The 110816-nt window shown below is 27.7% G+C and overlaps 2 protein-coding genes and 1 long non-coding RNA gene across 3 annotated transcripts in view; 2 read left to right on the top strand and 1 right to left on the bottom strand.

The window, feature by feature from the left end:
* Window positions 1–7366: 7366 nt before the first annotated feature.
* LOC134837177 (protein O-mannosyl-transferase Tmtc3) lies at window positions 7367–105009 on the top strand. Its single transcript, XM_063852532.1, has 12 exons — window positions 7367–7732; window positions 12855–13656; window positions 32366–32502; window positions 40307–40388; window positions 63647–63746; window positions 72464–72579; window positions 88445–88626; window positions 97928–98183; window positions 98241–98993; window positions 102767–102953; window positions 103034–103314; window positions 104226–105009. Exons 2-12 carry the CDS (start codon window positions 13471–13473, stop codon window positions 104961–104963), a joined length of 3018 nt encoding a protein of 1005 aa, XP_063708602.1. The 5' UTR covers window positions 7367–7732; window positions 12855–13470; the 3' UTR covers window positions 104964–105009.
* Window positions 105010–107255: 2246 nt separating this feature from the next.
* On the bottom strand, window positions 107256–108034 carry LOC134827711 (uncharacterized). The gene is made up of 3 exons (XR_010161810.1): window positions 107908–108034; window positions 107665–107760; window positions 107256–107278 (listed from the first exon to the last, which is right to left on the bottom strand). It is a non-coding gene; the product is annotated as an uncharacterized LOC134827711 (long non-coding RNA).
* A 1618-nt stretch (window positions 108035–109652) lies between these two features.
* LOC134826898 (uncharacterized) overlaps window positions 109653–110816 on the top strand; it is a 1653-nt gene continuing 489 nt past the window's right edge. Inside the window, exons 1-2 of the mRNA XM_063839402.1 lie at window positions 109653–109859; window positions 109980–110220. Of these exons, the coding sequence (XP_063695472.1) occupies window positions 109980–110220 (241 nt within the window). The 5' untranslated portion in view covers window positions 109653–109859. The remainder of the gene's footprint in view (window positions 109860–109979; window positions 110221–110816) is intronic.

Genomic DNA, 110816 nt, shown 5'->3' with positions numbered 1-110816 from the left:
TTTTTGTGATTTCAATTAAAAGTTTAAGGATTTTTGAGAAAATTAACAGGATGGTGAGTAATAATTTATCGTATCATTTTATTCTTTATTAAAAATAATTAAAAATAAAATTAAAAAATAAAATAATATTTGAAAATAAATTAATGATATTTTAGTTTTTTAAGTTTTTAATTGTTTTTAAAATTTTACGAAAATTAAATATTTTTTGTTTTTTTTTTATTAAAGAAAAATATTAGAAATTCTATTTTTTTCCAAAATTGGAAAAAATAATTAATGAAATTAATTTAAATTAATTTTAGTCTTTTAATTTTTTTTTTTTGTAATTTTAAACAAAATCAAAATTTCTAATATTTATCTTTAATTTTTTAAACTTTAATTATTTTTAATCAATATTTAATAACGGTAAAAAATATTTACTTTCTTAAGATACAAAGAACAAAAAATTAAAGTTTGTTAAAATGTTTTTCCAAATTCATTTTGTACTAGTACGTTAATAAAATGTAAAGTAAGTTAATAAAATGGGGCAAAACAGTTAAAAATTTTATTTCATTTAAAAAAAAATCAATTTTGATAAGACTTTGAATATTGCATAAGAATTTTTTGCTTTGATTTTTTACAAATTTTATTTTAAAAAAAATAAATATTTCAAATTTTTTTGATTTTGAAAAAATAGGACTAAAATTGCCAAATAAATTTAATGCCCTCTTATTGAATTAGAACTTAAAATTTTTAATAAAATATTTTCTCGTATTAATTTTTGAAGTGCAGATTTTACTTAAATTCTCATACAATCATACATCAGTTTTAATGAAGAAATTCCTCTTTTTCGTGTCATTTCGAAATAAATCTCGCTCTGTACCAAAATATAATAATGTTCATTTTCTCTCTGAAAAGATAATATTATAATAATAATTATAATGATTTTCGTTATCTCACGTCTGCATTATTCCCATATATATTTCAATGACAGGAGAACAACAACAGACAAAGACTTTTGAAGAAAATTCCAACGAAGAATGGTGATGATGCTGCAGTCGTCATCATCATAGACTTGCCCGAAAAAGTGATCCACAATACACATAATAAAATAAAATAAAATTGCTTTAAGCTTTTAGCAGAAATGTTTCGTTTTCTCTCTTTTTTACACTCGCACACACACAAACACAGACAGAGAAACCGAGACACATCGAGAGTTTTCCTGAAATACCATAACAATAATAAATACAATTTATACGGTTTTCAGTGAAGCCTGGAAAATTTATGCCATGCACTCATGACTCACTTTTAGCATTGCTGCTCGATTCTTATGCAGGCGCACACACACACAAAATATTATTATTATTATGATGATTTTGCAGTGATGCGTTATATTGCTGAATTTATGTGTCTGATGAGTTGCTGTTTGTCGATATATTTGTTTGCTTTTCTTGTTTTTGTGCCGCCGTACGCAAGATGCTTTCTCCGAGTAATAAAATTTTTGGCGAAAGAGGTTTCTAGGTCGTTTCCGGACGCAAAATCGAGAAAATCGATAAAAAATAATCTTGCAAGAAATTTTTGCGGAAAATAAATGAAAGAAAAACACGAAAAAAGTCGCACTGCCCACATTATTACAAACACATATCATCCAATCAAAACAATATAATCGAATTACATGACAATGCTTTCACGCCAGGCAGTTATTTTTGGCGACACAATATCTGCCTAATGCACAACAACGGCGCTAAACACGAGTGTGTGCGAGTATGTCTCCATCCAAAAAAATAACAATATAATAAAGTAATGTATTATCAGAAAGGTTATAATACCATAATTCTCCGTGTTTTCGGCTCGTGTGTCGTTCGTGCTCTAACAAGCTGCCATCTTCCGACGCGTTTTTTTTTTTGGCACAGGGAATAATAATAAAATATTTGCTGGTCGAAAATAAGGCGATCGGGTAATAAATATAAATCAATCGTTTATAATAAATATATATTTCAGCTCCATTTTGGTGGCAATTGGGGAGTAGTAAGAGCCACTCCACTCATCAAGTCCCAACAAATAATCGAAAATGACACACGAGCTCTTGAAAAAAAAAATTATCAGACAGACAATAACAAAGTTTTAAGTGATAGAAGTAAAAACCATTAGCTACCAAATTCACAGAACTCACAAAAAACTTTTTTTTGCGCTTTAATTTATGCATAACCACACGTATAAAGTGATAAAATATAAAATTTTCGTAAAACTTTTGCACTCAGACGTCGTTTTGAATGAACATTGTAACAAACGCGCACAGAAAGCCTCACACACCAAAAAATAGGTGAAAGACACACTCAAATGGCGGGCATTTAAAAATTAGATATTTTTTGTGAATGGAATGAAATGCGAATGTTTTACGGTTATGCTCGCAACCAAAAATTAAGGTTTTGTTTTTGAAGTTGAGGCGTTGTTTTTTTTGTAGTGAAAAGGAGTAGAAAAAACACAGTTGAAAGTTATGGTGGAGGTTGAATGTTGTTTGCATGTTTAATTGAATTTAGAAAGCAAAACGATGAGGTTTGGTACATTTTATGTGAGGTTCGGTGAATGACATTTTTTAGATGTATTTTTGTGATTTTATGAGGATTTGAGAAAAAAATTAAAGCAATATTTTTTTTGCAATGTGTTTCATTATTTATCGTTTTTATTAATTTTTTTCATGAGTTTTCCATGATTTTTTTCGGATTTTTTTAAATTTTACAAAATTTTGAGAATTATTTTTTATTGTCCATTAACTAAAAAAATCAAATTTTTAATTTTCAATTCGTGAAAACTTAAAAATTGCGGATAATTGAAGAAAATTTTAAAATTTTTGACCCATGAAAAATTCTTCGATATAAAAATAAAAATTAAATAAATTTAAAAAAAAAAATAATTAAATTTTATTAAATAAAAAAATAAATTAATAATAAAATTAATTAATTAAAATATAAAAATTGTAAAAATGAATAATAAAATATTTAAATAAAAAAAAAATTAATTTAATTTATTTTTTTAATTAACAAATAAATATTGACAGAACAAGCTCAAAATTGGCTAATGGACCTCGATTTGAATTTGTGATATTTTTGTTATCATTACATACGATGAAAAAAAAATTAATAAATAAAATAAAAATTAATCTGATATTTTTTTAATTTTTGAACTTTTTTAGAATATATTATAAATTTCCGTGAAATTCGAAAGAATAATTCAAAAACCAATAATTTTCTTTTCACGACTCAAATATTTGTCAAAACTTTTCTAAAAAAAATCCCACAAATTCTCCTCAAAAATAGGCAAAAACTCACTCCAGAAAAACAACGAAAAACTCCCAACCAAATGTTTCTGCTACAAAATATTCCCATTACCCCGTCTCCATTGCATCGGAGCATCGTCTTTGGTTTATTATTTGAAATGAAGGCACTTTTCTCAATCATAAAACCTTTTGTGTCATATAAACATGAAACATTTTATTTCTTTTTCGAATAGTTCTTTTTCTCTTCTTCTGTTTTCTACGAAAGAAATAAAAAAAAACAGTGCCACGTTATGCAAGACGAACGAAGACAACTTGCAGTGTGCGAAAACTTTTCTGGCATCACACAAAAAAAACTGAAGACGTACAGAGAAGAAGAAGAAGAGATGGAGGTGTAAGTTGTCGTATCTATAACAACTGAAATGTCGACAGAGGTTACATTATTCGCGACGAACGACGTCGAGAGATGGAAAAAAATTCTTTGGGAAAATATTTTAGCAACTTTACGATACTTTTGTTATTATTTTGTGCTTCATTCATGTCATATATTTTACATTTTTACTACTTTTCGACTAGTTTTCTGATGGTATTTATAACTAGTTTAATGCTTGGAATGGTTCACTTTGCTTCATTTCGAGTCGTAGCTCGTTTGGCGTCGCTCCTCGTCAGTGGTCGTTGTCGTAAATGTTTTGCGGTTGCAAGGCACTTTTGCTGGTGTTGTTACGATAATTGTGTTTATTGGGTCAATTTAAACGGGAATTTATGACTGGCAAGGATTTTGTTTTTCTTTTCTTTTCATCGCAAGTTTTGTTGTGGAAATGGGAGATTTCCTTTAATCAGCAAGTTTATTTTTTTAAAGAAAATTGAATTTTCTTGTAAACTTAAATTTTAAGAAGCTAAAAAAAATTTAGTAGTTTTGACCTCGTGAAACAAGTTTAATATCTCAAAAAATTAAATTTAGACCTCACAAATAATTTCTCTTTTTCTTACTTTTTGTTTAAATTTTTCTATTTTAATTTAATTTTCTTATTTTTTTTATTTTTTTTGTTTTTTTTTTGGTTCTTTAAAAAAGTAAAAAAGTATTTTTTACGTTTTCCTGAATTTTTTCAATGTTGAAAACTCTAAAAAATATTTTTTTAAATAAAAATTAATTATAAACAATGAGAGGCGAAAAAATTATGAAAATGTGAAAAACTGAAAAAAAATTAGCTGATAGCTGACAAAGTTAAAAATAATGAAAATTTTGTAAAAAAATGCAAAAATAAAAGTAGGGGAAAAATTAATTGAACTCACGGTAAATATTGTAATTTTTTTTAAATAATTTAAAAATGAAAATTTAATTTTAGTTTTTTTTTATTATACTTTTTTTAAAATAAAAAAAAATAATACATACTCAGGTATACAAATTTAGAAAATTTATCCACTTTTAACTTGCTTGTTTTAATACTGAAAAAATTTCATTAAAAAAAATTCAATTGAAAAAATTAATTTTAAAATTTACCTAATAAGAAAAAATTAAATTATAAATTAAAAATAAATTAAAAATTAAATTAAAAATTATTTTTTTTAATATTTGAAATTTTTTGAACTTTTCCAATTTATTAATTTTTTGCATTTCCCTTACATTTTATTTAAATCGTCCAAACTTCGACAAAAAATTATTTTTCATATCACAAAAATCCACTTCAGTATATTAACAAGTCAAGGATTTTCCTCTCATTATTCGATTCCCCATAGAGCAAGACCCAAAATCCAATAATCTGACTCACAAACGGACACATTAATTTAATCATCTATTTTATTAGATTTCCAAATCTTTATTTGACATCTCGCCGCACAAACAAACAACCAACCACACACACGACTGCCATAAGTTTCCGTAACATGTTTCATTAATATTAAAACCTCTTTCTCTCCGTGCTCGCCTTTTGTCTCCTTTTTGATAGATTACGACAAAAACGACCGCCAAGCAAGTGACATGTTTCATCATAATTATGAGACACACACGAAGACGAGATTTGGTTGACACTGACTTACTGTCTCTCGTCGTCCACGCACATGCAGAGAGGGAAAAACAAGAATTTTATTAATGATTTTATTAGGTCAGTGTTCTTTTTCTTCCTTGCTTCGTTCTGGGTTTTGCTCTATCATTAACATACAAAATTGTCGGCGTGGAGATTTTTAATGTGTAGTAAGTTGTTGTTGTTGTAATAAAAGTTTTGTTCATTTTCCCCAATGGACGGCATAATAAATGGGACTCAGATAAAGAGATTATTATTAAAATAATAGTGCGCTTGAAAATTTTTCGTTTTTCATCTCTTTCAAAGTTGATACAAAATTCGCCTTTAGTTTTATTAATATTCACCCCTCCCTTTGTACTTTTTTCTCACCCCTGTGATAATTTGACTGCTGTTGAATAAAAATATAGGGCACGTGTCATTGCATTCGCTTGCATGTTACAACAACTTTATTAAGACAAATGTTTGATAAGAGTCGAAGCACAAGTGCAACATTTTCCCCGGATTTTCGACTGCGGCACGTTCATGACGGCCTGGTATTGTAAGAATTCGTGGGTGGAAAATTTTGTGTTTTTCGTGTGTTTGTTGGTTGTGTTTGTGTGCAAAAAGACGTTTTTGTTCCAAAAAGAAATTTCCAAAAGACTTCAAAAGTCCAGAAATTTTTTTTTCATCATAGCGGCGAAATTTTCATGCGAGCCGAGATCTTTCAACTTTCGCTTTATTATGTGTTGCCGTTCGCAGCGGAGAGTTATCCTCCGTCTAAAAGGGTAGTTTGTGGGGTTCATTACTGAAATGGGAAAGCGCATGCCTGATGTGAAAATGAACACTTTTCACGAAGTTGATTTCTTTGTGTGAGTGTTTGTCGGTATTTTTGGGAGCATTATTATCGTTACAAGGAGTCAATTGTGTGTGCAAAAAAAAAACTATAAAAAAAGAGAGAGTAGAAAGCAGGCTGTTAGCGAAAAAGGCGGTTGAATGAATTTGAATGTTGATTCGAGGAATTACATATTTTTTATTTTATTGAGATTTTTTAAAGATTTTTTGCTACTTTAATTTTTTTTATAAATTTTAGAAGTAATAGAAGCAAAAAAATAATTTTTTAATGAAAATTTATATAAGCAAAAAATTTATTTTTATGGGCTTTGAGTTAATTTTTTTTTTTTAAATTGAAAATTTTTACAGTTAAATTTGTTTTTTTTTTAAATTTTTTTGTCAAATTAAAAATTTTTAAATCAGTTAAAATTGTAAATTTAACTTTTAAAAATTAAAATTTTTTACCAAAAATTAAAAATTTATTATAATATTAAAAAATTAATAAAAATAAATAAAATTTTAACTTAGAAGAAAATGAACTAAAAATTCAAATAATTTATTAATAAATAATTAATATTAATTAATTAAAGTAGAATAATTTTTATCACAATTAAAAATCTTAAAATAATTTTTAGTAATTTTAGTAATTTTAGAAATTTTTAGTAATTTTTAAAAATTTCAAAATTTTTATTAATTATATAATTTTAGACAAAAGCGTCGAAATTTAATTGATTTTTATTAAAACTAATGTTCATATAAAAAATTCTAAATGAAAAAAAAATATATCAAATAAAAAAATATTGTAAAAAATTCTTAAGAATTTTTCTAAACTAATTTTTTCAATTTTTTCTAATTTTTTCGTAACAATTTTTTCAAACTCGAATAAATTAATTTATGACCAAATAAGCATGCTTTTTTAATTTACATAATTTTTATTATTTAAAACCAGTTTTAAATTGTTAAAATTCTCAAAAATCCCAGTTTTACGTTATATTCCAACAAGAATTTCCTTTTTTCATGCAACATCGTTGCAACATTTTCTGATAAGAATTCATCTCTCCCTTTATTTCTCTCACAAATTACATCGCCAGCCGTTCTCTCGCTACTTCTTGCATATCCATAACGTACCACAACACCATATATGGCCCATACCCGTCCGTAGCGTAAAAACAAAAACAACACTCACACAAGCACACAAGTCCATTTGATACCATCAACATCATCATCATCGCATCGTTGCCGAACCGAAGGCACAAAAAAAAGAACATTTCTCCCCCAATATTTGACACGATTTCGCAGATGAACAATCAGTCCAAGTCGAACCACAATGGCAAATAGACGTTCTTGCATTTTAATCCGCGTTCTAATCAGAAAGTGAATATTTCTCCCTTTTCTGCATCAGAGAAAAAAGTGTATAACAGAAGTTGATTTTCTGTACGTTGTCGCATGTGACAAGAGAAAATAAGCAAAGAAATACTGAAAAAATGTAAAATTATCAAATAAATTGCAACAAAAAAGTGTTGAGACAAAACTCAAAATAAAAATATAAAACTAAAAATACAGAAAATCATAAAAAATTAACAAAAAGTGTTCAGAAACAGAAAAAAATCGACAAAATATTCCGAAAATTTTCATGTTACAAGTGAATTGTGTACGTATTTGTGTCAAATTTTCACATTTTTCATCAATTTAAAACAAATTCAACCGATTTTTAATAATCCCTAAACCATTGAACATCATTTCCCGTGTTGCAATTTCCCAAAAATCCCGTAATTGTCCCGCAAATGGCAGAAACATCAATTTTTCTAAGGTTTCATTCACCTTTAAAATCATTGATTTCATTATTTTGACACTTCTGTTGCGATGTTTTTCGGTACGCGTATGTTGGCGTGCACGCATGGTGTTATTGTTACTTGACGTTCGTACAGAAGTGCGCGATGAACTTGAGGCGAGAGAGAATGCGATGTTCTCGTTGTTGTTGTAGGTCGGTGTTGTATCGATAGACGAGTGTATAACAAAAAAATCTCAGAGTTATACATTGCGAAAAAGACGAGAAAATGTGTGAAATCTAGCAAAATTGTGTGAAAAACGTAAAATAATTTGCAAAAAAAAATATTTTATCGGAATTATTGTGACCGAAAAAAATATCACGCATGAAAAAAGGCAAAAAAATATAAATAATTTTTTTTTAAAACGGACACATCAAAAAAAGGGAAATAAATGTCCAACAGCACCCAGACCTATTATTATTTTACGTTTGCCTGAACTTTCGCACCGAGAAAAAATATAAATATTTCCCTCGATCCCCAAAGTAAAGTTGGTGTCATAATTTACAAATTATAATAATAATAATTTTCTCTTTATTTTTTTTGCATTGTCATTAAAAAATGAAGGTTTATTTTTTTTTTTTGGTTCTTTATTATTCCACCCATTTTCAGTGTGACACCCCGTCATTCACTTATTCGGAAAACTGTTCGCACCACTCCACAGAGAATTTCTTTTTTATTATTTTATATTACTTCTCCTCCTTTTTATTTTAATATTTTTTGTTGTTTGTTGTTTTGTCGTATTGTTGAATACTTTCCTTTTATGAACAAAGTGACTTTTTTTTCTTGGAAAAACAATTCGTTGATTTTTTAATTTGAAGGCATTAAAACAAACGAAAAAAAAATAAGAGAGAAAGAGGAAAAAAGTGTGACAAGTTTATTATTATTTTAATTTTTAATGATAACAAAAAAACAATAAAAATTTTAATAAATAATAATTGTTTGATTGGCAATTTGTGAAAAGTTAAAAAAAATGAAAAAAAAAAAAAAATTTTTTTTGCAGAAAAAATTAAATAAAAAAGTGAATCTGAGAAGAAAAGTGAAAAGAAAAATTAAAAGAATGACTTTTGAATTTTATTAAAAAAAAAGTTAGTGGAGTGACAGTGTATAAAAAAATGAAAGAAGAATAAATCGAGAGACAATTATCTTGTCAAATTTAATTAACAAAGTAAAAAGTTTTATTAAAAGAAGTGGATAAAAATTTTAAATCAGTGAAAAATATGAAAAAAATTAATGTTAGTTGATAAAAAGTTATTTAAAATTAGTGAAAAAAGTGCAGTTATAAATTTTAAAAGAATAATTTTAGTTTTTAATAAGTTAAAAAAATATTAAAAAATATTTAAATAAATTTAATAACTTTATTTACATATTTTTTTATATTTTTTAAATCTCATAAAAAGCTTAAATTATTTTTTAGTAAAAATTTTATTTTTTTAATTTTTGGTAAAATAAGAAAAATATTTCAGTTTAATTTCTTATTATTTTTTTGAATTTTTAAAATATGTTTTTATTTTAAATTTTGTACAGTTACACAAAAAGAAATTAAATCAGTATTTTTTTTTTATTTTTTTATTAAAAAAAAAATTAAAAAATGATTAAAAAAAATAAAAATTATTCAGTGTTATTTTATTCAAATATTTTTTTTAATTTTTTTATAGCTCATAAAAAGATAAAATTATGTTTAGCTAAAAAAATTATTTTTTGAAAATTTATATTTAAAATATCAAAAATTGTTTAGTGTAATTTTTTAATAATTTTTTTCTTTTATTTAATATATTTTTAAATTATTTTGTTTAGTTACTTTAAGAAAATTTAATCAGTGATTTTTTTAATAATTTTATTTATTAAAATTTATTATTATTATTTTTGTTTTGTTCCAAAATATTTACCTTGCGTGAGTGATGAAGATCAATATAAATCAATTAACGAACTGCTGCACCACTATGATTTCATTAACAAATTGAATTACGGCTTGCTAACAATTTCGCTCAAACAAACATAACTATATTCTAATGGGAATATTGGCTTTTGAGTTTTACCGACACATTTGAATAATAATGAACGATTGATTATATTTGCCATGGCATGAGAATGAGCGCGAGTGCGAGCGAGAGTTAGACACCACCTCACAGAAATTAAACTAATTAATTATTTGCTTTTGTTAATTATACGCAAAAACGGCCAGCATGCGTTTTCGTGATGTGTCCAAATAATAAAATATGTTCCGTCAAAATGAATTCTGGCGAGTGAGTTTCAATTATAAACGCAAATCTTGGCTACATAATTAAATTATATTAGCTATGCGGCACTATTCAGATCTAATTAACATTTTGCGAACTCGCATGAGACTGACAAGTGCGATGACTGCAACTCGCATCAGCGACGACATACAGACGCAAATTTTCATTTTAATTAAAAAATTTTCCGTGTCTGAAAGGATTTTTCAGCTTTTCAGTGAAAAGCAATTTTGAGGCACTTAAATAACCGAGCCGGGCAGTATTTTTTGCCGTTATTTATCATGTTTTGACGTTCGACGCCCGACAGTCTGCAAAAAGACATGTGTTGGTGTGCGAAGGGAGAAGAAAACGAAAACGGAGAAAAAATACACCCCGTTAATGTATTTCCATTAAAGTCAATCAATATTTTCTCTCTGTTAGTATTCCGAAAACGTAAAAGTAATTTTCGTTCAATATAAAAATAATTTTTTTTTATTTTATTTTTTGTTACTTCAATTTTTGTGGAAAAATGGAAAAAATTGAAAGAATCAACATTGAAAATTTTCTTGCCCATTATTGTTATGAAAAAGTTAAAAAATTGTTACATTTCCGCACGAAAAAGTTCGAAGAGGTAAAAACCTCATTAAACTTTATTTTTTTGAAGTGGCAAAAAAAATCTTAAAAAATATTAATTAAAAAATCGCTTTCTTTGATCATTTCATCCACAAAAGTTCTAATTGGACTTGAAGTTTCTTCTTACATTTTTTTCACAATTTATTTAAATAAATAAAAAAAAATCAAGAAGGACATGAACTACTTTCTTCCTCTTTTTCTATAAATTTTTAGTTGCTTTGCTTGATAAAAAAAAACTTTTCAAAGAACGAAAGAAAAACGAAAGAAATCTTCTTATCTGCTTGCTGTCGGTCTTTTGCATTTCCTCTTTGAGACGATAGGCAAAAATGCAGAAGAAAAACAATCTCTTTTACTTTTACAACAAAACTAGGTCAGGCTCGTTCTCCGTCTTTCTGCATGGTCAGCTTTTGCTTACTTTTAAATAATTGTGCAGAAAATGCGTCAAACTAACTAACGACATAGCAATGAAAAAGACGAGAGAAGACATTTTATCTCGAATAGAAGTTTAAGTAAGCATACAAAAGTTTCTCTCTATTTTGAAGAAATGATGAAAATTACAGAAAATTACGCTTTGAGTCTATTTTTGGGTGAAATTCCGTCTTTTTTTTTACGACTTTTGGACCTTTTTTAATGAACATTCAGTCTCTTGGCTCGTGCATTAAAACAAGAAAAGAAGCTTTTATAGGACTTTTCTCCATTTAATTTATATTACAAGAGCAATTATCCCAAACTTTGATGGGAGTCATATAAAATTTTCTTGTAAATATTCGGCACCATAAAAAAGAGAGGACTTAGACAAGCTTGTCGACAGCAGTTTTTGTGTTACAGATGAAAACTCGGCACACTGAAGGGAAATCAAAAAAAAAAAACTTTTCTTTTTGCAGTCAGTAGATCTTTTCGCACAACCCAATTAAAAATTTTCCAAGAAATCCAATTAATCTTTAAATTTATCTTTGGGTGTGTTCTGCTAGTAACATGCCGCAATGTGTGTCTGACAAAGCGAGAAATTTTAAGTATGGGAGAATGTTAATTATGAATTAGGACTGTTCTTGCTGGGAGTTGAACATTAAATATTTGTTGAAATATTTGAAGGATCTTTTTTGTTGATAAATTGAAGTAATTTTTCTTTTGATTTTTTGGAGCTAAATTTGGATTTTTGGTAATTTCAAGATTTTTATTTAAATTTTTTTCAAATTATTAAAATCTTTTAAATAAATGATCTAGACTAAAAACTAATTAAAATTTAGTCTTATGTTAAATTAAAATTTAATTTTTTGACGAATTAGTCTTTGGAGCTAAAAAGTTAGCTCTTTAAAGCTGAAATTCAATTTTAAAGCTAAAAATCAATTTTTTAAAGTTTAAGTTATTTTTTGATGCCTTAAACTTATTTTTTATCTCCTAATTTTTAAAATTCAAGTCAAAGCTAAAAAGTTAGCTCTAAAAAGCTAAAATTCAGTTTTTAGAGCTAAAATTAAATTTTTAAACTTTGAGTTATTTTTAGATGCCTTAAAAATTATTTTTATCCCTAAATATAAAAAATTCAATTAAAAACAAAAAAGTTAGCTCTCAAATCTGAAAAGTTAGCTCTTCTAAAATTTAAATTTTTTCTTAGTTATTAATTCAATGAAAATTTAATCAAAAATAATTACAAAATTTTCACTTTGTTTCTAGTTTTGTTTGCTTCCATAAACTACAAACATTATCGGACAACCCCTTTTTGTTTAATTAAATCTAAAAATGATGTTCCCTCGTAAATTTCTTGTCTTGTCCTGTCAATCAACTCTTAACAAAATTACTTTTCTCACCATTCCATTTGTTTTTGCTTCTCTCTCATCCTCCATCCGCCGCCTTTAGTGCAACATCATCAAGCAAAACTTTTCCCAATTAACCCCTTTTTCTAATAAAAAAAATACCAGGCCATTCGGTTGTAAATTTGTCCCCACTATAAAAACACAAGTCTGTTACCTTAATAATCTCCAAAAACCCTAAAAATTTACAATTTTATATCAAAACTAAACCTTTGCAAACAAACTACACTCCTCATCCTCATGCTTCTTCATATACAAGCGAATAACTCATTTTATTTATTTATTTATAGGTGATGTGATACAAAAGGTTGAATTAACTTAATTTTCAACTTTCTCCGGCAACATGTCACACACGTGAATCAGCAAGAAAAATAGCACGATAAGACAAAGAAGACATCAAAAAAAAAAGAAAAAAGACTTCAAAGAATTTTCTGTTTGACGACATTTGGATGTCGTGAACGAAAAAAAAGGTAAAAATTTCATTCAAGGACGCTCAAAAATAAAAAGGGAAGAAAAAAATCCTTTTTCTCTTTATTTGCTATTTTTTATTTCTTTTTTTCCTGTGAAACGACACGTGAAATGTCGGTAAGAAGTGATACTTCTGCTTCTTCCAACCTTTGAATGTGAAGTAATAAAAATGATGATAAAAGGTTCGTTCCCTTTTTGAATAAGTGGTGATATCATCATCGGGCATCATCATAATTGAGAAGATTTTTTGTCCCTAAAAAATATAAAATAAATAAAAAAAAGTGTTAAATAAATGTTTAAATATAAATGAATCAATGTTTAAATGTATCTGCTTAAAAAATAAAATAAATAATTGTGGTAAAAATTAAATGAAGTAGAAAATAAATAAAAAAATATAATTTTTCAAATAAATAAGAAAAAAATAAATATTAAATAAAAATGTCATCGCAACAACTGTGCGGGGCAATAATTGTCCTAACATGCATAATTTGCTATTACAACAGCATTTACTGCGGTTTTGTGTTCGATGACATAAGTGCTATTAAGGAAAATCGTGATTTGCGGCCACACACACCGATAAAAAGTGTCTTCTTGAATGATTTCTGGGGTACGCCGATGCACAAGGTAAGAATAATTTTTTTTTGTTGTCTTTTGAATAATTTAAACGGATGACATACGACTGACAAATGACCACAAATGACACTTGATTCAATTGTTATCTTATTTGTTGAACTGAACTAGCACTTCACACATGCCGACGAGGATGTGAAGCGTTATTTAACACCCATTCACTCTTTTCTTCTCTGATGTTGTGGCGTTCGCTGCAAAAGACAAGAGACTCGTACATGGAAAACTTTTTCCCCCTATTTTGTACTTTTATTTGCTCAAACTCTTAACTTCACTATTATTATTACGTACAAGACAAGAAAAAAAGAAGGAAAAGAATAAAAGGATTGCAACATTTTTTTCTTTTCATATTTTTTTTCATTTTGCACAAAAGTATATGAACAAGAACAACAATAAAAGTGTCGAAGGTGTGAAAAAAATGCAACGGGAAAAACTTTGCAGTTACAGGGAATTTAATTTAGTGTAAAGTTATTTGCAAAATGTATATTGACACATTTTTAGCCGTTTCTCTTTATATTTTATGTAATACTTGAGCTGCTGGACGAGTTTCTATAGAAAATGTTCTTGTATTCAATCTTCTGTTCATTTCCGCATCAGTTATCTCGTGATGTGGACATGAAAAGAGATAAGAAAAAAAAATGGCAGGAAGGGGATGGACAGGAATTATCATAAAGAAGACGATAAGTGACGAAGATGAGGAAATCCTTTAAGTGACTGCGAACGGAAATGACCAACGAAGTATTTACTTTGAATTGAATTTTCATGGAATTGCAACAATCAAAGGGCGAATGAAAAGATTTCTTGGAAGTTATATTAGAAATTTAAATTAATGTGTGAAACGATTTTACAGTTGATTTAATTTTCTAATTTAATTTACTCTGAATTACTTTTAGTTAAATTTTTATTTTAATTAAATTTTTAAAAAATATTTTTATTTTTTTATGCTCAAACGAATTTTTATAGCAAAGATAAAAGCAAAGCCACAAGCTTTTCAATAATTTTTGACTAAAATAAATAATTTTTGACTAAAATAAATAAATTTTCATCGATGGACTTTAAAGTTTGTAATGGTTCGGGAAGGATTCGCCCTCAGGCTTCACGCCTTAGAGGGCTAGGGAGGTAAAATATAAAGACGAGAGCTTCCAATTAAAACGAAACTTTATTGAAGAGTACGCCGCATACACGTCTGCACTCGACGGAGGCTGGCACGAAAGAGAGAGAATCTTAATTATGTCAATGTCACCTGGGATATCGAGACCCCCAGTTGACATTGACGCACGCCTCGGCGCCATCCATAGACGAAGATTAGTCACAAGTTTTTTAAAAATTTCAAATCGTAATTTTTTCAATTTTTATTATAAAGTTAGTAAGAAAAGCTTAAAAAGACAAAAAAAAAGCTTAATTTTTTTAATATTTTTTTACCAAAAAACCAAATATCGGAATATACCCAATACCCAAATTTTTTTTAAATTTAATTTTTTGGAATTCCGGGCCATAACATTGTTTAACCGACTGCTTCAAGAGCTCAGAGCAATTGAGAGCAAATCAGGCTTCATTTGCGAGGAAAAATCGTACTTCATGAGTCAGTGTCAAGATTTTTGGGAAATCTGTGAATGAATGGAAAAAAAAATCAGAAACTACTTTAAAACTATCTTTTTTTATACTTCTATTACTATTCTCTCTTTATCTCTTAAATGCGCTCTGCAACGCCTTTCTTTTCGTGCCAGTTGGTGGGTTACCGTGGGTTACCACTTTTTTTTTGTGATTGTTTCCCGGAAAACTAGAACTAAGAAATTTGAAATGAATAATAAATAATTAAAAAAAAAATAATAATTTTAAAAAATTTTACTGATTTTTGTTAAAAGTATTTTGAAACTTGAAAAAATCCAAAGTCATCACTTGAAATTATTTTTCAAAATACCAAATAATTTTTAATTTTACTGTACTTTGACCCGTGATATTATTTTCTCCCTAATTATATTCCTGAATTTTTATATTTTCATTTAATTTCCCTTCACTCCCCCTTTAAATCTACCAAAGAAAAAAAAATCATTTCCAGAATTCTTTTAATTACGTAAAACGTTCCTGAGTCATTATTGTATTTTCTTTCCCTCCTCCTCCTCCTTTTTCGTTCCGACTTTTTTACGCAACTAGACAGTAGTTACACTAATTAAGAATGAAACTAGTTATAAACAATGGTACCCATAATTTTCCTTCATTAATTCGTGTCTACAGTAGTTTGTACGAACGAACGAGATAAAATGGAAAAAGAAAATTGAAACAATGATTGCTTTCGACAATAAAATGAATCCTGCGTGTTTTTCAATCATATTGTCCGAAGGTTTTTTTCTTTCTTTTAGAAATCTACCGGAAATATCAAACAAAATTTATATCACTTTCGTTCGAATTTCTTGGTGAAAAATGTGAAGTGGGAATGGCGTTTAATTATGAGAAATTTTTTAGAAGGAAAAAAAAGAAATATTGCGTTGCGTGCGAACACTTTGTCCGTTGTACGAAGACACCCTAATTGGACAGTAATTGTCATCTTATCATCATCATCATCTATTATGCTGTCTTTCTTCCTCTTCAACATGCTTGCTTCATTATTTACAATGAGTGAAAATTTTTACATTGGATATCAAATTTTCGTTGAGAAAATCCCCTTCCCTCCCTGCTGCGACGCTCGACATAACGAGCTAATCAATGTGTTGTGTAATTACTATCCATTTTTATGAAAGTTTTGCGTGGAAGACGAAACAAAGGCAGTCGACGCTTTATAATTAAATTGAAAAGCGGCAGATTTATAACCGGGAAATTTTTCATCAAACATCAGTTTTTCCTTTATTTTTAGAACAGAAGAGAACGAAAGAAAGACAAAAGCAGCCGCCGGGTGTCTCTTTTATGCTTTTTCTTCCTCGTTCTTGAAAACACAAACAACATTAAGTAAATGTTTTTGTTCAACAAAATTTCCGGAGAATTGCGATACACCTTCTTTAAACAAAAAAAAAAAAGTTGAGTGAAAATACACGCACGACGACCTTTCCTCATTATTCGCATTTTCATCCTTCAACGATTCACCTTTAAACTTGTTTTCACCTGCACGACGACAATGAGCGAAAAAGCGAAAACAAGAGATGATCACAATGTCACGCACAATGTCATGACAACTAAATTGGAAGCATATTAATTACGGTATTATCGTTTTGTATTAAAATATCTCTCCGAACCTTGCCTTTTGTCGAAAAGCGAAATTTCAAATAATTATCTCGAGTGGTGATGATTCGCAGTCGTATACGCATCGAATGGCATCAAAGGTTGGCATGGAAAACACGAATATGTGTGTGCCACTGAATTCCCGGAAAATAATATTAATTAACTAAATTTACTTTATATTCAAGTACAGTCGAGTCGTCTGAATTTACTGAATTTATTAATCTCGAAAAAAAAAAAATTCTGAGCTGGGATTAAGCTCAAGGGGAGAAATTCGTGTAATTGTCGTTTAATTTGAAACGTTTAGCTCTATCTGAGTTTAAATCTCTTTTCAATTTGCAGATATGTATATACGCAAATTATTTATTATTCATAATTCGAGAGGAAATCTGTATGCAGCGGATTTTCATGCATGTAAAATAAAATAAAATTGCCAATAATTAATGGCGACGTTTCTGTTGAATATCAAATTAAATCGATGATTAATTTTGTGTACATTTTGTTCGCATTTTGGGTAATTGTAATTTTATGAATTATAGCTGTCAGAAATGTTGTTTGAAGCTACGCTTGATTGGTTTGCCGATGACCAGATATTTAATTTTAACAAATGAGAGATTTACTCGTTTTATTGAACGGCGATAGAGCACGTTGCTTTGTGATAAAAAAGGATCAATAAGTTTATTTTCTGAATTGAAATTGATTTTTTAAGACTTCACTGCATTTGAGCTGATTTATAATAATTTTTTGATCGATTTGAACGAAATTTGCGAATAAGTTGATAATAAAGCGCCATCTCTTGTGATTTTTTTAACGTTATCCTAAATTAATCAAGCTATAGATATTTTTAAGCAGAATTTTTCTATTTTTAGGCAAATTTCAAATCTGAAAGAGCCACCTACATATATTTTTAAAAAAAATAAATAAATAAAAAGACATTTTAACAAAAGCGCCATCTATTGCAGGTTTTGCTATTAAAATTAATTTCAAAAAATTCTTTTTCTCAAATTTTCTATTCTCATCAATACTTTAAATACTTGATTGAATACTTTAAAAGTTTGGTTGATTCAAAACCAAAATAATAAAAATTTAAATATCAAAGCGCCATCTATGATTTAGTTGAAGTAGCTATAAAAAGTTTAATAAGAATTTATTTTCAATTACTTTTTCTTTTTGAACTTTCTACTTAGACGTTTTCCATATATTTGACTAACTTAAAACCAAAATCTTAAATTTTTTAAAATTAAAGCGCCATCTATCGTCAAATTCTTTAAAATTTACCCTAATCCAGCCAATTTTCCAGTTTTTTATTCACTCAATAAAAAACAACTTTGACCTCATTTTCCCACTTGCAATCTCCATGCAAAACGACGACACTTTGCCAATAAATCTTTCACGTGCGCCATGCAAAACTTTACCACATAAATTGATAATAAATCCAACAAATTTCACTTAGCCAATATTTTTATAGCAGTATATCTCAGACGAAAATAAAATTTCCCCAAATAATAAAAAAGGGTAAAAAAAAAACTTTCAAAAAGCGGCAACAAACATTAAAGATACAATACTTCTTCACATCCAAGAAAACTAGCAAGCAGAAGAAATAATATAAAAAAACTGCTAAAAATACTTTATTTTATTTTGTATCAGACTTGCCTGGATGCCTTGTAAACATTCAATGTTTATATAATCGAAAAACAGATAAAAATTCCGGAAGACTTTACTTTAAGCGAAACACGGTTAAAGATTTTATCCTCTTGCACATAAATTTTGTGGCAGGTAGGTGAACTAAACATGGAAAGACACCTTTTTTCGTCGGAATTTGGAACTACTGCCGTAATCCATTTATATCGCAAAGCAACAAAGTTCTCCTTCTCTCGTTTTGTGACAATAAAAAAAGTTGTCCAGCACTAAATGGGAAGTTAAAGTAAATCTCTTCTCGAATATTTGGGGAATAAAAGTTCAGGCGCGAACGAGCGAGAGAGAGAGAGAAAAATATAATCATCGTTAACTAACATAAACTTTTTTTTTCTTTCCTATTTTATGGAACTGGGCCATGTTTGTCGACTTTTTTTCCATACGTCTGAAGTGAGAAGAGCAAAAAAAAAATGAATGGAAAGGGATATTAAATAAAAGATTAACTTGAATTTGTGTAGGGATCTGATGATTATATCTGAGTTGCTATGTGTGTGCTGGCAGCTCGTGGTAAAATAAATTATTTTCTTATTTAATTAGATCAAATTAAAACTAATTACAGATTAAGACCCAGTATTTGTTATGTTCGTTATGGAACGACGAGGCGAATGTCTTTCTAACATCATCATCATCATCATCATTCGTCGCCTCTACAACACTACAACAGGCAGCAGCGCGCCTACTTGTCTGATAAATACAGAAAATAGATGAAAATGTGGAAAGAAAGAAGTTTATTTGCAAAAAATACGAATCTAGGATTTGGTTTATTTTTATAAATTGAGCCTAGATCGCCGTGGCTTATCGTATTAGGGTAACCCAAAAATAGTCTGGAGCACTTCCGGTCCTCGTTTTTTGCTGTGCAAAGTGAGATATTTTATTTATCAACAAACAAAAATGAAGATTTAGGAACGACGTAACGGAAATGAAACAACACAAAGATGCTCTGTGGTTGAAAATTATCCTTAAAGGGACTAAAATGTAGAATTTAAATTGAACTCTAAAATAAAGAACTTTGCTATAAGAAAATTGAACTTAAAATTTCATAATTAGCTCTTAGAGTTTAAAATTTAGCTCTAAGAATTTCGAACTTAGTTCTAAGAATTTCATAATTAGCTCTGAGAGTTTCAAATTTAGCTCTAAGAATTTCGAACTTAGTTCTAAGAATTTCATAATTAGCTCTGAGAGTTTCAAATTTAGCTCTAAGAATTTCAAACTTAGTTCTAAGAATTTCATAATTAGCTCTGAGAGTTTCAAATTTAGCTCTAAGAATTTCAAATTCAGTTCTAAGAATTTCATAATTAGCTCTTAGAGTTTCAAATTTAGCTCTAAGAATTTCGAACTTAGTTCTAAGAATTTCATAATTAGCTCTAAGAATTTCGAACTTAGTTCTAAGAATTTCATAATTAGCTCTGAGAGTTTCAAATTTAACTCTGAGAATTTCAAAGATATTTCTAAGAGTTTTCAATTTAGCTCTAAAATCTTAAAAAAACTAAAACTAACCTTTAGAGAGTGAAATTAATCCACTTCTTAACCACATTACGTTTAAGCGAAGGATTTTCCAGAGTAGAATTGGAATGTAAAATGATAATAAATAGATATCCTTCCCTCCGTTTGCTTTTGTGCTCTACTTTCTCAGTACATTTTACGACTTTACATTCATTCATTTTGCCGACTGTCTGTTTCGTTTGCTCTTCAGCAGTAAAAAAAACAGTGCTCTGTTCCATCTTCTGCCAAAAAGCTTTAATAATACTAATACTTTTATATCGTTTAACTGTCTCTCGCACACACCCGTACAACTTCTACGCGCGTTATTTGATGCCTGCTTTATTTTATTTTATTTACCCCGAAATGAAACTAATACTCTGTGCGTTTTTTTCGTTCTTCTTCATTTGTGTCGTCTTCTTCTTCTTGCTGTGCTTTTTTTTATCTCGTTTTATTTCAAAGGAAGCAAGTTAAACATTCGCTAAATATTCTTTGACAAATAAATGAATGTTGTAATGGTTGTGCGTGTGTCTCGTTGCCATCTTCGTCGTCGTTTTTCCTTTTCCCATAAAAAAAATATATACGGAATTCCGTCGTCTCTCAAAACGAGCATCAAGCGAATATTCATTTGCAATATTTTCCAATCGTTACGTCTTCTTGTTTCTGACAGGCGACGGCGTGTTTGTGTGGTGCGCTGATAAAATCTGTTGGGAGGAAAATGTTCACTTTTACGGAAAACAAAAATTATTTATCGGTATCTTGTGCAAAAATAAAAAAAATGTAACAGGGAAAAAAATGGTCAGAGATAAAAAATTCTCAAAATTAATTTCAAATCCCTACGCAGACAGACAGAAGTCAAAAAAGCTAATCCCAAGAAATTACTTTTATCGTAAAGATGAGTTCAATCAGCGATGAATTGCATTGAAAGTAGCAAAGTAAATATTTGGTGTTTGATTTGTACTTTGAAACTATCTGATTGTATTGAATTTTCATTGATTGAATCGCCTCATTGAACATCGAAAATTTTTTAAAGGATTTTAGCAAATGAAAAATTTACAGCTAAAATTTTTTTATGGAATTTTTCGTCATTTTTTAGAATTAAAAAAAAAATTTAATATTTCTATATCAAAAAAATAAATATTTAAAAACTGGAAAAAAATCAAATTCATACCTGTCAAAATTCCTTCTAGTCCAAAAATTAAAAGAATTTTTTCCTCTGTTTTCTAATTACTTCTCGTCATTCTGTCGACCTTCTCTTTAATTTCTTTCATTACTTTGCCGTCACAACTGACAGGAAAAATCTTTAAAATTAATCAAAACTGACATAAAATATGACGATTCGGTGTCAACAGCAAATTATGTCAGTCATTCAGTCAATCAAAGTAAAAAGTATTTGACAAAGAATTCCAGTTAAATACCGGGCGCCCTCATCAATTATTCATTAAATGTTGTTTGGTATCTGTCGGTTGGCGGGAAAGTTACGCAACTCAAACAAATCATGCCCCAACACAATAAATATAAATACAATGATAACAGAAAATCCAACAAAAATTATAATTTGTTATTTCTCTTGCTTTGCTTTTTCTTCTATTTCGGATCCATCGTTTATTTATTTTTTTTTCCTTTTTTTTTTTCGCTTCTCATTTATTATAAATTTATTTTGTTTGCTTTTCTGCTAATTCAGCAAAAATAATTTGATTTATTTTTTTTTCCATCCTTGCTCAGTCGTTTTCTCCCTCAATTTCGTGCTCTAATTGTACAATATCGATAAAATAAAGGAAGAACAATATGGTCGTCTTTCGTAAAAATTTTTTTTTCGTCTTCTTCTTTTTTTTTTTTGAATTTAATTAATTGTAAATAATTTATTTTGTTTGCTTTTCTGCTAATTCAGCAAAAATAATCATTATTTTTTTTTTGTTGAAAAATTCTTAATTTATTTAATTTTTTTTCATTTAAAATTCTTTTTTTTTTTAATTTAATTAATTGTAAATAATTTATTTTGTTTGCTTTTCTGCTATTCAGCCATTATTTTTTTTGTTGAAAAATTCTTATCCTTGTTAATCAAGGATGCCCATCAATCCCTCAATTATTCACAATTTTCTCCCTCAATTACGTTTAATGCATTAATGAAGGTCCGAAAAATGCTACCAAAAATAACATAAATATTGATGATGACACATCATATTCCATTTTCATTTCAATTGATTGGATTTTCGGCAACGTCATGATATGTGATTAAATTAAATAAATGATAAATATAATCCCTCGTTTTATTTATGTGGGCACACATTTCACTTGAAATGATTGGAACCAACGAACGAACGGCAGAACGGAAGAAAGTCATCCAAGCAGAAGTCAACATTTAAATGCCGTGACAATGCATTGCCGGTGCGCACATTTGATTTGGTTGGCGATAATGAATGGACTGTGTTGATTGAAATGTTAATAATAGTAAAGGAAAAGGCTTTTGAAACTGTTGAATGGGAGCGGAATTTTTTGTCATGAAAATTTGTATGAAAAGCAGCAATTTGATGTTAATTTTAGGTCGAAAGTTGATTTTTAATGATAGTTTTTGGGTTTTTTTTTAAATATTAAAAAAAAAATTAAAAAAATAAATAAAATTAATTTTTTAAAAATCTTTTTGACAAAAAATAATTTAAAATTAATTACATTAATTTTTATTTTATTAATTTTTTTCCATTAATAATATAAAAAATTATTAAAAAAAATTAATGAAATATTTATTATCATAAAAAATTATGATGAATAACAAAAAAAAAAAAAAATTATAAAATAAAAATTGAAAAAAAAAACAAAAATTTTAACTAAAATTTTAAAATAATTATTTTTACTTATTAATCTTTAAATAAATTCGAATTCCCAACTTTTAATTTTTCTTGTCTGAATTTTTATAATTATTTTTTATTTTATTGATTTTTTTATGATTTTATTTAAATTAATTATTGATTGATTTAATTTAATTGATTTAAATAATTAATTTAAATTAATTTTTTAATTATTTAATTTTTAAATTAATTTTCTTAATTTTTATAATAAATAAAATTTAAAATAAAGTAGATAATTTATTTTATAAAAAAATAGAAAACCCCAAAATTTGATGAAATTTGCTAAATTAAACTTTTCCTGTTCATCGTTTGAACAAAATTTCAATATCTCCTTTCATGTCGAATAACTTTCTTACATTGATTGTACATATATTCCAAGAATCCCAACCACTTTCGTGCCAAAATAGCTCCGATCACGCTTCGATCCCCAATCCATTCAAATTTTACGATAGGCCTTAATTAAATTTATCACATGAAAATTTTGTTACCGGTTGTTGTTGCTGCTGCTGCTGTTCGTGTTGTGTTATTGTGGTGCCGACATATACCTCGAAGCTCAATCAACAATTTTATGATCCATGCATAAACAGAATGAGAAAGGAATTTCGTCCCCTTTTATTTATTGCCGCTAGGCTAGCGATGCACAGTCGATGAAGACCGCATAAATACAACCACAACACATCAACAGAAACGGAGAAATAGCATTGATTGATGATTTGCTTTTCTTCGTGTCGAGTCTCTCTCTATTCAGTGGTGTTCATCGTGCATTGTTTTCTTTTGTATTTATTTATGGCTTCGATACATGATTGTGTCCGAAGACATTTTCGGGGAAAGAAAAGAGTCGCACCGGACACGTTTGTCGAATAATAATTTTATTTATTTACGAATGTTTGTGTCTCCGTTTGCCGCCTCTCTACCTCTGCATGATTAATAAAATAATTTTCTTTCACGAAACGAAGTCAAATATCAAAAGCCTTAAGGGATTTAATTTATTAGGCGTTAGGATTTATTTCTTCAAATTAATATTAAATGATGAATCAACAGAAAAGTATAAGGGGGACACATAACAATTTATTTTATTTAGAAAACTTCTCCTTCCGAACGCTTCTTTCGACGCTCCGTGCGTCGTCGTCCCATTCCGAAGCCAAGTAGCAACGAGCATACATAATATATTTGCGGCATGCCACAACAATAAGTTTCTCCGAAAAACAAAATTAGAACAACATAATCTTGCCACCTTCCTTCTCTCACACATACACACGCCGAACGTCACACAAAGACGAGGAACCGGAATTAAGGTACGTGACTGATTATCGTCCCACATTTTGTTTTGTGTATGCATATGATGAGGATGATGATTGTGTTTTGGTCTCTCGTATTAAATGAATCAGTTAATTTTGGTTCGGACATAAAATCATCGGGGTGGGCTCATAAAAGTTTTATGATCAGGTATCATAACTTTTTCCTTTTAAAACTGAATTTTGAAGATCTTTTCCTAAAATTTTATTAAAAATAAATATTTTAGCCTTATGAACATTTGAAAAGTCAAATTAATTTGGCCTATTGCATATTTTTGATTTAAGTCCCAGATGGGTCCCAGAGCATATTTAAAATTTTTGGCCCAGTTTACATTTGAAAATTTTGCCCTAATGCAAATTTATAAAATTTTATACCTTGTAATTGATTTTTTCTCAAATATAAAATGAATCTTTTGAACTTTAATTCAATTTTACCTTTAAAAAATGTCAAAATTGCTCAATTTTGAGCCTCAATCTCATCATTTTCAACACAAAAAAATATTATGATGATGACTGAAAAGCTCGTTAAAATTTTTACGATTTCCCGTAATAAAAGGTCGATCAATAAAGAGAGCGAAGGAGACATAAAATTCGACCTTGGAAGGAAAACAACACGGAGAAAAAAAATTGTAATCACGAAGCCATAAATTAACGTACACTACATCGAATTTTGTGTCTTTTGATTGAGTGAATATGTTGCCATCGAGCGAAAGAGAGTAAATAACGCTGTTTTGCTGCCCTAAACAAACATCTCTTTCCTTCTACATCATTGACCTTTTCTGTCGTCTTGACCTACATAAAAAATTGTTCGTAAAATTTGCTAAATATTTCTTTTATGCTCTTTTTTTTTTGAAAAATAACAAACATTAAATCATCCAACTTTTGTGCAAAAAGCAATTCTGGAGAAGTAAAGAATGAAGACAAATGTATCCTTTTTGGGTGGATGATGGCAAAAGGCAGCAAAACTTTTCTCTCTTTACTATTTGATTTGATTAGTTGAACGTACAAAGGAAAAAAGTTGAAAATTAGATTGAGCGCGATAAATAAATAAATGAAAATGAGTGAACGAGTGAGAAATCCCGCAAGTAAGCAGACTTGAATGAAATAAAATAATAAAAAAAAAAGTTCAAGGTCAAATGAGATCGTTGCCTGTCTAGCAACGCAACGTGCGCCATGCAACCCTTTTATCTGTACTTTCACGTGTACTCGACAGAAAAATGTCTGAGTGTCATCGTTTTCACATTTTATGTGAGCACTTGCCTCTTTTTCATACACTTTCTCAAATGGAATGTGTTTTTTCTTGTTGTGCCTTCCAGTTAGTTAGAGACTGAAAAGTACAGAAAGTACAAAGAAAAGCAATCGAAAGTGAACTTTTTATGTGAAATATCAAAAAATTGAGAAAAATTTGGTATTTCAAGCGTTATGTTGTCTTTTTATTGAGCTAAAAAAAATTAAAAGTTTAGAAAAAAAAATTTTAAATCAAAAAAGAATTAAAAATGATAAAAAGCGCTTTCCTTTTTTTATAAAAAAAAAACCTAGAAAGTTGAATGAATTCTCAACAATGACGACTAATAAAAATAAAATAATAACTCTACTCTCTTTATAATTTCATTCTTTTCATTGTTCAAAGAAAAATAAAACCAAAGGGATAAACGAAAAATTATAGCCCGGAATATTTTTTTTTTCATGTCAAAAATCTGACTATGAAATTTCAGACAAAACAGAGAAAATATTAACTTTGACCTTGAAATGACCTTTAGCTCAAATTACCCAAAACTCAACATTGACATGTCAAAAGTTCCAACTCCTTTGATCAAAAGTACCAATGATACTCCTCCGTACGTGTAATTTTGTGGATTTGTGAATCTTAAGGCAAATTTGTGATATCCCTCGGGTAAAATATGTCTCCCAATATGACGACCAAAACCATAGAGGTTATTGAAGTCCATATTGTTAGCAATCCACCATCCCTCAAGTGGACATTTCTTGAAAAAAACTTTCGGATCAATAATTTTGGAAACAACTCGTACAAAAATCGTTGTTAACTGATTTTGATATTCTTTATCATTAAAGCTTTCCATGGCGGTACACCTGTTAAAAAAAATCTTGTAATTTATGAATTTTTTGTTAAGCCTTTTCTCACCATTCAAACTGAAAATTGAATATATAAGGACGAAATTGCTGATTTCTTCCGTGAGTTGCTTTGTAAAAATGTTGAATTTGCATTATGTGATTTGTAACGGGTTTTGACAAAAATAATGCTAGTGAAAGAGATCCTGGTTTGTTACGAGCCGGGGTAATCTTGCAAGTGATGTTAGCGATGATTTTTTTGTCGCAATGACATTTGACGTCAGTTAATTTCATCAGGACTTCTTTTCCTGCAATTGGAACTTTTTCTTGTTGAGTCACATTTTTAGCAGAGGAGCAAATTTCTATTGTGAAAAATACAAAAATTAGAATTTTTCGAAATTTGTTCATTATCACATGCTTTGAAAGCTAGATTTGATAAAATACTGACAAAATACTAAAAAAAAACTGAAAATATTAAAATATATGCGTTAAGTGAAAATCATTTCCAGATTCCATTAAGATCTAATGAGGATGCTAATCACCATAAAATTGCTCAAAAACTATAAAAATATATATTTTGAATTATTAAAAATTATTAAGCATGAAATTTCTAATAAAAGTAAATTTTTGTGCAAAATAAAAAAATAAAAGAATCATAAGAATAATTTTATTTTTTTATTTTACATTTTTTTTTGTTTTAAATTAATTTAATTAAATAAATAAATAATATTTTTTTTTTAAATATTTAAATAAGTTTAAATTAAAAAAAATTATTAAATTTAAATTTATTTTTTTTAAATTCATTAAATTAAATTAAATTTTTTAATTAATTAATTAATTAATTAAAATAATATATTTTTAATAAATATCCTATTTTTTGTCAATAAAATTTTAATTTTCAATTTTCGCCAAAAATGAACTTCAAAACTGAATATTTAAAGGATACTAAGTTCTAAAATGAGCTATTTTCCAGCAATGTTCAACATTAATTTCCGTTAAGTGCATTTAAACACAGCAAACAAATCACTTAAATTGTGCATTTAACTCGAAATGACAATCACAACAACACACTTAACATAATATGCTGATATTGCAGACATTAGTCACATCACAAGTGATATGTTGACTGTCATGCTTCTGTCTCTCCTTTGCTCTGGCATTGCTAATAATGCAGACAAATCCACACAACCACAAGATATCGGAACGAGAAAAATAAATGCCAACATTTTCACATTCACATAAAATAAACTTTTATTTTTATTATTTTTTTTTCTTTTTTTTTATTTTTAAATTATTTCTCGCAACTCTCGTGCTCCAGTGCCACAGAATTTTACCCTCACTGAACTACTATTATTATTAACAAACTTCTCGTACGTCGTGCGATGTGATATCATGACGACAAATCAACATGCATAGCGTCGTCCTCGTCGTCGTCTTTCGCTAGACTTTTGGCATGTGTTTTGCGTCTCTTGCTCGCATATTTATGCACGACAGACAAGAGCTACATGATTGTTATTTTCCGAAAGTGTATCATTTCATTGTGTGTAGCTTGTGTCCGAAATTGAATAGAATTTTGCAAATGTTGTGCGTTCACTGACAGGCTCTGCATTTATTAGCAATGTGTCTATTTTATTTGTTGTTGCGTACAATAGCGATGAAATTCTAATAACAATTCAACAGAAATACACAGGAGAGTTGTTTAAAAAGGTTTTTCGTAGATATTGACGAGGTTTGATTTTTCTTTTTTTCTTATTTAGTTATTATTCGGTCGATGGCTGTGTTCATCATATTTTTGTTTAAATTAGAAAATTAATTGAACTGTATCGATTGGAATGTAGAAAGGATGGAAATTTTTAGGATTTTATTCATAGTTTAGCTATTAATTTAAATTTTGTTGAATTAGCAAAATAGCGATTTACAAATTTTGGTCAAGTATTTTTAATTTAATTTTTTTTAATGAAAAAAATTTGTTTATGAATAAAAAATTAATTTTATCGATTTTTAGTCAATATACTAAATAAATTAAATTAAACAAAAAATAATTTAAATTAAATTTTTATTGAATAAAAAATTAAACTAAATTAATAAAAAAATAAATAATAATGATTAATTAAATTAATTAATTAAATAATTTTTAATAATAAAAATTTTAATTATTTAAAGTTTTAAATTATTTTTAGTTGTTTTTCGTCAAATTGTTTTCGTCAAATTAAAATTAAATTTTAAAAATGTTCATTAAATGATCAAAATTTGGTCAGTGACCATAAAAACTGGCAAACTTAATACCTCCATTCATTAAATTGGTTCGCTTACAGTAAAATCAGCTTAAAACATTGATGCAAAAACCAAAAATTTACCATTAAATTCTTCAAAAGCCACAATTCGATACATTTTAAAAGCGAGTATGCGTTGCCATCGAACAAAATTTAGGCAAGGACAACTTTGTGAGCTCTGTTTCTCTTTTCATTCGGTTGCCTAATGAAAGGCTTTTACGGCTTTATGCGAGTGCATGTGCCCTGTGGTAAAAAAATTTTTAAATTTTATCATTCAAGAGCTTTTTTTCCGTTTCGAAATTTCTTCTCAAAAAGCTTCGTTAGGAGAAAATTTCAACCGCCGAGCATCGCATCGTCGACTAACGAACAAACTGTAGGCAAAAGTGAACACATGTCTAAAAGTATTAGGTGTTAAGTGTTTGTCTTTAATGCGACCAATATGGCATCCTCTCACTCCGTGCATTTTGTGAAACTTTTGTCCTTTGTCCAAATATTTCGAGACTCGCAACGAACGATGATAATAACACCAATTTAGAGCTTGTGTTCACTTTAATAATAAAATAAAATACAAAAAATTCCTGTGAACGCCAGTGTGTTGCGTTGTTATTAGTAATATTATTATTATTGGTGAACACGAGAAACTCATGTTTTTAAAAGGCTTCTAAGTGCGTCGTCGACGTCGTCGTCGTCATCGGCTGTCGAGAATGAACGACATGTGTCCTTGTTTGCCGATATACGTCCGAAAATATGCCTGAAAGCCATCCATGTTCCTTTGTTCGACAAGGGTGTGGACGGTCCTTTTATAGGTTAGAATAACACATGTCGGTTGTTTGTCTGGACAAGACATGGCAAAACAAAAGCAAAACAAAACATGATTTCCAAGGCCTAAGAAAATATTTTGAAAATTTATTGATTTGTGAATTGACGACAAATTACAAGGGTTTGTCTTCGAGGATAAGTTTTTTGAGTTTTGATTGTTTGACAAATGAAAAACTAAAATTTTCGATATTGTTTTAAATTTTTTCAAATTTTAGTAAAGTGGAAAAAATATTTTCTTTTAAAAAATAAAATTTCTGTTGAAAATAATTAATTTGTTAATATTTAAAAAAAAAATTAATTAAGTTCTAAAAGTAAAATTTTTTTTCATTAAATCATTTTTCTTAATTAAAAAATAATAAAAATGTAAATTCAGCAGATAGCATAATTTTCGTTCAATTGGCGATTTTTTAAGTTACTTAAATTTTTATATTTTTTTATCTTATTAATTTTTATTTTTAAATATAAATAAATGTTAAAAAAATTATTTTACTTAATTTTTTTTGTTGAAAATTCTTTATTTTTTTCTTTAAATAAATTTTTTAAAATATGTTTTCAATAAAATATTATTTAAAGACCTTCAAAAACTTGTATTTTATTAAATTCTTATTTATCTGAAATTCTGAAAAAAATTTTCATAAATTAACTAAAAAATCATCAAAATTCATCAAATTTGAAAATATTTTTTTTATTAATTTAAAAAAAATATAATTTGAACATTTTCTAAAATTCAATATATTCAAAGCTGATATGGGTAAAAAATTATTTATGGTCTCAAAACCACAACTATCCTCCCTTTAATTTTTCCTCCCCATTCAACATGAAAAGTGGAACAACAAAACGTATGTGACAAAGATATTAATATTAAAGTAAATTCATGACGACGACGACGACGTCACGCACACCAAAAATAAAACGCAAAGAAGAGAAAATATTTATTCACAAAGAAAAGTTGAATGGCAGCTTAATTTATCCACAACCTGAGTGCCGTTGACGAACGAAACGCGATGTCAACTTCATGCATGTTACTGCTTATGACAAAAAAGTAAAACAAAAAAAACGTCGTAAGATGAAGCGAAAGTGATACAACGAAGAAAAGCGACAGATTTGGGTGAATCTATGACAAGCGACATGATAGACAAGCCAAAAAGACAAAAAAAAAGAGGAGAGAGAAAAAAATAATAATCATCGTGATACGTTAGACATATTTTGTGAAGCCTACAATTTTCGTAATATTATGATTATTATTATTTTTATTGTGATCCTCGAGCCGTTTTTTCCGTAAGTGCAGAGGCGTACTTATTTACCCAAGCGTCTGATTGTCAAGAATTCAGCAACAAAAATGTAATATAAAAGCTTTCAATTGAATATGTCAGATATCTCAAGTGCAAGTGAAGGATAAATGTATCCCAATTGTCAGACATATTTTCTTCTACATTTTTTTTGCACACACAATTGAATGTTAAACAGTAAATTCCGACGAAAAAAATGGAAGAAATCGATTTTTCCAATCAATTTTTTTTCATGCGCGTTTATAAAAATTGACAGTTTTAATGATTCATGCAAAAAATAAGGTTTAATTTGCGTACGAAGGACGATGAACAAAAAAAAACCTTTAAGAAATGAGATTTTTTCCAATCACTTGAATTTCGTTCAATATTTCAATAACTAATGGTGTGGAAGGGCCTACGGACACGTTTTTCATCCCAAATTATGTTTTTTTTAGTAGAACGATGACTAACAAAAAAAAAATATTGAAAAATTTAAAAATTACAAGGACAATATTTGCAGAGCTGTTTAAAGAATTTTTTTTAAATAAATTTAAAAAATTCAACAATTATTTTGAACCTGAATTTAATAAAAAAAAATAAATAAAAATTATATTTTGTATTAAAATTATATTTTTCACCTGACAAAATTTTTTATTTCTCTTTAAATTTCATGTTTTTTTCCTGATGAATTTTTAATTGAAACGCATTATTTCAACCATAACAACGTCATTCTTTCGCGACAACAAAAGCTTTTAATTCATTTTTTTCTGTTGTTTTTCACAAAAGGTGTTAAAGTGCTATTCTGTGAAAAGCAAAAACTATTTTTTAACTCTCCATTCAGTGGTTTATTGTGAAACTATGAAGATAACAAAAAGTTGTAATAAAAAAATTCTTTCATATTTTATGAACAATGACTCAGAGAGTAAAAAAAATCCATTAAAATAGCGTTAGAAATGCATTTTTTTTATATTTTCCGATATCGGACAGAATTGATTCCATTTGAATTGAATTTTTGTCACGCAAGTTTCATCGCATTTTATCCACGTCAGTTGATGTGCTTTGTAATAAATTTATATTTTTATGCTTTTTTTTATAAAAAAAAATATTTTAAATAAAGGAAAAAAAAATTTTTTTTTGAGAAATTCTTTTTCACTCAAAGTAGGTTTTTCTTAATTTTTGAAAAACTTATTTATTATTATGTATTATGATTATTTGAAAGACAAATTATTTCTGAAAATTATTTTTTATTCAAAGTTTTATTTTTTTTTAATTAAAAATTGAGTGAAAAAATATTTTTTTAAAAATTGATTTTATAAATTATATAAAATTAAAAATTTTGACAATAAATGCACAACTCATGTCATTAAAGAAACAATTTATCAAAATTACAAATTACATTCATCGTTAAAAGTTACGTTCTGAACAATAATTTGACAGGATATTAGTTCCGTTCCTGACATTTTTCACCCTTAAACACATAGACACTTCATTGATTGACATTAATTATCGTATAAATGTCCATTGAGTACGAATTTAACTCATTGTTCAATCAACAGGTAATTCAGCGATAATTTTTGTGTGTGTTTTTGTTAATTTTTGTAATAACAAATAAATAAAACTTGAAAATGACCCACAAAAAAACATTCGAATACGAACAAGGACAACACTTTTTTGCTCTCTTTTTCCGTACAAATTAAATGTCTGTCAAAAAAGTAATTTATTTATTTTTTTTATCTAACGTCTCTTTTCAGGAGCAAAGCCATAAATCATACAGACCACTGTGCGTACTCACATTTCGATGGAATTTTTTATTTCATGGATTAGAGCCAGCCGGTTACCATGTAGTGAATTTGATGCTACATGCGATTGTGTCGTTAATGTATTTTAGGTAAGTTTTTCTCCTCTTTTTCTGTATATTTTTCTCTATCCCGTTTTTTTTTGTGCTGTGAATGTAGATAAAAATCTGATTTTCATGGAAAATCGTCTTAAGGTTTGACCAAACCACGTTCGATTGCGGTTTTCTCTTCTTTCGTTCTGTTTTTCTCTGAAAAGTGAGAAATCTCAATGGGGAAAATGGGAATCAGGGAGTTAAAATGCGTGGTTATTTCATTTGCATTTCATTTTGTGAGGATTTTAAATGTTTTTCGTGCACTATGAATTTATATTGTTTTATTTTTAATAAAATTAAATTTTTATTTTTTTGGTCCTTAATTAATTCTAAAGTAGTTCTAAATAATTCTTTTTTAAGTTTAAATTTTAATTCTTTATTTTTTTAAATTCTTTTAGGTCCTAATTTTTTTTGGGACTTAAATTTAATTTTTGGGGTCTTTAATTTAATTTTTGAAGTCTTTGACTTTTGAATTTTGAGGTCTTAAAATTTTCTTTTATAATTAAATTTTGTTTCTTGAGATCCTTAATTTTTTTTTTTAGGTTAAGAACTAAATTTTTTAAGGTTCTTATTTTCTTGGGTCTTAAATCTATTTCTTAAGATCTTAAATTTAATGTTTGAGGGTCCTTAATTTATCTTTTGAGGTCCTTAATTGATTTTTTAGTGCCCTAAATAATTTTTTAAATTTTAATCTTAAATTTATTTTTTAAATTCTTTTGGGTCCTAAATTTTTAATTGTGAGTTAAATTAAATTTTTGAGGTCTTTTATCTACTTTTTGAGGTCTATATTTATTTTTAGGACTTAAAATTAAATTTAGAATCTTTAATAAAATTTTTAAGGTCCTAAATTTAGTTTGTAATTTTATTTAAATTTATTTATTTTTTTATAAATTGGTTAATGGAGGCATAAAGTTCTCCTATTGAGATTAAAAAATAATCTTCAAAGTTTCAAAATATTTCTTGACGTATAAAATTTAACTCTTGAGGTCTCAAATTTAACTTTTTCCGTCTCACAGAATTTTATTCAAAAAAAAGGTCAAGGAAATCAGATAAAAGATTGTTGAATTTGATTAGTTTGCAAGTAACCCCATTTATAGGCAAAAAGATAAGTGAAAATGATAAAGAGAAAGGAGCAAAATTTAAAAAAAAACTCGAAATTATGAACAAAAGTTAAGCAATCACAGTCCCTTGGAGAACGTCGACAACAACTTTAACTCACTCTGTTTCTTTGTTGCTCTGTTCGTTGCTCTAGGACGAGATGAATGAAAAGTAACGTCAAAGAAATAAATTGGATTAAAATAGACTTCCAACGAAGTAACTCTGTCACTCTGTTCGTCTCTCTCTCTGGGAAATATGTAAATTATAAATTCAAAAGAGGCCCTTAGGCGACCAAGTAGTCTTCGTTCTATTTGCCAAAGTCTATAACGTTATGCAAAACTAACTGAACGGGTATCGCTCTGCGTCGTTTTTATTTGCATAACGCTCGTGTGTTGTCAAAATATCAACTTGCCCATCGGGTATTTACTCAATGTGACAGTTTTTCTCATCGAATTCCGGAGAAAAGAGGATATCGGTGACGCGTCACTTTTTTTTCGTCGCGAAACGTCCCAGCGGAAATCATTGTAAAGTGCGTATCATTTAACTCATTAAAGTCGAAGAAGATGCTTACGCCCCTGCCTATCGTGCCATAAATATTCATGGAGACATTTATATATTTTTTTTCTTTTACTACAACGAGCGCACACACGAGCGGATGTCAAACATAATTTAAGAAAATTTGTATATCTTCTTGTCTTGTCTCTTCTGCTTTGTCGTTGCTAAAAGTAAATTTACTGTTTATTTTTTGTTGTTTGTGAATTCATATGAGGAAAAAAAGAGATCAAGATCTCGATGAAAACGCAGAAAAAAAACGTAGGAGCAACATAAATTTTATACATTCCGGTAACACAACCCGATGCTTGTCTTTACTCTTCTGGCGTGACAGTTAAACGCATCTCGCTTCGTTGTTTTTATTTTTTTTTATTGTATCATGTTTCACTGAGTTTTCTTACGTCGCAGACCTCGCGGCGCAATTGTATCCGGTTTTATTGTCTTTTGTCTCGGTAGTCAAAGTTGCTTTAGTTTTTTTTTTGTTTTGGCATGGATTTTATGTTTTTTATTTGACATTATTAAAAAATTAAAAACCACGTGATCATATTTTTTAAAAATTTTGTATAATGTCACAAAATTCAATGATCATTTTAAGTTTGATTCTAAGACATTTTCAAAATTTAATCCCAATGCACATTTTAATAAAATTTGACCCCACTGTGCATTTTGAGTGATTGAAGCATTTCTTATTTCGGAAATTATAACCACGTGACCACAAAATTTTTTTGAAGCTAGTAAACGTTTCCACTAATTTTGAATATTTTTCTTGGATCAATCTCATTCTCCAGGGAAATTTTAAATCGTGAACCTAATGCACATTTTGGTAAAATTTCATACCAATATGCATTTTGATTAGTTTTTGTGTCAAAATTTTTAACCACGTGACCTAATTCTTAAACCAAAATTTTAAACCACGTGATTATTTTTATTTTAAAGATAAGACCTAGTGCACATTGTAATTTTTTTCTCCCCAAGACAAATTTTGAATTTTACACCCATTGCACATTTTAGTAAAAATTTAATCCTATAATGTGTTTTCACATTTAAAAATTTTTAACCACGTGACCAAAATTTTTTGGTTTTCATTTAATTTTTACGTTAATCAATTTAATAAACCCATAAAAATCAAAATTCTGTTGAAAATGTTCATTTAAAAATTTTTTTACGTCTTTTAATTGAAAAATTTAACTTTTTAGCACTCCCTTAACGTTAAAAACTTGACTTGAAGTCACGTGACCTCCAGTTACGGGAGTTAACTCGCTCGTCACGCAAATCATATTCATTCACAACTCATGAAGAACGTTCAAAAGAACAAAAATAAGAAAAATGAGTCCCTCAACTGTACTTTTTTTCTCTTTCGCAGCATCATCTAGTCTAGCAAAACTTAATAACTTTTCGCACTCGTACCGCTGCTTCTCGTGTCTCGAGCATTATATCATGCACGCACGTTCTTATAAGGAAAAATTTTCACCTTATCCCTTCTAGCGAAATAAAGGAATATAATATTTCACGGTTTATTGTACGTGCCAGTGAAAGCATTATTATCTCGATTTCCTGCTCCCTTTTTTTGTATCCTCGTCTTCTAAGATTTCGCCTATGGCACACAAGTCGAAGAAGAAGAAACGCAAGACAAAATTGCATTTGCACCAGAAGTTCATAATATTCAAACTTTTTTATATGATTTCTTTTCTCTTCATTTTCATGACTTTTCTCCTTTTTTCGTTTTTTATTTTTTTATTTTATTTTTCGAAACCATTATAAATGCATTTAAAGTGAGTCGAAGGCGCGCGCAAAAGAAATGCAATAACATATGTTAATGATGTGCATTGCTGCAGTTTAGTGATAGTCATCTTTTTTCTCCAAACGAAAAGAAAAAAAAATTTTTTCAAGGATTTGTCTGTGTCTGACATGTGAAGAAATTTTTCGAATGTTAAATCTGAAACTGGAACATAGGCGAGTAATACTACAAGGATTTGAATATACAATTGCGATGTGCGATGCAAAAAAGAAGAGGAAGCTTTTTTCGTGCTTCGTGAATAGAGAAAACGATGAAAATGCGGGGAGGAAAAAAAAAGGTTGTGAAAATAGTTGGAGAGAAGAGTGTGTTTGTGTGTCTGTGCGGTAAATTTAGAATGAGTTTTTGTATGGTTTTTGCTCCAATTTTCTTATTCTTTGCCATTTCTATAAAAGTTGTTATAACATCAAATCAGCAAATCTTTTTATTTTATTTTTTGTGTGTGTGTTTGTGGTAATACTAGAAGGGATGCTTTGTATTTGGCATTGCAACTCTTCCTCGGCTCTATTATTATTTTTATTATATTATGATGATGATCTTTATGATGATGATGATGATGTTGATAACAACCTCCTTGAAAACTCGTGTAAATGATGTTAATACAAGTGCTTAGTGTTGATATTTTCTGATTATTTTTTTTTGTGTCGTTGCACGTGGAGGAAAATGAGATGAGATTTTGTTGGTCTAAGTATTTCTGAAGTAGTTGGATTTTGATATAAAAAGGAATTGAATATGATTTTTTGCTTTAGTTTAATCCCGAAAGTACTTGAATTTATTTTTGTTTCGTCCAAAGTTGTAAAATTTAAAAAATAAGTTTTTAAGTCGACTTAAGTGACTTTTATTTAAAAAACAAGCCTAAAAGTCTAAAACTTTAAAATAGACCTAATAATTTTTGTTTTACTTAAGCTTAGTAAAATATGAAGCATAAGTTTAAGTAGATGTATTAAAAATATTTTGACTTTCGTAAAAAACTTTCCAATTTAACTTAAGCTTAAGAATATTTTTGAAATTATAAAATATTTTTAAAAATTTTTAAAGTTTTTTTTCCAAATTTTTGACTTTATATAATTTTGTCCCAAAATTTTTTTTCAAAAAGAAATGGGGGGGGGGGTGAACCAGCAGCAATTTTAAAAAATAAAATTATATTAAATAAATTTTTAAATACTTTTTAACAACAAAATAAAAAATTTAAACAATTTTGGGTATTTTCTGATGATTTTTTTTTTTTTTTATGTTTTAAGTATTTCGTAGATATTTTGTATAAGGTTTATTCAAATTAATCATAGCTTCAATATTTCATGATTTTTTAAAAACAAAAAAAAGTTTCATTAAAAAACAGTCAAATAAATGTTTTTTTGATGAATATTTTTAACTTTTTAAATATTTTTGATTTTTGATTTTTCATGAATCCAAAAATTTTTTTATTTAAACTTGAAAAACTCTTCGATGAAAAAAAATTTGAAAAAAAAATTGATTTCCATTGATGAAATTTTTTGCACCCTGAAATATTAAATTTTTAAAATTTACATTGGAATTATTTTAATATTTTTTTATATTTATATATATTTTTCCATAACGGTTTTTATTATTTTTTAAAATCGGTTACAAAAAAATATTTAAAATAAAAATTTTGAACAATTAAAAAATTATTGAGTGCAAATTTTATAGAATAACATTAAATTTCTCAACTTAAATTCTGAAATATTTTTAAGTATTAATTTTGAGAGTTAAACTTATATAAGCCGCTAAATTTTTAACCAGATCAAGATTTTCCGGATCAATTTCTCAAAATTATGCCGCCAAAAGCGATTTTCATAAAGATTTTCCTGAAAACGCAAACTTTGATAACAATCTGCAAAAACGCACGAGCGACCGAAAGAGAGAAAGCAAAAAAAAAATTCTGCGCCAAAAAATTTATTACACAAGAGATACAAGTTTGAAGGGATTATCTTGCTGTATGATGTTTATTCAAAGGATAACTTAGCCTTCAGACATTTTTACTCACAACTTGCTCATGATGTTAATTTATTACATCATCCTTCTACTGTGTACAACAACAACAACAACAACAACGGAGAAACAACAATTTATTCATCCTTGTCTTCGCTAAATAAAGGATTAACTCGTCAATACACGAACGTACGAGTAAGAAATACAGGAAATAACATTTTCTCGTGAACGTCACGGAAATACATTTTGCAATGACACACAGACGACTAGCATCGCAAGACAAGAAAATGATGATAATAATGATGATGATAAACATTTTGTATCGCTAGAGGTATTCGGATTAATGTATTTCATAAAATTATATAATGGTGTCAGAAACAAACATTTTATACTTTATTTGTTACGTCGACATAGCGTATTTTCTGCCCTTGCACTAAGGCACACACACACAAGAGAGAGACGATGCCATGTCAGTGAAGATAATAATAATCGTTTTTTCTCGTCTCCTTTATTTTATTTTCCCTTCCAATAACACAACAATAGTGGAATGTGTGAACGAACTACGGCATAAAAGGAGAAAAAAGATATTATTGTGCAGATGATGAAGCAACAACGAAGCAAAATTGCAGCTGACACGTCCATAAACTGTTCTGATTAGTTTGCTCAACTGAACAAGTGGAGGCGTCTGGTAGCGAATTACAGATAAAAGCAAAAAATATTTATAGAAACTTAAAAATGATGCTTGATGGAGTGAAAGGCATTCAATTAGGGGAATTTTTCGGGGATGTAAACAAAAAGTTGTTTTTCGCAATGCGTTGTTGTTTATGTTGTTCAAATAATTTTGTTTTTATCTTAAAAATATTATTTGGTTCTGTTGTTTTTTACCGAGTTTCGAAGAATTTTTGGGCAAATATACAATTTTTTGGCTTTCAGCTATTAAATAAGAAAAAAAACTAATAGACTTAAAATTAAAAATGAATAAATAATTATTAAAAAAAAAATTAAAAATAAAATAAAGAAAAAATAAATTAAATCAATAAATTAATTTTAAATAAATTAAAAAATAAATAAAATAAAAATATTGATTTCTGGAAAAAAAATTTAAAATGGCAGTAAATATTTTTTTAAGTTATTTTGAATAATTTCATTAAAAATTCAAAATTTTAAATAAAAAATTAAATTTTTAAATTAAAAAAAAATTATGATAAAATACGATTATTAAAAAAATATATTTTTATTTAAAAATCTAAAAATAGTCGCCAAAATAATAATTTTAAAAAATTAAAAATAATTATTAAAAAAATAAATAAATGCTCCAAAATTATTAAAAAAATATTTTTTACCGCAGCTCATTCAAAAACATAAATATTTAACCTCGAAAAAATATTTAATAAATTTTTTGATTAAAAAATTACTTCATTCCAAGAAAATAATCTGACATCTTACACCAAGAATTATCCAAAAATAGACATTTCTTGACGTTACACGTGTCTCCTATCATCCAGCAATATATGATTTTTGTTTGTCAAGTCAAGGCTGTTGTTATCAATTTTCGTGGAATTATGTCACACGCGTTCTCTTCCAAAGGTTATCAATGTAATTTTATTAAATGAAGAATTCTTCTGATTTTTTTTTTTTTTTGTTAAAAAGTAATTTTCAGAAATTTGTTTTTATTTCACAAAATATTTTTTCATCGAAAACTAATACAATTTATCACTAACAAAACATAAAAAGGCCGAACAAAGCCATTCAAACACACACACACGAAAAAAATTCTTGTTTGTTTATTTATTTATTTATATTTATTTTTCATCAATTTTTTCCGCTCTCTTGTTCCGCACACGGAGCAAAAAAAAAAGTTGATCAAAGCCAAATCATTAAAATTCATAACGTGACTGTTGGACGATAAAAAATGCTCTACCACAAGTGTGTTTATTTTCTAAAAATATACAACAACAACTGCTGGAAAATAATAAAAAAAAGAGAAACATAAAAAAAATAATTTTAAGAGGTAGAAAGTTACCCAACGAATTGATGAGAATAATTTTTTAAGAGCTTAAAATGTATTTTGTATGAATTCCTTTCCAATTATTATTATTTATTTTTTTGTGCGAAATTCAAAGGGAAAAATGCGTGCGTTCAAAGAAATGAAACGAAAATCATAATAAAGGTGTTTTTTTCGGCTGCGTTATTCAACATTATTTATCTTTTTTATGAAGTGAATATAAAATGAGTCCTTTAAGAAATAAATATAGGAATTTTCTGTGCCTATCTCCTTCAGTGTATGGGTAGATTGCATAATAAAACAGACAATTTTTCTTTTTTAGAATATTATTTATTTTATTCATAACCGTTGGTTGGTTCGGTTTTTATTACAAAAAATTTCAACTTTTTCTCTTTTCTTTACAGAATGTGCGCATTGCTGTTACCTGAAACATCGAGCTTTGCCGCAGCGATGCTCTTCGCTGTTCATCCCGTGCACACAGAAGCGGTAAGTTTAAATTTTCTCCACAAATAATAATAAAACAAAACAAGGAACGAAAAAAAAACATATTTTTAATAACACTTTTCACACTCCGAATTCCGCTTGTTTTGTGTGACGACGACGACGACGACGATACACGGCCGCTCCCTCAAAGTTACGTGAGGAGAATGCCTCGCGCGCGCTCTCTACTTGATAATGTAATGCAAAGAACCATAGATCCTCATTATAACACACATGCACACGCGTCACAACAACACGACTCGACTAAAGACATAAGGATGTGGTGTGTGAAAAGTTTTTATTTAAAAAGGGAGAAGGCGAAAAAAAATGAAATATGTAGGTTAAGGTATTTTACTATGTCATAAAAATACGTCATAAAGTTGATAACACACGAAAAAAATACATATATTAGATCGATTTGCACACACACGAAGCACTTTTTTGTGTGAAAATTGGGTTGTTGTGGTTTTTTTTATCGCCAAAGCTGCATTTGATGATGGTCGTTGTTCGAATTCGCCAAATCACAGACAATGATCCCTTTTACATAAAATGAAATATATTGAATAATAAACGTAATGAGCGTTGTTTGACCTGAATTTGGTGTCAATGACACGGGTTTTTAGTGATGATGAATTGACTGATGATTTGCAGTAAAATTCAGACGTTTTTAAGGATGATGATATGAGTAAAATATTTTAAATTTTTTTCCTAATTTTTTATGAATAAAAAATATTTATAAATTTTAAAAATTTATAAATATTTAATATAAATAAATAGAAAGAGATACATTAATTTAGGATCAACTTTTCAACTTATTGAAGCTACTGATCATACAGATCCAGAAGATCTTGTTTTTGGCGCCAAATTTTAAAAAAGCAATTTATAAAAAATCACGAGGGATAAAAGTTTTGACTACCTAATATATCTCATTATTTTTTTAAAAATATAATTTTTAAATTTGGCGCCAAAAACTAGATCTTGTGATCGGTATGATCGTAGTGTCTTCAATAAGCTAAAAATTGGATTTTAAAATTTATTTTCTTAGAGCTAGGCCTACTTAAAATTTAAAAATTCATCAAATTGAGATCTTTTAAAAAGTTTTGACTAATTTCGACTAATTCGTCAAGATCTTAAAGTCAAAATGAGCGCCATTTTTTATATTTATTATTCACGTGTTCAATCGAAAAAGATAATATTTTTTTTACTAAAATATTTTTTTAACTCGACGAAAAAAAATAAAAAAATCAATTATTTTGATCGATTAAATGGATAACATTTGAATTTTTTTTTTGAATAATTTTTCGCGGAAACCTACTTAAAGTGATTCTAATTCGCGCCCAGTAAATTTTGAATCAAATTTCATAAAATTTCTAATAGAAAAAATCTGAAGAAATTTTGTTTAATATTGTCAGCGAAGAACAACATTTTTATTAAAATTTTAACAAAACGACAGATTATGAAAAAAAAACTCCCAAAACGTCACAAAAATTTTGTAAAAATGTCATTGACCTAAAATTAGTAATTCCCCCACACGATTTTTATCTAAATAGCAAAAAACGGACACAAAGTCCCTTTAATCCACATAAAATAATATCGGTAACTAAAACTTATACCTTGTCAGTCCCACACGTTCCTCGGCAGAAAAAAACACGGTAAAACTGAAAGAAAATACGAACGAGAGATTTATTACATATTATTAACTAAAGTACTGAACAGGTACATAATGTGGGTGTGTGTGTGCAAAAAATAATCCATATCACATATTTTCGCCTCGTATGTACGTTCACCACAAACTTGACTGATGGCACGCAATTTTTCACACCTTTCATAAGTAACGACCTAGTAACGACGACGAACAATAATAATAAGCAAAGCAGCTTATCCAACGCGCGAGAAGAAAAAAAAACAAGCAAGTTTCCTATTAAATATTTATCTCTGTACAAGTGCCATCGGAGCGTCATTATCCCATGAGAGAGATAAAGAGAACGCATGTCGACACAAAATATTTAATTTTAAAAGCATGGCAAGTCACCCATCAACTCTTCTCATGCTCGGGAAAATTTTCTCGTAAAATTATATTTATCAGGATTTTTTTTCTGGCTCCTGCTATTTTTATTTTAATGCAACATGTATTAATGACAACGACGAAAAATAAAGTTTCCACATGAATTTTGTCCATGCGAGCGAGCGAGGAGAAAATTTTCAACGAGCTCGTCGTCGGTTGTCGGTTGTTGGTGTAGAACGACGAGACACGGGAAACGTTTTCCTCTTTATGGGCAGCAAAGCTAACCCAAAAAACCGGATGCACTATAACGTTAATGAAAAACGGCATCATCAACTATTATAGAAGGGTGGAAAAATATGGATTGTCTAGCAAAATGTGTGGTGTCGGCTGGATGGCGAGCTGGCAAAAAAAGCAGATTCGTTTTAAAATAAATACAACAACGTTACTAAATGGTTTATATGTGTTTCGTTCTCTCTCCTTCTCTCTTTCACTCGTTCAACAGTGGTGTAAATAATTTATGATGTGCCTGTTTTTTTCCCCCGAAAACGCAAAAAAGAAGCAAAGAGTATATAATTGAATTTTTCCATCAGATCTGAAAATATTTATTTTTTACCGCATTTTAAAATTTATTAAAAAGAAACCCGGAATTGAACCAATCCCATGAAAATTCTTGGAAAACTTTGGAAAAACCCGGGAAAATTTTGGAAAAATCAGGAAAACTCGAGGAAAATAAAAAAATAAAAGTTTTAAAATCTAAAAATATTTGAAGACAATCGTGAAAATTTTAGAAAAAAGTGGAAAACCAGGAAATTTCCTGGATACTTCGGAAAATTGGAAATATGACTAGAAAATTTTGAAACCCTGAAAATCTTCGTGGAACTTTTGTAAGCAATGTAAAAAAAGGAAAATTTGAAGAAAACTTCGGGAAAACTTGATAATTTTAGAAAATCTTGGAAAATTCGCGGAAAATCGAAAAAATCGAAAGTTTTAAAAACTTTAAAATAAACGTAGGAGTTTCGTGAGCAGCATGGAAAATGAAATTTTTTGAAAAATCTGGGAAATTCATGAAAAACTCATGGAAAAATTTAAAAACTGATAATTTCTTAAGAAAATCGTAGAAAATTCGAAAAATTAATAAAATTTTAATTTTTAATATAAAAATTAAAAATTTTAGGAAAACATCGAAAATTCGTGGAAAGCAATGGAAAATTCGGAAAATCAAGAAATTTTTAAATACCGTTACGCTTTTTGTTACAACGAATGCTTTTCAATCTCATTTTTTGGCTGTAACATTTCCAATACTACAAATTTATCCCAACAACGCACAAGGTAGACAAGTAAACAACAGAAAAACCACAAAATGTGCTGTGAGACACACAATGTGACAGCTTTAAAGCAAGTCGTAGTAATGAAATAGGTGTGGATTGTTGTGCGTTACATTTGTTTGGGACATGTTAAAATTTCATTAAAGATATTTTTTGGGTTTTTTTTTTGTAACAAGACATGTGACATGCGGTATAATTAATGAGCGACTCGAGCTTTTGTGGCGAAATTTTTCAATTAGAAATTCTTTCGGTTAAAAAATTTTTCAAGCAAAATTTTTTTTTCATTGTTCCAATTCCGCCATTTCGCTTCAATGGTCTACCGCAATACCGACCAACCTAAATGTGGAGCATCACATTAAAGAGAACGCGTACAGAGATTATTATTTACACAAACAAGCGGCACATTATGCAATCGTGTCGGACTGCAAGCAACGAATGAGCGAACGACTGGGATGCCTGCCAAGAAAATGTACAATTCAAAAAAAAAACGAGTCGAAAAAAAAAATCATCGTTGCTCGTTCGCAGTTCAAGGCAGGACACGCTTTTGAATATATTATGGTTATTGGTGCAGTTAAAATTAAAATTGCTGAATAGATGAAGAGATAAGATAAAAATTCTTTTTAAAAAATTCCTGCTTGGACGATGGTGGTTTACTGAGAACTCAGAGGCAGACAAAATACGAAGAAAAAATTTTGTTATTTTGCTTTACACGGAATTTTTCTCATTTTATAGATGCACAAAGTGGTGCTTTGATTCAATTTAATTTCCGTGATATTTTAATAACAGATTTTTTTTGAATAGAATTGTTTTTTCTCTGTCATGATCTTCAACAGAAAATAAAATAAAAGAAGAAAAAATATTTTTTTCATTTGGGAACGAACAACGTTCACACATGTGTTTTGTGTTGTGTTGATATTCCTTAAATTGCTGTAATTTATATTTATTTGGGAGACACAAATGTTGTTTAAAATTTTCTCTCTACGAAAATTTTTATAAAATTAAAGGTTGGAAATAGTATAAAAAATCCTTAAAGCGTCTTTTGATATTTTTTTTTTAGTTTTTTCGTAAAACACGAGGATTTTTGAGACAAAAAAAATATAAAAATTTTAAATGTTAAAATTGTGCTAAAATTCTCTTAATTTCTCTATAATAAATTCTCTGTTATTAATTAATAAATTTATTAAAATTTAATTTTAAAAACTATAAAAATTGTGATAAAAAAATTAAAAACTTTTATTTAGTTTGAATTAAATTAAATTAAATAATAAAAAAATATTTATTATTAAATAATTAATAAAAATAATTTTTATTCTAATAATCTTTGTCAAAAAAAAAATTAATAAATAAAATTAAAATTTTTAAATATTAAAAATAAAAAAAAAATCGAAAAATAAAATTTAAAAAAATTAAATATCCAAATCCAGACAAAAAACTTTGAATAATTTAAAATTTTCCTTAATATTAAATATTCCTTAAATATTAAAAAAATATTAAGTGTAATTTTTATTAATTTTTTAAATAAAAATTTGTTTAAGAAATTAATTTTAAAAAAAATTAAGTAAAATTTTGAACAGACAACAATAGCTCAAAAATGTCTCATTTTTCACTTTAAAATAATGCTAGACAAAAGGTGTGACAAAAAGGTGAATATGTCAAGGTTGCACATCAGCAACATTAACATGTGCGACGTCGTTTTTGTTGTCTCCCATTATTTCACGCTTTTACGAACAAGCTCAGGTGTTGATACCTTTAAAACATTCATGTTCCTTTTCTATGTCTCTTTTTTCCATTTTCGTCTCTGATAAAAAAATAAAATAAATAAAAAAAATCATGTCTCGCCTTTACACAAAAAAAAAGTTTTATAAATTGTGCCACCAGCCACCACCACATAATTATATTTCACTTTTAAAACAACATTTGCCGTGCTGCTACGTGATAATAATTTTATAAATCTGTTGCCTTAGTCGTCCATTTGCAGGCACAAACGGCAGAATTTATGCTCATGCCTATTTTAACCCGAAAATCTATTCAATTATTTCTCATTTTCTCTACGTTTACTTTGCTAGTTATGTCAAATGCAGACCCAGAAACATGATATATTTCATCAGACTCGTACTTCTAAAAAATAAATTTACATTTCTCCCATTCCGGTATCTAAATTTCGTCGAATTAGAGAGACAATGAAGGAGATACAGTAACCTATTTTGCCAGCATTTAGTCTCAAAAGCCCTGACTCTGACAACTTGAACATTTTCTCAAAAACGTACATGAGTGATGTGAACAATGCTTTCATAAATATATTTATATCGAAAAGTAATAACAAAGGAACTTTTTTTCATGTACATGATTTCCCATGTTGTTGCAAATTTTCTTCCTCTTGCAAGTTCTCTCGGCAAATTTTCATGTCGAGTCTCTTCATTGCTTCTTTGTCTCTGGCTTGGCAGAGGAACGGAGAAACATAACTAATGTAACTTTATTCGTCATCAAATATGCTGGAAGCCACCTTTCTTCTAGTTGCACACACAGAGACAGAGAACGGAACGAATTGAATTTCAATATATTACAATCCACATTCAATATTGAACGATAGTTTCGCTTGCATGTATAAATTTTGTAAGAAAATTGGTATTTAGGCGTCTTCCTTTTTGTGCACCTACATGGCAGGCACGTTATAAGTTATGGAGAGAAAAATTTATGCATTTATCAAATATTTAACGGAAATATTACTGAGATATTTTATGCAGTTGGATTCGTATTTTATTGCAGGAGAAAAAAAAATATGTTTGATTTTTCAATCGATAAGATTTTAAATATTTGGGTCATAGAATAAATTTGGCATGTTTTGATAAAATATTTTTTATATTTTTAAAAAAATATTTTTTGATAAAAAACGCGACAAAAAATCATATTAAAAATAAAAATTATTTTTTTAAATTTATGAAAATTGTTTAAAATAAACAAAATTAAAAAAAATATTAAATAATTAACTTTAAATTGATTTATTATTTTTTTTATAAAATACTTTTTTTAATTAAATTAAAATAATTTTTTTTAATTAAATTAAAATATTTCTTTTAATTTAAAAGTTTTTATAAATTAAGAATTATTTATTAATTATTTTATTTTTCTTAATTTTTATTAAAAAAAAAATAATTAATAAATATTTCTTAATTTATTAAAACTTTTAAATTAAAAAGATATACCTAATTTAATTAAAATTATTTTTTTTAATTTAATTAAAAAAATATTTTATAAAAAAATAATAAATCAATTTAAATTTAATTAATTATTTTGTTTTTTATTTTATAATTTTTTTTTAAATTTATTTATTTATTTTATATTTAATAAATTTTATATTATTTTTTTTAACAAAATTTTGCATAAAAATAAAATTCCAGCTTCAAAAAATTTTTGTATAGCTTTTCCGAAATCATTAACCAAAATGCAAAAGGTAATGGACGATAATCCCCCCAAAAAGCATCAACAAGCGAGCTCATTTAATCCCTTGTTGAAAACTTAATTGCTCTTTCAAAACGAATAAATTCTATAAATAAACTTAAATAATATTACAGAGAATCAGTAATTAAAGGAACGAGCTCAGGTGCCTTTTCCAAAATCGAAATGGTAACGAACAAAATCCGTTCTTTGGAACAATTTTCATTCAAATTTAATGAAGCACAAACAACAATATAAATTTATAAGTGAATGCAGTCTGCATCACATAATAAAGTAGATCTTTTGCTTCATTTCATTTGTTCTTGAGGATTTGCATGCAGTTGACAATTTCTTTTGAATTTCGAGAGACATTTGGAAAATCTGAAGGCACATAGAGAAAAACGAGAAGTTGTTGTCGATATCAGTGAAATGACATAAATTGTGTTCTCAGATATGCGTAGGCTTGGTCGGCAAGCAGACAGTTCAGAGAAGAAGAGTATTTATTGATTTATTGTCCATGTAATTTGAGTCAGTTTGCTGGAAATTTGCATGCAATGAGTAAAATTTATCAAAAAGGCTGTCATTTGGTAATTCTGAAAGGTTGTCAATGTACGAAATTTGCCTTCTTTGGATATTTTTAGAAAGATACGAAAATTTAATTTTGTTTGAAATATTAGAATTTTGAGAGATATTCTTGTTACTTGCTTTGAATTTAATTTAAACTGCTTTGAAATGAGAGTTGAGCTTTATTAAATTTAATTTTATTAAAAATATCAAAATGTGCACTGGGACAAAAATATTTTTTATTTACTTTTTATTCATTAAATTTAAAATTAAAGCTTAGGAGACGAGAATTTTTTGTAAATATCTGATAAAAATTAAAGAAAACTACTATTGGTCACGTGGTTAAAAATTTTAAAATATGCACTGGGCAAAAATTTAAAATGTGCATTTGGTCAAAAATTAACAATATTTGCTATGATAGCATTACAAAAATTTATTTAGATGAAAAATTGAAAATTTTTATAATGATGAAAGTCAAAATGTGCACTGGGTTATGTCACGTGGTCAAAAAAATCATGAAAGCTGTCTATATTTTTTTAAAATCAAAGTTTTTCTTTATCAGCTCAATTTTAAAAAATATAAATCTCTTTAAAATCTGATTAACACAATTTCACGTATTTTCCATGACCCTTCCAACACTTTAAAACCATCATCACGTCTGAAATGAGCTCAATTCCATCACACCCACCACACATATAAAAAAAAAATCATAAAAAATTGATGCAAAATTAATGAACTGTAAAATATGCCATTTATCGCATTTTTACTAGCTCCACATACCACCCAAATTACCCAAAATATCCATAAATGATAGTCTTGCCGTTATTCGTCTTCGACAAAAAAACAAAAAAGCAGAACGAACAAAATTGGGACAACATTGAGATGAATAACAACTCGATGATGAGACCAAAGATCAAAATGTTGTAGACACAAAATGGAACACAGCCGGTTTTTATGATATTTTCTTAAATTTTATCTTTTCCGTTTCCGTGTTTGTTGTTGCTGCCGTCGTCGCTGCATGTCGTTTTGGGCGTCACGATTCGTTCGGGTACGGTAATAGCTGAACAATAACAAAAAAAAAACTTTTTAAATATATACAAAGCCTTTTTTATCTTTCTAGTCTTTTTTTCTGTCTTTCTTTTCCTTTTTATCTCGTGATATTGTTGTGCTTGTATATTTTTGGCACATATTCAGCCTCTTTAATGCACATGCTTTGAAATTAAATCCTTTTGCTTATGCTGTCGAACACCCTTTTTTATTCCAACACACTCGACACATTCACATTCACTCTCAACATTATTAAAATAAAATCATCATCATCATCGTATATTTATTGAATTCCCAAAAGTGAAAGATTATAACAGACATTCTTCGTTTTTTTTCCTTCTCTTTTCATTTTTCGTTCATATCCTGTCCCTGCGTGTTGAATTGAGACAAGTTCCTAGGAAACGAGAAAAAAATGAATAAAAGCACACATAATAAAAATGGGACATTATAGAATAAAAATAATAATAATAATGGAGATTCCGACTGTGTGACGATAGAAACTTTCAATCAAGAAAGAAAAAAAAAAAGATTTGTGAAAAACTTTGATTTTGTCCCCTTTTCTTACGTCATCAAAAGTTGTAACGAGTAAATTGAATAATATCTCAAGTGTTTTTCTCGAGTGAACCAAAATATTAATTTTATTTCGACAAGTAACGATGCTAGTTAGTTCAAATGAAACCAAAGTAATACCGAAAGAGGTCAATGTTTTATGTCAATGTCCTTGAATAACTGCTCTCCAGTGATTTTCCGTCCAAACAGAACGAAAGAGAGATAAATCAAATAATATACGAAAATATGGAAAACTAAAATTTATCCAACGAATGTAAGGAATGGCAATGGTAGGAGGAGTAGGAGGCGAAAGAGTGAGTGGATAATTTTCATATAAATTAATGTCATTAATTCGAGTTGGATATGTGGGATTTGAGGAGTGATTACATGTTTGTTGTTATTAAACATGTGACATATGGCTGTGGGTCATCAATGGGAATTCAGAAGTTTTGGTTCTGTTTGTAATGTTAGATGTAAGCTCAAATGAGAATAATTTATTTGAGTGAATTTTTAATTATTTAAAAAAAAAATAATTTTAAATAATATTATGAAAAATATAAAAAAAAATAAATAAAAATTATTTTAATTTTTATCATGCCATTTTCAAACTTTTTGACCGTAAATCGATGATTTTTTAAAGTAAAATAAATTTTTTAAATTTTCTTTTTTTTTTAATTTATCAAAATGATTTTTTTTTAATAAATAAAATTTGGTCACGTGGCAATTTTTGGTTTTTAAAAATTCAGTTTGGTTTTCCTTTTGCCTCGCTTTTTTTTCCCATATTATACATTACATATAAAAAGTTACTGAATTTCAAAAAAATTTCAAAATTTTTAAAAAAAGTTTTCAAAAAATTTAAAAAATTATATTATCGCCTCTTTAAATAATTTTTTTTTTTTATATTGAACAAATTTAAAAATTTTAAGTACAAAATAAAAAAAAAATAAAATTAAAAATACTTTTTTTTTAATTCTCACCTGAATTTTATTTAAAAAAAAATAATAAATTTTAAAAATTTAAGCTTTAAAAATTATTTTTTAATGAATTTCCAAACTTGTCTTTAAAAGAAACATAAAAATATATAAAAACAATCACAAAATTTAATTTCTAAATCCTTTAAAACACTGTGAAAAAAAACAAAAAAGTATGAGTAAAAGGTTTTCAGAATCATATCTCTTTCCACTTCATAAGACCCGTTTTTGATTAAAATTTTTAATCAACTGTTTTAGTCCTTTTGCGTTTCCTTTTCTCCCATATTATAATAATTCATCAGTACTTTAAATCCCGTCACGTTTTTTCGTCAGTGACCTACATTTCCATTCCATCCACGTCAATCATCGCAGCAGAGACAGACTTTTATTTACATATAAGTGGCTTTTTTCTTCTTCCTCTTCTTCATGTCTGTTTTCATTTTTTTCGCGTTTTATTTTTTTGTATATTTATTACAAATCAAATCCTAACGTCGCTACGAATAAATAAAACATTCAGCTTTATTTTTCGTTATTTAAATATAAACTTTTCCATTCCATTTTCCTTTGTTGTACACAAAGCGATTTCATTCTTCTTCTCCTCATTTATTTATGTATGAGCTTATAATTCTTCCTTTATTCTGTCTGTCTTTTTTTTTCATTTTTACATCACAACAACAGCTAATGAACTTCGTTACACACAAAAATCCAATTTCTTTGTCTTTCTCTGCGAAAATCGTCGAGTTTTATTTAAAAAAATAAAATAAAATAAAAATAATGAAAAGGAAATCTCTCTCGTTATTTTTTTGACTGTTAAAATCATGGGATTTATGTGTATCGCTTTCATAGAGAGAGATAAGTTCGTAAGCAAGAGTCTTGCTGCAAAAGATAAAAGGTAAATTAAATACGTCGCTCACTCGCTTTATAATAATGACGATAATGAATAAACTTTTCGTTTTTAAATAAATTTTTGCAGCAGAGAGAGAGAGAGATACGACACAAAAGTAAAATAAAAGGAAATTTACTGGAAAATTGTCATATGACATCATTTACTGTATTTTTTGCATTTTCTTTTGTATTCGGATTTTAAATTTTTTTCTCGTTCAGTATTTACAGAGGAAAAAAAAGTAAAACTGAAAGTTTCCTAGTGACACATTAATTGCACATCCATTGCATTGCCTAAAGGTTTTTTGTGATTTTTTTTTTAGGAAAAAAATGCACTGAAATTTTTTATTTATTTTTTTAAAAGAAAAACGAGAGAAAAAAGTGCACTGAAGTTTTCTTTAGAAAAAATAAATAAAAAAAAAATAAATAAAAAAAAAATAAATAAATAAAATAATAAAAATAAAAAAATAATAAAAATTTAATAAAAAAAACAAAAAAAAATTAAAATCCAAAAAAAAAATTAACGAACTTAGCTTAAAATTTTTAAAAAATATTTTAAAAAAAAATCTCTTTTAAGAAAATATTTGATTTTTTTCGATTTTCGGGGAGATACGGGAAAACCTATAAATTGACAAAATTTCAACACTTTTCACATTTTTATGAACTTTATGATGTTTTATAAAATTTAACAAAATGATCGAAATTTTAAGAGTTATTTAAACATCAATTGTCCGTAGTTGAGCTCGGATTATATTAAATTTTGAATTTTTAGATTTAGCTTGGTCTTCTCTTTCAAACAATATGTAACACATTCGATTTTATAGTTGAAAACATTGTTAATTTGTTTTTAACTTTTTTTTTATCTTTTTTACATTTTCCTTTGTAAATCCTATAAAACTTGACAAAATTTTGAAAATTTTTACAAATTTGCCCATAAATCTTCATTCTGCATCAAATGAGCAAAAAATTTCATTAAAATAAGTTTGCAAAGATTTTTTGCAAAAATATTTGAAAATATTTTCAAAGCTTTGCAAATATTTGCAAATCTCGATTTTTAAATGGCTCTCCTGAACGCTACAGAAAGGGTATCGAGCTAAAACCAGCAAAATTCAAGAGAGCTCGACGAGCACTATCTAACGGTGTAACACACTTAAGCTGTCATGTTTTTAAAACATGAAAAATTGAGGTCCAAAGTTTCGCAAATTTGCAAAAAATCGCAAAATTTGCTAACTTTGACCCCGCAAATCTCAGCATTTGCACATGTGATGGAGGCAATGCCATATATCATTAGAAAGATCTCGCCAAGCTCTCTTGAGATTTGCTGGTTTTAGCTCAATACTGCTTCCGTAGCGTCCAGGAGAGCCATTCAAAAATTGAGATTTGCAAATATTTGCAAATCTTTATTGTAAAGATTTGTAAAGATTTGCAAATCTTTACAAATCTTTGCAAAAATTTAAGCAATGATATTTTTATGAAATTTTTTGCTTATTCGATGCAGAATAAAGATTTATCGCAAAGTTTGCAAAAATTTTCAAAAATTTGTAGCAATGTATGAGAATTTTATAAGAAAATGTGAAAATTGTAAATTTTTTAAAAAGAAAAATATTTTGAAACTTTAAATGATATTTTGTGAATTTATATGAATATATCATTTTGATTATTGAGGACACAAGTGTTTTGAGCAAATTCAAAATTTAGCATCCTCAAAATTCATTAAAATATATCAAATGTCTTTCAAATTTACTAAATATGTCATACATCAAAATAAAATGTTCAAAATTTAAAGTTTTTGTCAATTTATAGCTTTTCCCGTATCTCCCGGTTAAAATTTATGAAATTATTAAAAATTAAATTTTTCAAATATTTTTTTTTTTTTTTAATTTAAACATTTTTTTATAGGCCAACGATATAAAAAAATATTTAAAGAAAATTCTTTTAAGACAATATTTGATTTTTTTCGATTTTTGGTTAAATTATTTAAAAATATAAAAAAAAATTTTTTTTCAAATATATTTTTTTTTTTAATTTTATTTTTTTTAAATGCCAACGATATTAAAGCGATAAAAAGCGCTTAATCCTATTTAATCAAAAAACGCTTTTTTTGCCCTAAATTTATAAAATAAAAAAAATATTGTATCACGTCATCCAGTGTCACACGCTTCTAATGTACACACAAATAAATATCTGAAATAAAAATGTCGAGTTAAAGTAACACAACAACGCCGGAGCTAGCGAGGAAAAACTCACACAAAAAAGTTGTCATCACTTATCTTACTTTATGCCAGTAGCAAAATAATTTGTTAGGCAGCGTTTCCGGTATTTCTTTTTTTTTCGAACATTGCGCGCACTTGAGACGAGCTGAATTTTTACGAGGGATGATAATGATGGTGATGATGATAAAAATAAAAAAAAGAGAGAGAGGGATGTTGACGACGCATGAAGAAGCACATGATGTGACATAAAAATAGAAACACCAAGCACTATTACGAGTTATGTCACTTTTTATTTGTATAAACATTATTTGTTGCAGACGACGTGCATTCGTTGCACTTAACCCAAAATGCAATTTACGACAAAAAAACAGTTATTTTTCTCGTTTTTTCTCTCGACTCGTGAATAAAAGAAATTTTTCGAGCAAAAACTCGAGAATGGGAGAGATGTAAGTGCTTGCGAGCAAGGAAAAAAGGGCAATCACCTTATTCAAGAGACTCTTTCGGGTGGAATTACATTCAATTTAAAGTGAAATTGACAATCAGAGACACGCAATCAATGTTAAAAATGCACCAAATTACGTTACAAGTGCAATATTTTCCTTAAAAAAACTAACAATCTATTCAATTCTATTCCTAATTCAATAAGTTGCTTGCTTGTTTGCTTTTCTCCGTATTTTTTTTTTTTGTAAGCCCGACAGGAAATAAATAAATAAGGAATCATTAAAATTTATTTCTGCTCCAAACTGAAGACGTAGAGAGAAAACACATCCAATCAATAAATAAAAGTTTGTAGAAGAAAAAGAACCAGACACGAAATATTTCTGATTGTAAACCATAAATAACGGCATCTGAAGTGGCGACACAAAACCGCATCGCATCGAAAAAAAAATCAACTTTGATTGCCAGAAACTTTTCTTCCAGCGAAATTTCGTGTTTTGATTGAGATTTATTGGTTAATATTTTTGAACCCGACGAAAAATTAAACAACAAAAAAGTCATCCGCTTGCTCTTTTTCGGAGTTTCAAAGTTTATAATTAATAATGAAATGAAAAAGGGGAACGGAAATATTCTGCATGTTAGGTACAACGCAAACACAAACATGGGGAGCGGTCCGGAAGTAATATTCAAAGGAAAAAAAATACATAAATGTACAAAAAAAAATAATTTTCCAGAGTAAACACCTTTTTTCGCTACATGACGCAATGACGGGTCGTTTTGACATGTTAAAACACAGAAAAAAAGTGAAAATGAAAAGAAACATGGGGAATGACTCGGGAGCATAAAAAAGGACAAGCAAACAAACTTAATTGGAATAATTGTCACTAATAACTTATGTTTGGAGGGCTTGCCGTATAAATTACTGGAACGCATGAAAATTTAGACATGCGTTAATGAACGTGCGTGGCACAAATGAAAAGTGCAGCTGATGGGAAAAAAATATTGTGACATCTGTGACGTGTTTGTTAATGAATGAAATATATGAAAAGTTGAGCAACTTGTTTGCTTAACGCACGTCGTGTTGACATATAGTGGCGTGGAAATTTTGTTAAAGAGCGTAAAATAATTTTTGAAATTTAATGAAAACAATTTTTTTTAAATAATTTTTTTTAACCTTAAAAAATTTTTAATTTTTTTTAATTATTTTTTTAAGAGCGTAATATAATTTTATTTAAATATTTAAGAGATTTAAAAATTATTTTTAAAAAAATTTAAATGTTAATGTTAAAAATTTTTTAACTTTAGCAATATGTAATAAAAATATTTAGAAAAAAATTCCAATTTAAATTTTATAGTTAATTTTTATTTAATTTAATAATTTTATTGGAATTTTACTTAATAATTTAATTACATTGAATTTTACTAATTTTTAATTCAATTTCAATTTTAATAATTTTTTTAAATGAAATTTTAATGTTTGGAAAAATCATTTTTTATATTATTAAAATTAATTAATTGATTTTAAAAGACTTTAAAAAATGTTACAAAATTTACATTAAAAATTTAAAATTAAATTTTGATTAAAAAAAAAACCTTAAAATATTTTTAAAATTATTTAATGAACTTTAAAATAAAATAAAAAAGAAGGATTTATTCAAATTTTCATTTAAAATAATAAAATTCACGAAAATCAAAATTGATGAATTTTTTTAAAGAAGATCGAAAAATGTAAAAAAATACAATTGTCAATTGATGACTCCGTAAATAACGACAAAAGAAAATTGAACGCTTATTTAATCTAATTCACAAAAGAAAGACTAAAAAAAGAGAAGAAAAAAATCAAAATAAATTCAACAAAGCGACAAATATTGTTTACTCCTCGTCTTGCGTCACATTGCGACTCAACAAGCAAACAACTAAACAAAACATAAAAAATTTCTTTTGTCTGTCTCAATTATTCTTACACTTTTGTATTTATTTTCAATATTTTTCACGATACACTTTTCCAATTGTTTCGTATACTTTTTTAATGTTTGCCGAGGATAAATTAGATCAATAAATTATTTCTCGTACTCTTTCGCCCGTCATGCCAAGGGAATAAATAGGTAATAATATAATGGAAGAAAAAAAAGAGGTGAATGAATGGCTTTCATTCATTTCTCCTTTTCTTTTCCATCCATTTTTTTTTCCTTGGTTGTGTGTTTGTTTGACTGTGTGACGACTCTTTGGCATGGCACACTGTTTGTAATTTCTTACTTTTATTTCGTTTGACTGGAAAAATAAATTGAAAGTCATTTCAGCATCGAGAGAGAATAGTTTGCGTTGTAAAAGAGTCGAGCAAAATAAAATGTTTTATGTAAGAAAATTAGAAAAGACATGTTGTTGACGATGGACGACGACAACAACGTACGAGAATTGTCGTAATAACAAGGCAGAAAAGTAAAATTGTGTAAACTTAAATGGGTGGAAAAAAATGTACGACGGAGCGAAAGAAAAAAAATTAAACGTATTAAAATGTTCCTTTCAACTGCATTGCATTACACAACGACGACGACGAGCGACGCAGCAAGAGCAACGACAAGGTTAATTCAGGTCAAGAAAAGTTAATTGGCATGTCTGTTGCCTTAATTATTGTAAATATTTTGCATTTACTGCAAGCGGATTAAAGAGGATTGAACTTTTAATCAGAAAGTGCAAGGCGTCTCCTTTACTAAAATTTATTTTAAAAATTTTTATTGAGTTTTTATAAAATTGTCTAGATTTTTAAATATTTTTTATTTTTTTTTTAGATTTTTTATTACAACAAAACTGAACACTTTGTCTTTTTTTTTTAATTAATCAAACAAAAATCATTTAATCCTAATATAACCGCATTTTTTCTACGAAATACGGTAAGAAAAATCGGTTCTAATAAAATACCAGGCGTCTCCATTTTTTGAATCAAATTAATTTTTTTTAATAAATTTTAAATATTAATAATTTTTAAAAAATTATTTGTTTTAAACTTAAAAATTTTCAGACACTTTAAAAACATTACCGTATTTTTTATACGAAATGCGGTAAGAAAAAAATCGATAGGTCATTTGAAGTCACTGGATGGAGTTCGAATATCGAACGACATGCTACCTGAATACTAATAAAATCGCATAAGAATAGTAATAAAATACAATAAAAATCATTCTTGTCATGCCATCCGGAAATCTCGTGTCTGTCCTGTCTCCAAAGTGCATATAAAACGTATACGTTGTAGAATATTTTTACTAGGCTAAGCAAAAGTCTAAAATCAAACAAAAATCCATATTCCACACGTGCTTCAACATATAAATTGTATCTTTATCATGCTTTCTTGTCCTTCGTTTACATTTTCTTACGTCTTCTTAGTGCACCGTAAAAAAAAAGTAAAATAAAAAAAGGACAAAGAACACTTCAAAAGAAAGCTAAGACTTCTTTCTTTATGAGTGTAAAGCAGGATCATAGTCGAGTCATGGTTACATAAAAGCGACGTGCAACGATGCTGATGTCGAAATTTGATGTCAAACGATAATAACTGAAAGGAACGAAGAGAGGTGAATGTCTTGCGAATCCTTTGACAGAATATTTTCCTTTTGCAGGACATCAAAAGAGAAACGCAAATGAACTATTCTTCATCATTTCTCGTTTAAGAGAAAAAAAAAATGAAAAATATTGCAGGTCAAGGACTGAAAACACAAGCGAGTTAATCCGACGAGAGGAGAAAAAATCATCAGAACAACAAAAACTATCATGCCATGAAATTACATATTGCACCTCTTCTCTTCACTTCACTTTGTCCCAAAAAAAAAATAAATTGAATTTTTTGCGTTTTCTCAATTTCTCTCGTTTTTTTTTTCGTCCGTTCAAGCTTTCCTTGATGATGATGATGGGACTTGTAGTTCTTCCTCGTTCAATGCTGCTTTTTATGCTGTCGTCCATTGTGCCGTTGTTTGTTACAATGTGCCGTTTATGATACTAGTGATGTAGTAAAATAGTTTTTGATTGAAAAATAATTTTGTTTTCTGGTCATGCGCAACCATGCAAATAATTATTAAGAATTTTCCTCTTACTTACTTGTGTGCAGTTGATGTCATGGCAAAATATTGTATGCCAGTGAAATTGATACTCTATCATGACGCACAAGCTTTGTCAGAGAGAGGAATAAGGTTTAGTATCAATTGTGTCAATGAAAAAAATAAAGGTTTCAGCAAAAATTTTCTATTTTCTAAACAGCAATTTTTAACTGACAATGAATAAAATTTGTATTAAAAGTTGAAATTGGCAGTTTAAATTTGTTGTGTTAGTTTCCAGGGTTGCCAAAAATTCAATTCATATATTAGTATTTTATAAAAATTTTTTGAAGTGACAATTTAATATTTTTTTTCCAAAAATACAATAAAAACTTTTTATTGTAAAATTTTTTTTAAAAATAATTTTTCCATGATAAAATTTTTAATCAAAATATTTTTGAAAAATTAGATAAATGAATTTTTGATACTGTATTTTTACTTTTAAGATAATAAAATTTTAACACAAAATTTAGATGAAAAATTTTTGAGTCACGTGACCAAAATAATTTTTTTTCAATAATTTAATAATTAATAATTTTAATTTTGGAAGATTTTGTTTGATTTTTTTCCATTTTTTAGCTCAAATTTCAAAATAATAATTTAAAATATTTAAAATCAACGTTCCAAAAACGTTTAAAAATTAAAAACAAGAAATTCAAAAATATTTATTCTTTTTCTTCCCTCCCCCTCATAAAAAGCCTCATGAGACGAAAAATTAAAAAAATCATTAAATTTATTTGCTTTAAATCAAAATTGATAAAAATTGTCATTTAGTTAATAAATAAAACGTACGATCAATGACTTTTTCCGCCAAAATAAAACAAATTTTTTATCCAGGGTTGCCAAATATTTTTAAATTCAATAATTTTTTAAAGCTGATGTACATTTTCAGTTCATTAAATTAAACAAAACTAAAGTCACATAAAATTCATTCATTAACTTTTTCCCGTATACATAATGTTTATCATAAAAACTGCCTTTATTTACTTTAATTTGCTTCATAAACTTTGTGTATTTATCCAATCAATAACTGTACATATAAATTTCATTATTAAAACAAATCGCTCCAGTATTCGCTAGCCACACAATATTTATCATCCAATTAAATATTCATAATTAGGTCAATGATTTCTACACCTCGCTCTCTAAAATTTATAGCTACAGCACAAATTGGAATGAATTTGCCATTGTTGTTCACTAAATATAATTTTTATTTTTTTGAAAATAAATAAATAAATATTAATTAGCTTCGAACTCTGTTTATGTGTAATTTTGGAAAACGACGAACTTTTTTTTTATTTTTCAATTCTCATCAATAATTAATTAATGTTGGTTAAACATTTTCTGCTCTTTTTTATGTTTCTCTTGTTATTAGTTTGATATTTATTATTATTAAATATTATTGTGAGTTGTTATTGTTGAAAATTAAAAAAAAAAGTTTTTCCGACAAGTTAATATTTTATGGTATTTCGATGATATTTTTTTTGTTCTTGATCATTCTGAGGGAAAACTGAAATGTTGCCGTGTGGCAGAAGGTTAAACACGAACGAAACAAATTTTATTTTTTGAAAAGTATTAATTAAATGTTTCCAATAAATTACACTCTCGACTGTCGGTCAGTGGATTTTTTTTTTTTCATTTATATTTATTTGTTGTTGCATGTGTGTTTTTCGAGTTGACTGCTCTTTAAATCAGAATTAACATAATAATATGTGGAACAAATAATCAAATAAAATAAAATGAATTCAATAAATTTTGTGTGGCAACCGGTAATTAGGCAGGCACTGCATGTACGAGCGGTTTTTGTCACGGATAATTAACAAATGTCGGAAAATTTTGCAATTTTTTTGTCGGTCATTTGAATTGTTTTATGATGAAAACGTGTGAAAAATTGGTCCTATCTATCGGGAAAAATTTCACAACACCGATAATAAGTTGATAATTGAAATTGATTGAATGGTACGTAAGCCCAACCCAATTATTTAATTTTGTTCAATTTCGAACACATACACACATTTTTCTTTTTTTTCCCTTCCTGATGATCAACCATTTCAATAGTTGGGGTAAATCAACCGAATTATTCATGAAATTATCTAAATGACTGCCTCTTTGACCATTTCACATTACCTCGGTGTACAAACACAAAATACATCAAGAAGGTCTTTCCTTCCCTTTTTTCTGCTTCTTTTCTTCATTTTTTTCCGTTTTTTCGGTTCGATCGATTATGTAACTAACCATATGCCGCTGCACGTATTCACTGCACGCACATGAAGCGAAAAAATGAAGGAAAATTGGTTTGTTATCTTCCACTCAATAGCTTTAACTAATGTTCTGGGTTAATACATTGCAATAAATCATGCAGTGAATGGTGAGAAAAAAATAAAAATGTTGAAAACGTGTCTAGACCAAACCCCAAAATTTTAATTTGAAAGCCATATTTACAAAATGTTTTTTGATTAAAAAATATTTACAAGTTTTTAGTTTTTTGTGTACTTGGAAAATGTATATATTTTATGACAAAAAACATGGAAAAAAATAACAAACTTTTCCATCATTATTAAATATATCTTTTGTATGGTTTGCCAAAGCAAGCGAAACTTTTTCAATCAACAACTTTTTTTTTTGCTTTTTCAGATCATCATCAGCAACTGAATATTATTACATTCAAAAAGGCACTTGTGTGCTCTGCTCACTCATATATATAGAGTTCAGAAAATTTGTTTTGCACACAAAATATGCATTAGCTCACAGAAAAGAGAGCCTTTTAACGTTATGAGTAAATATAAAAGAATAGACGTCAGATCTACTCAATTTACATGTGAGTTTGGCAAGTTGACTCGAACAGGGTGACACAAAATAACAGTTTTTTTATTGATTGATTGTCAGGGTTGCCAAAATTTTATAATGAAATTTTTTTTAATGTAAAAAAATCTAAATATTTTTTTATAAAGGAAACAAATTTAAAAGGACTTTGATGAGGATGAAAGGAAAAAAATTAAAATTTTTAAATATTTTTTAAAATTTTTGCTCGTTATTTTTCAATACTTTTAAACATTAAATTAATTTAAAAAAAAATATTTTTAATCACGTGACTTAAATTTTTAAATAAAGAAAATTAAGTTCATTAAAAAATAAAAAAAAAATTAATTTTAATTAAAAAAAAATTAAAATAAATCAAATATTTAAATAAAATAAATTTAAAAATTTAATTCAAAAACAAAAAAATAAATATTCTTAAAATTTTATTTTTAAAAATAACGACTTTCTGAATAATTCATATTTTTTGACACGATCTCAATATTTTTCGCGCCAAAAATCTTATGTAAAACTTATTAACTTTAAACGACAAAAATTATAATAAATAAATTTTAAACAAAATTATAATTTTGTCAAAATTTTTCTTTAAAAACATGACTGCAAGAAAAATTTCTAATCAATTAATATTTCATGTCACGATCTCAAAAATTTTCCCGCCAAAAAATGGCGTCATAGATCTGTCTCCTAAACTTTTTTGTCATCCTAGCGTTATTTTTCTTCATCGTCATTTCTCTTTTTAAATTTTTATTAATTCTGTTTATTCTGTGAAATTTTAATATTAATTTCCCCAACATTATGTATGCTATGTACATCAATTTCCCTAAATGGGTAACAAAGTAGAATGTCGATTCTCACATGGAGTGAAGAGTATACAAAAGCAAACATGAAACTTCCTTACAATATGCAACAAATGTGCATAAAATTTTCTCACTCAATACAGCGCTGCGATAAAACTGACTGCATATAATAGTTTGTTGTAAACAGAAGCCATTTTATTAAACTAATAGTAAGGCTTTTAAAATATTAACATGTTTTGCAAAAAATGAAATAACTAAAAAAAAATTCACTCCCTCTTTTTTATTTGGCTCATACGTAATTTTTTACATTGTCGATGGTGATATGGTGAAATGCACTTTATGAAAAAGTTTGTTTTGTTATTTGTCGATTACGATACTGCTACCAAAGTTGCGTCGTTCGACGTATGAGTGGAAAATTGTATCTTGATCAAATATTTAATGGTTTTTATATTATAATTGAGTTTTAAATAATTTATGGAATGGCTAATGGGTGACGTTGTCGTCAAGCGTGCGAGTGAATATTTGTTTCGATGAGAAGGCTACAAAAAGGTGCCACGATTGCATTTCGTCCGGATGTAATATACCTTGGGGATAAATCAATCAATAAAATTGTTTTATGCATTAATGGCGGGTATGATAAATTGATGTGTCCTTTAGTTTTCGTTGATGATGTCGTGATAGTATTACTTTACTTTGACTTCGACGAATGTTGATTATGGCATAAATTACGGCTAACCTAATTTTCTGTATAATAATAAGTTTGTTTGTAGTTTAAGGTAAGAGGGAATGTCACAGATGTTCAATAAATAATCTAATGAATGGGTTAAGGTTGATTAGTGGTGGTGTCGTTGTTTTGTTAACGATACTTTAGATTAATTCTGTTTGAGTATTCTAGGAATTGCATGAAATCTCTGTGATGAAATGCTTTATTGTGAAATTTTTAAACAAAAAAAAAATAATAATATTCTTAATATTTTTATTGGCTTAATATTTTTATATTAATATTTTTAAAATTGATTTATTTTAAAATTTTATTATTTTGTTATTAATTTTTAGCATATTTTTATAATTATTTAATTATTTTTATTTTACGATATTTTGCTTATTAAATTAATTTAAAATTAATTTTTAATACAAAATGATTTTAAAAAAATATTTTTTTTTTCTTTTTTTGAAATCAGAAAAAGTTTAGAAATTTTACTCTTTTACCTGAATTTTTATTTTTTCTACAGATTTTATTTAAAAATTATTGAAAATATAAAATTTCGTCGCTCAAATAAAATGACTTAATTAAAAATAAATACTAAAGAATTAAATTGTAAAATTTAATAAATTAAAATTTATTAAAAAAAAAAATTTTTTAAATTTAATAATTAAAAAATTAATTTTTAAATTTAATTAATTAAAAAAAAATATTTTTTAAATTCGAATTAAAATAAAAATATTTTTTTACCCATTTTTTGTCACATAAAAATAGGCATTTTCGGATCAAAATTTAAAGGATAAAATATTTTAAAAAAAATCTTAAATAAAAAAAAATCATGAAAAAAAGTTTAAAGTTAAAAAAGGTTTTATCTTTCATTTCTTCCATTTTGATGCATTAACACGTGCAATCCCCACTCCACATTGCCCTAAATAAATATAAAGCAACAAAAAAAAAAACTCAATTTTAAGAGTGTCGTAAGAATAAAAAGATTACATTGATCCTCCCCACACTTAATACCTACACTTCACTCGTTGTCTCATCTTTTGAATCCAATTTCATTCGGGTGTCATTTCCCATTTTATTCTTAACTCGACGCGCACAAAATCCTCCAACATTTACATTCTCATTCTATTTATAACTTTCGAAGCTTGTAGCTGCTTATGTTACTTGTCGACAGAGTTATCTCACATGTACTTTTTTTCTTTTTTTTTGCTGTTTCTTCACCTGTCGTGTCGTGTCTTGTGTCTGCACACGAGACTGCACCAACTTGAAAATTTTATTACAACAATAAACCAGTCAAGTCACACAAAACAGATATTTTTCAGCATCCAATGTTCACTTCACCTGCGAGTAACAAAAAAAAATAGACAGAATAAAAATAACAAGACACCGAATATATTTTAATCTCATTTCAAATTCTTATTTCTTTTTAGGTAACTGGCGTCGTTGGCAGAGCCGAAACGCTGTCGTCTGTATTCTTCATCGCTGCATTTATCTTCTACACAAAAGCGACTAGACGAAAAAAGAGTACAGGTAAGTTCTTGCTATAACTCTCTAACTCTCCCCGTTCGTTCTGCGAGGAGATTTATGCGGCGCAGGGATAAGTTTGCTGTACTTACAAGTCTAAGGAGAAAAATAAAACACAAAACAAAGACAAGTTTTGACAACTTGATAAATGATTTATGAGGATAACTTTCTTTACTTATTTATTTCGTGTATTTTTCGGGGAGTGTTTTGTCTTTGTTTGCGTTGTTCCGTCTGACTGCCTACGTGCGAATTTCCATTCAAAATGAAATTTATTTTTAAATTTGCCGTGTGACAGACAGCTCCATGGCATTTTTCAAACATTTAATTATACGGACCGAAATAAATCCTTCCAGGCCTTCAATTTCAATATCCACAATTTCACGAGTTTGTTTGCGCCGCCCGTAAAACAAACATCCTTTGATCGGAACATTGCCTCCACACATTATTTAGCTTGGAAAGATAAGTGATGCATAAACAAGTCATCATTAGTTACATGAAACAAGAATGCGCTCGTCCATGATTGTGCTCATCATTTATCAGATCATGTCATACGAGAGAGCGAGCGAGCGAGATCGTCCATGTCGCGGCAGCAGCAACATCACAAAGACAATAATCAAAAAAGCGAACATGCCAGTCTGTAAAATCCAATTTTTATCTGTTCTGACCTAACATTACACCGCGCCATTGCCCGAAAAATCAACGGAATGTATGCTTTTGTGATGTTATTTATTGAAGAGTTTCGCTAGCAACGACATTCGTATCATTTGAAGGGTTAAATAGGAAACGACTATTTGCATAAAATAAATTGGAATGACCATCATTTAACTTGTTTTGTCTCTCGCTAACTGCTGATGTGATGTGATGGATGCACGCGAGAAACAAAAGAGAAATAAAATTTTTGGTGAAAAATGAAGCTGGAAAAGTAGGTCACTAATTACCGGATTAGATTACATGATGACGTTACCTGAAAGTTCTTTAATCTTCGTAAAACGTGAAAAAATGTTGCGAAAAAAAATTTTTTAATGGCCCTTATGTTGATAGAAGAGAATAAATGTAATTCAAATATTTGAAGAAGGATAATCTATCTATAGCTATTATTGCGTATAAAAAAGCTGTAGTTGTGAAAAAAAATGGAATCCATAAGAATTGGAATTGATTTTACGTCAATAGAGAAAAAAGTACGCCATTGGGGATTTTTTTAAAGTGGATGTCAATAATAAATGAAAAAAGCTATAAAAGGAAATTTAAAAATATTTTGGCGCGAAACAGTAAATTTTGACATCTGTCAATTCAAAAATCGATTTTAGAGATATTTCAATTTTTTTAAAGTCTGAAAATTTGAAAAAAAAAATACAGATCTATCTATTGATCTAAAGATCGCGGAGGATAGTAACGGATTTCGTATATAAAACCGCTTAAAAATCAAGCAAGACTCATATTCGAAGACTTGAGACTGTCCTCATGTTGAGCAAAGGCAATCCACAAATTGTCGCCAGCTGGTTCGTCGATTCGCAAGATCTTTCACATCCCAGAGGTTAATCAGTTGCCCCTCACCCATGAAATTGGCTTCTAAGAGTGTGGAGCGTCGCCAGTTGTTTTTAGGGCGACCTCTTCTACGGCTTCTTTGCAGATCGACCTATGGGCGAAAAACGGATCAGAAAATTAAATCAGGTTGACCCTTCAGAAGTCAAAGTGATCCCTTAATGGAATTTCTCGATCTCTTAAGGGATCAATCCGACCCGTTTTTCGTCCATAGGTTGTATACAAGGGCCCTGTTGCATACTTCCTTAGGATCTTTGCGAAGATCATTTTTTTTTATCCCAGTGCACATTTCCAATATTTTTCAGCTCAAATTTATTTGAAAAACTGAGGATAGTGACGGATTTCTTTGAAAAAATAAGATTGAAAAAATTAAGAAACCACGTGGGTCAAATGAACACGTGGTCAACAAAGTCAAAATGTCGTTTATTTTTAAATTATTTTTTCCCTGTACAAATTTTAAATTTTTCATCCTAGTGTACATTAGGAAAATTCTTCAAAGTCATATTTGAAGAAAAAAAAATTTTTCAATTCAAAAAATCGATCGTTAAATTGCGTCGAAACAAAAAGTTATGAAAAAAAAACCTTTCATGGTTAAAAACAAAATTTCAATCACGAAGGATTAAATATTTGCGAGAGCACTCATACATTTTCATCGCATTGACTGAACATTTAGATTCCTGGAAAAATCTCTCGTCAATTCGATATCGATGAAAAATTCACAGAAAAATGATAAGCCTGAATAGCACTGAAACAGAAGCAGCAGCAAAAAAAAAGAATATTCTTTTTTCTCATTTTCAATATTTTTCCATTGCCACCATTTCCCTGGATTTTCTTTCATTTTCATAAATTGTATAACTTTTCGCATCTTACGGCTTTCTCTAGCGCCTCCGTTGTCGTTTTTCGTGTCGTAACGAGCACAAGAAGGCATAGAAAGAGGAAAAAAATGAACAACATTTCATTTTGTTGTAATTTAATGGAAAAGTACGTGCTTTTAAAAGTTTATGCAGATTATTTGTTGTTGTTAGTCCAGTTTTCTGTTACTTTTTGCCGTTGGTGCCGCACAAAAGATGCTCACTTGTATGCTACGTGGGACACCTTGAAGAAGGCTTAGCTCGGCAAAACTTGTAAATAAATACAAATTTTGTGTTCGTAAGCCGATTTTCTGTGGCAAAACTGTTCTATCAGCAAAAGCAAAAAAATGGAACAAATTTGTAATTCCTCGTGTTGCGTAACGTCTGAATATAGACTTTACTCCTTTTATTTTGGAAATTGATTCAAAATTTATTACTGTTATTACTCATGTGTGAGTGAAAGAGGTGATAAGAAGCAACAATGTGACATATTTGAAAGAAAACTTTTAGGTCACACAGCACGAACGTATATATATGGGAGAAAAGTTCGTGCAAATTAATATGACTTCAATTTCACATGGCATGCCATGGCACAGGCACTTGCAGGAAATATATATAATATTTATTGTGTGTGATATCGGAAAGTTTTGCATTATTTTATAGGATATCATTGAACATGCAATTTAACATATGCACTTCACCTCTCTTTCTCTCTTTTTCGTTTGCTTGACTGCCAGCTCACTTGCACCCCACGCTCTCGTAACTCTCGCTTACATTGTGAAAAAAATGTGTTTCGTAGTTCTTTAGAAAAGTTTTAGCAATAAAATAAAATTATTTTTCTTATTTTTACAAAATGAAAAATTTAATGTTTTTTAACCCTGCAATTTTAAATTTTCAAAAATTAAAAAATTAAAAAATTAGGTTAAAAATTAAAAGTTTTAAAAAATAAAATTTAAAAAAAAAAATTTTAAAAATTTAATTTTATTTCCATATTTTAAATTTTTTGATAAAGATGATTTCAAAAAAAAAAATTCAATTCTTTTTTAAAAAAAAATTTAAAAAATAATGATTTTTTACTTCGAAAAAATTCGAAATAAAAAAAAATATACAAATTAAATTTATATTTTTATAGAAAAAATCAATCAATAGAAATTCAATTCTTCAAATAATTTTTATAAAAATTAACAAAAAAAAATAAACCAAAAATCTAAGTTTAATGTAAAAGCTATTTTTACTTTTTTAAATTTATTAATTAAAAAAATTAATTAATTAAAAGTTGATTATGTTCATTTTTACATAATAAAAATTCAGAAAAATTAATTAAAACCAATTTTTATTCTATTTTTTAGCTTTTAAATTTTTTATATCGTGTTTTTTATAAAAAAATTTAAATTAAAGAATAAAATTTTAATAAATTTGAATCAAACTTTTCTTTTCACTTAATTTAAATTTTTATAAAAAATTTTAAAATAAAAAAAAATTAAATAAAAAATTCTCGCCAAAATTTGTGACGCAAAATAAGCAAATTTTCCGCAATTTAGGTAACTAGCAGTTTCGTTATCCATGGCATTTCAAAACATTTATTTTAAAAACGAGAAGAGAAGATATCATAAATTGTTGTGTGTTGCAGCGCACACAAACACACGACACGAGTCGAGTCGAGTTCTCGCATTTGAAACAGGAATCCAATATTCGCAAATAAATTGCTTCTGTCAAATAAAATCCATAATTCAATAATGTTGTGTGTGTGTGTGTGTGCGTGCCTTTAATACACTCGCTTAGTCGCATGTGACTTGGGTCTCGTATCTCTCACATAATCGGTCCACTACTCGAGACAACCCACATAAGAAGAGATAGAAAGGGTTCAATTTTGCACACCTTTAAATAAATTCCGATAAATTCAATGTATTGTTGTAATGCACTTTGCGCGCCGCCCGTGTAAGTTTGCATGCAACAATAGATGTTTGTTTTAGATTAATGGGATTCTACTCGCACACACACAGAAACTTTCTGTGTCGGATCGAATTTCCATTATTTGTGATTCAATTGTGTAATCGTCGTTGGCGCTCGTTGTTGCAGGTCTTCTAATCGAACGATGAGCTACGAGTGTAGTTTTTTAAATAAATTTTTCGTATTTTGCTCGGCCATGGACGAGCATCCGAGAAAATAAACTGAAAATGAATGAGAAAGATATAAATTTTAAAATTCAATGACTACGTTTAAAAGTTTTGCTTCTTCTTCGTCTTCTTGACTTCTTTAGTATCTAATTTTAATTTTAAATTTGCTGCAAAGATTTTTTTTTGCGTTTCAAGTCGACTTGCTAAAGTCGAAAACACACGAACAAATAAAATAAAAATAACAATGGAATGAAAAATCTTGTGCCAGTAGTTATGATAATTATTGCTGAAGTTGATGATAAAAGAGGAAATTTAATTTCCACAAGTGGTTTTTAAGAGTTTCCTGTCATCATTATTATTATTGAATTTAGCAAAAACAGTGAAATTCAATGGATTTTCATAAATTTTCTCATTGAGACAGAAACTTGAAATTTTATTTGTTTGAAAAAAAATTTAAAAAAAAAAGTTTGTAAATTTTTCTCGTATTCTATTGCTTCAAAAAGTAAAATTTTGACTAAAAACTCAGCTAAATTTTTAAAAAATCATTAAAAAACGGAAAAAAATATTAAATTTAAGAATATTAATAAAAAAAATCAAATTTATTAGAAAAATTATTGTAAAAAAATAATTATTAAAACTGAATAATTTTTTAAAAAATTATAAATAAAATTTAAAAAAATTTTGAAATAAAAAAAATAATAAAAGATATTCAAATTAAAAAAAGAAATAAATTTTGTATTTAATCATTCAATAAATTTTTCAAGAAATAAAAAAATCATTCAATATTACTTTTTAAACTTAAAAAAAAATCACAGAAACAATTTTATATTTTTTAAAAATCTTTAAAAATATTTTTATTAAAATTTAAAAAAAAATTAAACAAAAAAAAAAATTTAAAAAAAATAAGTGATAAAAAATTAAGCAAAAAATTTAAAAAAATGTCACAGAAACAATTTCATATATTTTAAAAAATGTTTAAAAATATTTTTAAAATTTTTCAGATTTGTTTTTTTTTTGTAATTTTCAAACAGTTTTTTTACAATTTCTACTAAATTTTCTTTTAAAGTAGTAATCAAGATTTTTTAAAGCACAAAAAATCGAACTCATTTCTTCATCCGTTTCGCCACTCACGCGTTTCGCATGGGAATCATTTACTTTAATACACAAACATTTATCAACAGCAAGCAACGTTTGCTGGCCTCCTCACTAAGCACACAAAGTGTAATAATATTTATAAGGCACATCCATAAATAAATATGAATGGGCGTCTACCAGTCATCTAGCTCAAGCAACGAAAGAAACTCGGAAGATGGATGACTGGTTAGACATTCACACACACACACACACACATGCGAAGGTCTAAGGAGTAACTAAAGGTTAAATTTATGTACAAGACATTTACATATGTGTGTTCTTTTTTTCTTCTTCTTCTTCTTCCATATGTTGACAGACTTTAAGGGAGTGACAGGCAGCAAAGTGAGAAATGAGAAACGAGACTCGCAAAAGTGACTCCTCACTGGGGAGAAATAATTTACATGCAGCGCTTAAATTCAATCAAACTCTTCTGTGTGTGTGTGTAAAAAATCAATATTGCACAAGGATAAAGAAATAATAAAATATAAAACGAAATTGGGTGCCTTTCATGTCGAATTTCCAGTCGAAACATGAAATGTTAAAGAAAATTCAATTTATAATAAACCAAAAACTCAACTCTGGTCACACACACACAAACGCAAGTACAAAGGCTCTATGCATGGTTAACCGAGTGCTTTTGATACATTTTACAAACATTCGGGTTAGATTCCGAGATACAAAGTTTCTCCTTTCGACTCTTTTTTGAGAAATGCTCTGCCGAAACAATTAAACCGTACAAAATATCGGAAATTGATATTTTTACACAAACGACATGCCAGAGACGGAAGACGATAATAATAATTTACAAATTTCAATTTCCTCCTCGATACGCACTGCCTTCGTCGTCGCCACATTCGGAGGAAACTTTCCTCATCCGACAAAGGGACAACTAATCAAAAAGTAATTAGAAAATTTTAGCTTTCAAAGCAATTTTTTGTGTTTCCTCAGTGAGACGCGTTCCAAAGACTACAGAAAAAGGAGTAAATTACATTTTCCTAATAAGTTCCTTGAAAATTGCTTAAGCATGCATAAAGTTTGATCCCACAGAAAAAAAAATGTTGAGTTAATATCGTTGCTTGCTCATTTATAGCAATTATGATTACCAATCAAATTATTTTCGAGTCGTTGCTCAAAGGGAACACCAACACAAATCGAATGATATCACATCATTATGCTAAAAATTACGAAATCGATTACAGTTTAATTTGAAAAGTTAATGAACAATTTTTTTTCTTCTTATTCAACAACACGTTAATTAACGTTCTTCATGTAACGTGTTGAATATAGATAGAGAGAAAAAGAGAGTTTCGTTGATTACAAATTCACCTCTTTTTTTCAATTTATGTTTGAATTGATAATGAAGTCGGTCGGCAATTTAATTATTATTTTTTCCATAAACACTTGAGAAAAAAAAAAGTTTTTCATAATAAAAAAAATAAAATAAAATAAAAAAGGTACGCGTCTTTGGAGCAAAGCAGATTCAGAATGAAATATGGAAAATGGGTGAAAATTGTAAAGAATTGCAAGCGTTTTTTTAATTAAAATTCCCAAGTAGAATAATTTATAAATATGGCAGAGTCTCAAGAGAGTGGCGGAAGCAAAAGCGTATTTTTTTTAGTTAGGATACCAGGAAATTTTTGTAAAATAAAACAAAAATGTGTTAAGAAAAAAAAATATGGAAAACATGTAAGGCTTATAATGAGCTGCCTTTTAATTTTTTTTACATTCTTATGCTTTTACTTCAGAACTCGTTATGTGTTACAATTGTAATTTTACATGAGAAATGGTTATAGAATATTTAAAATTTTTTTTTATAAATTTCAACAATTTTAAATTTATTTTGAATTATTAAAAAAATTTTAAAATATTAAAATTAATTTTTTATTAATAAAAAAATAATATTTTAGCTATAATCGAGGCTATAATATTTTTATTTTTATTTATTTTTTTTTCTGAAAGTTCTCGAATTTTTTATTTGTTCATATTGTTTTTAAAATTTTTTGTGATTAAAAAAATTTTCATGGATTTTATTTTTTTAAAGCGATTTTTAAAATTTAATTTAATTTTAAAAAATTCTATTTTTTTTAGTTTACAATACAATACAATACAATATTTTATTAACCAGGACTTAAATTTATACAATAAATGACATTAACTAAAGGGACTTGATTACTAACTAATCATAACATCTTATATCTAGAACTTTTTTTTTTCGTTTTAGAACTTTTGGTTTATTTAAAAAAATATCCGTCCAGGAATTAATTAAATTAATATTAATTTTTATTTATATGTAAATTAATAATTTTTTTTATAAATTACTAAATTAAAATAAATAAATATAATAAATTAATTAATATAATAATTTATCTGATTATAAATATTTATTTATAATTATTAAAAAACTTCATTAATTCCTGAATGGATGTTTTTTAAAATAAAATAAAAGTTCCAAAACGAAAAATGTAAATAATTTAAATATAAAATAAATAATAAAAAAAATATAAAAAATTTATAGAAAAAATTTAAAAATTGTGAATTTCTTAAAGTTAAATAATAATTGGGAAATTAATATTTTTTAATATTATTAATATAAAAATATTAATATTTTTAAAACTTTTTAAAATATTTTTAAAAAACTAAAAATATTGAAAACAATATGAACAAATAATGAATCGAGAACCTTCAGAATAAAATCAATAAAAATAAAATTTTTCAATAATGAAAGAATGAAATTGAAAATATAAATGCGTAAAACGTACTTACATAGCATGAACATCAATTCCAACAAAATCTTTTTCTGCTAGAAACTTTCCTTATGAAAATTCTCAAAATTGTCGATCGATTTTCCTTCATACGTCAGCTTGTCAACTATTCCGGCACACATAATTTCATCGCTTATTACCCCCGGGGATGCTCCTCGTATTTTTCCTGTTCTTCCTCCGCTTCGCACAAAATCTACCAAAAGACGAACGAAATATTTTTCAAGACGCACAAAAATAAAATAAAAAAATGAAATAAAAATATTTTTCATCTCAATTCATTTCCTCTCATTTTTTTCTGTTTTTTTTTCTCGTTACAGGCTGGAAATATTTATCACTGGCAATGATGTCGGTTACAACGGCGATGTTGTGCAAGGAGCAAGGCATCACCGTAACTGGCGTGTGTGCCATTTATGAAGTGTTTGTCGCACAAAAGGTAAGTCTGCGTCTGCCAATTTCTTGACCTGTCGCACTAACTAGCCGATCCACGGGGATTTTGCGGCACAATAGTCCCCTTAATTTATCGCTGTGTGCATTAAAAATAATGAAAATCCCCTAAAATACGGACCATGTGACCAGACCATTTGACAAATTTCGAACAAAAGGATAAAAGACGAGAAAAAAAGCAAATTTTAGTTTCAAGCAATCACAATCTTTAACAGCTCCCCGTGGAACCATAATACAATAAGCTGTCTCACACACAGCAGCAAAAAAAAAATAAAACAAAGTCCGAATTTTTCTCTGTTTACGTAACTTTATCATTGTTTTTCCCTTTTACATTTTTTTTTATTTCGCACAAACACGAATGGCAAAAAAAAATCAGATTACTTTCTCTCTTTCTCCCACAACGGGCGAAATAAAGCTTTTTTATACATGTAATACCCCCGAATTTAGTTTGTTTTATAAATAACAGAGAGAGAGAGGAAAAAATGTGTGCAAAAACAGTGATAAAAACAAATTTTACTTACTTGCTTCATTACGCGTCTTGTCCATGTAACGCGAGGAATGGACATTGACGTTAAAAATTTTACAAAAATTTTCAATTATTTGCGAAACACCGACAAAAAAACTTCATCATCGTCCATTATTATTACAACGACGAAGCAAGACCGGGTTTTCATCTGGTTTTGTTTTTGCTGTTCAAGAGTTTTCATCGCTAATAATAGTTCCTTTTGGCATTTTTAAAACTTTTTTTTTGCAACAATTTTTTTTTCGGTTGAAATTTTATTATTACATTACAACATGTTTGTTATAAACGTTTGCACACCTTCAATCTACAAAACCAATGCCATGGTATTTGTTCATGAAGTCTGGTTTTTACTCGTAGCGCATTGAATTAGGCAAAAGTGTGGTGGCAACACTAAAAATGTTTATGAAAAAGTTTTTTTTTTATATTTTTCATGTGTTTGTGCGGAAAAATTTAACAACTTTTTTTCACGTTTGTTGGTCGTGTGTGAGAAAGAGATTCTGATTTCGGGAAATTCATAAAAATTCGAGCCTTTGCTTTTTGAATTTTTATAAAGGATATTTAAACAAAAATTATTTTTTTTCGATTTTAAAAAAATATTCAAATTTCATTAAATATTAATTTTTATTAAATTTAATTAATTAAATATTAATTTTTATTAAATTTAATTAATTAAATATTAAATATTATTTTTTATAAAATTTATATCATCGGTTTTATGAAATTTTATTTTATTATTTTAAAACTTTTTTTATTAAAAATTAAATTTTATTAATATATATATTTTTTTAATTTTTGAAACTAAAATTATTTAAAAAAAAATTAAAATTTTGTTTTGAAAATTTATTAATTATTTTAAAATAAATTAATTATAATACAAATTTTTAACAATTTAAACTAATAAAAAAAATTAAAACAAACATTAAAAACCAACTCGAGCTTCAAAATTATTTTAAACTCCCGTTCCTCTATGTCTATAAAGTTAAAGTGCTCGTTCAACTAGACCAAAAAAATTCCTTGTTCACCTGAAATCTGAAAAACAAAATAACAAAAACTACACACACATTAGTTTTCCATACATACAAGTGAAAAACATAAATATTAAGAGGTTTTTATTAACATAAATATTTTGGCATGTCTGATAATATAAATGTTTTCCTTCCAACAATAATAATTCAGTTGTTTTTGTTATTATTATTTTTTTTTGCGTCCAAACAAGTCCCTTGTTTTGCTTCCTTACATTCCTTCATGTGAGCCAAAATAGCTAGATACCAAAGAAAAAAAAAATAAAATAAATTGAGAAATGTATATTTTATTATAATATATAAACTTTATCACACTCTCCTCTCTCTCTCAAGTTCAGAACATAAATGAGCTTCGGACAAGGTTTTTGCCTTTTTATGTGAACGAATAATTTTTGGACAGAAAAAGGTGCGTCTCAGTGGTGTTCACTTGCTCAGATATTGTCAAAAATGATTTATTTATATGAGTTCGTTGGAATTTGAGAATTAAGTTTTAGTCGAAATATTATTTTTATTTTTTTAGAGAATTAAACATTTTATATTATTTTTTAAGGACAGAATAATAACGAAAAATGTTTAAAAATTAAAAAAAAATAATTTAAATTAAATTGATAAAAAATGAAATTTATTAGAGCTAAAAAATAAATAAAATTAAATTAAAATTTAAAATTATTTAAAAAATATTTAAAATTTATAAAAAAATAATATAATTAAATTAAAAAAAAAATTAAGTTTTTTAGAACTTTGTCAATCAAAAATTTAATTAAATTAAAAACACTAATTTTATATTTAATTTTTTTTAAATATTAATTTAATAATTTAGAATAATTTTAAAAATAATTTACTGACTGAAAAAAAATTAAAAAAAATACTCTAAAATATTTATTTTTTTTAAATTTTTAAAATAATTTTCACAAAATTTGAAATTAAAATATAAAAACCACGAATTTTGCACCAAAAATATTTTTCAACAATTTTGTCTCCCAATATTTTCGAGTGAAACCTGAAACTTGTTTCCACATTGAACCTACCTCAAGCAAAATTTGTTTATAGTAAAAGTTAATTTAAATATTTATGTTTTTAATCCCAAAGTAATGACTTCATTCATTACTAATTTCAGCAACAGAACTCTTAAATTTTCTTCGTTGAAAGTTTAACTTTAATAAGTTTGTTTATTTTGTCACAAAATACGTGATTTTTGCTTTAAAAATTTTCCCACGAACCAAAAAAAAAATTAATAATAATCCTCTTATCCTAAAAGTTGTAAAATGTCTCAAAATTTGACCCAATTTTCCTTCTCATATTTCCAAATTTTCTATCCTATTAAATATTCGATGTAAAATTTAAATCCTAATTACACGAGTAGCTTTCTCCTACATTTTCAACGTCTCAAGAGAATTTTTGTTCGGTCGTTGCCAAGCACTTGCATATTCTTGTAGACAGCCACTTTTCTTCACATTTTCCATCAAAGTTCATTAAAAAAAGAATTTATTGAAGTTTCTCACGTGCTCAAGAAAACAAGTGAATGATGATGTGAAACGAGAAATTTATGTAATTAACATGGCGTTTAGCAATTTTTCCGACAGCGTCATCGCAAAGTTAGACGTTTATTACGGTGACATTGATAGATGTCAATCGTCTCGTGGAAAAGTACGACCCAGTTTAGTGCAAAAGTGATGGAAAAATTATATTTTATTACAGAATGTTAGTGGCACACACACACACACACATCTAAATAACTGCCAAAGTATTCCATTTTCTACAAATTTAAATGTTTATTGAACGACTCGAAGTCTGTATTGGCCTCAAACATGCGAGGGACTATTTTTTTCTGTGTTGTTATGAACGACAAGCGACATAATAATGAAAATTATTACTTTTTTCACTTAACTTTTCCTCCGTTTTTTAGTAGCTGAACATAAAATAGCGCTGAAAAGGGGTATAAAGTGAAAAGTTATTCATGTGGATGATTTACTGTTGAATGAAATTTGTGTCACATGTACACACTTACGCACGTTATTCATCATCATCATCAACATATCGTCATTTTTTTGTTGTTGTAAGTGAGTGTCTAGCACAAAATAATACCAATTTTATTGACAATTTTGTAGATTGATATCAAATTTATATGTTTGTAGTAGCAATAAAATGAAATATTGTTCAATCAGTCAAATGTAACGGAACGAGTGTGTGCGTTATTTGATGGCTTGTTGCAATGCAACGGATACTTTTTTTTCCATAATAATCATTTTAATACATGTCAGATATTTTATTACCATTGAGTCGGGTTGAGTGCAGTGCATAAAACATTAAAATTGTATCGAATTTTATTATGAAAATAATCTGTTAGTGAATCAACATCATCATGGATGAATTTCGATGATATGCGAAGGTTTCAGGTGAATTTCTATTTATTTTTTTATAAAATGTGAAATATTGCGCATTTGACTGGAAGGATGAAAAAATCATCCAAATTGACTTTTTTGTGCAATTTAATATTTTTAGTCTGAAAAAGATTACTGGTGGATAAATTTTAAACCAAAATGAGCAAAATTTTTCTAGAAGAATGAAAATTAATAAATTTAAGGAAATTTATTTAAAAATAATTAATTAAAAATTTACTAATAAATTTTAAATTCTTTAATTAATTTTGATGTAAATGACTATGATTTTTTTTGTCACATAAATAAATAAATAAAATAATTTCTTTAAAAAATTAATATTTTTTATGTTTTATGTAAATTTAATTCTTTTTTTTAATAAATTTAACTTAAATAAAGTTATTTCATTTTAAACTTAAATTTAAAAATATAAAAAAAAATAATTTTCATTTAATTTAATTATTTTTTTTTATTATTATATTATTATTATTTTTAATTTTTTTAACTGTAAAAAAATTACTTAAAAATATCAAATGTAAAAATATAAAATAAATAAAATTTTTAAAGAATTTCAAAAATTAATTAATTTTAAATTACACAAAAAAGTCTTTATTTTTCAAATTCTTAAAGTTCTTTACGAATAAAAACACAAAATTTTTATTTTTTATTAGCGACTAGTTTCGAACGTTGTTCATCGTCAGGCGAAGTGCGGAAGACTGAAAGAAATATTAACAAAATAATCTTTTAAATTCAGTTTAAAGTTTTTTTCTCTTAAAAAATTGAGAAATCGTATTAAAAAAATATCAATTAAAAATTTATTTTCTTAAATTTTTTTCTCCAAGCTTATCTCAAACACATAATTAAACATCAAAAATCGTACAAAAAAATTAATTCCGAGACAAAAAAAAACTCGCCTTTTGTCCTTCATTATAATTTTTTTTCATTACTTTTTTTCTGAATCAAATTGCCGTCTGCCTTTCTTTTCATTTTATTCATTTACTTGTCGCGCCATTATTATTTTTTGCTAAAGCTACAAAAAACGGACGTAGGTGTAAAAATAAAATGATAATAGCATTACATTAATCAACATGCCCCAAGATTTTTTTCTCTTTTCATAGAAAATTTTATAGAAAAAAAACCAGACGTCCCCATTTAATATTTTTTTTCTACATAAGCTTCTACTATTTATTTACAACGAGAAAAAAGATTCAAAAACCGTAAAGTACGTGTTATTATTTGCAAAATCTTTCATTCATTCCTGCCCTGTGAACAACAAACACAACAAGAATTTAAATGATATTTAAATATCATGACATTTAGATTTTTTTTCGTTGCTGCTACTCGGAAAGTGTTGCAAATACCTACCGTCGATGTCGTCGCATGTTTTTCACAAATCATCATCATCATCACACTGCGACTGTCTGTCATCTGCACGATGAAAAAAAAATAAATGTTTTGTAAAAATTGCTCGACCTTGAATGACTCTGCATGAATTTCTCTCTCTCTTGCAATTTCTAAAAAAAAATGAAAAATATGATGGAAATTCAATCAAAACGAGTTATTCGAAAAAAAAAACACATTGAACACATTTTCATTCCCTAAAGTCAAAATTTTATTAAAAACTTTTACTTTGCGAATTTTTCGCGACCTCAATTCGATTTGCTTTCGAGTCTAATAATAATAAACACGACGAGGCACCGCGTCTCTCCTAATGTAATATAATAAATTGAATTTCCCTTATTACATCGTCGTGCTTTTTCTCTCTTGTTATTATTATGATTATTATTATAACAAGAAAATATCTTTTATATTCACAAAAAATTACTTTTTTTCGTGCGTCTTTTACTTCGCAGAACCTTTTAAATAAATGACAACAAAATGATTTTTTTTTCGTACTGAGAATTCCATAAATAGATCGAAAATGGTCATTTAATTTTGAACCAAAATCTCCCTTCCAGTCGAATGATTAAAACATAAATTTGCCTCCCGCCCTTGTTTGGAAAATCATTCGGAACACAAAAAGGGATGCCATACTCTTAATATGTAAATTTTTTTTTGTATAAAATAACACACGATCCATAAAAACCACCTTGATGAGGTTCGACGATTCAGTTAACGGTAACTAACTGTGTTTGTTTTTTGGTTAAATTGTTGAAAAAAAAATCACATAAATCGATAAATCTCGCTCGTTTGTGAAAAATTCGTTCTAAACCGCGCGCAAATGTTACGCGATGCAAATGTTGATTTCCTCCCGAACGAATGAAAATCATGTTTTTGTGGTTAGACCATTGCGATTTATTTGGTTTTTGACACAAACTTTGATTTGTTGCGATTTTTTTGTTAGTTTTTGTGGGTTAGGCATTAATATTTTACGTGATTTTATTATTTTATGAAATTTTTGAAAAATTGTTAAAATGGATTTTTTTTTAATTAAATAATTTCAATTTAATTTTTTTTAATATTTTTTTAATTAAATAAAATAATAAATTAAATTTAATTTAAAAAAAATAATTAAAAAATTTTAATTTAATTTAAATTTTTTTTTAATGTAAATACTATGTAAATAAATTTAAAAGTTTTTTAAAATAAATTACTTAATCGAGGTTGCTGTAAAATTTAATAAAATTATATTTAAATTAATTAATTATTAATAACATATTAAAATAAAACATTAAAATAAAAAAAAAAATAAAGAAAAAAATTAAAAAAATATTTTTTTTTAAATTTTAAGAATTATTTGATCGTTCAAAAATTATTTATTGCATTTTTTTTGAATTTTCATTTTATTTCTATTTTAAATTGTGCATAATTTAATTTTTTTCCAACAACAATTTTTTATGTTTTTTTTTAAATTATAATTTTCTTGTCCTTTATCAAGTTTAATGCAATTAACGTCCATCAAACGAAATAACTCAATTAAAACTCTCCAGACAGCAATTTATCTCGTCATTCTTTTAATCCGCGCCAGACAAAACACAGGCAACCGCAGACAAAAATCTATCTAAAAGTCATCATAATCATTTATTAAAAGCCGTAATGAACCTCAATGTAATGTAACGTAATACATTCACCCGTAATGACATTCCCGAAAATTTTCGCAACACTCAAAATATGTAAAGTACGTAAACGCGGCAACAACGACGACGACGGCGCCCTCAAAATAAAACCCATTAAACTTTTAATGAGCAAACACTTTACTCTCTTTTTGTACTTTTGCGTTGTCGTCATCTTCGTCGTTGTCGTGATCGTGCGGAATAATAAAAGGGTTTTGTCGAGGCACACACACAATAAAATAAAGTACTGTAATGTTCAAGAACTTGAATCCATAAAGTGTTTCTCCTAATATTTTTACAATAATAATTATTTTATGATGTTATGAATTTCCATGTGTTTGCGTGTGTCGAGGCGCTTAAAGAACATTAAAGAACAACAGCGATGTAAAAAGTGGTGACTTGAGAGAAGAGAAGTAATTAGTGTGTTTGTGTGTATGTGAGGAAAATAGGCGCCTTTCACTCAAACCCGACGAACGACGTGAAAATGTTGACGCGATGTTGCAATAAAAAATCAATTTGTTATTATTTTTATAGTTTTTTATTTATTTTTAATGCACTATTTTATCCACGTTTAGCAGGATTTTATTTTCTAATCGTTTTTGTGAAAAATTATTGTTTAAGAAGAATTCACGAAATTTATTTTAATTAATTTTTTTTTTTATTTTTTATGTAGTTCAAAATTTTAAAAATGTGTACTGGGTTTAAAATTCAAAATGTGCATTGGGTCAAAAATAAATTTTAAAAAATGGTCACGTGTTTAAAATTTTTCAAATGTGTTCTGGGCTTAACATTCAAAATGTGCATTGGGTCAAAAAATCAAAATAGCATTTATTTTTTTTTAACTTTAAAAATAAAACAAAATTGGTCACGTGATTAAAAAAAATTAAAATGTGCACAGGATTTCAAATTTACAATGTGCATTGGGTCAAAAAATAAAAATTAATTAAATTAAAAAAATCTTAAATAAAAAAATTTACAAAAAGTAAAATTAATTAAATATAAAAAAAAATAAAAATAATTTTAAAATGTGCATTGGGTCAAAAATTAAAAAAAAAATGGTCACGTGGTTTTTTTTCAAAACTGTATTGTATGGGTAAAAACAAAAAATTGTAAAATTAAAAATTTTAAAATGTGGCAACTGTGCTTTTTTCTAAATATAAAAAAATTAAAAAATTAAAATTTACATTAAATCAAAAAAAATTACAAAAAAAAGTAAAATATGTAACATAAAAAAAAATAAAATGTGATTTTTCTAATAAAAATTACACAAAATCAACAGTTTCATATGATTTTTCCGACTACCGCTAAATATTTTTTCTCGAGAAAATAATATTTCAACAACATTTTTTAAATTGTCTGAAAATGCAATTTTCCTTCTCATTAACCTGCACCTTTGCTTCATCCATTTCTACCCTATATCCATAGAAAAATACAACAAAAAGAACATTTTATTACAAAAAAAAAAATGGAATATCAGAAGGGCACACAAGAAAGACGTTAATGTGCCATTTTACATGTTGTGGCATTAAAAACTCCATTAAAATTTGCATATTTATTTCAAAAACATTTCCATTTCCGACATTATTGTAAAGAAAATGTTTTTAAAATAAAATTACAACAACAAAAAAACTTTCATATCAATTATTTTTACATTTTAAAAGTTGGAGAATTATTTAAACAGAAATGCATCAATCTTCCTTAAAACGGCAAAACATGGGAAAAACTGACAAAAACTTACAAAGCGTGGAAAATTTTCTCCTTTGAAGTCACTTACATGGGCAGGGCATCAATAAAATACACATTACAAGTCGTGTAAAAAATTACAACAACAACAACGAAAAAACACATTAAATTATGGTTGTTGTTGATTGTTTTGCGTGTAAATGCGAACAACACAAAATTGAATGTTTCAAGGTTTTTTTTCTCTGTTCGTGCTTTGGATGAAAAATTGTTTTGAGCGTATTTTTGCAAATAAACGACGACGACGACACAAAAGTGGGTCAAGAAAAAATAAAAAGCAAAAAGTTGAATTTTACAGCAATTTTGCGCCTTACGCAGCACTTTTGTTAGTTATTGAATTATTATCGTGCATATTTTTGTGCATTTTCTGGTTTTGTTTATTGCACAAGAAAAGTTGCACAAAATAATAAATGCACAACAAAACACAACAACAACAAGCAACACCGAGTTCAGTTTTACATGTATTTATTGTGGCAAGGAAAATATGGCAGAAAATGTTTTCGAAATTTATTTTTAAACGAAACTATTTTTGCCTATTTTTGTATGTTTTTTATGTACCTATTTATGCGCTTGTTTTTTGTGTTAAACACCGACAATTAAAGTATTTGCAAGATTTTTTTTTTTGCATTTTGTGGGATCGAGCATTGTTTGTTATTTTTCGTTTTTGCCCTCGGTTGGAGATGAAAAGATTTTTATTAAATAAAAATATTTTTTTTGCTTTTGTGAATTATTTCAATGGAGTTAAGTTTAGTTATATTTTTTATTGGCTTTAAAAAATTTATTCTAATTTTTCTAATTTTTTTTTTTAATTTTAATTCTATCTTAAAAACTATTTCAAAAATTTTTAAAAAATTAATTTTCTAAAAAAATAATTTTTAAATATTTTAAAAAATTAATTTTTAAAATATTTTAAATAAATTTCTTTTTAAATAATTTTATTTTATTTTAAAATTTTGATTTTTATAAAAAAAAATTGGATTTAAATAAATAAAAAAAATCTATTTTGCTCCCAAAAAAAAAATTTAAGTAAATTTATTATAATTTTTAATTTATTTTTTTAAATTTATTTAATTAAGTAATTCAAGCTTGACCATTTTTTTTAAGAAAAATCAAAAATTCACTCACCACCATTTTAAAGTAGTCGCAAGCCAATAAATTTCCTCGCCAGCTACCTCAACACGCCTCCGTTTCTCATAAATCGCAAATCTGTGACATAAATTTTCTTTTGCGAAAACGTCGCCGCATCGCACAAAAAAAGGGACAGGAACAAACACACGTTAAAAATATTGTCGGTGCTTACCTGTCTGCCACTCATTCATAATTTATTCCTTGGTGCTGCAACTCACTCAGGAAATTGTTGTATTTGCTTGTGCAAACACTAAAGACAAGCTCGACATCAAAATATCACAAATTTTGCACAAAAAGAAGACACTTCTTCTAACCTTTTCTGTCGTCCTTCGGAACGAGTGCATGAAGCGATCAATCAGAGAGAAAAAGTTTTGTGAAAACGTTTTAAAGCTCAAATCGCATCAAGCAATGACGATAATACGATAGAACTTGTAAAATGCAAATAAAAGTGCGGTGCAGATTGCGAGCAACCACAGCAGCTGCAGGTTCGACAGTCCTCCGAGAGAAAATATGACAAAAACGAAAGGAGGAGAAGAGTCGGTTATATCCTTCTTATTTATTTATTTTACTGCCAGTTGATGTTGTTGTTGTTGTTGTTGTGTGCGAGGACAGAAATAAAATACAATGCAACACAAATGAAAAGCCATCGTTGTCATAGTATTTCATGCCTCCGAGGTACACAATTCATATTTTTGGTTACACCACCATCATCCATGACGATGTTCGTCTGTTTGTCGCTTCGAAAGTAAACTGGCAAAGACGCAAACGATTATACACAAAAGTTGTAATTGCATAGAGAAAAATTTTTGCTCTCTTGCTTTATCTTTTGTTCTACATATTTTCTGTTTTATTTCACATTTTGCATTAATTTAAAAATATTTCTTTACTTTTTGATGCGTAATTAAGAGAAGCCACAGGAAAATTGTCCTTGACTTGATTCAAATTTGAAGCAAATGTCAAATTTTGAACAAACAGAATTATTTTATGATAATTTTTAATTTTTAAGACTAAACAAATATTGAAATTTCATCAAAATGTATTTTTGATACTTTTAAATTTTTATTTTTTTTTCAAAATAAAAAGAATGTTTAATTATTCTGTTTGAAAATATTTTTTTATTTAATTAAATATAAAAAAATTTAATTTTTTTTAAAATTTTTTTTTTTAATAAAAAATTTTTAAATTTTTTAAAATTTAAAATTTTTAAAATTTTAAATATTAAACCGCATTAAACTAAAATTTAAAAAAATAGTAAAAAATTTTTTTTTATTTAAAAAAATTTAAAATAAAATTAAAATAAAAAAAATATAATTTAATTTTCAAATAAATTAAAAAATTAAATAAATAAGGGCTATTTTATTTAAATGTTTTTTGGCATACTCTCAAATAAAAAAATATTGTAAAATTTTTGATACATATCAAACAAAAAAAGTTTTAAAAAAATTACCATTAAACTAAGATTTTCGAGAAAACTTTTGACTTCTTTGATCTTTTAAAATTGTCAATTGCATAAATCTCTTAAAATGTTCTTTGCATGTCCAAAAAAAAATCAAAAATAAGTAGAAAAGGTAAATCAATTTCCATAACAATAAGGAGAGCACCCACTTGATTTTTTTTTCTCTTGCTCCTAAGCTCTTGTAATGAATCTGCTATTTACCATCCTTCCTTTTTTGAAAGCCAATCGTCTTGTGTCCCAATATTAACCTTTGTCTATCATCATTATTATCGATCACGACACACATAAAAAAAGAAAGAAGCAGAAAGAGAAAAAATTGCCAGGTTTTAACCTTTTTTCAATCCCAAATAAAAAAAAACGAAGAAAAATTGGCAGACCATCGTTTGATGTTGGCGTAATGAGTAAATGGCAAGACAGTCAATCACTTGGTTGGGATGGGAACGAAAAATAATGATTTTCATGTCAAAATTTACCTTTTTTCGTGTACCTTTGGTACGAGAAATTGATGAAAGTTTGCATGGGAGTGACAGTTTTCACCTTAACTTTGATCTGATCTCCTTTTCGATTAAAAAACATTTTTTTCATTCGTCTTTTCTTATGCCAGTAACGTCAAAGTAAAGCAATTTCCTGAAGAAGTTAAAGTTAAAGAAAACAAAAAAAATGTTTAAACTATTTCCAATTCAAATAATTTGATTGGAAATAGATGAAAATACTTAAGGAAAAATAATAAAATGCATAAAAATGCACTTTAAAAACACACACAAAACAAAGATTGTTATAACAAAATAACGAATTTTGCATACAAATTGTTGTAAAAGTTTTCGTCTTTTAAATACGGAGCCATTGCTTTTAAATGCACGCCAATTTGAAAGCAATTGAAAAACTTTTCTTCTACGGCAATGAATTGCTTCAATTTGCTTACACGCTTAGCAATGCAAAACGGGAAAAACTTTCCAACAAAATGCGTACAATGAACTTTTCTTCAAATAGTTATTCTTATTATACACATTATTATTATTATTATTGGCATTGTTAGACGTAGTTAAATTTAATATATTATTAGTCAAACTTGATAAATTTTACGTTTCAATCACGTCACGATATGAGAAGGGAGGGGAAAATACGAGTTTGATGATGATAGAAGGAAAATAACAAGAATTTTTCAAACATTTATTGAATAACTTTGCTTTTTTTCATCGACGAAGAGGAAGTTTGTGCACGTAAAACAAGAGTTCGTGAAGAAAAATAAATTTCCAGACAGTGATGTGGCAGGAACTTTGATTTTTGATTGATTTTAACCAGCTTCGAAACTTTTTAAATGCATTTTAAAAAATTAACGGCCATTTTTGAATTGACGTTTATTTGACATAACAAAAATTTTTGTAAAAAAAAAACTAAAAAAAAGCAAACAAATTACAAGAAAATATCTGTTAAAGTATCATAAATCGTCCTTGTCTACAAGATTCTTGCCAATATATAGACAAACATTTTTTTGTATGTTTTTTTCATTTTGCTGTCATCTTTGCCATCCTTTTACTATAACATATACTCGTTGCGGCTTTTGCGGTTTCGTGGATATAATAAGAAATAAAAAAAACGGAATTTTTCTAGCACAAAAGCAAGAAGCAAACAAAACCATAATAATTCGTTTTACATCTTTTTATATATTTTTTACGAGAGTGTTCGCCTCTTTTTTATTATTATTTTCCATTTCTCTAGAACTTTTTCTTCTTTCTTTCTTTATTTTTTTCTCAGTGTAAAAATACAAAGAAGAGACGATGACGACGAAAACACACAATAAGCATTAAACACGTTATTTGTCTCTTCTACACGATTTCTACACGCAGCAAAAAAAAATATGAAGAAAGAATGAACGAGACTGCGATTTTTATTGAGAAAGAGCAAAAAGAAAAACGCGTTGGTGATGCTGCTGGGTGGTGTTGTTTACAAAGAGAAAAAAAAAGAAAGGAAGAAAAACAAAAAGTTTATTAACGCATATTGAGCTCGGTTTAATCTAAAAACGATTTAATTTTTTTCGGATTTTTTTTCCATCGCGATACTGAATATTAAAAGAAATTCCGGGAAAAATCGGAAATACCTATTTTAAGCCTATATCCGAGGTACATGTTGTGGTTCTTAAAAAGAAAAACACTTTTGAATTTTTTAGCGTTGTCAATGTTGCAGTATTGGTTTGAAGTACTCAACGAACTTTTTAACTTTTCATCAGGTCAACTTAAAATTAAATTCTAATCATGTACACATTTTACCTGATTTTATCATTTCATCGAAAGAGAAATGTGGCATGAGTGATGGAATTGTGTTAGTTAGGCCAAAAGTAGTCGAAAAAACTAAATTTTAAAATCTGGAATGAGCTTTTGAGGTTTTCCAAATTTTTTATTGGGGGTTTGGGAGTTTCAAAGTATCACTTTGATAGACCCAATCTCAATAAAAATACCAAAGCTCAATCTAGATTTTTGAATTTAGGTTTTTTCGACTACTTTAGGCCTAACTAACAGAAAATCAACCAAAAATGCTATGCCACATTTTTTCGATGAAATGATTTAATCGGATGATGTATGTAGTCTAGCAGCAGTTTCTCGTCAGCTTTTGTCATTGACCAAAATTCGCCCCTTTAAGTAAAGATTGGCCTGATGAGGGTCTTAAACATGGAACCACCATGATCTCTGGTGTGGTATTTATATCAGCACGTATCAATACTCCTATTTATGAACCTATTATTATTATTATTTATTTCAAAATTTCTTAGTTCTAGTTTTCCGGGAAAAATTACAAAAAAGGTGAGTCACCCACAGTGGCTTGGGAAGCCTCTCAAGTGGAGTGACTAGAAACAAACTCAATTTGTTTCCATTTCTTCTTAATCTCTGGCTTAAAAACTCTTTGTGACATTACTCTCTCGTGATTTCAATTCTCCACAACCTGAGATGTCATTCAGTTCATTCATTCATACATTTTGTCGAAGATCAGAAAATAAAGGTAAATGTTGATAAGAGCCAAGCATCGGCTTTCACGGTAACCCACCAACTGGCACGAAAAGAAAGACCTTTCATTAGACTCGAACTCTGGATTTATGATAATTTTGGCGACTTTCTGGATTATTCGTCATTATGTACTTAATTTTTGTCTCGCTGATCTGTGAAAAAAAGTGAAAAAATTTTGACTTGAGCTATTAATTTTTTTTTTATTAAAACTAAAATCCAAAATTTTAAAAAATTCACCGAAGCGTTTCAAAGTTCGTGAAATCATACTTACCAACCAATTGTTTCACAATGTGTGTGTGATAAATGATGTTTATGGTGAAAAAGTAAAACGTGACGTTATATAAAAGCTTTTGTCGCTTTCGTTCAACTTTCATTTCATTTTGCACAATGTGACTCTCCGCTAAAAGCAAGCAAATCTGTTTACCTTTTAAATACATTTTAGCGTCATCGTGGCTTCATTGTGCATCGACGAACACTACACATTTCTCCTGAAAAACAAAGGTTGCCTTTGATTAGGAACGTTCCTCGATGCGGTGAGAATTAAACAAAACGTGAACGGTGTTTTTTTTTGTTCATGATGGTGGCAAGGAATTGTTTGAAAATTAGACATGAATGGAAAGGATCAACTTTTGTTCCTCCTTTTATTACAATTATTCTGCATTTTAATAATACATTATTAATTGCAACTCAACTTCATTCTCTAGAGATAATTGTACACTTTGCCTACTTCTTTTTCATGTAAAATATTGTAAAGTTTGAACATGAAAGAGAGACGGAAAAAAATCATCCCACAATGAAAATACAAAAAAAAAATAGTCATTATTTCAAATTCTCTCAAGAGAGGGTATTTCTGCAAAAATCACTAGCGAACTGAAAAATTATTTTTAAAAAAATATTCAAACTATCATTATTTATTGCGTTTCGCTTTTCTTTAGTAACATTGAATGACTGAATTCCAAGAAATTCGCAGAATCTTTTTGTTTATTTAATTCAAGAAAAAAAAAAGATTTCGTGGAAAAACTTGATTCAATTTTTATTTTAAAGTTAAAGTCCCCTCGCTTGACAAAAGTAAAAATAAAAGAAAAAATTTGAATTTTCAAGACTTTATGAAGAAAAGAAAAGAAAAAGTTGCTCAAAAGTTTTCCGTTTTGTACTTGGTTGCGTGTACGCGACACTAACAAGGATTTTTAAAGAACAAAAGAAACTTAAATTTTAATTTACTTCAAGATTTTTTTGCAATTCATCCATTATCCAAGCCATACAAAAATAATTGAATTGTCTACTTTTTAATTGCAAAAGAACAAAGAAAAAAATTAAATATTAAAGCAAAAGTCAGAATAAAAAAAATGTGGCATGGTTAGAATTCTTTTTTTTTTCCTTCTTATTTTTTTTTCTTCTTATTTTGTTTGAATTTTTAATAAATTTTTCATTTCAATGGAAATGTGCACAGCAGAAATTTGACCTACTTACATCTCGGACTTGATTTTCTCGGAAAAAAATAATTTTTCTCAAACAATGAAATTTACTTACATTTTTTTTTCTCCTTCTTTTCCAGATGCGTTTGAGTGACTTTCTTCATTTGGTCCGGTCCATAATAAGTGGCAAGAGTTTGACAACGCCGCATGGGTGGTGGCCGCACGAAGCGACAAAACGTTTAGTTGTCTTAGTCGTAACGACATTAGCATTATTGTTTGCCCGTTTACAAATTATGGGATCACAGTTGCCTGTATTTACGAGGTAAGTCCAAATATACACATTCACAAAATAAATAATAATAATTGAATTAATTAATCATGGATATTTGCCTTTTTTTCGGGGTGATGGTGGATATTCGTGAGTTTTACTGACGCCCAAAAAAAAATATGAATGAAAGTTTGAAAAGTGACGCGAAAAAATTTGCTTGAGCGTATTTTGAGAATTTTTAAAAGTTTTTAATAAATGAAATTTTTGTTTATACTGAAAATCAAAAAAAAAAAATAAAATAATTTAATTAATTAAATTAAAATTAATTTTAAAAAATTTTAATTTAATTTAATTAATTTTTTTTTAATTTTTATTTTTAAAAAATTAAAATTAATTTTTAAAAATTAAAATTAATATTAAATTAAATTCATAAATTAAAAAAAATATATTAAAAAATTAAAAAAAAAAATTGTCAAATTTTTTGAAAGTCAAAATTTGTCTTGAAATTTATTTTTTTAAGACAAAAACCAATAAAACCACATTTTTCTAAAAAAAATTATCAAAATGCGGCGAAAATGTTCATGAAACAAAATTTTCTGTCGTCACACTTTTTGCTCCATACACGAATACATTCCGTTACGTTGTTGTCCTTTTTTTCAACAATATTTAACACAAATAACGAGGTTTGCAGCAATAGTTGTGTCATTTCTCGGTATTTGACACACGCTACGAGGCCTATATCGAATGTGTAACAACCATTAAATATTTTGTTCCATTACAGATGTGAAATGCCTGGTGCCTCTGTGAATGTTCAAAAGCGTGCGGGGTCATATAAATAACGATTAGGTCAATAAAATATAACAATAAATACACAACACACACACAGAAAAAAAAGTTTTTTTCAACACGCAGCGCAACGCGTGCAATGGGTGCGTGAAAATCTAATATCTCGTCGAATGCCGTGTTTGTACAAGTAAAAGCAGCTTAGCAGTTATCTCTCTGGGTCAAAGCATCATTGTTACGTTACATGGCATTCCGTATATGGAAGACGATTATATTTTATGGAATATTAAAACGGGTAAAAAGGTCTCATATTCCGTCGTTGCGCCGCTAGATACAGCAATAAAAGTTCAAACTGATAACGGTTCATGCTGTTTTTAGTGTGCAAAAATGCTAGGGAAATGATGTTTAATGGGTTTTTGGAACACATTTGAGCTGAGTAATAATTTGGGAAAATCCCGTCGATGTGTCGTGTTCGAACAAATATTGGATGTGTTTTGAACTTTTATGGTCGAAACATTAAAAATTTACCGATTTTTCTTGTTTTAGCTATTTTCATTCACTAAAAAAAATACAATTAAAATTTAAAAAAAAAATTATTTTTTTTTAATGAATTAATTAAATTCTGGATCAAAAAATTTTTAAAAAACTTTTTACCAGAATTTTTTTACAAATTTTTATTTTATTTTATTTATTATTATTATTTTATTTTGCCAAAAAATGAAATTTTAGTGATTTTTTATTTTTACAATATTTTAAAAATATATTTCTGTATAAAAACCTTTAATTAATTAATTTTTCTTATTTTTTACATTTTATAATTTTTTAAAATGCAAAATTATTATTTTTAATTAATTATTCTTGATAATATTTAATAAATATTTATTTCAGCTTAAATTTCTCAGAATATGTAGAAACGTGAAAATATTAGAAAAAAAAATTTTTTTTCACAATTTTTTTGATGCAGTGATTTTATTTTATTAAATTCTTGGAAAAGCTAAAAAATGCATTTAATATTTGGCGAATTATTTTTTTTCTCATAGATTTTAATTTATTTATTTATTCAATTGCCCTAAAAGAACTTTATTTTTATTTGTTCAATTTATTTTAACATTTAATGAATGAAAACTGTTGCTCCTGGCAATAAGCTGCTTTCCGAACAAACTGTCAATTGATCAACAAATGCAAACTGCGCAACATTTCTTGGAAATTTGTAATCATTCATGTTTCAATTTTTTCCATTATTCTGTCAAAGAATCCCCATTGATCCGATTATCGTTTATTTTAATGCCATGCAGCGCAACATGGCAGATTAAAATATTGTTTTCGATAACGAATCACAGTTATTCAACGAAAATTTTCATTTCTTGGAAATCCAATTACAGAACAACATTGAAACACCAACCAAAAATTGTCACCAAGGAACGTTATTTATTACATTTTAATGAATTTAATCAATATAGCTGCCGCGTTACATAATCTTGTCCCGATCACGCTAATTTCATGTCACTCAATGCGCGCATCAAATATCAATAAATTAAACAAAACACAAAAAAAAACTATTAATGTGTCCGATGAGTATCTAAATGACAATTTAATTGAGAAACAAAACTTTATCATTAACGAACGCTTCGTGTTTGTAAAATTATATAGTGTCGTTGTTATTATTTATTATCGGTTCCACTGGTTCGTTAGTTGGTAATTGATAAAGTTTTACAAAACAAAAAAAAATATTCTTTTCCCTCTTTTCACGAGGCACATTATGTGCAATCCGTCCATAAAATTTAACGGTCAGTTTTACGACGAAAACGGTATAAAAAATAAATAGTAAATTGCTTTATTACAGTGGAATTGTACGAAATACGCGCATCATAAAAGCAACTTGTTTTATTGTTATTTGTGTAATTGTATGATTATGCAGATTAAAAGGTGCAAGGTCGACATAAAAAATTAGGCGTGTGAAAAGGGTTGTGGATGGCAAATTTATTTTTCATTAATTTAATTGTTATTTTTGTACTGTTGGAGATGAATTTTTTGTGAAAAGACTTTTTTTTTGCTTAATGAAGAAATTGAATGTTATTTTTTATTCATTAAAAAAAATAACAAATCAGAAAACTTTAAATCAAGCTTTAAACGTAAAATATTTAAAAAGGTAAAAAAAAATATATAATTTTATTAAATTTACATATTTAATTATATTCTTTATCATTTATTTACTTTTTTTTATTTTATTTAAAATAAAAATCATTATTTACAATAAATTTCAATCACTGTTAAATGCTGAAAATATTTTTTAAAAAATATTTAAAATAAGCTTTATAAAATATTAAAGAATAAATTTATAATGTAAAAAATTTTAATTTAGCAAACACCAAATTTTCAACAGTTTTATTCAATTCACAAATTTCATATTTTTTACTATTAATTTATTTTTTATATTATTTTCTATTTATTCAATCCTATTTCATTATATTTTTATTAATTTATATATTTTTTTATTTATTTTAAAGTTATTTAATTAAATTATTAAATAAAAATAAAAAATATTTTGTAATTTAAAAAAAAAGAAAGCTATTCTTTTCTTTTTTCTCAAAAAATTTTAATTAAAAAAAATATTTTTGAAAAATTTGAAATAAAAAAATTTTAAGAAAATTAAAATTTTTAATGTTAAAATATTTTTCTTTGATTTTTTCAATTATATTAATTTATTTTATTTTTGAATTTTTGAAATTAATTGGATTTAAAAAACTTTTCAAAATTTTCAAAGAACAATCCAATCAAATTGAGTGATTTCTCCATCCACTCTAATCACCTTTGCATCCATTTCTCATTATTAATTAAACTCACCCTTGCAATAAAAATAATAATATGATAAAAAAAAATTTCCATTCTCCATCAAATATTTACTTTTCATACAACCTGCCCAACGCTCGCCAGCACAATATGTTTGTCCGCATATGTTCGAATCATGTGAATGAATAATAAATATGCACAAATAAAATTATAAAGTATGATATAATAATAAGTGGGTGCACCAAAATACAAACGTTGGCTCGACCTCTCTTGCAGAATTTAAAAATTTACGTCGTTCGCTACCCCGCATCGTTGCAGCAAAACAAACAGCTCGACGTGAGGCACACGAGTAAATTTGCTGATAAAGATAAATAAGACCGACCTGGAATTGAAATGAATATGAAAAAAAGGAGTAAACAAGAAAATTTTAATAGAATTACATTACAGTTGTTATGTTACAATAATTTGATAATTATATGAAGAAAAAAAAACGTTAACAAACGTATTGAGGGAAATTCCCCATTATGAATACGAAGGAATATGATAATTTTGATGCATACCCTCATATTATAAATTATGACTAGCATTGATAATAATAGGATCAAATACACACTCGACTCTACTCGATTCAGTTTGTCATCAAAAACAGACGACACGCAGCAGTTTCGTTCGTTCCCTCTAATAATAATAACGAGAATATAATGCTATTATCGTTAATATTACAATTATAAAATCCTTTTGTCCTTGTGCTCCGCGCTGTTTTCCTACTGATAAAATGTTCAAAAACAGTCCAAATATGCTTTGCTGCTCCCATGGCGGCGACTACACTGCATAAATTTTGATAATACACTAATAATAACAATGCGCGGCGAATACGAGGACAGGAATAACAACGAGACTAATCAAATTATTCCATTGCTGTCTGAAGCACGCATTCGTGCCGTTGACATTGTCGAATCGAGAGCAACGGCAGGTTCAATGCCAAATAAATCTTTTTGCAGAGGGATAAATTTCAAGTAGATTTAACTTCAAACAAAAGGCAATAAAGCACATAAATAACTAAAAGGAGAGTTTTCTAGCAAGAAATTTGCCAGGTATTTTCATTTCAAATCGGATTTCAACAAGATATTTGTTTGTCTAACTCTGTTCTCCGGTTGTGTCTCTCAAAATTTCATCTGCAAACAAAGATTAAAGTTTCCCTTTGTATGCAATTAGGAGATTAAATAACAAAATCTACTCTTTGAAGGTTTTTTGTTCAGCTTACAAATAAATATTTGGAGTGTCTGTGAGGAAATGAACAAAATAATCACCAATTAGTCACTATCAGGAAGCCTCTGATTTAGCCATAAATAAATATTGAGAGACCAAAGAGAGAGAGAAATATTTAAAAGTTTATTAGCCTGTGAAAGACGATGGCTTTATGAAAAAAATTTGGTTTTTCAAATTAATATTTATTGAAACTGATTTTTATTGATGTCATTAGTTTTGCGACCGTGGAACGACTGAAGGTTACCAACCACCCAGTGGGAAATTTGTGCTTTTTTTATACCCTCAGTCAGTTTTAGCTCTCTTCTCCATAAAAGGTCGTTGTTTTCTTAAGTTGTAGGTCATGGGACGTAGTTCAAAAGCATTGCAAATATAACTATGAACGAACATACAACAGTTAGTTTGACGGTCCCTCACAGTCTGCATATCGATTAAATTCAGGCGATGCTTCGTTCTTTTTCCAGCCCGAATTTCGGAGACAAAAAATGAGGAACTGTTTTTGCACAGGTTCTAGTAATTAGGTTTTTTTTGTTGAAAAGGCATCCAAATCAAGATTCCGTAATTCCGGAGAGAACAAAGAGCGATTTGATAGCTAATACAGACATGGAAAAAGTTTATTTTTTCCCGGGAACCAAACTTTTCAATTTTGTTGGTTTACCCCAAGATGATGAAAAAAATCAAATTTAGTCAATTTTATACATTTTTTAAGTAATTCAAAATTTTCAATTTTTTTTAAAATTTCCCTTTTTCTCTTCAAAATTCATATTTCTTTACAGGTTTTTGTAAAGATCTGATGCAACGGTTCCCAAGGTAGAATTTTTCTCAAAATCAGCTAATATGTCTTCAAACTCTTTGCCAAATCGCTTATGAGTCTTATGAATTTGTCTTACAGACAATAATGTCAACATGTTTGCTAAAGGTCAATTTCTCGTCGAGTCTCGTTGTGCCACTGTCAATAATAAACTAAAAGCGGATCAAGTCAAACTTATTGAATCCAATCCACAGTAACTTGAGCCATCTTTTCCACGAAACTTTCTCTCATCTCAATTCCATCAATCATATTCCGGAATAAAAAAAAATCTCGAAAAATACCGCGCAAATCAACATTCCACTTAATTTACGCATTCCGACGAGCGATAAAAAATACTTTTCCATTTTTCAAATTTATTTTTCTCCATCGTACCGATTTTCAATTCAATTTCAATAAAAAATAATAATAAAAAACAACAACATGTATCGTATCCCTTTACACTCCCGCTCACATATACGACACACAAAAAAGTAATTAAAATCGGAAACATTCACTTCTGAAATATGATGACGCATTGATGCATGCCCAGATTTACAATTATCATCATCCGGGGGAAAAATATCATATGGCAAAATATTTATCCAAAGTACACAAAAACACTCCATATACGGTGCACTCTGAAACGATTCCGAGAGAGAAAAGTTGTTTAAATTAATGTTTTTTTTTTGTCGCGTTCGCTTGATTTTTATTATTATCTGCGAAACACATCAGCCAAAAATATTTTAAATCGTATTAAAATCAGTCTTTTTTTTCGCGATCCGCACACAAAATTTTAGTTCGTTCAATTGTGACAGAAAAAAAATGGCATTGAATTTATTTCATTCATTGGACAAATAAAACCCGGGAAATCGAATCACTGTTTTTGTGATGTTTTATTTAACCATCCAATAAAACAACATGCAAAAAAAGGATTTTTTTTATTCCGCGAAAGTTGTTCAACAAAGTTATCGAGAATTTATAATTGTTTTTTATTATGAAAAATTTTTTGTCTGCCCCCGTTGTATCCATAGATAGAATTTTAATGCACTTTTTTGTTGCATCGCCGTTGATTGTTGATGCAGTTTCCAATAATTTGCATAATTAATTAAAAATATGAACGAGATCCAGTGATAACGATTTTTTTTTTGCCAGATTTACAGCGCAAAAATTCATGAGTTTGCATAATTTATTTATATGATTCTTGTTTTTTGTTCACTCCTCATGTAATTGTAAGTGAACTTTGGACCGATATTTATTGGAATTCCAAAAGGAACATTTGTCAAAAAATTGTTCGCCCTTTCAAATGAAGCGCAATTATTCATTCGAAACGCCGCAATTAATCATCCCATGTGAGATTTTAGCGAGGCGCGCACCTTAGTTGCCGATGAAATTTTCTCCCCCCTTGATGATTATCGACCGTTTATGCCAGACAGGACATTTCTCGCAATAATTACATGGAGCAACAAATTAATTACAAAATCCCCGATATTTAATTATAACAACAATCATTTATCAAATTCGGGATCATTTGTAACGAAAATTTTAGTGCAACCCGTGAATTTGATGTAAAACATTTTTGTGTTAAATATTTTTGCAATATTTATTAATTAAATGTTGTTAATGTTGTTTTTCCTCCATGCGTGGGAGACTCGTTTAAAAATTCATGGAAACAAAAAATATTCGACCAGTGGGGATATCATTATTATTTGTTGTGAACATATGCGTCGTACTCATGCATAAAATTCATACGCAAATATGCAATTCCCGGTAAATACCCGTGGAGAGAGAAAAAAAGACAAAAACTTTTATTTATTGGATTATAATAGCCAGACATGTGACACCGAAAGTCCTTCCATGAACGATAGCAAAAACAGGCCTTAATTTGGATAGACGAAAAAAAATGTATTAGAGAATGAGAAGAAACAAAGGATAAAAAAGCATTAAAAATATAATATAAAGTGAAATAGGATTGAGTGGGATTACGGTGTGAATTCGTGGATAGAGAAAAAAGTTTTAGGATGACCTCTAAAGAATTCAAAGTGATGGCAATGGATTTGTTAGTGCACGTGAAATTGACAGGAGAAATACAATAAATTAAATTGCGAAAATTAAGTGTTTCGCAACTAATTTTTACTGGAGGGAGCTGAGTGAATTTTAAGGGCACCTGCTTCCACAGTATATAGTACGATCATCGGCTCCATTCAGGGATGATAGTGCAAGCCACTATCATATCCCTCTCAATAAAAAAGTACAATTTGAAACTCAATCAAAAACTGCCAGTTTTTAGAACATCCAATGTCTTCTGATACTTTTAGGCTGAAACAAATATAGCGGTCCGAATCGGTCCGTATTTTCATTTATAGGGCGAAAAATGTAACAGCGTTTTAGCCATACACGACAAAGTTTTTTTTATAATAATGTTTTTCGTATTCGAGCACAAATATTGTATTGTTCAGATAAATCAGGGCGAGCATTTGAAGGCACTTTCAGAAAACTCAGACTTAGTAGCAAGTCTCTCGGCTTTCAGGCAAACTCCTAGACATGTTGTTCCAACTGAGCAAAACGAAATGGCATAGTATCCGGAATGACCTTTGGTATGTGAGCATTTAGATTCCCAGGTCTACGGGCGAAAACTCTGAAGAAAATTTTGAAGCAATTTTTTGGTCGTCTTCAATCTCAGTTCCGTGAATTCTGCTTACTTTTAGCTCATCGCATATAAAGCTCGTGAAGTAATCGAATTTTTTTGGAGCAGCATATTCTTAGTAAATACTTACAAGAGCTGGCTCTATTTCACCTTGTTAATTAATAGATGAGTTTGCAAATAAAATGCCGTCTACATGCATAAATGTATCTTGTGGAGTCATTTTTGAGTCTATTGAACAAAAAAAAAAATAAAAATTTTATAAGTTAGTGGCTTTCAAAATAAAAAATTAAATTCAAAAAATTAAAAATAATTTTTTTAGTAAATTTTAATTTAATTTTAAATTTTTTAATTTTAAAGTTGCGAAACATAAACTTTTCACAGTTTCAGCAGACGATTGAGTTGCTTGCTCGTCTGAGAGATAATTGGACGACCTGTATCATGAGTAATTAATGAACATTTTTTATATAGGAATGAATAGTTTTGTTGTTTGTCTGTCTCTATTCTCACTTGATTTTGTCCATTTCAAACAAAGTGACGTATGCACATTGAATTGACATAAAAGTTTTTAGAGATCACTTTTGATAAAAATAAATCAAAAAAAAAAGTTTAAAAAACTTTATGAATGTAATTTTTTGTTTTAAATTAGAAAAACGAATTCGGACTATCTATTCAAAACAAAATTTGAGTTTCATTCAATTTTCAGAATGAAAGCCCCTGGATATAATTTTCAAATAGAAATCATGTGAAAAAGCACTAAATCAGGAAAAATGCCGTTAACGACAACTTCTATCAGTCTTTTTTTTTTTGTCGTTCAATTTGTTTTGTGGACTTGCAGTGATAGATTAGCCTAACAAACTATTTTTTCGTATTTTTAGCAAAAAAAAGTGTTTTATTGCTTTTTTCTTCGTTCATGTGTTTCTCAATAAATTTCCAAACATTGTCAAGGTTAATCCTTTAGTCAATTAGTTGGCAACAAAACACCATCGCAAGCGACAAACGAAAAAAAAGTGCAAATATTCCCTCAATATAAGAGGCTTAACTATTTTTATACTCACACATTTTTCTTTCTGTCCCGTTTACAGATTTGATAATCCAGCATCTGTGTCAGCAACGCCAGCCCGGCAATTAACGTACAACTATTTAGCATCTGTAAATTTATGGTTATTGTTGTTCCCATGCGATTTATGTTGCGACTGGACAATGGGCACGGTGCCGCTGGTGGAATCAATAACGGATGTCCGAAACATCGGAACGCTAGCGGCCTATTTGCTAATTGGCACACTTGTGTGGGTCTCCCTGACGCACGAGAACCGACAGAAGGCTGGTGTCGTGATAATGGTAAATATTTTACTTTTTTAATAAAAAAAATGAGAAATTAATTTTTTACCTTTTTAGGGTCTCGCATTGATGATTCTCCCCTTCCTGCCAGCGTCAAACTTGTTCTTCCCCGTGGGATTTGTGATAGCCGAACGTGTTTTGTACATGCCCTCCATGGGATTTTGCATCTTAGTGGCCTACGGATTTCATTTACTTTCCGAAAGGTGGTCCAAGAAATGCACCTGGAGCCTCTTGGGGATATTATTGCTCTCACATTCCCTCAAAACGTACAACCGAAATCTCGATTGGGAGAACGAATACACGATTTTCATGTCGGGCTTGAAGGTGAATCAGCGAAATGCGAAACTTTTCAACAACGTTGGACATGCCCTCGAAGCCGAAGGTGATTTTGTGACAGCCTTGCAGTATTTCCACAAAGCCGTCGAAGTGCAGGAGGACGATGTGGGGGCACACATCAATGTCGGGCGGACATACAATCACCTCAAGATGTTCAAGGAGGCGGAAGAGGCATATTTAAGAGCAAAAGCTCTCTTGCCTAAAGCCAAGCCTGGCGAATCGTATCAGGCACGCATCGCACCGAACCACCTCAATGTGTTCCTTAATCTTGCCAACCTCATTTCCAAGAACCACACACGCCTCGAGGAAGCTGACATGTTGTATCGGCAAGCCATCAGCATGCGAGCCGACTACACGCAGGCCTACATCAATCGCGGCGATATTTTGATCAAATTAAATCGCACCAAAGAGGCGCAGGAAGTGTACGAGCGCGCATTACTCTATGACAGCACAAACCCCGACATTTATTACAACGTAAGTTTTTTTCTTTTTGCTCCAAATCTGATAATACAATTTCCTGGCATTAAATCACGCAACTGCACCGCTTTTATTCAAATTACCTCGTGTTAATTAAATTCCATTATGTACTTTGCATAATCTTTCGGAACGTTGACGACGACGACATACCTGTAGAACTCTCGAGCAAAAACTTTAAAATTGTTTTTTTTTGCGAAACTTTTACCGCAACAAAATCAGTTCACTTTTTGCATGCATTTTAATTTCTGCGGCAAGAAATTTTCTACATGTCAGATTTTTATCGACCTCATGACAAAAAATTAGAAATGAGCAGAACCATTTCAGGGTTAATTAAACAAACTTTCATATCGATCCACTCCGGTTTGACTGAAAAAAAGACAAAAAAAATTAAAACGCATGAAAAAAAAAGTTAAATGTTACTTTATATTTTTAATTAAATTAACATTCCCCTCAAATCTCAATTAAACTATGCCCTGTCCCGGCAACATGCGTTGTGTTATAGCGAGGAATTTGCAACACCACACAACCACAAATTATGTGAATTTTTGTTTCCGTTTCCGGATTTTTCTCTCTAATTCTCTCTCTTTTTGTCCCGTTTTTTTTTCTACCTTCCTCTAGCGATCACACACATGTCCAAACTAATTATTGTGCCATTTAAAATTTAACATGGCTCATGAAAAAAATAACAACTCGTCGTCGTTGTGTGGTAGCAAAAAAAACGTTTTTTTGTATCCTAATTTGAATATGCATACAATGGAAAATTATCTGGACAAACAGCTCTCTGTGATATTTAAAACTATATTATGTGCATGAAAAAGTGATTTTTGTTAAACCTGAGCGAACGTGTCGTTGTTGTCATTTTTTTTCGTTGTATATTGTGTCATGAGAGACAGAAAAAAATGCAGGGAAAACTATTTTTACCTAGAATTGTTGTTTTTTAAAAAAATATAAAAAGCAGCGAAAAAATGGTATAATAACATTTAACGATAATGGATGCAGAGTTATTTTTTTAACTGCTGGCACAGATTTGGTTCTTTTTGAATAAAATAAATAAATAAAAATGAAACCAAATATCAAATGAAATTAAATGTGAAACAAATAAAAAAGTGGTAATGAAAGCTAATGGTGTGGAATATAATTCTCAGTCGTTATTTGTTTGGGATTTTTATTTTTTTTTTCACGATCATCCAGTTTTTTTTTTAAATGACAAAGTGAGTCAATTTTAATTAATATTATTTGGTTAATCGATTTTTTTATTATTTTATTTTATTTATAAAAGCTTCTGAAAATTTTCGATGAAAGAAGAAGAAAATTTTTTTACAAGAAAAAAATTTATAATTTGAAAAAAATTAATTTTAAATAAAAACGATGATTTTTAAGGAATTTGATAAATAAAGTTTCAACAAAAAAATAAATTTAATTTTTTAATTTAATTAATTAAAAACTTTTCTTATTAAAACTTTGATAATTTAATTTTTTTAAAATAAACTTTTCAAATAAAACAAATAATAATAAAAAATTTTGACATAAAAAAGGATTCAGTTTTTTGAAAAAAAAAAAAAAAATTCTTTATCGATAATAATCGATATTTTGAAACATTAAATAAATTTAAGCAAATTAATTTTTTGTAAATTTTTTAAAATTTTTTATTTAATTAAAAATAAAAAATTAAAGATTAAAATTAATTTAGGCCGCTCCAAATTTTTTTTGAACTTTTTGTCCCATGCCCCATTTCAAAAGTCGAAAATCCAATGGGGCAAAATAAAATTTGGCAACTTTCCAAAATCGCTGTTTGTCGAGGTTAGAGGGATGATGTGTATATGAAAATTGTTCAGTTTCAAGGCGCATCTTCAATTTTTTCATATTTTTTCAAGTAATTTTTTCAATTTTGAAAAATTTTTGTATTGAAAATCGTATTCTAACATGAATTTTCTTCGTTAAATTTTTTTTTTTTTTAAATTATTTTCCAAAATTTTTGACAGTTTTTTTTACGAAATTTTTTTGTTTAAATTCTTAACTTGAAATACTCTGAGATAAATTTTAAATTATCAAATTTCAATGTAGATACCATAAAATCAACTATAATATTGATTTATCACAAAAAACTGTTAATTTTGTCATTTTGTATGAAACAGTATTTCAAATTTTTTTTTTATTTTTTTTTTAATTTTTAAAAAAATTTTTGGGACAAAAAGTTCGAAATAAATTTGGAGCGGCCTTAAATTAAAAATTAATTAATCAAAATAAAAAAAAAAATTAAATAATTTTCATCAAATTATGTCTATAAATTAAATCAAAATTAATTTTTTTTTATAAATTGGTTAATTAAAAATTTATTACCTTAATTAATTACCTATTAAGAAAATAAATTTTAATTTAAAATTGCTAACTTAGGAATTTTATTTTTATTGATTTTTTTTCTAATTATTTTTAGTAATTTTGAAATTCGAAAAACGATTAAAGTCAATAATATTTCGATAAAATTTTTGTAATCAAATTTAACTTTAATAAATTTTGATCAAACAACTGCTTCGAGGAATCTGCTTGAAAATCATTAAAATTCAAATTTCACGTTAGCCACTGTCTGTCTAAAAATATTATTACGAAATCAACATCATTACTGAAAATAATTACAATCGCACCGAGCCATATGCGTTTGCTATCCATGAATTTTACATAAATTAAGAGTGCTAATCCTTTCCACTGCTACACTCTTCGTCCGTCGGTCGGGTTTCCGCTCGCACTTGTAGCACTAAAATGTAGCGCTCTAATTATTCAAAAGCATCTGACTGATGCATTTTTATCATCATCATCATCATCGACGTTGCCCGTCGTGTGTAAAATATGCAAATGATTGCCACAAGCTGATAGTTCAATGCCACGTTCCGTATGCTAACCGCACTGGCATGGCATTCATTCACTATTCATTGGGGCATATTAACATATTAGCTACGTCCACCGATTTTCCCCGTGAATTTTTAATGAATTTCGCTCCCCTGCGTGAAATTCCTCGTCATTCCGACTAAATGTAAATAAATAACCGCATCTTTCACAAAATTTTATTTTTTGCCGAGCAATTGGTGCGAATGACACAACTTTAATAATAATGACGATAATAATCGTCATCGCACAACTTTTCGTCGAAGGAGAGGAAAAAAAAACGGAAGTTTTCGCAATTTCTATCATCGTCGTCATCATTATACTCATAACTTTTCTCTCGTGTCTCTCGGTCGCTTGCCATGCCATGGAACTTCTTGTTGTACATTTCCTGTATTATTTTAAAATTATGCTTCCATAAGATAATTACTTCATGTCTCCCTCGTTCTTGTCTGTTTCTTTCTTTCGTCTAACGAGGAAAAAACGATGACACAAGGACATTTCCTTTTTTGTTTATTTATATTCGCAGAAAAAGTCTCGAGTCTACCACAACAACTTTGAAGAAAATTGTCGAAAAAGAATCGTTTAAAAAAAAAAGTTTTTTCCATTCGGGAAAACATAACAAGAGAAACTTTTTTTTATCATAATTTTCTTGGCCTACGCTCAATTTTTTTTGTGATTCTCAGCCTTGATGATTATTACTTTGATTTCTATCAACGGTGGAGACGTCTGGTCCTTTGTACATTAATTTTGCAGTTTTGTGATTTAAATGTTTCCTTTTCACTTCTTTCCTTTCCTTTCTTTCTGTTTCTTTTCTGAAAAATGAGAAACAATAATATTTATAACAAAAACTTATTTATATTTCATTGTTATTTCTTTGCTACGAACAACAGCTGGGCGTTGTATTTCTCGAACAAGGCAAGGCATCGCAGGCATTAGCATATTTGGACAAAGCATTGGAATTCGATCCAGAACATGAGCAGGCATTGTTAAACTCTGCCATTTTGTTGCAAGAACTTGGACGGGCGGAATTGCGAAAAATTGCAAGAGAACGTTTGCTCAAACTTTTAGCAAAAGATGGTAAAAAACTATTTTTTTTTCTCTTACTTTTCAAAACTTTTCTCTAATATTTTTTTTTTATTTTTGTTTCATGTAAATAGAAGACAACGAACGAGTTTACTTCAACTTGGGCATGTTGGCGATGGACGATCACAAGACGGAGGAAGCGGAACATTGGTTTAGGCGTGCCGTACATCTCAAAATTGACTTCCGGAGTGCGTTATTTAATCTAGCGTTGCTCCTGGCAGACGATCACCGTCCATTGGAGGCTGCTCCATTCCTGAATCAGCTCGTCAAACATCATCCGGACCATACAAAGGGGTTAATTTTGCTTGGCGATATTTATATTAATAATATTAAGGATTTGGATGCGGCGGAAAATGTAAGTTTTTATTAAATTTTGAAACAAGAAAGAGCTTTTGTCGAAAAAGTAGGTTTTTTCCGGATATTAGACATTTTTTCCCAAAACTATTTTAATTTAATTTTTTTTTATTTTTGATTTCTATAAAAATTAATGATTTTTAAAAAAAATATGACTGATTTTCAATATTTTTGTTATTTTGAACTTATTCAAATCTTAAATATTTTTATTTAATTCATTAAGTTAATTAATAAAGTTGCTTTTTTTTGAAAAGTTGAAAAATAGAAATTTAAATTGGATAAAAAAAATAGTTAAAAATTTCATCTAAAAAAAGAACAGAAATCTATTGAAAAAAATTTAAATAAATTTTTCCACCAAAAACAGTAATTTTTCCTGGATTTTAACATGAATTTTCTCTTTTTATATAAATTTTTCATAAATTTACTAAATTTTTCTTTAAAAATTTTAATAGCTATTTTTCTAATTTTTTAATTATTTTTAAAATCAAAATATTAAGAAAAAAAGTCAAAATAAAATTAAACGACCCAAAAAAAAATAATAGAGATAAAAATTTTTTGTACAAAACAAATTTTTTTTTAATAAAATCCATATTTTTGTATTATTTCGTTAAAAAAAAAAAAAAAAAAAAAATCAATAATCAATATTAAAATTTTAAATAAGAAATATTTTTTTTAAAAAGGGAAAAATTTTGAATAAATTTACAAAGGCCTCGCTAACTTTTTATCAGATTCTCGGATTAGAAATTTTTTTCTCACTCGTTCCCCGTAACTCTTGATTAAAGTCAACATACGGACAAATCCTAATTGACACACAAAGCTCCTTTCTCTGTTCCGCTGCCAACTACACAACACAGTGATACTAATTCAATTTTCTCTCTAATTCCATTTCATTCCATGTTACACCACCGACAGTGTTACAAACGCATTCTCCAATTAGATCCCGTCAATATACAGGGTTTGCACAATCTATGTGTGGTTTATGTGGAACGTGGTAAATTAGCGCAAGCTCAGGCATGTTTATCGCATGCACACCAACTTGCACCGTCGGAGGACTACATTCTGAAGCATTTGCAAATTGTGCAGACACGTATCACGCGTCTTCGCGCCTCAGCTGGCATGGAAAAGGAAAAGGAAATTGCATTTGCGGACTTTGATCCGATGGAGTTTGGGGGCGGTGTAGCGATCGACATCAACACCATCATCATGAACAACGAAAAAACGCTAATTGGAGCCGCCGAGAAAGCAGCAAAGGCATCAAAAAACGAAAAACCCTCGAATTTCGGCAGTGGTTTTGTCGCAGCGAGCGTCCTTCCGAATGCCCCGGCAACGGGCACCAGCAGCTTTAGTGGCAGCAAAAAGGCACATCTTCCGCCCACGGCACCACAGTCCTCCCAAATTGCCGAGCCAATTTTCATCGAGTCCGAAACGATGTCGTCGCGCATCCACAACGACTACCACTATCGTCCGAGCAACAGTAACAGCAACAATGGCGGCACACCGATGAGTCGCAACATCAACAGCAATTTCCACTACAACCGAAAAGTTATCAAGAGCATCGTTAATCATCAGCAACATGTGCCGAGTTCGCGCAAAGCGAGACAACAACAACTTGGCGCGGACTTGGATGATCCGTCGTCCGGCATGTCATAGCATCAAATTATAAATCAGAAATTCAAAAAAATTATTGATTTGTATTGAGTTTGTTGATAACAATCATGTAATAAAATGAAGATTTTGTAATGAATTATGACAGATAAGAGACAGATAATCACGTTGACGGCTTTTCATGCCGCAAAAAAAGACATGAAGCGAAATGATAATAATAAATTATGAAAAAAAAGACAAAATTGATGAAGATTAAATAAATTGATAAAAATACTTCGTTCGTTGCGTGAATAATTTAAAAAAAAAATAATTTTTTTTATAAATTAAATTAATTTTTTAAGTAATTGATACTAATTAAAATTTTTTATAAAACTTTTCACGCAAGAGACATCAACATGGCTGTAAAATGATATTTAAAGTAACTAATAAAGATACTTAATTTTTTTACAAATAATTTCCTATAATTAAAATTAATTCATTATCAATTTTTGAATTATTTAAAAAAATAATATATTAAAAAAAATAATTAAAACTTATTTTTAATGAAAAACTATAAAATAAACTCGTAGAAAGAAAAAAGAGTACTTAAAAGACTGTATTTTTAATGTAATAAAAAAAACTATAATTTAACTAAAAAATATATATAAAAAATAAAATGTTTATGAAATATTAATAAAAATAAATAAAATAATTAATAAAGATGATAAACACATAAAAATACAACTTTAACTATTTTTTTAAAAGAATAAACAAAAAAAAAATAATAAAAAATTAACAGTAGAAAAATGTATACAAAATTAATAAAAAAAAAGTTTAGAACAAAAAATGCCAAACCTTTCATTCAAAATAAAAATTAATTTTCCAAAAAAAGGCACACAACTCAAATTCCAATAAAACAATACAATTATAGAAAAAAAATCATTTCAAGAAAAAAAAATATAAATAAAAAGGTGCCTTGTGTAAATTTTTAGCTCTAATTAAATCACTGTATCTATAAAAAAAATTATATTCATAAGAAACTGTAAATTCAAACAAGAACAGTCAGTCCCTTTACCTTTTTACGAGAAATGATAAACTTTTAACTGTCTAAAAAAATAAATCTATATAAAAAAGCTGTTTCCCGATTTCTTCCCTCTCTGTGCGTCGTCTAGTGAATTAATTTGTTATTAAATAAAAATACTAAAAAAATCTCAAAAAATATATATGAAATTCTGTTAATAAAAATAAAGATATATAAAATGAAATTAATTGAGATTCTGTAAAAAAACAAAAAAAAATGATAGAAAAATGTTTTAAACCTAAATAAATATAAGATAGTTGTATAGATGATAGAATTAAAGAAAGATACTAAGTGAGTACTTAACATGAAAAAAAAAACAAAATAAGATGTACTTAAAATACTACAAAAAAAGTAAAATTATAGTAGAGATAATTATTATTATTACATAAAAAATATATATTTAGTTATAAATAATAATAATTATTATTGTAAATAAAAGTGATGATAAAAGAGATTTTATTACTCGCAAAACTTTTCTGTTGTAAAAGTAGAGAAATCTATCATTATATTATGATGCGATGAAAAACTTTGATTTGTATGAAAAATGAACAGAAATGAAATGAAAAGACGAATAAAAGTGAAGTTGTATACTTAATCTTATACAAAAAAAAAAGAAATATGAAGTAAACAAGTTTGTTTTATTTGTAATTATGATTTTATGAAATCACTGAAATTCGTGGAATTGTTATGGCAATAACAATTAAGTTGAAGTTTGTTTGTTTCCAGCGATGAAAAAATAATTCGTTTTAATTAAATTTTCTACAAAAACAATATAAATTTATGGAAAATTTGGTAAAAAAATGTTCAACAAGTTTGAAGTAAATATTTTAATAGCACAAGGTAAGTTGTATAAAAAATAGAGGTCAAATTTAAGATTTTAAATTTAATTCAAAATAACAATTAGAAAAATGTTTGTTACTTATTAATTTTTTTTCAAGAGCCTATTTATATAATTCTGATTCTAATTACTGTTACTGTTTTGGTAAATATTAAAAATTTCGTTAAATTTAAAACGTGGTCTTTTTATTTATATTTTTTTTTATCAAAAAAATTAATTTTCATTTTTTTATGTTATTTTTCAATTAATTTTTTATTTTTATGACATATTCTTAAAACGAGTTTGATATTTATTTATTTTCCAAACGCTCAACAGGAAAGAGCCTTTAGCAATAAAAGAATTTTTTTTTTTGGGGTAAAAAAGCCATCGAAAAACGTTCTCCGGCATAAAAAAACCCATCTTTTCAATACAATACAATAAATCACTAAATTCTCGGAGTCCAGGAGTTCTGCTTCTTCGGTTCTTTGGCCCAGTTTGGTAGTGAGATTTGAGTTACAGATGACATCACATAAGACATGAAAAGATACAAGAAGAACAAAAATCCACCAGCGATTGGGCCAGCCAATAGTTATAAATTTTAAAAACATATTTAAAGTTCCAAAATTTATATTTTTATTAATTTTTGTCCTTTTAAAAAATTAAATTTACAATGAAATTCTACAAACTAACAATAAAACTTCACTTTGTTTATTGTTCGTCTAACAATTTAATTTTAATTGACAACACGAAATAATAATTTAAATTGTTTTGAAATATTTCTAATCATTTATTTTTAGTAATGCATAAATAAATACTGAAAACATAAACAGCGAAAAAGTAAATAAAAACAAAGAAATGTCAAAAGTTACCACTTTTGCTCTCCGAGCATACAACTTCTTAATAGAGACATCAACGGCCCGGGTATTTTTGTATGATGGCTCTCGAGACGGATCCGATTCTAAAACCTAAAAATGATCAAATTCAAGGAAAAACAAAATTTTTTAATATATAATAAACTCTGATTAAAAATTGGAAAATGTTGACTTCTTCGATTATTTTTCATTTTAAAAATTTAATTTGAATTTTTTGAAAAAAAAAATCTTTTAAAATACCCGGAACGGTTCTTTCAAAAGAACTGGAAAATCGTTCCTTCCTCAGAACCGGAAAATTCGGAACCGGGATCGGAGTCTCTACTTTTCAAGGTTTATCAATATTTTCATTTGAGGTGCATTGACTCTCTCTTTCTCCGTCGCACTCTCGTGTAGCAATAATCAATTGCCATGCCAGTTGAACGACGATCAAGTCCGATCACAATACTGCCTCGTGCCCTTTTTGTTTACGCTGAATATGTTTAATTCTCTCTCAATTCCGATTCATTTTATTTATCTGAATGGCAAATTCCTAATAATAATAAATTTATTGCGCGGAGTTGTTACAAAAACATGTTTTTTACGGAATTTTTTTGAATGAACGCATTAACATATGCTTGTAATTTTAGATTTAACGTAACCTTAATATGTCAAATCGATTATTTAAAGAAGATTTTTCCTCCTACGCAGTTGAAGTGGTGAAGGAAACTTTTTTACGAGGTATTTTTTTTTGTCTCTAAGCGAATTTCAGGACGTTGAATTTTCATCAAAGATTGCGTCATAAAAGAAATTTTATGTCTTGTTTATCGACAATGTGGAAATTCGCGAAGATATTTTGTGATGGTGTGATGTTAGTACTGTTTTATGACTTGATGAAAAGTTAGACAAGGACAAAAATATTAATTTTTTGTTGTGTGATTTTTTATTAATAAACAAAAAAAAATATTTTAAGACGTTAAATTAATTAAATTTGTTCATTAAAGGCTGAAAAAACTGTCGAAACTTTTGTAGACTTCTTCATGTCAATTATTATGAAAATTATGTAATTATGTAAAAAATATTAAAAAGTGAAAAGTTTAATAAAAATATTTTTTTTAATTTGGTTAAAAGTTCAAAAAAATAAATTACTTTTAAAAATTAAATTTTAATTTTAATTCAAATAAAGATTTAAAATAAAAACATTTTTTTCAGCAAAATTTTAAATAAAACAAAATTATTGATCTTTGTTTCTCTTTTCAATAATCATCATCATCGAAGCGATCATTGAAGGTAATTTCATTCATGTTACAAAATAAACAACGAAACATCTTTTTTCATTGAATCATTAGAATATGTTTATATTGTGAATGAGCGACAAATACGAAAAATCTTTGTCTCTCGCGTTTTGTAATCTACTTCCCCTATACTATCACCATTTAAAATATTTTTTATTATTGATAAATAAGTATTACCAAGTTAAAAATTTTGTGGTAAAAAATTTAAAAAAATAGATACGTTAAAGAAGGCTTAAAGAAATTATTTTTTTTTTAATTAAATTTACTTTAAATATTTAAAAACATTTTTATTTTTTAAATACATGAATTTACTCAAAATATTTTTAAATTAAATTAAAAAAATAATTCGTAAAAAAATTTAGTTCGTTAAAATAATTAAAAAACATTATTTTAAGTTTATTTTTAAAAATTTAATTTATTTTATATTTTTTTTTTTTAATTTAAACAATTTTTGTATGTTTTTAATTAATTTAAAAAAAAAAAATTTAAATTGAATTTCAATAAATTTCAAAACAGATTGCCCAAAATTTTTAACTTGGTACTAATAAACAACTTATTGGAGCTCCATCAATCGTGTCGTTAAAATAATCACTGCGCTTAAGGAGAGAGCAAAATATAATTATCATAAACGTAACTGAAAAGCTCAGTGAACATCACATTAATATTTCACCACTTTTGTATCATCTCTTACCTGCATTGCGTCGCACAGTCTCGAGGACGGAGGAAGTCTTCGGAGAACGCCAGAGTATAAAACCATCAAAGTATCACGGATTATCATCACATTGTCGTTGTTCGTCGCTTTGGAAAGAACTCGCTCTGATAAAGCAAAAATATATCAGTGAAAAATAATAAAAATTAAAAAAAAATTATTGTTAAGTGAATTAATTTTGCTTTTTCACGTCAAAGCGATTTTTTAACAAGGTAAGAAAAAAATAAAATATTTTTTTATTAAAACAAAAAAAAAATCAAAATTCAGTAAAAAAAAATTTCGGCACTCAAATCGGCACACACAAATTTACTAAGCTCTTCCATTTTTTCCAGATGGGATCTTCCTGTCTGCTCGCTGCCAAATGGACACTCTTTACAGTTGTCTTGGTGCTCTTTTTCTTGCCACGCAATGGCAACTGCCAAAATGTGCAGCCCGTGAATTTTAATGCCGTGGATCACTTTGAACGGCAAACGCGTGGAAGAGTGTGTGGACCCGATTTGTCGATGAACGTGGAGTATTTGTGCAGAAATTACTTTGTAAAAAAGGAAAAACGGCATGTATCTCCGAAAATGAGTGAGTTAATTTTTTTTTATTCTGAACCACAAAAAAATTTCCGGTAAAAAAATTTCAAAGCTAAATTTTTTTTTTGATAAAATTTTTATTTTTTTTGCAAAAAAATCTCAAAATTTTAAAATTTACAATAAGCCCACTCTAAATTTATTTCAAACTTTTTTAGAATGAAAAATTTAAAATACTTTTCCATAAAAAATTATAAAAATTTGAACGATTTTTTCTTATTAAAATTTATATTTTAAAAATTTTGAAAAATATTTTTTTATTATTTAGAGAAGAACATTATTTTATTATATTTTATGTATTTATGGCAAAAATAAATGCTAGTAAAGAGATTATTTAGAGAAGAAAATGTCAAGTTAAGTACAACTTTCAATAACAATTTTTTTTTAAATTTGAAAGTATCTTTTAAAGCATGAAAAAAGACCAAAAACGGTATTTTTAAAGCAATTTCATTTTATTTTGCAAATTTTTTATTAATTTGCATTGTTTATTTTGAAATGGGGCATAAAAAACAAAAGCAATCTAAAAAAAAAATTTTAAATTCAATATTTTAAAAAATAAAAAATTGGATTTTATCAAAAAAAAAAAAAAAA

The sequence above is a fragment of the Culicoides brevitarsis genome, chromosome 1, assembly GCF_036172545.1.
Source record: "Culicoides brevitarsis isolate CSIRO-B50_1 chromosome 1, AGI_CSIRO_Cbre_v1, whole genome shotgun sequence".
Classification (NCBI taxonomy): domain Eukaryota; kingdom Metazoa; phylum Arthropoda; class Insecta; order Diptera; family Ceratopogonidae; genus Culicoides; species Culicoides brevitarsis.
The sequence above is the reverse complement of the archived record's forward strand: the minus strand, read 5'-3'. Positions and strand labels throughout refer to the sequence as shown.

Bases quoted from the DNA above. Each gene is read 5' to 3' on its own strand.
- LOC134837177 (XM_063852532.1), top strand. From the start codon at position 13,471: ATGTCATCGCAACAACTGTGCGGGGCAATAATTGTCCTAACATGCATA. The intron at 72,580-88,444 runs GTAAGTCTGCGT...CTTCTTTTCCAG, and splicing joins AAGTGTTTGTCGCACAAAAG to ATGCGTTTGAGTGACTTTCT. The intron at 88,627-97,927 runs GTAAGTCCAAAT...TCCCGTTTACAG, and splicing joins CAGTTGCCTGTATTTACGAG to ATTTGATAATCCAGCATCTG.